The following is a 144179-nucleotide window of genomic DNA, read 5'->3' as shown; positions in this document are numbered from 1 at the left end:
AATGTACCACTACAATAAATAGACTGTCATTAACTATAGCATAAACAGAAATGTCAAGGGAGGTTTTCTAGAAGCAGTAAGTTTGGGACATGAATGTTGATGTTACATGTTCTTGTCTGTATCTTTCAGGTAATACAATGTGATGTAGCTGCATATGGTTATGGGGTCCATATATTTTCTGTCAGCAGAGCTTTTATCATTTTTTTTTCCTATATGTAGTCCTTGATGTGCACTTCTACAAACATTCTTCAGATAAACTTCATTCCATAGTATTTTGCTTAAGTCTTAACTTGTTTCTGTATTTGCTCCTCATGATGACTCCTCTCATTGCAAAGAGAATTTCAGGAGAGCATGGATATTTTGCCCTCCTTATTACTGCATTGTTTTGTGAAGACAATTGGGAAAAAAATATAACTAAAGGCCTGGCCAAATATTAAAAGATACACTAGAGAGCATTTTCCTGGTTACAGAGGTTTGCTGGTGTGGGGCTTACTTTGCCTGAAAGTAAAGACTTTGGTGAGGCAAGACCTCTCATTTTGAAAGCTGCTCCACAGTCCTTCCTGCCTGGATGTTGAGGCTGAACACTGGATCCTGGGCTGAATTTGGTGATGGCTGCCTGGGTCTCACAAGGAAGAGAGAGATCTGATGCAGGAAAGTGTGCAAAGCCAATGCAACAAAAATCTCATGTGCACAGACATGTGCTTCTGTCCAGAATAACTACCCAGCAAGCACTCATGACATAGTAAGATGAGGCTGTTGCCCCTGCTGTTTCCTGACACTTTTAACTTCTAAAGCTGCCCGATGCACCCTTCGGTGTACACAATGATCGGTGTTGTAACTCCATATTGCCAGATACATTGGTGTTCCTGACCAATTATGTTTTAAAATCTGTTTCAATCCTTAGCGAACCTTGTTTTGAGATGCCCTGCTGTGCAGTGTTTGTAAACCCTGAGTAGGTCTATAAGTATTGATGTCTGCTCAGCTGTAAGAATTACTTGGGCTATGCTCTTTCCTGAGCTCCTGATTTTGTCTTCTGATGGATGGAAAGAGGGGGAGAATTTAAAAATGAGTTCTATTTTGCCACAGAGAACAATATGCCATGAAGGGACATTATTGGTTTTGATTTGTGTGCTAGCTGCCTGGAGTGTGATTGATCACTAGAAAATCAAGGTAGCATCCCTCTACTTGCTCAGATGCAATGTTTAAGAAATACCCAGATTGAAACAACCCCCTGGCTTCTTCTTCATCTCCCACAGCCTTGTACATAAGTGTTAACAGATGCAAGTGTAAGCAGATTCAGTGACTAAACTGCAGAATAAGAAATGCAAAGATAGACCATGTCAAAAAAAAAAAAAAAAAAAAAGAACGGCAGCATTTGTAAATGTTTCCCAGATTTATTTCTGCAATGAGACTGTGTTCTGTTCCCTTCATGTTTTTTTACAAAGTCTGGCCAAAAAATTGTCTGTAGAGCACAGCTGATCATAGGGATGAAGAATAACCAGTTCGTTTTTAATCAAATAATGGAATCTGCTTGCAGCAACAGATAAACAGCCATTTTCCACAGCAGCATCTTGCAGCTGTTCCTCCAAATATGCTTATTTCTATTCCTCTGTCAAGAACGTAAGAGGAACAGGAGCTTAAATGTGTAATAGGATCTGCCCACCCTCTCACTTAAAAGTGAGCTTTGCAGGTTAAAGAAGAAAAGGAATGCAACCGCTAGATAAAAACTGACCATCTGTCTCCTTTTAAATAGACACCTCCCCAGTCCTTAATGTGCCAGAGATTCACTTAAATTTAAAATTAATTAACATTCATGTCAGCAAATACGCTGTGGAGAAGCCACATACTGCAAATGCAGGCATGTGTTGCTGAAATCTTCACAGTTTATTAACAAAAAGTTTAGATTTGTTTCCTAAAGAAATTAAGCTTATGTGATGACTCAGCATACATATTCATAAAAGAATGCCTATATACATATGCTTCTGGCTGATAATGTTTTAAATTCATTGGTCAATTCTAAATAAATTAGAAAGAAGGGCTGAGGAAGCAATATTATTAATTCCATAAAACGTATTCTGAGAATAAAGGGTTGGAATAGAGAAGGGGCTCAGTTGAAGGGGGACCATGTGAGTGAGTGGTTTCTCGCTTTTTTCTTTTTTTTTTTTTTTTTTTAATGTGCACAAAAAGGAGTGTAAAAGAAAAGAGCTTTGACTATGAATTTAGTTTTGGTATTTGCACATTATCGAATAGCAAAGTGCTGTTTTCAGAATTAAATTAGAATATAATTCTCAAGTGTATCTAAATATTTAAATAGGTTTTACAATCTAGACTCTTGCCACTGGGGAGACTTTAGTCCACTCTTGCTTTTGAATCTACACAATGGGGTACATGTATTTTATGATATGTCATTAATGTTTGTTTCGAGCTGCCCAGACCTGGCAACCAGATGGAGGACGTTATATCTTCCTCCCTCCTTGTGAACTCACTCAGGTTTCCTTTTTCAAGATGATCTGGCAGGGAGGGGATGATGGTCCTTGGCTAGGACACATACTGGTACAGGAAAGGGATTTAGCTTGTGTTCGACTCAGGGCACTGCCTCAAGCAATGTGTTTCTGTCCCTTTGTGTTGTGACCACTGAAATACAAATTGCCAAGTGCTGGAGCTGGTTTTGCAAAAATGGGGCATATTCTTCTAAAACCTTCTAACAGTTTTTTAAGCCTTATCTTAGGTCTGAGGTAAATGTGAACCAGAGCGCTCTGCCTGACTGCAGGTATTTGGCTGCTTTTTGACCCTGGCCATTATTAAAGGCGATGGATCACACATAAGCTATTAACTTTCTACTTCATGAAGCATCTTCTCCAAAGCCCTTCTGAAATATCATAGCATCACTTAACACTTCATAGACTTTGATCTTTGTGTATTTTAGGTAAAGAATCTTGTTATATATGTCCTCATTTTTTTAGCTCTGTCTTTGTACTTGGTTTCATCCTTCCCAGATTAACAAATTACTCTGCATTCTGAACATTTGTCTTTGTATAAATATAATTATTATTACTATTATTTCCATGGTTACAGTAGAACTGGTCAGATGTGTTTGTTTTTTTTTTTTTTAATGAACTAATTCATTTCATGTAAAGAATTTTTTTCCCCATTAAAGCAGTGTAATTATTTTTGATCAGCTGTGGGCAATTGAAGATATTTAATAAATTCACACTTAACAAATTCTATCTGCAACTTTTACACCAGGTTCAGGCACCAAAAATTTTCCAGACATTATGAAACCATCCAGCAGTCTCTAGGGGGACTGAAACCTGTGTCACCTTGGCTAGGAAGAACCCAGATGGAGGCATGAGAAGTCACAACTTGTTCTTTTAATGGAGGGCACTTGCTTTGCAGCAGTGTCCAGGAGGCATTCCTGGCATATGAGAGCTTGGCATGTCAGACTGTAAGGATGAAAAAACAGGCATTGCCTGCTCCACAAAGTCTGAAACTTGTGCTAAAGCCCTTCGAGGCAAGGAGCAGGATGGCAAAATGCAGAGGTGTCTGAGTGTACTTGTGGAGTTGAGTACTGAGGAAAAAAGGGGAGTCACTTCCACAGACAAAAAAGTTTCCTATTGTCACATTATGGATAAAAATACTAAGTAAGAGAGGACAAATACCTTTATATTTAGCACAAGCACAAGTGCTCTGCGAGCTTGAATCAGTCAGTGAAAGCAGAGCTGTGCATTAACACAGAAACGGTTATTTGCAAGCAAACAAGGAGGAGGAAGGCAGTGTCTCCTGCATTACATGTTTTCTTTTCCCTTTCTCCCTTGCAGCCTGCAGTAGCACAGAGAGATGAACAGGCAAAGAAATCCCCCTTTGAGCCCCAAAGATTTGCAGCTATTTCTCACTGCAAGCATGGAAGCTTCCAGGAAGGAAGTTCTCATGCTTACCTTGAAAAAAACCCAGGACTACTAACAGAAACAAAAGGAATACCTTGAACAAGCTGGAACTTAGACTCATAATAACATAAAACCAACTGAAACAGATGAAAAGCATTAAACACAGCAGTTGCAGTGAATGTGAGAGGTGGGATGAAGTGGTCTGGGTCAAGGGGAGTACTTGGTTTGGAAGACATATGTAGGAATGATGTTTAAATCCCCACATTTCCCTGCTGTGTCTCCAAATGTAGACAAGATGTAACCTGTGAATGAAACCAGTGAGAGCTTGCCAAAGGTATGACAGAGAGAAATGCCCACATAAGCAACAAGAAAGCACAAGGCATGATGCTTCGAAGCAATTTTTAAACTCTGTCCCTCGCTGTGCTATTTTCTGAATTCAAATTGTTGTTTTTGTGAAGAAATTTTACTATCACCTATATATATATATTTTTTAAAATTTTTTGTTTGTGTATGGCAAATATGAACCAAACAGGGGAATGCTAAGCACAATGAGAGATGAATAGCATTTGTCCCTGTCAGACTGCACAGTAGGACCTCTCCAGAGGACTGTGTCACTTCCAGGCAGCTCCTGCTCTCCTCCACTGTGACCTTTCTCAAGTCTAAATAACTCTGAGTTAATAAAAAAAAGGAGAAGCCGCCGGTTCCCCAGACTGCTGCAATTTTTACCAGGCTAATAGAAGAGGAAAAAAGCAGACCCTGAAAGACAGGCAGCTCAGTCTTCTTCCCCTGAAAATGAAGTGGAAAGCCCCTGACGAACACTTGCCAGTGTTCATTTCCAGCTTCCTAATTTGATGATTGTGTGTTCAAGCAGGTTCTGTTTTATTGTTGTCCCTTAGAAAATATGTCTTGCTCATGAACAGCAGGTACCTTTTGCCATTCTCCGTGTTGATGAGCTCTGAAGTGAATGGGGATTTCAAGACTGCTGCATCTTTCTGTCAAGGGCGAGTCTTTGTCAGGGTACTCCTTCATGTTCACTGGTGACTTCTTCTTAAGGCCAAATGAGTGTCTAGAATTATATTCTGCTCATAAACCCACATTTTGAGAAGGGACCAGGAGGATGGGAGGAGGAGAAAGTGCCTCTCACTGACCTGCTGGCAAGATATAAACTCCCAACAGAACGCTATTTTCCTTAGATAGACCCTTAGATAGGGTCAAGATAGATACTTGTTGGGAACTGTTCCTGTATACTCCAAAACGTTCGTCCTGCACTCAGCTGGGATTTTTCCTGGTTCCAGGTTTCCTGTGTTTCAATGGTTAGGAATTCACTTTTTTTTTTTTTGGAAAAGAAACAAACTTTTTGGAGCAAAATAGGTCATGGTTTATTTTGAAGGAGATCAATGACAGTACACATAATTGGAAAGCAGTTTTTCTTTAAGAATACTTTATTGTGTGGGTTTACCTGGAAAAAAGCAAAATGTGAGTTTGAAAGCACTGTTTCCACTCACATTTGCAGATCACTACCTTTTTTGAGAAGTATTTTACAGTTCACCAGTATTACTTAACAGCAGATTATGTTTAGTAAGGAAAGCTTATACAAGATAAATCCTTCTATAGTACCTTGTATGAACATGCACTCCTGTTTTGCTAGGTCATATGTAGTCAATAAGAGTTATTAGTTTCTCTATTCTTTAACTTTTTGTTTATTCCTATAAGGTTCTCAATGAAAAAAATGTGGATTGCTCATTATCCAGTCCCAGGTCTGCATCCTATGCTGATAAGGCAAAGATCTGGTTAAAACACTCAAATAACCCTTCCTTGATTTTGATGTTTTATAACTTTTGCCAGCTTAGGTAAAACTGAGGATATACTGTAGTTCTAGATAATCAGGCTAGTTTTATTCAGAAATTACCTTGTCTGTTGATGTTTTAAGCAATATTTTAATTCTTTAAACATAACTTTGTGCCATAATCTACAGTTCTCTGATAAGTCATGTTAATACTCTAATATATAAATACATTTACATTATTATATAACAATTTCACTTATACCAGCAGTAATTAAAGGTTTTTTTACACTTAAAAAAATTGACCTAGAAGAAACATAGAGTAATATAGAAGAATACAAAACTTGTGGAATTCTAAATCTAGACCTGCTATCATTTTTGACATATTACTAGCTTAGTTGTTAATTATGCCCAGACAGTTCTTTCTTTGGAAATATAAGTCCGTGTACTGATTTATAGCTTCTATAGGTGGTTAATCTTTGCCTCCTAATTGCATCTTGACCATATATTTCAAAAGTAACTGCTTTCTGCCCAGATTCCAAAGATGTTTCAGACATTTCACTGTAAAGTCAGCAATTGAGAGTGTGCAGAAAATGTCCCTATAAATCTTTCAGTTGTATTTTACATATTTTCTGCATCCCCAAGATGAATTATGTTATCCTTGGATCTTAAATGCAATGAATCTGACCAGGATTCTATCTAATAACTAAACTGGTACATTATCAGCCAACTAGAAACCGCTGAAAATACTCTACTGGTAACGCATCTCACTCTGTCTTTTTTTTAACCCTCACAATTCTGGATCACAATTTTTGTACCAAATATATTTAAAATATATGAATTATAAAATATAAAAAATTTCAATGCTTCACCTAATTTCTTTTGAGATGAGCTTAAAGAATTGAAAAAATAACCCAAATTTGATTTTGGTAGGCAAATGTGAAGTTTCACCTCCTTATCCTACACCAGTGGAAATATGTGTTCTTTTCTGTTTGTCTTTCAAAGCAGACTTTGCTTTCCAAAGTTGGATTAATGGCTCTGAATACATTCTAATGAATGAGCTTTCCTGCAAGCATTTATCACCATGCTATTGGTGAAGGAACCAATATTATTTATCCATTATTTACGCATTATGTTGAGACCTGTGAAGGCTGAAATCAAATGCCTAAATCTCCTCTCTCAGCTGCCTCCCATTATGACAAATCTAGCCCCACAAGGAACTGAGAGATCAGATGGTAAAGCTGTGAGGTTTTTTATTTCAGGAGAAAGCATGCCAGAGAAAAAGCTGAGGTATACTGCCCATACTCCTACGGTAAGTGATGAGAAAGGACTAGTGGGCAAAGCAGAAGAAGGCATTTGAAACTGAGCCACACATGAAATCTGGAAAAATGGATCAGCGGGATAAATACATATTCAGTGGAAAAGAAGAAAGCTTGATTTTTGTTTTTAAATTTGATAGTTTTATTCTTCAATGCTTTCTGCTGAAGGGAGTTGGTTGGGAGGGTAGAAATTCTCAGCAACAGATCTGTACATTCCCATCCCAATTAGAATTTTTTTCCAGCTTTACAGTAAAAGTATATAAAAACTTTCCCAGATTTGTTTTTGTAATTTTCCTTTCTGAATCTCTGCTATTGCTTAATTCAGGAGATGCAAAGAGTAAGAGACTAGGGTGCCCTTCTTCAGCAAAGTACATGTAGGTGCACTTCTCTTCCCTTGGATTGTGTTGATACATCTCATGCAGCAAGCAAATGGTTCACTTGCTCTCACAAATTCTATCTTTACAGACCTTTAATAAAAAAAAAATAATTTACTTGAACAATCTGCATTTTGTACCTGCATCCTCTAAGAAAGTTTTGCCAAGTATTTCCAGTACAGTTGTACTGAAGAGGAAATGAAAGTTTAAGTACATGTATATCATCCAGTCCATTACTTTGCTTTTTTTCCCAGAAGGAAGAAGGAAGCCTAAACTGAACAAGCTATGTGCACCCACTAGTTTGAATCCATTAAGCTAGGGGGTTTTTTGCATCCTAGCATGTCAAAATTTCTAGTGTACCACTTGGTCTTTCAGGAACTGAGCTCTCATTTTTGTGCTGTACCTGTAAATTCAATCATGTTTTGATCTCTGTGATAGGAACACAAATGTTCATCCTCAAACTCATATACTAACAACTACTTTTGTAACATTCTTATTCTTATTCTTTTTTTTTTTTTTTTTTTTTTTTTTTGCAATACATAACCTAAAGCTGATAGAAGATACTGGGAATTCTTCTTGACTGAGAAGAAATTCTAAAGCTGAGGTTTCAGAAATGTTTAAACAGTGCAGTTTACCGGTTTTCTTTGACACTGGAGAACACTGTTGCACTAATTATATTTTATGCAACCATAAAAATGAAATCTTCATAAATAAATATGAATTATGTCATGTTTGCTTGGCCTAGTAGTAACCAAATATATTTATCTTTAGTGAGCATAATCTCCTACTGAAAATTGTACTTTTCTTGAAGAAAACTAATAAGTGCGTAAGGAACATTACTATTGCACGGGCTTTATGCAGAAGCAAAGAATTATTTTTTTTCCCAAAAAATCTGTGCTGGTCTAACCTTTTCTAGCTCCCAGGGCCTTTTCTAAAACTTTTAGAGATTATGTATCTTCCTGCCAGGTCAACAAGTGCATGTATTAACAATTCATGGCACCTACCTTTATTTTTCTCAATAGCTCATCTATTCATACTTAACATGCAGAAGGTATTTATTATCTGAAGAGTTAAGCCAACATTAGAGGGAAATATAATGTCGTTCTATACAATTTTTCTTCTTCAAAATGGTGCTATTATGCCTGGTGATTGTCGTATTTTGTCTTTGTGCTATCTGAGATCACTTTCTTCTCATGTCAGTTGCGATGTGTTACAATGGGTATGGAAAATATTTTAATAAGAATACAATTATATAGGCAGCTTGGCGGTGGAAGAACAGTGCTGGATTTTTATTCATTGTAATGTCAATTCTCTTGAATTCCTGAGTGGGCAATTATTCCAGTTCTACTGGAAAGCAGAGCAGATGTTAGGGTGCAACTTGAAAAGCTACACCCTCATTTGTCTGAAGTCCACTATGGTGCCCTGAGGCTACACTGTTCCTTCACTTCTGCCCCTCACTTCCACAGTGGGGATCAGTAAATGAATCAGATGCAAACCATAAATAAGAACATAAGGCAGCTGAAAAATGTGCTATAGATTCATAACTGCTATAGAGTCAGGTAGCTATTTTTCCTTTGACTTTTGAAAAGCTACCTGACACTATGTGTCTCCTTTTCTTCTCAGTCTTGTCTGTTTTCTTATGGCTCTGGCAAAAAAAACCAAACAAAAAACCAAAAATCTAAGCTTTAAAATTCTAGATGTATTGATTTTAGAGAATAACTTTTTTGTGGCAAGTCTGAGAAAAGCTCAGCAAATTCTCTTTCACTTCAGTGTTTGCAGGAAAGCTATTCTTACTCTTTCTTACACTAAAAACATGAGTCAGGCTTCTCTTGCTCCTTATCTGGATGCTCTTGCAGTATCCACCAAAACTCTGTAATAAATCCTTGAAGTATATGATTTTCATCTGTTGATTTTGTACCTTTTTTGCCTTTCGAATATTAGCTGCATTAGGCCAGAAGATATAGATTGATTTTTTTCTAATTTCTGTCTTTGAGTAAGATTATGTCTTGGGATATCTACAACTGGATTATGGCTCCCCGATGCATAAAAGAAAGTAAATCTGTATGCAAACTCTTTCTTGTACCTCCTTCATGGAATTTTTCCTCCAGGGAACAAACTTCCTGTTTGTGGAACCACTCTGTGATGCTGTGATTCTGAACAGCTGGGGACAAAAAACCATGCAGGTTAGGCTGGGTTGCAAGGTTTGTGCCGTTCCTGGGTGTTGAAAGAAATCCTTGTGGAGAAACATTTGTTTTTTTGGTTTTTTTATATGAGAAGCAGATGACTGAAATTGCTTGGCTTAATGTAAAGGTCTACATAAATTAACTTGCTAAAGTTACTTTTTAATGGTTTTTTTTGTTTGTTTGGTTTTTTGTGTTTGTTTGTTTGTTTTTGTTTGTTTATTTGTTTGTTTGTTTTTTCCACTTTGAACCTAATTTCACTACAATTCTTGTTTTGGGACCGTACAGTTTTTTAGGAAGTCCTTTCAGAATTGACAGAATGCAATTCATGTTTGCAGGCAGTAGCATTCCTGAAACATGCTCCTGTCTGGACAGTGGCATGTCAAGTCTCCTTCTTGGCTGTTATATGTCATGTTGGACTTTAAAAATGTATGCAAATGAATAAAGACCTAAGATGAACTCTGCTGCAACTCATTCCTTCCCTACCAAATAATCCTATGTTGAGCATACATATATAATGGAAAAAAACCCCTAGTGCATTGTTTCCAGCTGTGTGAAACTAGTAATGATTACCATTAGCCTGGTTAGTCTGCCTGAATTCTTATTGTGTGAAATGACATGCTTGTACTTCCACCTATTGAGATAAAATATAAAAATAATTTTGTTAATTCTTGTAAAACAGACTAGGTCTGCTGTTGTTTAATACAAATTGTATTTACTGCTTCTTACGGAAGCAACTTCTAGTTATAATATCTTTTGTCCTTGTTTATTTCTGGAAACCAGGCTCAGGTTGTAGGTAACAAACATTGCTAGTGCCAGCTAGCCAGAAAGGTTTTACTGTTTTGCTGCTTTCACTGCTAAGTGAGATCTTTGTACTCCCTGTTCTTTGTCAGCAGTGCACTATCCAACTCCTCATCTGAGTTTAGCTTCCTGTGATTATTTTGGTCGAGGAACTTATTGCTCATCCAATTATGAAACAATCATGCCACACTGTTTCAAAGAGAAAACAAACTTTAAAGAATAAAAAGAAAGTCTCTTCTTCAGACCAGTAGGAAATAAAGGTAATAGAGAAAACAGGAAAGACAAGGACTGGAGAGGGATAGGCAGGAGAGGCAGAACTGAGAAAAGATTTGAATGTTTTTCTTTATGGTGCTTCCTGCAGTCCCATGACTCCTTGGTTCTATTTATGTTAGTACTGTTGTCTTGCTTATTCCCTTTAGTTTTGGAAGGGTTTATTATTGCCAATCTTTTTTCCTGTACAAACAACTTGATTGTCGGACAAACCAAGAAACAAGAAAGGAACAAGAATGTACAGGCAGCAGAGAGGAAAGGAAAGGGTATGACTGCCAGCAACAGTCTGGGTCACTATGAACTGTGGTGGCACTTCATGCAGTTTGACAAGAGCAGGAGAACATGGCCCTGCACAGGTTCTATGTTATCGAGTTTTTTGCTGAAGTCCAATTTGCCATGAACAGCTGAGCTGCACATGGTCACCAAGTAATATCAACAGTCTCTGTAGCCCTGGCAGACTATGAGTGCAGAAAATCAAGGCTGATGGTAATACTTCTTTTGCAGTCTTGCCTATATGCTCCTCTACGAAGAACACCTGGAAAAGGTCATTGCCAGGAGAAGATCATGCCTCCCTGAGGAAACATCTTGTGCCTGTACAGGCAAGGGGAAATTCTAGGAGTCACAGAATGTGGTGGACAAGCAGAAGGTTAGAGACAGACCACCATGGAGGTCTCGACAAGGAAAGGTAGGGTCTCTGTGGTCACCAGGGCAAAGTGGGCATTGTAATCCAGGTCAAACCTCCAAATAAATCTACTGAAGAATCAAGGATCTGCTCACAAGGACAATGCTGGTAGAAGAGTTGTGTGTGAACTCTTTGTATTTCTACTACCTGACTTAATTGTTCTGGCTTTCTACACAAGGTGAATTTTTGTAAGTCATATTTTATCAAAACCTGGCTTACTTTTTGTGCTTTGGGGGATTATGGCACCAGAATGTTTCCACCTGACACCTGAGACACAAGTGGGGCATGCTTCTGGATTTGTAGTCCGAGAAAAACTCCTGCCTCCCCTTATTTAGATACAACTAGTGCCATTAGAACATTTCCAGCTTGAACAAAGACACATAATAGGATGTGCACACTGTGCACTTTGCAATATGAGCACAAAGGCTCTTTGGCATGGTGAAAGAAAACACTCCTGCATTATTTGGGATTTTAGCGGGGAGGGAAGGCAACTTATTTCTGCAAAACAAAATCTGTGGGATATCTTACTTCTACAGCAAAGTTTACAAACACAGAACCCAGAATTTTGCCAGAGATTACATGGGTGAGGTAACTGCTTAGGAGAAAATAAAATGAATTTTGGTGTGTTGGCATGTATATTACATAATGCATGTTTCTAAGCTGAATGTTTTCCTCTAGCCCTAAACACAGAAGTTGCACAAAAAGGGGATCGTTTTAATTATATTGTTTTGCTCTGTCCACCTAGAGTTATCTTGAATTTAAAGAAAAACTGTGCCAGAGGATGTGGGTTCTTTTTTTTAAAAAAAAACAAACAAGCAAACATTTTTTTTCTGCTATGCATTTATCAAATATCTCTAATAGTCTTTGTAAGTGTCATTCAGGGATCATGTAGGCATAAGGCAGTTTTCAGCTGCAAAACCCAATCTGAGTAAACCAGACCATGAAATAATACAGTGTTATTTACTGATGCCTTAGGAAAATGAGCACTTTAAAATCTCATTTTTAAAATGAAGCCTGCATGGTTAAGAAAGATAAATTCAGAAGAAAAGAAAAAAACAACCATCCTAATTTTAGAGTGAAGGAAGTCTATAAATAATAACGATTCATTGGTGAGCTAATGATCGAGGACAAAATTCAGAGAGCTGGTGGAAGAGAGATGGATTTAGTAACCTCTTTTGAGGAAAAGGAGAAAAATCCTGTCACATGAACAGGGAGCAAACTGAGAAATTTCTTCAGTCTTTGAAGTTCATCTTCATAGCCTGGATAGCCCCTGATCTTTGCTTGGAGAAGAGGGCAACGAAAGTCCAAGTTAGTTGCATGGTTATGCCCATGTCAATTTCCAGTCACATTTGAACTGAATAAAAAATACTTTTTTTGTTGGTTACAGTGACAGAAATATGCTGAGAAGATTGCTGTTTCTTTTAGAGGCTGAGTGGTTATTGCTGCTACAGCTGACCAAGCCCAAACTGTTTTGTATATGTGTGTGTAACAGAGTTCCTATGGGGAATGCAGCCCCACAGCAGCCAAGGTCCTACCAAGGACCTGTGGTAGCCTACAGCAGAAGCGTGAAAACCAAATTATTCTGCTGCCCTATTATGTAAACTGCTGGTGTGTACAGTGACAACCTGTTCATGCTTAACAGGAGCCAGGCAGGGGAATCAGGATTAAAATAGTTGCTTGATAGATTAAAAAGATAAATAGAATTTGAATAAGTGTGGGATGGACAATCGTGGGGGAACTTACGGCACAAAGCCACTGATTCCAAAATAATTCTGTCAATACAGCCGATGCTGGCTTGGAAACGATACCGGAAATAACAAATTTAGGTTGTGTAGCAAAACTGGGAGACATAAGGAAAAAGCAAATAGGAATATGCTGTTGGGAAGAGCTTGAAGGAAGAATGAGGGTGCAAGTATAGCAAAAATGTGAGTCTGAACTTTGAAAGAATAGGAAATAAGTTTTAAAATTAGAAAATGAAAAAAAACCAACAAACAAATAGTGGATCCTTAACTGACAGGACTGTGGATCCCAACAAGCAGCAATGATGCTGACTTGCATGGTCCAGCTTATCAGGACCTTCAACCCTATGGGCAAACTGTCCAGACTTGCTGTAAAGGGAAATAGATTTACAACTCCATAGTTACAGAACTGTAATTCAGTAGTGCTCAGGTATGTGATTCATTAGACTTAAGAGCTGTAATTAACAGCTTTATAGTCAAGCATGATAGCCTATATCATTATATAATTGTTATGATTGCCGAGATCATTTATTCTTTTGTTGCTGTACCAGTTCCCTCATGATTTGCTCATTAATCAATAAAAGTCTTAATCAGTTGACATCAGTTACACTCCAGACTCTGATTTAGCTGAGGCAGTGTGGTGCCTTGGCTGCAAAGGGGTACTGGAAAATATGTTGTCTTTCAGTGGCCCCTGGGCATACATGTGTATCACTTGGGAGATTAGATGTGTCTCACAGAGCAATCATCTGGTGAGGTCTACCTTCACTATGGTATCTCCCACTTGGCTCCTGCAGTTAGGGACAAGTATAACCTAATGCTTGGCAAAGTAAGACCAAGCCTTCATCTCACTGTTTAAAAGACTTGTGCTGCTCTAAAAATGAAGATATCTTTTTTTGCCATGAGCGAACTTTAGTTAATGATGCATTTGGGAATGAATGTTAGCTGTCATGCAAGGCAACACACAAACAGGCAGCATTTTGCAGCATTTCGTTCAACATCAAATGCTACATTATTCGAGGGACTCTTGTATCAACTGCTGTAATGATGATTGCTCTATGGACTTTCAAAGAAATAGCTATAGAGGAAAACTCAGTGGGATGTGAAGTGGCTCTGCTGACTTCTCCCAGCTTTTGCTTGTTTGTGTTAGCCAGGAGATGACTTGCTCTGTCTTTACATGCTTTCTTACACTCCTTATAGAGTCAATTATGCTCTTTCCCAGTTAAAATTATTCCACAAATACAAAACTTGTGCCACCTGTGTTAAATGCCTCAGTATTTTATTTTCTGCTTTTCAGGACTTTTTTTGTTTGTTTGTTTTTAAGAAAGGAGAATTAGTGTTAAATATTTTTAAATACTTTGAAAGACTTACAATTTCTGATTTATAAAGAGAAAAAAAGTTGGAACAGTGACAGGCAAGACGGGTTTGTGATAATTACTTGAACAAGAAGTAAATCTGTGTTTTTGCTGTAGGTTGACTGCTCATAATTTCATTCACTACATTATTGGAATTATAATGTAAGGACCCCTAACATGCTGCATTGAGATTCTTCTTTTAATATTACTGAAATTAATATACTGAAAGATACTTAATATACTTAATATACTGAAATTAATAAGTAAGTGTATACTCAGTGCTGATTTGAATGCATGCTTTTGCCTTACTTTTGGGTACTTTCAATGTCTCACATACAGCTGGAAAAAAAGCACCTCTGATAAAAAAAAATGCACTGTTAACAGCAGCAGCAGTCTCAGATAAACACACATATACTTATGTTCTGCTTTAGCCTCTCATGCTTGTATTTTGCACATCCAAAATCCATAAAGGCCAAGAAAAGAGAGGAACTCTAAGGTGTGTGCTGTTGGCTAATAACCTGGAGCCATTTCAGATCAGATAGCAAACTGATAACCACAGCTGCCAGGGTGTTTCTGCAGTCACCACAATGAGAGGCAGAACAGGTAAATGTGGCTCTGGTCTGCACGAGGGATCTTTTGATATGGTGTGTCAACATAAGGCTTTGTCTCATATCTTTTTCATTCAAAGGCATCATCACATACACTCTAACTTTTGATTCTGACACACTGTTCAGTGTGGGTTTACATGTTGCCATCTGCCTAGTACCAGTTTGTACCTGAGCCCCCAAAATGGAGAAACAATCCTTGCTAGGCAGCTTCGTTTTAGATTTTTTTATATATGGACGCAGAGTCAGTCCAGCTCTACAGTTATGAAACTGAATGTGATCTTACAGGCCAGCTCATCACATAACAAAAGAAGAGGAGCTTTTGGACACCTTGGTTTCTCATTGCAAAGTTTTACAGCCAAACTTTGTGTGAATCCTCTGATGAAGTTCACGGCATACTGACAGAAATATCTCACTAGGAGAGGACTAAATGAAGGTTGTGATAGCAAAAGAAGAATTTCAACCTTGTGCTTACCCCATCTTTTATGGGGAGGGAGTGAAAAGAACTGAATTGAGAGTCACAACCATTAGAGAGCCAATAATAAAATAAGTAGGTGGAACAAAAAGTGAAGTGTGAATATGTGTGCATACACATATGTACAGATTCAAAGGGCTGCAGTAATTAATTAGAGACTTGGTGACTTAATTTACTAACTATAGATGAGCTAATAACCAGTGACTGGTGGAGAATGTTCACAACTAAATCATAAGCACAGTATAAAGACATGAAGAATCTCATCAGAAGTGTTATGACAAATCTCTTTTGGAAGTCTTTTCCCTATTTCTGTATCAAAAAGTACAGTTTTTATAAAACAGAAGAAAAAAAAAACTGTTCACATTTTAAAATATTTATAAGAAAAGTGCTGACTTGTCATTATCCTTCAATAATGTGTCTGTATTTCACTCAGCTGTAAAGATAATAAAAGTCTGGAATCTGTGTAATGGAACTGCTCTTAAAAAATTATGTTATTTGCATAGGCTGGTTAGGTTTCTTGTATAATTTTAAAAATTCTTAATGCATGTTTTTATAACAGAAGGAGGTAGTTGTGATATGAGACCTCACAGACTTATTTGCTTCTCCTAGAATGAGGATCACATATAAATTTTGTACAGATTTTCTTTGTATTTCTGTGTAATTACTAAATCATATATGAAACCTTTTGTTCTTCAATGCAGAAGAAGCAAAGAACATCCTTGACCTTTAATCCAAGTGGTTGTCCAGAAGGCAGTAAACTTTGCCTTCAAGAACTGAATTTGTAACTCTTGCTTCCTACTTTTTCTTAGCTAAAATACACATGCCATAAAATTCAGAGCTTGCCCTGTGTACTTACAATCAGTGAAATACTTCAACCTCTGCATGACCTAGCTCTGATCTGCTATCAGCCTTAGGCAGCTTCTCTGTTTGTAGCTCTCTTAAATATGTAAAAAAGCATAACTGGTTTCTTTCAGCAAAACTAAATACCTGAAAAAAAATCCAGTACCTTCAGTAAGCTTGCTTTATCTTTGGATGGATTAGGACAGCCTTGCTGTATAAAAGTACTGAGAGTAAAAAACTCAGACTATCTTGAATGGGAACTGAGCGGGAGATGTTGGATCGTTGATTGGGATAGCAGCAGAGCTGCCTCAATCACCAGACCAAACGTGGGGCTAATTTGTAGGCTGAACAAGCTGTCAGTGCTGACTTAGCGTAGGTAAGATTAATATACAGCTTCATATCCCCAGGACATATAGTCTTGCCTTTCCTCTCATTTTTCATCTATCTTCTTAATCCTTTAGAGATTTTTTTTTTTCCTCATAATTGGTAGACCTTTTATGACCTTCTCTTTTTCCAGCTTTAATTCAAGAGAGGCTGACTTTGTCCTCTATCTGGAGGCTTCACGGTATCTTATACAGCTCTTGAGACCTCCTGCTGAGCAAGCAATCACTATAGCACATCAGGAGGAGATTCAGCCCTCTGCTGCTCTCAAGAAAAAGAATGAAATGTACTGATCACTCCTTCTTAGCTTCTCTTATTCTATGCTCAGATTTAGGGAGTCCTTCATATTCATCTTTTGAAATCCCTGCACAGTAGCCACTCAACCAATCCTGAAATCAAGAAAGCTTTTCTACCTTGGGCTGGTTAGCATTTTGTCCATAGTTACTTGTAGGTAAAGAGGAATGTTTCAATGACTTTTTAGCTGAATAATATTAGTTAATTGGGAATACTTGTGTGATCCACACTGGATTTGGGCAGTGGCAGCTCAAGGGTCTTACATGGGCAGACAGGAAGTGCAGAAAAGCAGGGAGCAATAGGGAGCTCCCCTGGGTTATAAGGATAAGAAATATTAAGTTCCAGGTCTTCCAAGTTCAGAGGTGAGGTTTAAGCCTGAATCTTTCTTAACACAGCAGAGCACCTGGATTTCATCTCACTTTCCTCTCACTGAATAAATTTGGATTTACTGGTACAGGATGGATCAATCTTCCAATCTACTACTCTATGACTAAGGCAGTTAGGATGAGCAGAGACCTGAAATTCCCACATAAGCTGTGATGACTGTAACTACCCCATGGAGTGCTGGCTGCTGAGGCCCTTGTCCTGTTCTTTAGAGATGACAAAGCATTTTTATAAAGTTGAAATTAACAAATTCAGTTTTCCAGTAACAGTTGGTTAACAGTAGCTTTTACACTGATCAGACATTATTGCATGACTTGCACTTAGCTCCCCCCAAATGCTGCTGATTTCAATGGGAGAAAGATTGGTACAGTAGGATTTGTTTTAGAGTACTATCTAGATAGCTGAAATCTGTTGAGCAACTTGCATAGCTTTCTTTTGCCAATACCCTAAAGGGCTATTTGTCCCATCTTATAATAGTTGCTCGAATTTATTTTTCTCCGTAAAAGCCTGATTTCTCTACTGATTTAAAGGGATGCTAACTAGATTAAACAAATTTATAACTCCTGAAAATTTCCAGAATTAGGCACTTTGGTCCAGCTCCTAAAGAAAGCAGCAAAATTAAAGCATCCTTTCCAGGTTAAAGCTTAAATGGCCACCTTAACAACCCATCACACCCTAGACCAACATTAATTCAGTAAATAGAGAGGCTTGTTCTCCTCAGGGTTATAACCTGTATAGCATAGAATCATAGAATCATAGAATCGTAAAATCATAGAATCATAGAATCATTTTATTTGGAAGAGACCCTCAAGATCATTGAGTTCAACCATAACCTAATTTTGGCAATAAACCATGTCCCTAAGAACTTAATCTCTATGTCTTTTAAACACCTCCAGGGATGGCTGACTCAACTTCCTTGGGCAGCCTGGTCCAGTGCTTCACAACCTTTTTCATGAAGAAATTTTTCCTAAGATCCAATCTGAACCTTCCCTCATGCAACCCGAGACCATTTCCTCTCATCCTATCACTTGCTACTTGAGAGAAGAGACAAACACCTCCTATGCTACAAACTCCTTTCAGATAATTGTAGAGAACAACAGGGTCTCCCCTCAGCCTCCTTCTCTCTAGGCTAAAGAGCCCCAGAAGAATGTTGTAGGAAATGGTGTCAAAGCGGGGTCTACTGAGGTCTAAGTACACAGCATCCACAGCCTTCCCTTCATCCATTAAGTGCATCACCTTGTCATAGAAGGAGATCAGGTTGGTCAAGCAGCACCTGTCTTTCATAAACCCAGAATTATGTCACCAGAGAGGTGCTGGCATGAAAAGAGGACTTGTTCATGTTTTGCTTCCTCATTTTATTTTTTTTTCCTGTCTTTACTAGTTATTCCATTCTGTTTCCATTGTATAGCAGAAGAGTTGTTGAATCTCCATTGAGCATTAGTGCATTCAAAGAGAAGAGTGGGAAAATTAAGGGAAACAGACCTTTACCCTCAAAATAATCATTGAGTGTTGCTTCTGCTAATGTAGCTGACTGGCTGCTCAGGGAGAAACTGTGATGATTTGCAAGGTTTTGTAGACAGATTGGTTATGTAGGGCTTGTGAGGCATCGTTTCTTGGCCTGGCAAGCCCTTCCTCCAGCAGATGGCATTCGTATCTCATTTCTCCCCAATATGCATCAAAATCACACAGAGGATGCCTGTGACCAGTCAAAGCTCTCTTGGTTCTGATCAGTATGCACTACTGCCTGTTTCAGCTATACACTGAAAACAGTAATCCCAGCATCAGTTTCTTATAAAATAATAGGAAAAAAAAAAGCTATAAAAGGCAGGTGTTCTGAAAAAATTTAGCTTTTTGTCCTAAGAAAAGCCTTGAGCTGCTATCACTTTTATTTTATCTCTATTATGATGCCTGCCAAGTGGATTTTCAGGAAAATAAAAACAGGTCATGAAACTGATGTGTATGTGTGCATGTGTGCTACTATAAAATAAAGACACTTTGCCCTTTTTTTTTGGCCTTTTTCTGAGCTAAGCATCTCCTGCTGAATCTTACTTTATCTAACACATGAAGTCTCAAGAAAATTCAATATCTTTGAATAGATGGGATATTAATCACAATAAATAATAATAATGGTGAAAGTGAGATATTATGGGACATTTTCTCTTTTACCGTGATAAATAATGACAAAGTCCCTTCAGAGCTTCCATCAAGACCTACTGTGTTGTGGTACTTTCAACAGGCTCCACACTGACAGGATTGCATATACTAATTAAGGTCTGGCAAGAGAAAAAGTGAATAATACTACTTCTGTGGAACTTTGTTTTTCTATTCCAAGGACTCTGGAAATCAAAAACAAAGGACCAATCAATGTCTACAAGTTGTGGCATATATGGAACTGTGTATTAAATCATCATCCTAAAATATTTTGCACCATTTGTTCCTATTACCTTCTAGTAATCAGGCTGCTCAATTTTGTGAGGAAAACAAACACTTATCATAGACATAATTCATGTACACTCAGAGGCAGAAGCTCAGCACCCTGTCAGATTCAAATTAATAACACCAGAAAGGATAATTTAACCAGGATAGCTCCTGCACCAAGTGAATACATAGTGAGGGAAAAATTACTCTGAACTTTAATTCATCTACAATTTGCTGCACCTTATTTAAAGATATGAGTATGTGCAAAGTATGCTGTTAATTACAAATGTTCTTATCTATGGTGTCTGCTTTTCAATACTGGGCAAAAGAACTTCCCAGGTATGCTTGCATGCAGGACTAATGCAGCTAGGGAAAGATGTGCAGTGGTATTGCAGAATGTGGTACTTTGGTGAAAGTAATAGGCAATTAAGGAAATTACTGACATAATAGAGGGACTTGCCATTATCCAACATTGTTTCAAATCTATCCCTCTTTGGTAATGGCTGAGAAATATTGGCAGTTGCTGGCCATTTATGTGATCCCTGTAAATTGAGTTGGCCTTAATTAAGTTTTTGATGCAGATGTCAGGGTTGCAGATAACAGCAAAACAACTGGCAGTGGCCAGCAATTTCCTGGCAGAAGCCTCACAGAAAGGAGATGGTGTGGGGAGTTAGAAGCTAGGCTGCCAGTCTAATGTTTGAAGGAGCTGGATATTGTTCCTTCATGTGTCATACTTTCTTCAGCTGACTGGGGAAAAGTGATTTATATTTCTTTGCTTCAGTTCCTGACTTACAGCTTGCCCATATTAATGCTTCTTTGCTTCGAAAGGATGCACTGACTGTTTTTCTGGTCTGAGCCACTGTAATACCCATTGTGAGTATCTCATTGTGTCTATATGAGAGAGTTCTCATGTCAGAAGAAAATTGCATATGTGGTTATTATGCTTAAAAAAAGGAAGAGAAGACATTGTTTTCTAAGACCTTTCCACAATATCAGTTTGGCAAACTCACATCAGTTTGGCAAACTCAAAACAGGTGCCTATGTCCTTGAAAATATGGGATCAGGCTACTTTACATCAATTTTTATTTACCACTTTCCCCTAATAAGGCATATGATTAAAGGTTAGTGTAAAACGTTTAGAGATCAGAGTGAAATTTTCAGTGATTTAGTTCTGGTCCAGAAGTCATCAACAGATTTCAGCCAAATAATTCACTTGCCTTTCTGTATCATTCTTTGTTTTATGAAAATTTAAAAATGTACTTAGAGTTGTTGTAGCTGGATATTAGTGGAGTTACAGACACAATAGTTTTCTAGGAGACCTGTACTCATCTTGAAGGCTCACCCTAATCAAACAACTCCCTGTGGAAGTTGTCAGAGGTCAGAGTCGTTTAACTGCTGAATCTTCAGAGTTTTGCCATTAGCTTTAATTCACACAATATCCAACCTTTGGCTCATGTTTTATGTGATTTTTTTTTTTTCTCTTTCCCCTGGTGATAAATAATGTAACTACATACTGACAAAATCTCAGCTTTGCTGGCAGGCTGAGAATGACTGTCATGACAAACAGGATGTAAACTGGACTATCAAAATCAAATGACTTAGGAAATCTGGGAGCAACATCTCATTTGTACCCTTCCCATCACAGTTTCTGAGCTGCCTAAGAAAAGTTTTTGCAGCTACTTTAGCATATTCATTATCCAGGATGGAAGGAAAGATTTGATGGGTGGACTGTTTGGTGGATGAGGAACAGGCTGGAGGGTTACACCCAGACAGTAGTGGTCAATAGCACAATGTCTGGATGGAGACTGATAACAAGCGGTGTCCTGTACTGGGACCAGAACTGGAAGACACCAACTTAAGTGGTGCAGATGACATTCCTGAGGGGTGGGATGCCAGCCAGAGGGACTTGGATAAGCTTGAGCAGGGGGCCCATGCAAAGACCATGAGGTTCAACAAGGCCAAGTGCAAGATCCTGCATCTGGGGCAGGGCAACCCCCATTGTCAACACAGGCTGAGGGATTAGGGATTGAGAGTAAGCCCTGCTGAGAAGGACTTGGGGGTACTGGTGAATAAAAGACTGACATGAGCTGGCAACGTGTACTTGCAGCCCAGAAGGCCAATTGTAACTTGGGCTGCATCAAAAGGAGCATGACCAGCAGGTTGAGGGAGGTGATTCTGCTCCTCTAGTCTGCTCTTCTCTGGTGAGACCCCACTTGCAGTGCTGTGTCCAGCTCTGGAACGGGAAAGAGATGGGCCTGTTTGAGAGGGGCCAGAGGAGGCCACAAAAATGATCAGAGGTCTGCAACAGCTCTGCTGTGAGGACAGACTGAGAGAATTGTGGTTGTTCGGCCTGGAGAAGAGAAGGCTCCAGGGAGACATTATTGTCGCCTTTCAGTAATTAAAAGGAACCAATAAGAAACATGGGGACAGGCCTTTTATCAGGGCCTGTCAGGTAATGGTTTTAAAGCAAAGGAGGGGAGAATCAGGCTGGAAACAAAGAAATTTTTTACAGTGAGGGTGGTGAAACATTGGCCCAGGTTTCCCAAAGAGGTGGCAGATGCCCCATCCCTGAAGACATTCAAGGCGAGGCTGGATGGGGCTCTGAGCAACCTGATCTGGTTGAAGATATTCCTGGTCATTTTAGCGGGGTTGGACTAGATGATCTTTGAATGTCCTTTCCAACCCAAACTATTCTATGATTCTATGAAAGACATTCCAAGCGTTGTGAAAGACTTTCAGAGGGAAGTCAGAGAGACTCTTCTCCTCAAATATTATGTTCTACAAATTGCAATTTCAGATTTCCTGCACTGATTTTCTATTTGTTGTATATGTGGAATATGTTTGATACATATCATAATTGAAATGTTTACCTTCAGGAATTTTCTGTCTTTGTGATATTTGATATTAAATAAGGAGATTTGAGGAAGGTTGTTGAATGCCATTTGGAGGTCATTATTCTTGAGGATGTGGAGATACAGTCATTTTCTATCGTTCTACTCTACTCTTTGGGGTAAATGACTGGCCGACGTGTGATCTCCATATATTCTAGCCTTTTCTCCTCTTAGCTTTGCATCTACCTATTCTTCTTTTCTATACAGTTTTGCTTTACGAAAGATTTTTTGCCTACAAGACAGAGCCACTTTTGCAGTTGCTGCAGTATTTGCAAAGCCCTTGTTTAGAATATTCTGATAATGATTCAAAGCTGGTAGCAGTTGGGAGGGATTTATTTTCCCTTACTTGTCTGAACAGCTCTGACAGGGTGAGTAAAGTGGTACAGAAACTGCTTTCTGCTATGTCTGCTGTTGATATATTGCTTTCTGTTGCTTTTCTATTTTCAGCAATTCCTTTGCAGTCTGTACTTCTGATTTTTTTCCTGGATTTATGTTATCCTTAAGTTAATTAGAGTGGGTGCCCTGTATCTCCTCAGAGTCTGATGCTGAGTGACATTTGTCCAGGGCTTCTGCAAAATGCTCTGCCTTATCTTCTTTCTTGACAGAGTGATGTTTGTTTTTTTTCAGTTGTACTCATCTGTAAGCATTTTTCCTTCCCTATTTTTGACTGATCCATTTCTTCTTTTGTAATTTCCACCTAGAGTTTCATTCTTCCCCCAATAGTGTTCTTTCCTATCATAGCAGTGCTCATTTCAATTTTTATTTCCAGTGTAACTCCATTTATCTTTTCTTCCACTGATTCCTCAGATTTGCTGTTTGCTCATACTTCTGTTTTGTTTGATACCTGCCTGGTCTCAGCATGGGGAATTTGTCCTGTCACCACATTTTCTTCCCACTGAGGTCTCTTCGTTTATCTAATTCTTACTCTGTCTCCACTGCTGTCCAGACGTGACTGCAGCAGTTTGAGTCACACTGGCTCTGAACACTCCTTTCCATTTTCCTTCAGTTCCACTCTGTGCTTTACAGTTCCCTACTCTGGTGGTATCTTGAATCTGTTCTTCTATTCAAAGGAGAAATCTCTGTGCACTCTTCTGTGTACTGTGAATTTTGTGTTGCTTCTTTTTCTTTTTCTTAATTATTTAATTTTGTTTACATTCTTACTTCATTTTAGCTGCTCAGTGTTTCCTGGTATTTTGCACAGACCAGACTGGGGAAATAGTACAACTGTGGTCCATGTGACCATACAACTTAGTAGCTGTTAAATTCCGTGATATTTATTTCAGCTCTACACTTTGGCTATAAAGCACAAATCAACAGTTCTTTAATTTCTGCAATTAATGATTCCTAAGCAGTCACTTGCTATGGTTTTACTTGCCATACTGGATGTTAACACAAGCCTTAACTCAATATGTTGTATTTTGAGGGCCTGACACTCCCATGCCAGATGTGATTTAAAAACTTCTAGTTGCTCACACTTGGGACATAAACTGGCACAGTATGCGTTATGTTTAGGAGCCTCATCTGAAATCTTGTGTTTATCTTATGGATTCATAGGTTCGTGTTTGATGAGTGACTTCTTCTACACCCTGTTATAATGAGATCTTTTCTGTTTTATGCTCTTCTTCTCTGTGGGACAGGGTTAATATATTGTTTCCTCTCTTCCATCTGACCCGAGCCCACCAGCTTACACTTCAGGTCAATAGTTGTCCTTCTCCCTCAATGACTTCAGTCTGGCAGTTTGGAAACCTTGTTTTCGCAATTGGTGATTACCATGGTACACATTTCTTTCCCAGTCAGCAGAAACGTTTTCTGGGTCCTGTTTTTCAGTGCTGACCTCTGGAAGGGGTGTTGGAAGGCCACTTCTTTTTGTGAGAAAAATCAGTGACAGAGGGTGCGAGGCTAGGGGGGGACTCCTCTTGTGAGACCCCACTTGCAGTGCTCTATCCAGCTCTGGAACCCTCAGTGCAGGAAAGACATGGACCTGTTGGAGAGAGGCCAGAGGAGGCCACAGAAATGACCAGAGACCTGGAACAGCTCTGCTGTGAGGACAGGCTGAGAGAGTTGGGTTTGTTCAGCCTGGAGAAGAGAAGGCTCCAATGAGATATTATTGCAGCCTTTCAGTATTTAAAGGAGCCAATAAGAAACGTGGGGACAGACTTTTATCAGGGCCTGCTATGATAAGACAAGGGGTAATGGTTTTAAAGTAAAGGAGGGGAGAATCAGGCTGAACGTGGGGAAGAGATTTTTTACAATGAGAGTGGTGAAACACTGGCTCAGGTTTCTGAGAGGGGTGGTAAATGTCCCATCCCTTGAAACGTTCAAGACAAAACTGTTTGGGGCTCTGAGCAACCTGATCTAGTTGAAGATGTCCCTGGTTATTGCAGGAAGCTTGAACTAGGTGACCTTTGACAGTCCTTTCTAGTTCAAACTATTCTGATTCTATGATGGTGAGCCCTGTGCCCATCTGCTTGCCATTCCCAGCCATGACTTGGCAGCTGAGGGGACATGCTATGGGCAGGCTTGACTGCCTGCTTTTCTGACAGTCCTGCCCCTTCACATTGCATATAGCAGGTCAAACTGAGCACTGAATTACACATTTCACTGGCTCCTTGCTCAATTTTTTATCAAGCAGCCATATTTCTCTATCAATAAAAATAGCATGAATACATTTGCCACTAACAGCCTCACAGAACTAGAAATCTGAACTTGGACTTAGAGCACACATGTATTTTTAAGGAGTTTTTTTTTCTAGGAAAAGGCCAAGGTGGGAAAATTCTTGAAGTAAAGTCGATGTTTCATTGTGGAGCTCTGAACATGTGAAACAAAATTTGAAATGAAATAATTTTGTGATGGTAACTCAAAAAGGTTGTTGCAAACACAGTAATCTTTGAAATAGGTTGCCTAGGCATCTAGAGACATTTATGATGGCATATTAACATTTTTGTTTCTTTTTGTTTCAACCTTTTGTATCTTCTGTGGGCTGATTAATACCATCCAGAAAAATAAATGCTGAATATCCCATGTAATCTTTACCCTTTTTCTAACAAAACACTAGTCAAACCAATTGTAGTCAGTGATATACAAATAGATTTCTCTCTGTATCAATGTAATTTTGCTGTGAACTATGCTATTATGTTAATTTGAATTTTTATTCACACTCTTCTTTATTTTTTGGAAATGCTTTGAATCTGATTAAATATTAGGAATAAGAATAGTAATTATGTTTTCTAGGATAGATTAATTATCTAAGAATTGTGCATTAGCTATGGCACTTATTGTATTTGAGATTTAGAAAGGACAACAGAGACTTAAAATTATTAGTTAAATTATGTATGTGGTTATAAATAAATAAATCAATAACATATCTACTCATTGGAACAGTGCAGTATAAAAGTATTTCAGAAGCAAAATGGATCTGTCATAGCCATTTGAATGCTAATAACTAGCTTCAGCTTACACAGCTGTGTTGCATGGCTGACTGTTTTACCACATCTGAGCTTTGGGAACTCACCAAATAATTGAACAATACATCGAACTTCTGTAATTTTTAATTGCTAGCTAACTGCCATTTCAATTACTCATGTATATGGTGACAAGGAGTTGTAAGACATGTATTTAAGTCACAGCTTTCCCTGCAAATCCATCTAACTCAAATCTGTTTTGGAAAAATGTAAATGTTCTGTGGGTATTTTCATGGCAAATGTGCTATTGTGAATGACTTTATTACTTTTCTCTTTGTTTTCCCTCATTTGCAACTACATTTCTAATTCCATCCTCTTAGAAATGCACTTTCCCCAGAGCCCACTGACATCTTACTTCTTCTGTAAGAAGTACATTATTTTAAAGACAAGGAAAAAAAAAAAAAAAGAAAGAAAAATCCAAGAGTAGTAATTTTAAAAAATAATTTTTTGGAAGTTTTCTGCTGAATTCCCTCTCCACACCCAACCATTTTGAATTTCCATTTTTCTTCCTCTTCTTTTTTTTTTTTTTTTTTTTTTTTTTTTCCTTAGGCTGCTCGTACTTACCTTGCATAGATATCTGGGAATGTACAATGAAATTTATGCTGCTAAGGACAAATGCAGCTGAGCCATTCATTAAGGGGACCACAATAACAGTTACTGACAAAGGTTTCCTACCAGTCAGAATGCTCCAGATGCTCTTTTCCTTTCATGGTGTGTGCTCTGTTCACCCCTCAGTATTCGCCAGTAGTCAAACATGATACACCTGAAGAAGACTGCCTTCTGCAGAGCAAGGTGTAAATTTTGTGACTATAGACCTTAAATGTATCCTTGTTAAATAATGTCCCATAATATATGTATGAATAATAATTAGAAAACAAAACTCAGGCATGAATTATGAGATTCTACATTAAATCATAATATAGTCCTTTCCTGGACTGCTCTTGTTGCCAGCAGATTTAGCTGCAAATTTACACAGGAATACCACCACATTTTCTGCCTTGTAAATCTTGCTAATGTATAATGGGGATTGTCAACTCCTGAGAAGCCACAAGAGCTAAATTTAGGGCCCAAATTTACCTAACCAGATATACATCAGTGAAATCACTTGCTGAGTGGGTATCCTATTCTTATTGATACAAAAAAGCACCAGTTGGGCCAGAAACAAGAAAAAAAAAAAAAAGAAACTATTTTAATTACAAAACCTCTTGAAATGACAATATTGGGTCGGAGTTTGGCTGACTGATTTGGTCTGGATTAATGAAGTCTAAATATTAATAGGAGGAATTTCTCTATTTTGTGTACATTAAAAAAAAAAGAAATAAAAAAAGAAAAAAAAGAAAAAAGAGGAGATCCTAATCCTGCAACCTGGCCTCTGCATCTTCAAAGCATTAATAGCTAAACCGTTCTGAAAACACATCTCAGAGAGCACACGCAAATTAGTCAAGAGCCTCAAGGAAGATACAGCCATGTTTCCCCCTGCTACTACATTATTATTCTGTGTTAATCTCCCTGTTTCTCTTTCTCTCAGTCTAAGATGCTATAAAAACAAGTAAGTTTTAGGTACCACAGCAAATCACATCAGCTAATGGTATGCGTTGCCATTTTTTTTCAGTTTCTACAAAACCTATCTCAAAGCGTACATACAAGAAATACAGTAAGATCTTCAGAGACACAGGCAAAGATTAAGTTATTAAGTTTTCATTGCTTTCCTAAATGGTTTACAGAGAAGTTTAGAGCACTTGATTGTTGCTCAGCAACTTCGAAAATACAGCATTTAATTAGTTACTTCTGCACATATTTAGAGAACTAAATTTAGGCAGCCATTTATTAAAGACATTTGCTCATACTCTCTCTAGTTGAGCTTTCTGCTTTAATAGATGACAAACTAGTAATACGTGATGGTCTTTATTGTGGGTGTTTTTCAACCTCTTGTTCAGATAGGAAAAGCTAATTCAAAGCAATGGCTTTAGCTGCTTACTGAAGCCTGACAGAACCCCTCAAGATAAACACTAAGCTGTTTCTTTTGTGAAGGCACATTCCTTTTCCTTTTTAATTGTGATAACATTTAAATATCTCTGCTCAGAGTTTCAGCTAAACCTTGGAAATGCAATGGTAGAAGAAATGAAACAAATTGTAAGGAGTGTAAAAAAGTGGTTTCTAATGGCTTTGTGGTTCTTGTATCCTGGGATAAATCTCTACATCCTTATAACCATAGTAGAGTTGTTCCAGCTTGATAGTCTCTGCTAATGACTGAATCTAAATATTTTATAGGAAGTTTATGAAATTATAATGTGTAGGCCACTTTAAAAATCCCTTGCTAGTCTCTTAATTTAATGGTAGACCTATGTAATGATATGTATTTCTTCTGAACTTTCTTTGGAGTAATGCAAGCAAAGGTTCAGATACTTACTGAAGGTAATTCCCCATCCTGTCTTCAAAATTATTTTTTAATTTGAAGATATCTCAGTCTACATTCATAAGCACAGGTGGAGGAAGTCCATCTAGGTGAAGAAACCTAGTTTTTTTCACCTGAATGCTCAAGGTTGCCACACAAATTCATAGTGGCTGCAGGGTTAGCAGGTAAAGCTGGAACAGTGTTGTGTAAGAGGAGGAAGAGACACTTTCATGCTGTGCTTCAGAACTGTTGTGTATTAAAGTTATATAAAGCTATCACAGCAGGAAACTGAAATTTTTTACCAATCAAGACCTTAATTAAGGTACAAAGCTAAAATCCAAATAAACAGCAATACTTTTTTTTTTTTGTGATGACCCTGGATATAGCTGCTTATCCCCAATAAAATTTTCTAGAGCATTTATTGTGTGCTAAGCTTCACAGAATTTTCTTTCATCTCTATATATTTTTGCATTGACAACTGAGTTATTCACTACTGCTATTCACTACAGGTTTTCCTGCCTTTTTCCCCCTGTCTTAACAAAATGGCCCCGCTTGTGGTTTAGAGACTATACAACCCTCTCTTGGAGATATGAATTTAAAACATTTTACCAAGTACTTCTACTTGTCTGAATCAGACTATATTTAAGAACATTTTTTCTTTAAACATGACTTCTCACACATTGAAAATCTATGCTTGGTTTCAAGCTATCTGGCCTTGCTGATGGTAAATGTCACAGTGCTTTTACCTGCCCTTGCAGCACTGTCAAGTTTTGAAATTGCTTTGGATTTGTGCTTGTTACAGTTGGCCACTGGTATCTGGCAAACTTATTGTTCATTAGCCAATCACATTGACTAATAATTATGTGGATTTTGATTGGGATAATCTGGTGAGCAACTCTATCTTTGTGGAAGAGGATTGTGGCACTGCAAACTCTGGTGCCTCTGTTACCTTTTTTTTTCCCTTTATGTTTGCAACATTTACAGGGTGATGTAGGAACAAGGTGTTATGATCTTTTGTTAAGTAATTGTGTAAATCGCATTGCCAGGAGAAATTAATTTCTTGCAAAGAATTGTGAAATTATAGTTGTTTCCACTGGAAGTGGATGCAACCTTGCCACTGACCCACAGGGTTCAGAATCAGGCTGTGGGATGCAGCAAAGGTACATTTTAAACATTAAGCCATGATACAGTCAAAACTTATTCCAGAAGTACAAAGTCAGGCAGTTTTACAGATGTTCATGTTGTCATTCCCTCTGCTTTACAGTCTGCAAAGTGGCCCAGGGGGGCATTCTTTAACATCCAAAATGCATGATCCCTTTTCCACTAGGTGTTATTCATGTTCTGAAGTCAGGGGTTGAGCTTTCAGCAACTCCAGCTTCAGGATGCCAAAACCACATGAAACACACAATACAAAAGGCTGATACAGCACAAGCTGATATAGCATGAACTGGCATAGATTTATTTCCCTTCTTTCTCTTTGTTTCAACCTTCTTACCCTATTTGAAGAAAAGAACAAAGCCCCAGCACCCAAAGAAAAGCAAGAAGAGCAACCAAGATCTAGTTTGTTCTATTCCCACAGGCTTTCTACCATATCAGCTTTCATCCATCCTCCTGCATCCAGCAAAAACTCCATACTGCATCAGGTACCTAATTTTTCAGAAAAGCAGTTTTATATTTATACCTGACCTGGATTAAATGTGTATTGCTGAAAAACCAACAGTTGTGCTGATCCAATATTAATGACTGTGAAATCGCAGCCTTGAGTAGCTTCTGCCTTGTGTATTCTCTCTCTACGTTTCAGTTCCAACAGTGACATTTCCTTGCAGCTGTGGGAACCTTTCCATGGTGGGACTGCTGATAGGAAGATGATCTAAGGATGACTGCATGGTGTTACCCTCAACTCAGTGTAAATTTGGAATAATCAGGCTCATGTCAATAGAAACATGCATAGAATGAACTGGTCATACTCCATGAAACGTGAACAGCTCATAGTCCTGTACTTAGATGAAAATCCCACTAGTTGTATCTTGCTGTTGGGAGGCAGATTATTAACATTCCCTTACTTGGGCAGGACCTGTTTTATCAAGATATAATTGATCTTAAAAACAGGAAATTTTAGGATGATACTATGAATTTTGATTTTTGAAGTTGACATAAGAAAGTAAGACACTGTGTTTCAGCAAACAAGACAAAGAATTAAATATACCTGTTGAAAGCTGGGTTTCAGGTTAAGGAGTGCCTTACCTCGCTAAATGTAGTCTGGAAATCTTTCATCATCAGGGTGAAATTAAGCATTTCCTGTTTATTCTAAATTTGCAGTCACTAGTTTCATCTTGCTCCTTTCATTTTATTACCAGTAGCTTATCTGAACATATCACAACTGGGTACAAAAGACTGACAGGATGATACTGCAGTGGTGATTTGCCAAGCCAGGAAATAATAGCCAGGAGGTGAGAAATGTTTACTCAGGCTCAAAGAGCACTGCCAATCTCTGCTGCTGTCAGCCTTCCTCTCGCTTCAATCAGTTCATGTTTCCTGACAGCCGTGTTGATGTAGAACAGCAGCAATCACTAAAGACCTTGTAACAGACTCAGCAGGACAGTGAAAGCAAGTAAACCAAAATGTCTATATTAAAACAAGCGGTAAGTGCAAACAGCAAATGTGCAAGTGGTGGCAGACAGCATGAAACCACACATAATCCTGGCCAGCATTCACCTAACCTGCCTTTTTAAAGATGGACCCACTCAAGACGGCTGGAGTGAACCTGGAGAGATTACTGGAGCTTGCAGGTCCCTCTGTGAGCCTACTCACTAATGTGCATGAATGGCCAACAAAATTTCATGGATAATTGTCTTCTGCTGTGTCTGTGAAGTGTAATGTCTCAGTGAAAGGTCTGATGAACACCAAAACTGGTGGAAAGGAGCAGGCAGACTGCTCAGCTAAGAGCAGCTAGGGAGAGGAAGTGTGATCTTCCTGGTAGTAGCGAGCATTGGTAAAACTCTACCCAAAAGGACACAAAGTACAACAGCTGCATGGGTTAATAAAACCTGGAAGAAGCTTAAGACCACCTCAGGAGAATATAATTAACTCTTTTAACTTACATAATAATGACAGCAAGAGATAGTAAAAAATAGCCAAACAAATAAAATCTTTCAACCAGAAGTCACTGCTAGCACCACCAGTGAATCAGAAACACTTCATGGAAAACAATAGACAGAAATCCAGCTTCATGTTCTGTTGAAGCTTTGAGAGAGCAGGCCCTACAGAGAATAATATTTAAAAAATCCTTGTCCCCATATCCTGCCTCTCCTTCATGATCCATCTTTAAGTGCCAGGCTATAAATTTGTTGTGCTGCAACCTGTGTAATGGAATACGTGTACCAAAACCACCTCTCCTTCCAAAACTTCCTTCAGATTTAGGAGGTCAGCTAGGGAAATGTTTTAGTGCAAGAACAGGAGATCATGAATTACTAGAATGCATCTTGTTATGGGTTTTTAGGCTTTGAATAGTTCTTCAGTCTCACTGTAGGATGCCTTGAAAGCAACAGGCCATCAGCTATTCAGATATTGAATGGTGTCCTGGCATGGATCACGAAAGGGATTTAGATTCCAACTGAAATATAGTTAGCTTAATCAGGGAACATATTGAGATATGAAAAAAGGATCAGCAGTGGTGGACAGGACTTCTGGAGATTGTCTATCAGCAAGTCCAGGTATAGCAGAGTGCTTAGGGCTGTGTCCATTTGAGTTCTGAATATCTCCAAGGGTTGAGATCCCCAGCCTCTCCAGACAAGTTGCTCCAGTGTTTGACAAGCCTCATACTAAAAATATTTTTCTGTATATCTAGGGGAATTCTTTGTGTCTCAGCTTGTGACTGCTGCAATTTGTTCTGCCCTCATGTACCTCCACCTGTAAGATGCCATCAGGTAGTTGGAAACAGCAATAAGTTCTCCTCTGCACCTTCTCTTCCTCAGGCTAAACCAGTCCATCTCCCTCAGGTTCTCCTTGTATGTCCTAGGCTCCAACCTCCAGCATTCCTGGTGGCTCTATTCCCTCCACATGCCCAGAATCAAAAGCAGGAGAGGTTCCTGTGTATCACCCACCCACTTACATTCCTTTTCCTATTACTCTTTTATTAGGCAAAGAACTACCTGAAAACCTTGCATAATCCTTGATTTTGTGCATTTTTTATTTGTTTTTCTGTCATAGAGGGTGAAATACAACTGGTCACTATAGCACAAAGGAAGGCTGTGTTCCTCCCTCTTGCCATGCCATATCAAGGAAAAAGAAAGCCCTGTCCTACCAGGTTGTCTGCTTGCATTATTACAGACAGAATACAGGAATTTCTTTTTCTAGGGCTCTCAGCCTTGCACCAAGGACTGGGCCACTGGTGAAGGGACAGATATCCCTTGGGTATTGAACCTGGCCAGGCTCAACATTTTTGTTGCAATGTATCATCCAAGACTTATTTAAAAAAAAATCATTAATATACTAGGAAAAGCTTATTAACTGTTTTACACCCCCCAAGTTTTTATTAGTTCTGTTCATTCTTTATTTACAGATCTGTCTTCCTAAAGACTTATCTTTGTACTTTTGTATGAGAAAGTCTGTCACTGAGTTTTAGGATGAAGAAAGATCTGTACATTCAAACCATCTGTAAATTTACGTGCTTTAGCATGCTTAACTTTCCCAGGTTTTTGTTTAGGGCTTAAGATGATTAATTGTTTCTGATGATATACACAAGCCTAGTTATCTCCAAAGCTGTTCCTAACATTAAATATTTTTTGTTGTTGTTCCTCAGGTCTTAAAAGAAAATTTCAGACTTGAAAATCTCATTCGTAATCCTGAATGTAGATAGCGTGTAAACCATCTATTACATTTGCATTTTGAATGTTGTCCTAGTATCTATTACCTTTGCATTTTGTTGTTCCTTTGAGGATTGTGCTTAACTGAAAGAGGTTGTTGCATATACAACAATAAATGTGAATATGCTCAGTGCATGTACATTTTTGTCTTGAACAGATGGAGTAACACTCTATGCACATTATGTAATTGACATAAAAAGATTTAGCTGATGCACAAAGTCTTTTATGGGTATGGTATGTAAGGAAGTTATTATTACACAGTAACTATAATACGGTGACACAACTGGGGAGTATCGTTTCTTCATAAGGGAGCAGTAGCTGCCACATTATGTAGATTTTAAAATTAGTTTAATTAGACCTCTGTAGAGGAGTGTTTGATTTTTACCTCAATTCAATGTAATTTGCAGCAGCACAGGAAAAGTCACAAAACCACCAACAACAAAACCAACAAACCCAACCCTGAAAGCCCCCAAATTATCCAGCTTTAAAGTCGTGTGAGAATATCAGAACAAGAGATTCAGAAAACAGCCAGGAAGGATATGTCTAAAATGGAAGGCAAGGGAATAAAACTGTAAACATATTCCTGGTTTTGAAAGAACTGTGGAGTTAAAGGACAGTGATAAGTGTGCCTTAATCTTCCTGTTCTTATGATATATCCAGACAGTAGATGTGGAATGCAAGCAGTGGAAAAAATCCAGCCACCCTTCCTCAAAGTAACATTTTCTGTAAAGCCAAACTACTCAGGAAGGTAGAAGTTGTACAGAAGGGGCCCAGAGCCAGGTTAATGATTTCAGCAAGAAATTATGTGCTGCAAAGGCTGGTTTCATACTCAAGATCTGTATTTTTTTCCCACTGTAGGAAAGGATTGACACTATTTGCTCCAAGGGAAACAAAAGCTAAGCTTGGACAAAGATTCTGAAACTAGAGGTTCATAATACAGAAAGGAAGATGTTGTTTTGGTATGCTTATGTGATTTTGGACTCTCTTAAAGGAATATGTACTGTTCATAAAAAAAAACCCCACAAACCTGAGCTCACTATGTATAGAACCACAGAATCGCAGAACCATAAAATAGTTTGGAGACCTTCAAAGGCCATCTAGTCCAATCCCCCTGCAATGAGCAGGGACATCTTCAACCAGATCAGTTTCCTCAGGGCCCTGTCCAGCCTGGCCTTAAATGTCTCCAGTGATGGGGCATCTGCCACCTCTGTGGGAAACCTGGGCCAGGGTTTTACCAACCACATTGTAAAAAACTTCTTCCTTGTGTCCAGCCTGAATCTCCTCTCCTTTACTTTAAAACCATTACTCCTCATCCTATCATAACAGACCCTGCTAAGCAGACCCTGTCCCCATGTTTCTTATTGGCTCCTTTTAAGTACTGAAAGGCTATAATACGGTCGCCCTGGAGCCTTCTCTTCTCCAGGCTGAACAAGGCCAACTCTCTCAGCCTGTCCTCCCACCAGAGCTGTTCCAGCCTTCTGATCATTTTTGTGGCCTCCTCTGGACCCTCCCTCTTGGTCCATGTCTGTTCTGTACTGAGGGCTCCAGAGCTGGACACAGGACTCCAGGTGGGGTGTCACCAGAGCAGAGGGGCAGAATCACCTCCCTTGACCTGCTGGCCACTCTGCTTTTGATGCAGCCCAGGATATGACTGGCCTTCTGGGCTGCGAGTGCACATTGCTGGCTCATGTACAGTCTTTCACTCATCATATTTTCTCTCTTTGTTTTTGTCTTGCATCCTTAAATCAAAACAATAAAATAATAAATGAGTCGACTGACTCCTGTGAAGAGACTTTGTTAAACAATTGTGTCCAAATAATATAACAGACCCATTAAAATATACATGCCACCATAACTCAGAAAGTGATGTAAGTATTTGAAAACAAGAACCAGAGCAGTCTTATTCTTTGGGTTCTTATTTTGCTAGGTGTATATATATATATCCATATATATATATATATATATATATATATATATGTATGTATGTATGTATGTATAAATAATTCAGCTGAAAATAATTTAGGGGCTTATGGAATAGAACAAAATAAAAGCATTTTGTTTGTTTGTTTGTTTGTTTTTGTCATTTTTTTGGGGACTTTTCTGTTTGGTTTGTTGGTTGCTTGTGAGGTTTTTGTTTGTTTGTTTGTTTGAGATTTTTATTTTGTTTTGTTTTGTTTTGTTGGGTGTTATTTATCTGTTTGTTTCTTTTTTTTTTTTTTTTCCTGGAGATTGCACCAGGTATTTACTATCTAGTGTAGCTATTCAACTAAAGAATATCCTGCTATTTCTGAGTGTTTATGCCTTGGCAAATAACTTTGTAAAAGAAGTTAGTTTATCAGGTTATCCCAAAGCTGATTTAAAAAAAACAAAAAACAAAAACCAAACAAATAAAATAAACCTCTATTACTTTAAATGACAGTGACCTTATTTATTTTTCTATTACAGCATAAAGTTTTATGTGTGTTCTTGTTCCAACTGCACGAAAAAAATGGAGAAATCAGATCTCAGTATGTCATATCTCCGGTGTATCTTTCCATCTAATCTGGTGATACGTGTGCAGAATGGGAGCGTAGCTGTTTCCTGTGTTAGGTGAGCACTGTCCAACAGCACTAGTGTGATTGCTGGTGCTTTTCTAACAGCAGAGTCATATCAGAAATACAGAAGCAATTTGGCTGAAGGTTAATTTGTATGGGAACAGACTGCATGCAGGTATGGGCAGCTGCATATCTGGAGGGAGGCAATACAAAAACTGCATTTGGTCTTCTGAAACCAATGTAATGTTTTCCTACCTATCTCCTTTGATTCTAGCTGTTAAAAGGATGAGATACCTGTAAAATGGGTTCAGTGTGGGGGGAACCTTTGAGCTGTCTTTTACACACAGTATAAATGTTCTAGAAAATTCTTGCTCCAGGCATTTCTATGTGAGGGGCCCCCAGTATGTCCCTTGTTTATCTATATTTACAAAAGACAGAGAGGAAAACCATAGGCAGGGGTGCTTGGAAAGGCAGCTGTAACTGTGAGCACACACTTCTGGCAGGAAGAGATGTGACAAAATTCCTCATGAAATACAGCTCCACTGATGGCAGCACTAAAGCTCCCTTTCTGTTCAATTTTATATCTCTTTCAGTGAAACCAAGACTTCTGATCTGACCTGCTGTGGCAGCTAAAGCCAGATTCCTGCTCAGAAATAAACCTGTGATGTGCCTTTCCCCATGCCTTGCTCTCAAAGCGCGTGAAAATACGTACACCCACTCCTGGTGGGCTCCCTGGGACCATGCCTCTGCCCACAGACCCTCCTGGGTCGGCACTTAGTGCTGAACCAAAACTGAGGACCAGCCACTTCTGACCAGGCAGTGACACCTCTCTTCTACAAAGCTGTGGTTTTCTTCCCTGTATGACATACAGAATAACCAGGATAATATTAGACACTGTCTTCAGATGTCTCCCAGGTTTAGAGACAAGGTGTTGGTTACTTGTCTGATCTTTGCCTGCTAATGGAAATTGTATCAGCGTACTGAAGTCATGGGGCTCTGCAGATGTGTGCCAGCTGATAAACTGTGACACATTACTATTGCTAGACTGTGATTTGGTCACACAGACTTTATTACTCAGAGTACAGGATGAAAAATACTGTTGTGCGAACTACATAAACTGTTAATATGGTCATATGTTACCTTTGGATGTTCCTTAAAGAGTGGCTTTGTCCAGGCGATGTTTGTAATGAATCAAGTGTTGCCTGTGTTTCAGCAGCTGGCACAAAGAGCATGAAACCTAAATGATGTGTAGGTCAATAGAAATGTGATTATGCACTCAGCAAACTTCTTCATTTTTTAAAAGCCTGGCATTTGGCTAGAGCTTAGAACAGTAATAATGACAGGCTGTAATGAAGGAGAACTCAAAACTTTACAGCGTTGACTTTCTTAGGCTGTCTAGGCCTGACATGGGATAACTTTTTTAGAAAAAGTTTAGTATTCTTAGGATGCAGAAATGGTTCTTTTTTTAAAATCTTCCTTTGTCCAGAGGCAAGCTTATTCTGAAAATAGAACTTGCTATTCTTTCTCTGGCATTGCTAGTTGTCAATTGGGTAGATATTTTTAACCTTTCTTCCTGGGTTGCGAACATAATGTTTAAAATCTTTTTTCACTGATGCCCAGCATTGTCTATCCTGAATTTTCACCACCTAATTTGGGAGAGCAGTCCCACAATGCTTCCCTAGTCAAGCTCTGCTAGATAGATATTGAAATGTGGTCTGAAGGTGACTGTCTTTCTGCTGGCCTTACAGGGAGTCTAAGGCCATTTCTCTCCTAATTTAGGGATTTTTTTTTTCAGGAAATGGAAGTTAATTGCACTATTGTAGTACTCATCCTATTCATTTGCTGTCTGCAAAGAAAACACTTGCAGCTATAAAGAAAATTTCATATTTCAAGCTGTATGAGGATTTCAAAGTTAATACATCTCCAATTGAACAAGCATTTCAAATATGTCCCTTCTGAAAGCAATGCAGAAATCACAGTGTGTTGCTGCTCTGCTTGGAAACCCAAGCATATGTGCATGTTTCCATAGTGCAGGCAAGGAGTGCTGGGGCTTGGGGGCAGGACTGCACCTCCTGAACATCTCCTTTGTTGGACTGAAAACCAGAAGCAAGAGAGAGTAGAAAATACACCAAAGAATTAGGTAGAAAACACATTGTAAAACACTCCATCATCATCTGTTAGTATGTAAGTGTAGTGTGGGGACTGAACTACAGCTGAGCTGTCTTTACAGAAGAGTAAATGGCATTCTGGATGCTGATTGCAATGACTGATTAAAATAATTAAACAAAGACAACCCTTGAAAAACATGTTTTAGGCTGATCAAAGCACAAAATAACAAAGTGGAATAAAAATAAAGATTTGTGGCCAAAGACTGCAGAAAATTATAGGTGTTTATTTACAAAAAGAGGGTAAATAATTATTAATGAGAAAATATATCAGAGGAAATATTATTTCTGCTTTGCAATGACATATTCACTGCCAGGTTTATCAGTCTCATGCCTTCTGAGAAATTGCTCACACAACATCTTCAAGAAACATTCTTTCAGCAATAGCTGTGCTCACAGGCCTTTTTTCTGCCAAAAACACTTAAATTTGTGGACTGAAACTGTGACTGCATTGATCTTTGTGATCAAATTTACCCTGGTTTCAATTGGACTGACTACTGGCACCCGCGCAGTTCCCCAGGGCTATCCTGCAGGAGATGACCGACCAGTATTTCGGAGCATCCCCCTGGCCCTGCTCAGCAGAGGGCACACCGAGGTGCTGCTGGCTGAGCCAGCCTTTGGGCTTCATGAGCGGAGGCTCAGGCAGTCACCACTGTGGGTGTCCGCTGTGTGCAAGTGGAAACAGCCCCCTTCAGACAACAATCAGTTGCAGCCCTGTTGTTATAGCCCTGTTGTGTGTCTCCTCTGTGTGTGTGTGTGCAAGAGAAATCAGGATAAAAACATTCACAGTAGATTATTCAAAATGGCCAGCAGGCTGAAAAATAACGTGTAAAACTGCTGGCAAAGTGTAGCCTACAGCTAACTTGTCTTAAGTTGCATTCTTTCAGCATCCATCACCAAGTGCATTTAAACATTTCTATACCTTTAATATTCATCCTAGAAACAGAAAGAGGTGAGAATTCTTATTCAGAAACATTCAGCTTACACCTCAGTGATTCAATAACATCAGAAGAGGAAGAAATTCACAGTCAATCATTACTGAGGCTTGAGTCAGATTTGTCATTGAGTTGTACATTGTCATCTTTAATCTTTTCCTCAAGATGAGTTGTGGATTTTGGAAAAGGCTGATTTTGCCTTGGCATTTCACTGTAAATTTATCAGGAAATAAAAAAAAGCAATTCCAACTGCTTTGTCAGAAAGAGGAAAAAAAAAAGAAAGTCTTCTTTATCAAAAAAGTTTTCCTGAGTTGAGATTGGGAAAGATAGAAAGCACTTTACCTTCATATTTCTGAATTTCATTTTTATTCAGAGTTGAAGGATTTTCTCTGTATCTCTCATCAGATAAGGAGATTACCAGAATCTCACATAGGGAGTCTGATTCGTCTGCACCACCTTCAGAGGTTGTCACATCTCTCTATATGCAGGTGATCACCTTTACACTAGGTAACGTGACAAATACTTGTTAATCATAATACCAGATGGATTTTGGAGCCCTTCTTTACTGCTATCTTATTCCCAGTGTGCTGAGATTAGAGTATTTGACTAAGGATTTTTACTTCAATTTAAATTTCCCTGTCCTTAACTGTGCACAGATCACTTCTTGTTGCTGCTCTAGGGTGTCTATTTTGTGTGTGTGTGCAATCGTAACTTCTTCACTGAAGCACACACACAGCCAATTGCGGCTTAGCAACCTTTTATCTGGTTGTCCCTCCTCCTTTCTGACTTCAGGTAGACCTTGGAGGAATCCTCCACTCAGTCACTACGAGTGTTGTATGCAGAGACTGATGTCTCCAGAGTCAAATACTGATTCCACTGAAGTCAATGTACAGTACTTAAAGCTCTTAAAAATCTAAGGATTTTCAGATACCAAAACCACAAGCACAGTCACTTTCTACAGAGTTTCTAAAATGCAAGAGTTTTATTCTGACACTTCATATCTGCTCTCTTGCAGTGCAATCTAACTCTTCTGACTTTAAGCGGAAAAATTCCAGTGGTGTTCAATTTCCACTCTTGGAGGCAAGTTTACTAACACTACTTATTTTGGAAATCACTTGGGCATGGGCTTAAGACATGAAAATGGATCTGTGAGCTCCAGACCCTAAAGCTGACCATGCTCTTTCCAGAAACAAAGCTTTATCTTTGCTTTTACACAATTATCAGTAACAGAAATCTCTGAAGTTTTCCTGTTATGTCACTGGCTGAATGAGAAGTCATTCGTGGCAGTCCAGAGCTATCCTGATATGTCTAGATATGATATAAAAGTGTGTCCTTTGGTATTGGGAAGTGAATGAAGGAAAGAAAAAAGACTTCTACCCTTAAACTTCTTAAATAAATCTGGAAGGCTGTAAAAAACATCCAGGAAAGGTTTTCCAGTATTTTTCTGTGAATCTATAGAACAGAATGAGTGTTTTTGGAAGTTTGGTGTGAAGCAATGGTTTCCTTGGTGTTCAACCACAGCAGCTTATATTGGTCATTCTCAGCTTTGCCACCCAGTCACTTTGTTCACAGTAAACTACAGTATAATGCCTGTCTTGTCCATGGATTGTTCCTAAGTTTATCTGTTAATATTGTATTCAGGGTAAAAAAATAAGCGCTTCTAGTCTCTAAAGCAAATGCCATCAAAAGACTACAGAGTTAATAAAAACAGTTCAGTGAAATACTGAAGACAAAGGATGAAAAATCTGGCACATTGCCGTGAAAGATGAGTTTAGGATTTCCACCATACAATTTATTTAATTATCAGCGCCAGCTTCACAAAATGCTGCCATCAGAAAGTGAATAAATTGTGGGCGTGTTGAACTGGAGTAGGTTTAAAATGTTGTGACTGCCGTAATGGCTACATATACTGTAAAATGCATTAGTTTTCAAGAGAGTGATTATGGTTTGCTTTTTATGTGCCATTATGTCTAATTTGTTTTATGCTCCAACAGAGAAAATTATTTTCCTCCTTCCAATTTATATGACAAACACAGAAGAATAATCAAGTGAAAAATATATTGATTTAATATGATCATACTCGGCTACCCTGTATAAGTACATACCACTCCTGAACTACATTAGTGACAATAATAACTATAGACTTGAAACACATACAATTCCCCATTATCTAAGGAGTAGATTTTTAAAATAAGTTGATCTTGTAATTAAAGAAGAGAAAATGGAAGTTTTTAAGAAACAAAACCTAAGGTCATACTGACTGTGGGTAGCTCTAGGGAATGGATCTGTTTTGGTGGTTAGAGTTAGGACTTCTGCTAAAAACACACAAAAAAGTCATCTGAACATTTATGTAATAACTGTCAGCATAATAACATTTCTTTTAATTCCAGAGGAGAATTTTCAAATGGCTTGATACAACTCTCATATACTTTCCAGACTTACCAACAAAAACATTTTAAAAAATAAATACTTCTCATAGTCATAAAGTAATGAGATAAAATACTGAAAAAGTTTTATATTGCTTTCTAGTTTATAACTTGGTAACTTGGGCACAATTTTAAGATAGTGTCAATGAATTGTGTATATACTCTTAGTGAACATGTTTTGGAACCCATACATTTCTCTTTGTCTCTTTTGGAGCTGCTGAATATGATCAATGATCACCTTTTTTTTTTTTTTTTTTTTTTTTTTTTAGATTGTTACAGAAAACCATAGCAGGAGTATGGTGACGAGTTTGAGGTAATGTCAGCAGAATTAGAGATGACCTCTCTGAATGTAATTTTTTTGAGAAGCTGCTTTCTTCTCCCTTTACTAACCTCCAGAATCAATTATTTATTATTTGAGATTGCTACAGCCTAAGCTCACCCAATGCAGAAAAACCTCTCAGCTTTAATAAAAAAATGTTTTCACAGTTCACCATTTCATTTCAGATATTTGCTCCTGGTCAGTGAAAAGAAGAAATTAGCATTCAGGGAAAGAAACAAAGAAATATCCACAATAATTTTTGTGCTTCTAGTGCAATGGAAAAAGTAGAGACAAAAAAAAAAAAAGAAATAAGAGAAGAATTATGCTGTGAAATTAGAAGGGATTCTACATTTCTGCTCACAGCAACACATGATCATGTACGAAGATGACATTTGGCTGATGTGCAGGGAAGGTACTGGTGCTTTGATAAAACTAAGCAAGTAGGCTTGCTGTTCAGTTCAGACTTTGCCAACAGCACCTGGAACTGACATAAAGGAAAAGAAAATTGGAAGAAACTGTCGGAAGAGGCAAGCAGGAGAAACAGCATTTGCATAAGCAGGCAAACAATACAGAGAAACAAAATGGCTTTCCAGTCCAGTAAATGGAAAATGTCCTCAGGTTATTCCTCACTTAATTTATCCAGGACCAGTGTGCCATGGGGTGGGATGCCAATGACCTATTCCTTGAAGATGGGGGCATGAAATTAACTCAGATGGACATGCATTTTTTTTTTCTCAATGTGAGCTATGATGTTAGTTTCAGAGTCTTAATCCCAATGTCTTCCACACACCATGAACCTGCTACAGGATACAAGTCTTAGATATCTTTAAAATTTGTATTATCCTCTATGTTTCGGATCATAAGCAAAGTACACAAGTTTCTGTTCTAAAATAATGTCATCATTCAACTTAGCCTACTGAAATCCGTGGCATTGCATTTCTTTGCAGTGAGGTGAATTAATCTTCCTAGGTCTTTAATTTCTTCTTATTTCATGCAATTTTTACTTCTTTCATTATCAAAAGTCAGTCAACCCTTGGTTCTGCCAGTCCTTTAGACAGTAGAGGAGTGACACATATGCTGGATACACATGCTTACCATGTTTTTGTGCAGATGGCCTGCCCCAAACCCACTCAAGCTGACAGCATAAGCAGGAATAGTATATGACATTCAGTATAACCAGCTGGCATCTTTATTTCCTCCATTCTTTTCTAGAAAGTACGTTTAACGGATTCATAGAAACTAGCCTGAGAAGCAAGCCAGAAGTCGTCTTGGTGACTGTCTGACCACCACTGCCAAATAGTTCCAGAGTGGCTACAAGAATTTCTCTAATGTGTGGAGGTTCTACTGTATAAGAAAAAGAAAAGCAGTTGTCTTTCTTAAGCTTTTCCTAATTTTGGGGACACTGGTCCATGTTTATAAATTTTCACAGTACTTCTCAGGACCTTATTAATTTTGAAAGAGCTTTTTTGATTACTTGGTACTTGTGTCAGCATGCCATATTCTGCTATCTGTCTCACTATTTCAGTATCCAGAAATAAAGTTGACACCTTACTGTTTTCATTTTTTTCTTCTAACTTCTCAACTAAGATTCACAACGACCCTTGTCAGGGAAGTGAGCATGAAGGGGTCTTAAGCCATCTGGCAAAATATGTAGAACAAACCAGGTCAAGTGTGCAAAGAAACATTTCACTCTCACCTAGAAAAATCTTCTGCTTCTGTTTCTGGTGGCTAATTGTTCTGCTTGACTCTGACAACACGTAAAGGCTCCAGTCTTTCACCAGTGCAGTAGGCAAAGACCCAAGGACTATAGGAAACCTGACTGTTCCACATGGGAGAATGTGAAGACAGAAAAGCAAGATGAGAAAATAACAAAGGAGATGGATGATCAGGATCACTTCTGCCACTAGAAATGCCTGTTTGATATGTCTGTTTCTCTGTAGAAGTAATGATAGCTTTCATTAATTTAAAGTATTTTGACATCCTTGCAGACACATACCATGTATGCATTTCTAGTGACTCATTTTCTCTTCAAAGGTTGCAGTAAGCTAAAATTAGACACAGATTAGTCTAATTAGTCCCAGTGATGGTAGTCAGGACAGAAAGTACCAGATAGGACATACAGTGTGTTGCAGTTCAGTACTCTCCAGCTTCTTCTAGATATTCCAAACATAAAGGGTTTAATACATCATACAGATCTTACTTGTTAGAATTTATTTGATACTACATGGGATATTGATTTACCAGGGTGATAGAGTAATGCACTTAAATCACAGTACAAATTCAAATTACACTTAGAAATATGCAGCAATTGTGACATAGAGTTTACTTTCATGAAACATGAACTTTATTACCGACCTGTGTAATATGCTTGCGAGAGGACATTTACACTCTTTTGGCTAACTCGGGGACAAATAACTGTGCATTGGCTTGATACTCACCTGACAATAACCAGCTGATTCATTCAACTGATCTGCTCAGCTAATACAGATGCTTAGCCAGAACAAAGGCCATACTCCGGACCCTTTTAATTCTTTGTAACAGTCATGGTCAGTCACTCCCTGTAGTCTTCCTCAGGTTTTACAGGAACCTCACTCTTGCCCATCTCCTCTGGTGCCTTCTTCTACAGGGTTCATTGGTGGGTGAGAGAGCACACTGAGGACTTGTCTGAAGATACAAGTTTACTCAGACACTCTGGTTTTCCCATTTATTTATTTAGTGCTTCACACTAATGTGGCATGAGTGCTGATGCAATGCCACAAGGTTCTGGGGGAAATCTGACATTTTACCCTTCAATTTGCAACTATAAGGTTGATCAGGAAAAATAACTATGGTGCTCTAGATGGAAGAGCTAGCTCCTGCTAGTGAAGCTGCCTCCCACCTTGTTAGTGTTATCACCAGCACCAAGGAATCTTTACCTTTTAGCCTTATGTTTACAGCTTTTGATAGCCAGCAGCTCTTCATAAAAACAGAGGAGGCCCAATGTAGTGTTATTCTACTAAGAAAGGAAGAAAAAGACCAGCAGTCTAATACCACTATCTCATATTGACTTTATTCCTTCCTATTTCCTCAGCTTCTGTCACTGACAACTTGGTCTGATTTTTGGAAAACCTCTCTCACCACCGTACTCACTAACTTCACATTCCAATCCTTTCTTTCATTCTTTCTCTAGATCTCCTTGGAGACCAGCTTGCTTGTATTTTCCTACCTCAGTCTACCTCCCTACAACCTTACACTTTTCACTTATTTCATAAATTCAAGGGAAAATCTGTATGTTCATTGCTTCTTTAACTAGTTAAATACATTCCATGATACATGTTGTAGTTCTAGATTTGATTCTAGTTTCTTTGACAAACCAGATACAGAAACAGATCTCCTTAAAACATCAAAAGGTCATGTTCAACTTCTTACTTTCAGATTTTTAAGCAACAGTTCCTCGTGTTGGCAACTTTAGAAAAGTACATTTTCCTGTTTATCTAAATTAACTTGAGAAATCAAATTCATACAGTTGTATCCCTGTCACTCAACTGCGAAGTGATAGTATATTTTGTTGTGATTCACCTTCTATAGAAGATGTAACTGCAACTTTGCTTATCAGCAAAACATATGACTGCACTCTGGAATGATGGAAATAGTAACTAACTGTTCATTTTTGTGATGGGGGGCTTCAATAGCAAGAACACTTACACTGCACATCACAGCTACATCACTGAAGGCTACTCAGGGGAGTGAGTGAATCATTGTAACTGCCGGTTGTCCGAACATTGTCAAGCATCACTTGCCATAGACCCCCGCTGTGATTACACTTATATCATGAGCTCCAGGCAGGGTAGAACTCTTGAAGCGTATTGCTTTGCTACAGACTTTATTTCTTCCTGCACTGGGTGATACCCTACAACAACTGGATATGCCCTGTATCAATGTTTTTAAAGCTTAACACCCAAAACAGAGTTTAGGGAGCTGACTCTCTGCTAGTTTAAAGATCAATACTTTTTTGACTGATGGTAGATTTACACACCAGCAGAGATCTTAGCCTTAGCCTAGTGTTCATGAACCATTCAGGAGGAAACTAATTAAATATTAGTTTGTAAGCTGTTTTTCTGTGAGCATCTGTAGTGTCTGTTTCACTTGATACACAGCTACAAGAGCTAAGTATGACTTTATTCAGATATAAGAAAGAATCTGACAACTTAAATCAGTAACCCACTTAGATAACTGATTCAGGTCCTTAAACATAGATTAACTGAAGGCATGAAAGCTATTTAATTAATGAAATTAGTATATATAGCAGATGCTAATAATTCAAATGTTTCTGAAGACACTATGTTGTTCACAAACAAATATGCATCTTGTTGACCATAGTAGGTTGAAAATCTGGGCAATTATGATTCATCTTGAATATTGGAACCATGCATTTCAAGTTGCAAAATAAAAACAACAAAAACAAAATGGGAAAGAAAAGTGAGAATTTTCTCTAAACCTCCTAAAATATTAGTTAGACAGGAATGGTTCTCATGTGTCTCATTCACAATGATAGCTTAACATTCTCTTAGCATGTTGAAAATTTCCATACTGTTCCTCTGAATCTTGAAAGACAGGATACCATCTAGGCAAAGGTGCCAATTTAGCACGATTTCTGGCTATCTCTGAATAAAACACGCATTGCATGTTAAGCCAATAGCTAGGCTACCACTGCTTTCTACACCACCAGGATGTCAACCCCCCTTCTTAGTTTTCTGTTCCTGAAATGGATAATGACGCCACTATTATCACACCTCTAGAAGGATCTGATCTAGACAAGAAATCCTTAGGGCCACTCTTGCAAAAGTATCTGAAGCCTGTATCTTAAGACTCACAATACCCTTGAAAGGGTTGTGTGTCTTTCCCAACCACTTCTTATGTGGTTTGTGAAACTCCGAGAATAGTTAAATCACATTGAGGTTATGTAGGCACTATTTTCTTTACACCTAAATTCACAGTGTTCCTGTAATGAATGCGTACCTTAAATGAGGGAGTGCAGTGTTTGTATAGCAGGATAAGCCTGAATAAAACAAGATGACTAACCATTAAATCACAATGAATCACACTGTAATTGAAGCAGACTGAGTGCTTAAACAACGTAGCTGCATATACAGTATGTACTCAGTAATTTTCCCAAGAAAAAAAAAAAAAAGGAAATATACTTTTTCAAGATCCTTTAAAATTAAACTAATGAGCAGAGTGGAATAGAGTGTATAGGTAGAAATAATATATGCATGGTTGTCTGGTTTTATTTGTTCAGATTAAAAAAAAGTGTATGGAGTTTTTGGTGGTTTTTTTTTTTTTCAAGTAGTATTATGTGAGCACTTTAAATGATATTTCACATTTCTGTTGTAGCTGGAAGGAGAGAAGTTTGTATATTCATGGAAATAGAGAAAGAAGAAAAAAAACACACCATCAGCAAGAATAAGAAATGGGGCCTTCAGAAATGGTTGTAAAATAATACAAGTTTTTACTAAAAATATTCACATGAAATGAATACCACCACATCCATAAAACATTTGAAAGGACTAGTAGATATTTCACTGTTTGACTAGAATCCTAAATTACTTTCTGATCGCTATTAGTTCTGGTTTAAAGTAAGCAGTCATCAGTGAAGCTAAACTTTATTTTGATGATCTACAGCAGTATGGTTTCCTTTTACTTTCTATACTAATTTTTAGGCATATTTTTCCATCAGAAAATATTTTTCCATCCTACTTCTTTCAGCCAGGAGGAAATAAGGAATCATTATCAACAAAGCATATGTGCAATTAAAGGCAGACTATGAAAATTCAGCAGTTTGTTGCTTCTTAGATATCTTGTGACTAACTTTCTGTTTCTAATAGAAAAAGAGAGTCCAGTGCAGGGCAACAAAGATGATTAAGGGAGCGGAGCATCTTCCATATGAGGAAAGGCTGAGGATGCTGTGGTTCTTTAGTTTGGAGGAGACTGAGGAGTGACCTCATTAATGTTTATAAATATATAAAGGGTGAGTGTCACGAGGATGGAGCCAGGCTCTTCTTGCTGACAACCAGTGATAGGACAAGGGGTAATGGGTTCAAACTGGAACACAAGAGGTTGCACTTAAATTTGAGAAGAAACTTCTTTTCAGTGAGGGTAACAGAACACTGGAACAGGCTGCCCAGGGGCGTTGTGGAGTCTCCTACTCTGGAGACATTAAAAATCTGCCTAGACACACTGCTGTGTAACCTCATCTAGGTGTTCCTGTTCTGGCAGGAGGATTGGACTAGATGATCTTTTGAGTTCCCTTCCAATCCCTAACACTCTGTGATTCTCCAGTTCTGTGATTCTATGATTCTGTGCTGCAAACACATCCTGTATAAATACATAAACAAGAGAATTCAATATAAGGGCTTCACAATTGTAAGTGGAACTGAACAGCTATTGGGAAATATTCCTATGGCATTTTCAGTCTGGGAAAAAAAAAAATAACAGAAAGTGATAAATAAAAGAGAGAATGTTTAGGTTATTCTGTAGTTGAAGTAAAAGAGGAAGAGGATATTAGCTTTGCAGTTCCTATTTTTTTTCTCGGATGAGATTTACACATAATCTAGTGGTGCAGGTTTAACGATATTTAGCTTAAATTTCTCATTTAAGCATTTAACATACTTGTCTTTGGTGATCTCAGAATAACTAGGCTGCTACAACTTTGAAAAGCCTGGAAGAATCAAACATATCTCTTCTATTAAGCAGGCTCACAAATTATCTTATACCTGTTGGTCTGGCTCACATAGCATTCAGCTAGAGCAATAATGTTTTCTGGTTTTTGTTTGTATGTTTTTGTTTGTTTGTTGTCATTTTCATTTGTTTGTTTGTTTTCTTTCTCATCAAATTGGATAAAGAATGTTTAAAGTTAAATTTTTGTACAGGATTCTCTGCTGTAAAATGTGAATAAGTCCAGTGAATGATGCCACTTGCAAATGATGCTCTTGCAAAACTTTATCCTCACTTTTCAAATTATTTTGGCTAATATCAGCACTCTAGTCTTAAAAAGGTGCATGAAAAATCTTGCAAAAGTCTAAGTCACATTGATTAAGAGTTCTCAGATTTTCTGTATCTGAATCCAGTGCTCTGGTACATATCACACACAGAGCTACATCTTACTGAAGAATTAGCCTCAATGTCTCTCTGCTTTTATAAAGGTGTTGCACACAGCAAGCCCAGAAGATGTGTATTTCACTCCAAAGTACCACTGAGGAACAAGCCTGAACAAAAATGTGAATCAGGATAACAGATTAAGGAAAGAAGCACAGTTAGGATGTTCTTAAAAAGCTAAATCTTTAGTGGAAAAGGTATGTTTATGATCCACAGTACCTTACTCCTTCTTTCTCTCCAGACTTTTTTGTGTCTGAAACTCCTTCTGGACTTGCTCTCCTGAACAGTGAGGCTGTGCACCAGATGCTGTCCTTGGGAAACTTCTGCAGGTGATATGAAGCTCAGGAAAGTATGAAGCTGCTAGTTGCACACTCGGTGCACACTGAAGAAGATTGCTGAGAAGATGTCATTGGTGACATGCACCAGGTCATCTTTAACAGCTACCAGTAGGGAGGGTCAAAGAAAACTGAAATGTTAGCATTCTGCTTCAGTTTGCAGAACTCATGGGACAGTGTCCTTAAGAGGCCAGGAAATGAGGACAGACAGAAAGATCCATGGGCTATGTAAGGCACTAGATCTTAGGGATTGTAGATGTCTTGACTCATGTCTACATGAGGTGTTCCCTAACTGTGGCACAGGCTGCACTGGGCATCTTGTTAAATGGGACCAAGCAGTGAAGTGTTTCCAGGTCAGTAGGAGAAGGACTTAGCAAGGAGAAAGGGACCATGACTGGGACAGCTGTTTGCTGATGCCTGGCTTCACTGTGACATACAGAACAAACAGAGAGGAGTGTAAAGAAGATCAGCCCTGGATGCACTGCTGAAAAGCAGAAATGCAGTGAATCTGGCAGTCAGTCTAGCAAATGGTTAAATTGATAGCAAGAAGATGTGTCATGAACTAAAATGTTTGCAATAGTTAAGTTTTGCTCTTCTTAACCTACAGTAGGTTTTTTCTCCATTCACTTGCCTTTTTCATCAAATTGATTTGTGGTGCAGCCAAGACAGATGTTCTTCCCATTCCAGTTCAAGGCAGTAACAAATAGGTGTTATCTCACTTTCCAGCCTGGGCCTCAGTCCCAAACAGAAGAGATGAGGCAATAAAAGAGGGAAATAATTTGATGCTGGTCAATGTAGCATAATTTTCTCCTCTGCTCCTATGCAATGAAGTATGCTGCCCTTTCCTCAGGTTTAAATTACATATAGGTCTTGGGTGTATCAAATTCTTGATGTAAATAGGTGATGTGTGCTGCTCCCACTTCTTGGAACTGACCTGCTTCACTCTAGGAGACTGCGTATTGTGGCTGAGCATATTCACACATATGTGTACAATCATATTATTAATGTGCATACAACTGTTCTATTTCTGAGTGGCAGAATTTAGTGTAGATTATGCTTAATATAAGTTTCCCACTGTGTAATAGTAAATGAAGAAAAGTAATGAAGGTCATAATTCCACAAAAATATAGGTATTCTTGGACGCAAACGGCTGTTCAGTTAATGAGAAAAGGAAGATACTAAGTTCAACAGTGTGACTTAAATACCAGCAGTGTATCTGATGAATTGTTCTGTCATTTCCTTATTGCCAGGGCTGGAACCATAGTCGTAGTTGTATGGCCAAGTCCAATTAAATCCTCATGATTAATTTACTGCTCATAGAAGGTGAGAAACTGCCAGCCTAAAAAATGGGTATGTTCTACCTCACCACATGGTGCACAGCCCATAAGCACAGACCTGGCAGGATTACCTCTCGAACAGAGGGGAAAGGAGCTCTCACTGAAACTCCTCATAGGAACTGGGAAACAAGGTTAACATCCCCCATCCTGCAACTCTGCATGTGCAGGCGTGCTCTCCAAACAGCAACAGCTTATTACATGGTTCCTTAAAGTCTTCATTTACAGTTGTACCCATTCACTGCATCTCTTTCAAGCTATGTTAGTTTTGGCTGGCTTATTCTCACTTCAGACTAGTCCATAATCTGGAACACTTTTAAATTTATTTGTTGATTTCTTTGCAGTAGCAACATAGCTTCTGTTCTAGTAACAAGATGGATTTTAGTAAACTAGACAAATAGAAGAGAGTAAGAGTACAATAAATCAGTAGATCCATGAGTTAACGGAGCTGGGCTAGGATGAGAGACAAAATCACTTCCTAGAGAGATCCTAAAGTGGTGTTGTTGGTGGTGGTGGTTTTTATTTTTACTTTTTGAAGGATATCTTGAAGGATCTTCCACATTATGTTATTTCTTTCTTGATGTTATTCTATTTCTCTCACATGGAAAAGCAGGTAGCACCTTTTCTGATGCACTGATTGTCTTTAGGGGTACACAAATTATGTTAATGTACTTAAGAATAAAACTCCGGTGTAGTTAAGATAGTCCTCCAACTCATTGATGTCAGATATCTCAACACCTCATATGATCTTTCTGCAATGGCTCATAATCTGTGGAGATAACTACATTTTACTTTATTCTGCAGCCTTTGCAGGTCTACATGCTGAAACCATGACAAGGCAAAGACTTGCCAACTTTAACACTTACAGGATCAAAAACTCCCAACAATTAAACTCCTTATATTCACTGAAAAGAAGTTTTGAGTTGAGCCCAAGCCTTATCATAGTATTTACTCCTGTCTTTCTGTCTCAAAACAGATGTTAAACATCTTTCTCAATCACTTCCTTAATGAAAGTCAGATAACTTTCTCCACTGAGCCATGCTGTTTGGGAGTACTGAAGATGACAGAAAACAGCCTTCCCTGATCAGGGCTGAAGGCTTGATCCTTAGGTGTTGGTGGCATTATGTTCCTTCATATCAGCTGAGCAACTGACACGGGATACGTTTAAGCTTCTTACATTCCTCCTCCTCATTGCTGTATATAGAGCACATAAAATAACCTACTGTTAGGGAACTGGCAGGATGCCTAGCAGCAGCAATTATAACCAGCAAGTCTCAGCTTTCCTGCTGACTTTTTCGACTCTTGCCTGCATAAGAAGTGATCTTCAACTTCCAAACCATCTTGAATGCCTGTGGTGGTGATCTTAAGTTGTTCTTTAGGGCTATTAGCAATGAATTTGGACAAGATGAAGGATTAAGGTGTAAAATGAAAGTGTCTTGGGGTATGAAATAATTCGAAGTGATATAAATGTCAGAGAGAATATTTTTTATCTACCTTGTGCTAGAGCTTTGAGCCACCTAATGCTGCCTGGAAGCAGACACCAGGAAGTCTTTTCTAGGCCCTTTGCAAGTTACAGCCCCATCCATGGACCTGTATATTAATTCAGTACAGAACTTCTATAAAGTAGAAGCTCCTGATCCCTGCACTGTAACCTCGGAGGTGATTCATATAACCCTTCTCTGACACAAGCGGCTGGAAGTGTCTCTACCTCTTTAGGAAAAACACATCTGTGGAAGTATAAATGCTCTGTAAAATCTTGAGAAGGCTTTCCAAGTCTGCATTTTGTTGAACAATACAAGACTTAACTTTGGTACTGATTAGATTCACCTATGTCTTCTCTCTTCTCCCTGTGCCAGTTTACAATGCTATCAGATGAAGAGATGATCATACTTCAGGTTTCGGGGGTAGACTAATATTTTGAGCATCTCTTCAATGGTGTGGTGATGGGATTTGTATATGTACTGGTAGGCATTGATAGGTATTTATCAATGGGCTATGGGTATCTGTCATAGGGCTATGTATGCTGTTAATCTGCAAGAAAAAAATAGGTGCTGGCCTGAGGTCTACATAACCGAACAGAGCATGAGAAGCTATTGGACATGATATGAGAAATTATTGCCTGTGATGGTAACAGAAAGAAGTGCAAAACTAATTGTGTTTTTTACAATACTGGAATTTTCTATTTGATATTTAAGCTTTTTTTTTTTTTTTTTTTTTTTTAACTACTGCCTTATTACTTTTACTTGCTGTTTGTTTTGTATTTCTTTTAGACTATGGAAAAGATGTTAGACAAAAATCAAATCTGAGTGATTTTCTTATTCGAGTTCAAAATGGGTTATAAAGCAGCAGAGACAACTTGCAACATGAACAACGCATTTGTCTCAGGAACTGATAGTAAAGGTGATAGTTCAAAAAGTTTGCAAAGGAGACAAGACCCTTGAAGATGAGGGGCATACTGTCCGGCCATTTGAAGTTGACAACAACCAATTGAAAGCAATTATTGAAGGTGATACTCTTACAACAATACATGAAGTTGCTGAAGAACTGAACTTTGACCATTTTATGGTCATTCAGCATTTGAAGCAAATTGGAAAGGTGAAAAAGCTCAGTAAGTGGGTGCCTCGTGAACTGACAGAAAATTTTAAAAAACTCACAATTTTCAAGTGTCATCTTCTTTTATTCTACGCAACAACATGAACCATTTCTCCATTGAATTGTGACATGAGATGAAAAGTGGATTTTATATGACAACCAGAGATGACCAGCTCAGGAGTTACATAAATAAGAACCTCCAAAGCACTTACTAAAGCCAAAATTGCACCAAAAATATAATGAAGACTGTTTAGTGGTCTGCTGCTAGTCTGATCCACCACAGCTTTCTGAATCCCGATGTAACTGTTACACTTGAGAAGTGTGCTCAGCAAATCCATGAGAAGCACCAAAAACTGCAATGCCTGTGGCTGGAATTGGTCAGCAGAAAGAGCCCAATTCTTCTCCATGACAAAGCCCAACCACATGTAGCACAACCAACACTTCAAAAGTTGAATGAATTCCGCTACAAAGTTTTGCCTCATCCATCATATTAATCTGACCTCTTATCAACTGACTGCCACTTCTTCAAGCATCTTGACAACTTTTTGCAGGGAAAATGCTTTCACAACCAGCAGGATACAGAAAATGCTTCGCAAGAGTTCCTTGAATCCTTGAAGCACATTTTTATGGTACAGGAATAAACTTGCTTATTTCTTGTTGAAAAAAATGTGTTGATTGTAATGGTTCCTATTTTTATTAATAAAGATCTGTTTGAGTCTATGTAGAATGATTTGAAATTCAAAATCCAAAACCACGATTACTTTTGCACCAAACAAATAACAAAAATTACAAAGAGCACTACAAGGTGGATAGATTTTGCAGGTGGTTAAAGAAAAGTGATTGATTGCCAAACTTCAGAGAGGTAAGTGAGGGGACCTTCTGGGGAGTGGAGGCTCATGAGGCAGCAGTAATCATGTCAATAACACTATGTAAGTATCCTAGAATCCTAGGACTTGGAAAAGACCTTTAAGACCATTGAGTCTAACCATAAACCTAACACTACTAGGGCCACCAACAATCCATATCCGTAAGCACCACAGTTACATGTCTTTTAAACACCTTCAGGGATGGTGGTGTTCCCTGGGCAGCCTGATCCAATGCCTGACAACCCTTTCCAGGAAGAAATTTTTCCTAATATCCAATCTGAAACTTCCCTCACACAACTTGAGGCCATTTCCTCTCATCCTATTGCTTGCTACTTGGGAGAAGAGACCAACGCCTTCCATGCTACAAGCTCCTTGCAGGTAGCTGTAGAGAGTGATAAGGTCTCCTCTCAGCTTCCTTTTCTCCAGGCTAAACAGCCTCAGTTCCTGCAGCTGCTTCTCATCAGACTTGTGCTCCAGACCATTCACCAGCTTCATTGCCCTTCTCCAAACTCACTGCAGGACCTCAATGTCTTTCTTGTAGGGAAGGGCCCAAAATTGAACACAGGATTCAAGGTAGGGCCTCACCAGCACTGAGTACAGTGCCACAGTTACTTCCATAGTCCTGCTGGCCACACTGTTCGTGATACAAGCCAGGATACTGTTGATCTTTTTGGCCACCTGAACACACTGCTGGATCATATTCATCTGGCTGTCAATCAATACCCCCAGATCCTTCTCTGGAAGGCAGCTTTCCAGCCACTCTTCCCTGAGCCTATAGTGCTGCCTGATGTTATTGTGACTCAAATGCAGGACCCAGCACTTGGCCTTGTTAAACCTCATACAACTGGTCTCAGCCTATCGATCCAGCTGATTCAGAACCCTCTGTATGGCCTTCCTGCCCTCCAGCAGATCAACACTGACCCAACTTGGTGTCATCTGCAAACTTACTGACATTGGATTTCATCCCCTCACCTAGATCATTGATAAAGAGATTAAACAGAACTGGCCCCAATACTGAGCCCTGGGGAACACCACTTGTGAGCAGCCACCAAACGGATTTAACTCCATTCACAGGAAGGCCAAGGTGAACTAATTAATCGTATCAGAAATACCAAATTTGATTATAGAGATAGCAGAACTGTGACCAAAAGGGAAAAGTAATTAAGGACAGGCTCTTTATTTGGAAAGGAACTGGGAGGTGAAAGACAGGTACAAGAAGGCAAAGGAAAGATCAACAAACAAAGGAAGGAATAACAGTGTATGAAAATGCTACACTTGGTGCTATCTTGAATCTTTTCCAGATAGTTCTGTGCTTCATCACTGCAAACTAAATGAGAAAAGCAAACCAAAGCCATTGTGACACACAGATCTCTCCTCACTGACTTCCAGAGCTGTGAGGACAGGTGTGGTTTCTTCTCTAGAGAACCACTGGAGGGAGCAAACAAGCATCCGGTCTGCCTGTGCAGGGCCCGCCTCCAGCGCTGACTGCGGTGGCAACTATCCATCACTTCCGAATACGTGCAACATCCCTTGTAAGTGAAGGAGTAATGAAGTGACACAACCAACAAAGAGAGTTTGTGGGGAGGAGCAGGGAAGGGAAGATAATGATTACAACAAAAGAGGTGAGGATACTGAAGGGGCTAAAGAATTAAACACTTAAAAAGATTACAGTGACCTTACAAATACATCTATACATGCAGTTTAAATATCGGTTTGCTGTTGATCAAATCCCAGAGAATGGAATATGGTTTATCTTGCCTTCTGAAAGCTGCACTTCTTGAAGTGTCTTCATTTCAGTGGCTGCAGGATTTGTTTCCCTTGGTGTCATTGTCTCCTAGCAGCATGTGCTTATGAGTGATTGCTACAGAGGATTCATAGTTCTTAGTAACTGTTTAAGGTATAAATAAAGCAAGATGGATGAACTAGCTGAAATGCAGTGAACAGTAAGGCCTGGCACTATGAAGCAAGGGCTTCAACTTTTAAAAAATTCTGCAGGACATTTTAAATGTTGGCTGACCTTTGGTTCAATTAAACATATTTGATGCAAATTTTTCTTTTTTTTTTTTTTGAGTGAAAATATAGAAATTTTTACCTTCTTTTTTTTTTTTTTTAAAGAAAATACTATAATAATAATTATTTTTTAAATGAAGTAAGGGCTGGCACTTTATGTAAGAAGAAACCTTACCTTTCTTTTTTATTTCCTTTCAATAAAATAATTGACCATGTTTTCTGTTGTTTCTTCTTACTTTCCAGTTACATATATTTAACCATTGTTTAAACTTGCTACTCTATACCTTTTACTTACTATCCTTTAGACATCTATAATTGGAATAGTCATATACAGCCTATTTATTTTACTTCCCTGTTTCTAAGATTTCAAGAACCTGACCACCTCTACTTGTGTGGCTTTACAACATCGGAAGACAACAGATGGTTTTCAGACTGGTCTAACTGATAAGACAAAGGCCCTTTTGACTGGAAATGGCAGACTATACTCTGAATACAGCCAAATGGATGAAGTAAGTGAATTCCCAGGCACTTTCTAGAAGCCCTTCCTTCCATTAATTGGAGCATTGTGTTTACATTTCCATCTGTCCTCACATGAAAGCCTAATTCATTGTTAATTGCGTACAGAGAGAGGCCCAAGAGAAGAATAACCGAGTATAATAACAGCTTTCAGCTTTTGAAGGGGTAAGAGTGAGTTTGGGAGACAATCTTTAGCAAGTGGCAGCAACAATCAATGTTAGTAATTATCATGATCTGGTTCATGAAGTCCAGGAAAACAAAGCCATTAAAAAATTATTCTGTCAGTTTTGCCAATAAGATACGTCTTAACTTGGGAAGAAACCCATTTTACAGTAAGTAGGGATTCTGCAAGCCTTATTTCCTCTGACACCATCTCTTATGGGTTCTAGATAGGCAATGTAGCTGAACACATGACACAGACATCAATCTTCTGTTGAAGATAATCACTTGAATATTTTCCTTCATTTGTCAGAAAGTTGTAGCACCTCCCCCACTCTGTCAAATGTGACTGAAATTCACCAGTGAGTTTCAAAATTTTGGAGGAGGGTGGGAGAAGGGGTGGAAATAGGAACCAACTACTCAAGCAAAGTAGTCTCATTTACTTTGGAAAGTAGGTTTTACGATGTTTTTCCTAGTTTCTGTGATAGTTGGTAGTAAGATGCTTGCATATGGCTATACATTTACTACTATACAGGGTTTCAGGGCACTGCTGTAAAATATTCTAGTACAGCCTATAATGCCAGTTAACTTGACTTTGGTGCCCCAGTTCATCTATCTAAATGACAGGGATCAACTGCTCTGCTTTCATTTCTATGACTCTTAGGCATTACAGGAAAAGTCAGTGAAGCAGGAGCTTTGTCACTTCTTGTCTCTGAAACTAGCTTAACTGTGAAGAAGAGAAATTGTTTGACCATATCTTCATCTCATTTTGTCATGGCATGAGCAACCTTGTCTGTTTCACAGCCTACTTCTCGGAATGTGCATACTATGAATTACATGATTCTGAGAATTGGTGTGGATAAAATAACTCTCTACATGCTCATACTTGGTGTTTGAGGTTATAGCATAAAGAAAAAGAGGATAAAATTGCAAAGGATTTCTGGTCTTGAAAATCTTGTTCAGGTCTCAAAAACCGAAGTTGTTTGAGCATCTCTTCTTAAGCAGCCATTTATTTCAGTGTAAAACTATATTCCATCAAGAAAAGGTTTTATTTTAGGAACAGCCTGTCCTTTACATAACATTAAGCAGTAAGCAGTTGCATGAAGTGACTTTTTCTTTTAGACGAAAGTGTTAGCAAAAAGTCATGCAAGATCCTGCTTCAGAATGTCAGTGTATATTCATTACATGCGCTCCCTTCCTCCTCGGAGCTGGTGAGCTCCTGGCAGTGTGAGCTCTGAGGCTGCATGATAAAGATTCCTCCCCTCTTCATCTGTGAGCCTGTTGTTCAGCAGAACTCTCAGAGGACATTCAGTGAAATCAATCTTTTATTTTATGCCTACAGTTCCCATCAGAAACATTTCAGATTTTTTCAGTAGGAATACAGAGGTGGAAGTAAAAGCTCCACTTCATAATTTTGCTGGCTTCATCCACTCTTCCAAAAGTCTTCCTTTTTCCTCTGAGTATATTGCTGAGCTCTCAAACAGGGGCATAAGTGGGGTCAGTTTTCCCCACAGGTGCACAAGGTGCCTCACTATCCATCACCATTTAACCCCTGTAGTCAGAAGAGCTTAGCAAAATGACTGGCAGGCACTAATACTAGCTGTGAACATATACAGATGGAGGCAGAAAGCAGAGAAAGATATTCCTAAACAAACTGTGTTTTACATGATAATGTTTAGAGGGATTCAGCAAACAGTATTTAACTCTGGGCTGTTTCTCTTGTTCTGTCAGAGAGTGGGATAATATTTGCAAATCACTCCTGGGAACAGGGCATGGAAGCTTTGAGGTTCATAAGTGTATCCCCTCATGGGACAGGTCAAGCAGCCCATCTTATCTAGAGTGGCTTTATTTTACTGATTCAAACATTTTTTACATCAAAGCAGACCATTGCATGCAAGACTGAAATCAGCAGACGTCTCCTTTACAGTTTCTTTACATAAACAGTTTTATTTGAAGAAAACTACTGCTAACCTGACAGCTCTATCTGCATTAGTGCTAATACTGTGCTGGTCAGACCTAAATCAGCAATGATGCTGAGGAAAAATCTTTAGGCAATTGCAGCACCGCTCTCCCTGCCCCCCTTTTTTGCTTTTTCTGTTCAAAAAGCAAGCTATAGGTGAATATCTATGCCAGTAAGACACTATTTTTTTTTTTTTTAACAAAACAAAACCAAATAAATTAATATAATGAGCCATTATAGGCGAAAACAAAGAACATGGGATATTCCTGGCTGTAGTGAACATGTAGTCTGAGAACCTGACTCAAAGCTTATTAAAACAAAAAGCAAAACCCCTATCACTTCTCCAAGGGAGCAGGACTGTCTCACAAACAAAGGATTAAACAGTTTTCTTTGAAAAATCTATTTAATAAAAAAAATGTAGTTTGAGGACAACCAAATCTGTACAAATTTAATTGAGTCCTTTTTAGCAGGGTGAGAAAAGGGAAATAATATTTCAGAAAAACAAAAAAATGAGCAAACTCCCCTTGCCTTCCCTGTCTTCCACACACCTCCAGAAGTAGCCCTACTTATTTTAAGAGCAAGGTAGCTATTTTCATGTTTTAAATATCTGGATTTATGATCTTATTTTGATTTCAGCTATATCTGAACAGTTATGTTTATATGAAGGATTTCATTTCATCAAGGTAGGTGAGCTTTCCACTTTAGCTTGATACAAAGTCAATTTTAACTTTTTTTCTCCCTTCAGATTAAAATAAAACCAATTATTTTCTTGGGTCTATGGAAAAAAACCACAAGAAAAAACACCAAAAGGCTTAGAGCAGGTAAACATTGTGATTTTAAATGAAAATGTCTGGACTTACTTTCAGGTCACGGACAAGTAATTTCTAGGCTACAAACAAGCAAGCATACAAACAGAAAATAACTGAACAAGAGTTAAAAAAAAAAGAAGTGAATCAACTAAACAAAAAAACCTACAAGAAGAAAGACATCCCACTCACAGAAAAACAGTTACATCTGAAAGGAACAAATCCCAAAGTATGGATGCATATGACATATTTTAGGAAGTCCTGCAATTTGGATCTGACTGGCTGCTACTGCTGTAGCATAGTAAGACAACTGTGAATGCTTCACAAAAATTGAAAGAATTAATGACATTTTTAAGATTTGTTGAAACAAGAAGAGATGTCAAAAAGTCTCCAGTTTTTGTGTTTGGTCAGATATGGAAAATAAGGGGGGAGATTAATGAACAGTAAAGATTGTTAAAGATATTGAGCACGGAATGTCTGTTTTTCCATGTCTAAGATTTTACGATTCCTTTTACTCACTGGACACGTGTACACAATAAAAATCAGTCTCACTGTGAGACTTATTTTAAAGAACACTATGTGAAATTGAACTTGAACAGAAAAATAATGTAGTTCATTAAAGAACTCATTTATGTACCAGAGTTGTTATTAAGCAAACCATTCAGTTTAATTTTTTTAACTTACAATGCCATTTTGGGATAATCAGAAAACCAAGTATTGCATACCACACTGTCATGTGTATGCTTTAAGATAATTAGATGTTCAATATCTGAGACTCCCACAAAGAAGAGTAGTTGTGAGCCTTAGGCTGTTATGAAACTTGAAAAAGACATGATTGCATTTTCACTGCTTTCTCTAACCACTTGACTTTTTTCTCCTCTCCTCCTCTCCTCTCCTCTCCTCTCCTCTCCTCTCCTCTCCTCTCCTCTCCTCTCCTCTCCTCTCCTCTCCTCTCCTCTCCTCTCCTCTCCTCTCCTCTCCTCTCCTCTCCTCTCCTCTCCTCTCCTCTCCTCTCCTCTCCTCTCCTCTCCTCTCCTCTCCTCTCCTCTCCTCTCCTCTCCTCTCCTCTCCTCTCCTCTCCTCTCCTCTCCTCTCCTCTCCTCTCCTCTCCTCTCCTCTCCTCTCCTCTCCTCTCCTCTCCTCTCCCCTCCCCTCCCCTCCCCTCCCCTCCCCTCCCCTCCCCTCCCCTCCCCTCCCCTCCCCTCCCCTCCCCTCCCCTCCCCTCCCCTCCCCTCCCCTCCCCTCTCCCTTTCTCCACCCCAGTTCAGTTTTGGAGGTGTGTTCCAATTTATGGTTGCTGTTGTTTGAATGTAGGATTTCTGAAAAAGGTGTGAGGGCACTTGGAATATTTGCCAGACCTCTTTGTGCTGTTTCAAAGAGCAGGGTACTGAGCAGTGACAACTCTTTGTATTGTGGTTGATCATGTCATCCTGGTATAAATGTTTGTCTAAAGATTTCAAATGTACAGAAAGGTTGTTTAAATCAAAACACTTTCTTTACAGCAAGAAAATAACAGGCATGACAAAGAAATAAAATAAAAAAAAATGAAACAAGTTTCATGTACTACAAACATCTGATTTAGGAGGTTGTAATTCACAGTAAACTATACTTAGAAAATTCTGCAATTCTACTGAAGTCAGTGTAGTCACTGGTCAACATCAGATAGAGATCTGAACTGTCTGTTTAACAGTTCATTGTCTAATACTATAAGAAACAGTTCTGGTTTTTAGATTTCATCCTTTTCTCCAAGCTGTCCTGGCACATGGATTCAGCAAGTGATGTTTTGATTCCCTTAGATCCACCACCCCTCTACTGATTTTAAAATTACTACTCAGACCTGCATGGGAGAGTAACTGAAGAAAACGGTGGGCTTTTTTTGCATGCACACAACTTCCCCCTGCTTGTTTCCCTTTCCACAGCCACCTCTGCAGGTCTCTGCCATGGTGGGACTACTGTGTGAGTTTCTATTTCTTCAGATAGAACTTTTTTGCCTGAGGCAGGCAAACCTAGTCATGACAAAAGGAGATGCAGAGTGTAAAATAGGTTGAACTAAAAATACAAAAAGAAAATCTTGCTCTGCCAGTTTCTTTACATGGGAAACATCCTCCAGCAGACAAAATCTATCTCTTTGGTGTTGGTACCAGCAAGGGTGCCTCAGTCAAACTGGGAAGCAGATTTTGCCTGGGTTGAACAAGTTTGTCAGTGTTTAGTATCCAAATGAAGACAGCTCACGTCTACCAGTGCCTCCCTCTTTCCCCATTTCAGAGAGTGTGCAGGAGATTGCTGGAGGGTTCGAAGTGCTGGTTAGTAGTTTTCATGACACTCCCTTCTATAATAACTGAATTGCCAGGAGGTGTGAGCTGTGAGGGCACTGCAGTAGAATTTGTGAACTTAGTGCGATTCCGACTTACAAGTAAGGAATCTGGAGTGCCATGTTTATCAAAGGCCATAACTCCTCCATCATCACAAACATGGTGTTTTGGTTTACGTTGCTTCTTTTTCTCTCCTGGTTTTTAATTTCTTTACATAGTAACTGAATTTCCTATTATGCTATCTAGAAAGTTTTATTTTATCAGGAAGATAATAGTTCTACAACAGGAAAACCTTAAGGAACCATTTAACAGCTTAATTATGAGTTGCCTGAAAATTATTGTGAACCCTACTTACTCAAAACATTCTACTCTGGATCAGCTCAGCACTAAGCTGTGTTTTCCTGTCATACTGCTCTGTCTTCATGAAAAGCTGTTGTCAGGTGGTCTGATGTGTTGCTGTTTTGCAGCTCCCAAATCTTCTGTCTAAACTCTGTGTCCTCCTAGAGCTGAAAACTTCCCCCTGGCCAAGCCCCATGATGCAAGATCAGAAGCAGGAGAATTTGACTTATTGTGAATAACATACTCAAACAAAAATACAGGTCTCATCAGATACTGTGACACAATAGCCATAGGGATCTTAGTATAGAGCTTACCTGACACAAAAGATTTAATATCAGTTTAAAAATCAAAATATTCTGCCATTTTGGAGTCTATTTTTGCTCACTTGTTTCTTAAAAGTGTTTGAAATGAACATTCATTTTTTTCTTCACATTTCAGGGTCATAACAAATGATGAATTATTGGTAAAAATATGAGAGCTGAAAAATCTTAATATTCTCTTTTCAATAACCTCTGATTTTTTTCAGCTCTTTATAAAAAGCTATATGCAATCTGAGAGCACCTGGTTCATCAAATTGTCTGGGTAAGAATGAAAATACAGTTACAGGTATTGTTACCTTTTAGCCCTGGGTGGTGGCCAAAACAGCAATCAGTTGCTCTCTCTTGCCTTTCCTTTCCCAGGGGGGAAGAAAGGGAAAAGTAGGAAAGACTCATGGTCTGAAATGGAAACAGATTTGATACAACAGTACTAAAAGAAAAATTACACAAAGCAACACTTAGCCGCTGGAAAGCACACTCCCAGCAATGACTGCCAGAGGGTAGACGCTGCAAGCATGAGTCCCGCAAAATGCAGAGAACAACAGCAGGGTGAGGGAAGGCCACAGGAATGGGGCCCCTCACAGATGAGGCCATTGAAGAATGGCTGTCTCCAGCAGCTCCCTACTTACATATGGATCATAACATTAATGGCATGGAATATTTAATTGACCAACCTGGCTATCAGTCTAAGGTTCTGTCTTGCTATGTCCCATCCCCAGTGCTGTCTTGCACCTGCAACTGGACCGTTGAAAAGTCCTTCATCACCTTGGCAACAGCCAAGATATCAGTGAATTCTTACATTCCTTTTGTAACAAATTCCAAGCATTGGAAAGCTACTGGAAGAAAATATTAACTTTATCCCAGGGTGCTACCTTACTATTCTCAAACTAATTCCAAAACAAAAGACCGTGCTAGCTACTAAGAAGAAAATTGACTAACTGCATGGAAAATTACTTTGACCTAACTAACCCAGCACAAGCGCAAAACAAATAACAAATTACATGCAAAGTGACACACAGACGCACAAGTATTAGCATCCTCTGCCTGTGGGAGGGGGTGTGTGTTTGTGTGTGTGTGTATGTGTGTGTGTGTGTTTGTGTGTGTGTGTGTGTGTGTGTGTGTGTGTGTGTGTGTGTGTGTGTTCCTCCCTGGGAGACAACAGGAAAACCTCAGCCTTGCTGCTAGCCAGACCTGTGAGCGGGAGCAGCCACAGCCACAACCCTCAGGCTGGAATGGAGGCACCCTCAGCTCACAGGACACCTGGGAGAAGGAGGGCAAAGGTCCTGGAGGTCACGGGGTCTATAAGTTCCTGCAGCATCTGCAGCAGTTTAGATTTAAACTCCTGTAGAAATTTCTCTGGAGAGATTCTTTCTGGTTCTGTAATACAGGCAGTATTAATAACAGCCAAAAGTGAAACACTCCTTACGATCTTAGGATTAAAAGAGTAAAGGATGGCTATTAGAGCAAAAGAATGTCACCTTGATGACAAATACAAAATAACATTTAGAGCCTGGAAGGAAAACAAAAAATTACATTTATGATTTTGTTTTGGTCCCCACAAGAATTCCACTGCTATTTTAACTAGACAATGTAGACTTTCAGTAAAATCCTTTGAGTCATAAAATGCCTCATTTAAAAAGAAAAAAGTCAATAACTCCAACTTTCTATGTGCTCTTACTTTACCGAGTGTCTCTATTTAAATGTATATTTTGACTACAGTACTGTCAAAGAGTACTAATATAACATTCCCTATAGAGAGAATTGCAGAAGAAAATTGTAACCTTTTGAGTGTGTAGGAGGTGGGGGGAGAGGGGAGGCAACTCTTCTACCATTTTTAAAGGAAATGACATTCTCTAGCTGCCTAAATAAATGAACATTACAGAAATAAAAATGGTCTCTGGATCAGATTCTGACTTTGAAAGAAGGCATGAAATATGATTGAAATCTAAGACATACTGAAAAATTAGGCTTTTGTATTAAGTAGTAAAGGTGCCAGCATTCTCGGTTGGTTTCACCTTTTATGTAAAGACAAATAAAAGGCAAATGGGAAAAGACATCCGAAAGAAGACCTGTAAAAAAATGGCAATAATTACAAAAGTACAGCTTATTTCTTCAGTTTAGAAAGCTAATTAAGAGAGGACATGTCATTACCGTACACACCTGCTCAATAAGATTTGTTCTTTGTAATTATTAGGGACATGAGGAGTCCAGAAGATGCAATAGCATTAATAGCCCCTGAGAAATCAAACTTTAAAAGCCTAGGTGTAAAGCAACAGAAGAGAGTTTGCAAAAAAAAAACCAAAAAGGAATACAAAAATAAATGGTGCAGCAACTTATGATGAAATGACAAACAGTTCTTTCTGTTTATAAACAAGTTCACTATTATCAAGGTTCTGGTAAATAAATTGACGGTGTCTTCAGGAAAGCAACAAGGTGGTTTTGCATATGATTGTGGGAAATTCTATCTTGGTACACAAGCACTGTCCTTGCAGAAGGACTTTAGAATTTATGTGTGATGAAATGATGTACAAAAGTGCTGTCTGGGATCAAACACCCTTCCTTATGTATTGCTTTTCTACCAAAGGTCCTACTGTCCTATAGGGATTATTTATACCCTTATTTCTTCATCACTGTTCCCTATCCGGCTGTTTGCTAGAAGCCGTGTAGAGCATTTTGCCTACCAGATATATAAGGAAATTAGCAGAAGACAACTAATGTTTGTTTGCTGACTGCAAAAAATGACCTCTGTGACTAAAACTTCAGACAAACAAGTACTGATGGGAAGGCAATTATTTACAGTTGAAGTGTGACCAAGGTACTCAGAAGACTTCAAAGTTGGTGCTTCCCTGGGATCTGTGCTACAAAAGCCCTCGGCACTCAGAAGGAGATTCAGAAACATTCAAGGACACATCCCAGGCAGAATTGCCCAGAGAATTTTATCAGTTTGCACAAAAAGTGTGCTGTCATATGCTAATGTGATTAAGTGTGCCAATGGTGAAACTCTTCAGATCTTGAGAGGATGTAACCATGCTGAAACAGCAAAGATGAAATCCAACACTATGGCTCAGAAAGTGAGACTAAATCAGTTTACAGAGGATGTTGATCTGAAATGCAAATGTCTGAAATTACTTCTCACATCATGAGTTGGTTCCAAGTGAGCTATGCACTGTGAGGAGAGAGACAAGACGCTGGGTATGCTTGGCCTTTCAGCAGAATCTTTGCAATATGTAGTCCTGGTTTTATCACCTTCCTCTTCACTGTGGCATGCTGTTATTTACCATAGTTGTTACATTGTATTGGTCCCATCCACAGAGACTTTTCAAGCACCTTGACTTAGGGCCTCACCCGTGTATTTGTAAAGCAGGCTGCCAAGCCACAGCGGGGGCTTCAGTACCCCTGGCAGGTGACTCCTCCTTTGGTCATGCCTCCCAAGTGATACCTTTTGACATTACAGTCGTGCACCAGACAGTTTCTGCAAAACCCTCCCTAGTCTTTCCTTACCCCTGTATGCTGCTGTGTCCCTGAAGGACATGGAGGTACCAGGCATTGTGTGAATGAGATGCAGTCTAGCACAGGCTGTGGACTTTTTCGAGGGTGCTCTTTTAACAGCTGAACTCAAAGGTGCATATATGGCTGCTGATAATCCTCAGCCATTTCACCATTTCAGGAGGCTGTCTAATGGTTGGGGTTTATATATACATATATATTTGTTTATCTGCTACCTTTTTTTCCCTTTTTTTCTAGATGAGGATTAGTCATGAAAGCTTTTTCTCTACTTCTGTGTTTTCATCCTGTCTCCCTTTCATTTATCAGGCCCTTACCTGCTTTCCTGTCACATATTTCATTTCATTTTCTAAAAACCAGCATCCTAAAGTATTCATCCAGGCTGCAAGTGCCAGTTTTTCAGTTCACCAGTAGCTTAGATGCCTCAGCCAGCTTCATGGACTGTGAATGAAAAGGACTAAAGTGTCTCAGCACAGTTCACGTGATTCAGTTTCACCTGAATAAAAGCAGCTTCTGTCCAGCTGAGATGCAGGAGATGTCCACTTCAAATATTTATTTTTTGACACACCAAAAGATTCTGTCTTGAAGGAAAGATAAAGAAATAAGGATAATTGAGAGAGAGCAGAGAGAATAAAATAAATGCTTCTGCTTTATTCTCAGCCCGCTAGTGTGATTCAGCAGTTTTTCTCTGCACAAGGTCTGTGCATGAGGAAGAAAATGCTATGACTGACAGAGACAAGGTGACTCCTTATTGGCAGGTTTTGCTTGGTCTCTGTGTGTGTCATGCATATACCTGTGGCACAAACCCAGCCGTGGCAGAGAAGTTCTGTTACCCTTCCAGACAAAGCTCTTACAACTATGACTTTTAGTTAACCCTATAATTAGGTACACTCATTAAGACTGACCTAGAAACAGCTGAACTGAATTTCAAAGCTAAAATTAAGCAAATATTCCTTAGCTACCTCCCAAGATGAGAAACAGAAGGCCAACCACCTCAAGGGTACATACGGCTTCAGTGGATCCCTCTGTACCCTTCATGAGAAACTCACATGCTTGAGTACTTCCCTGAAGTGTCTATACACCAACACGTGTAGCATGGGTAATAAACAGGAAGAATTAGAGATCTCTGTGCAGTCACAGAGCCATAATCTCTTGTTATTACAGAGATGTGGTGGGGTAGCTCACATGACTGGAATGTTGTCATGGAAGGCTGTGTACTTTTTAGGAAAGAAAGGCCAGCAAGGTGAGATGGAGGAGTTGTACATTATGTGGCAGAGCAACTTGAATGGATCAAACTCTGCCTAGGGGCAAATGAAGAGCGGTTTGAGTCCTTATGGGCAAAAATTAAGGGACAAGTTAACAAGGCACTGTTGTGGGTATTTACTGCAGGCCACCTGATAAGGAAGTTGATGAGAATTTCTAAAAAGAACTGGAAGCAGCCTCATGATCACATGCCCTGGTTCTCATGGGAGACTTCAGTCACCCTGACATCTGCTGGTTGGGCAACACAGCTGAGAATGTCCAGTCCAGGATGTTCCTACAGATCATTGATGACGGCTTTTTGACACATGTGGTGGAGGAGCCAATGAGAAGAGGTCTGCTGCTGAACCTTGTCCTAACAAATCAAGACTGGTTAGAGATGTCATGGTTGGGGGCAGCCTCCGCTGCAGTGATCATGCAAAGGTAGAGTTCAGGATCCTGCACGGAGGAAGCAGGCCAAGAACTAGGACTAAAACCATGGACTTCAGCAGGGCCAGCTTTGACCTCTTTAAGGTTCTGCTTGGATGAATCCCATGGGTTAGGACTCTTGAAGGTAGTGGGGTTCAAGAGATCTGGTTAATATTCAAACAACACTTTTTCCTAGCTCAAGACTGATGCATCCCTATGAGCAATCAATCAAGTAAAGGGAGTAGGAGGCCAGCGCAGATCAGTAAGGAGCTTCAGTCAAAATTCAGGTGGAAGAAGGATGTTTATGTAATGTGGAAAAAGTTACAGGCCACCTGGGAGGAATACAATGTGGCTGTTAGAGTATGCAGAGATGCAGTAAGGAAGGCCACTTGGAATTAAATCTGGCCAGGGATGTCAAAGGCAACATGGAGGGCTTCTTCAAGTATATCAGCAGCAAAAGGAAGGTTAGAGAAAATGTAGGTCCACTGCTGAATGAAGAGGGTGCCCTGGTGACAGATGATACAGAGAAAGCAGAGGTACTGAATGCCTTCTTTGCTTCAGCCTTTACCTCTAAGCCCAGGCCGCAGCAATCCTAGACCCTAGAGACAGAAGAGAAAGTTTGACAAAAGGAAGACTTCCCTTTGGTTGAGGAGGATCAGGTTAGAGATTGTTTAGGCAAACTGGACATCCAGAAGTCCTTGGGCCCTGATGAGAGAGTTGGCAGATCTTATTGCTAAGCCACTCTCCATCATCTTTGAAAGGTCTTGGAGAAGGGGAGAGGTGCCTGAGGACTGGAAGAAATCCAGTCTTCAAAAAGGGCAATAGGGGTGACCCAGGAAACTACAGTCCTGTCAGACTCACCTTCATCTCTGGAAAGCTGATGGAACAGCTCATTGTGGACATCATTCCCAAGCATGTGGAGGAAAAGAAGGTTATCAGGAGTAGTCAGCATGGAAATCATGTTCGACCAAAGTGACAGCCTTCTATGATGGTATGACTGGTTGGGTAGACAAAGGAAGAGCAGCAGATGTTGCCTTCCTTGACTTAAGCAAAGCTTTTGACAACATCTCTCAGAACATCCTTATAGGCAAGCCCAGGAAATATGGGCTGGATGAGTGCACTGTGAGATAGATCAAGCATTGATGGAATGGCAGTGCTCAGAGGGTGGTGATAGTAATGGTGGGGAGTCTGGTTGGAGGCCTGTAGTTAGTGGGGCTCCCCAGGGGTCAGTATTATGTCCAGTCCCATTCAACCTGTTCATCAACGACCTGGATGAAGAGACTGAGTGCACCCTCAGCAAGTTTGATGATGATACCGAACTGGGAGGAAGGGCTGACACACCAGAAGGCCATGCTGCCACTCAGCAAGATCTGGACAGGCTGAAGGATTGGGCAGAGTAGAACCTGATGAAGTTCAACAAGGGCAAGTGTGGGGTCCTGCACCTGGCAAGGAATAACCCCAAGCACCACTAGAGGTTAGGGGTAGACCTGCTGGAAAGCAGCATTGTGAAGAAAGACCTGGCAGTTCTGGTCAACAACAGGTTGACCATGAGTCAACAATGTGCCCTTGCGGCCAAGAAAGCCGACAGTGTAGACTGAGAGGGCTGTGTCTGTTCAGTCCGGAGAAGAGAAGGCTGAGACCCCATCAATCTTATCAATGTGTATAAATACCTCAAGGGTGGGTGTCAAGAGGATGGGACCAGACTCTTTTCAGTGGCGCCCAACACTAAGATGAGGGGCAATGTGCACAGACTAAAGCACTGGAGGTTCCATCTGATTATAAGAAGAAACTTCTTTATTTTTAGGCTGACAGAGCTCTGGAACAGGCTGCCCAGGGGAGTTGTGGAGTTCTTTGGAGACATTCAAGACCCGCCTGGACACATTCCTGTGCAATCTTCTCCGGATGAACTTGAGGTAGCAGGTGGGTTGTACTAGATGACCTCCAGAGGTCCCTTCCAATCCCTAACATTCTGTGATTCTCTGATTCTGTGAAATGACAGAGATCTAACCAAACAAAAGAGAATAAACAATGGTGAGAAGAAAACAAGGTTTTTCTAATGCTAACATTTATAATAATTTTTCATGCAGCTTTTTTTTTTTTTTTTTTTTTTTTACTGTTGGTGAATATTGACATTATGTCTGGATTATTTGGTTTTTAAGCCAGAGTGGACTATTGGATCATCTAGCACAGGCTCTTATATAACCAAACACTAGTTGTCATTTACTTATTCTTTCCTTCAACTTTCAACTTGATTAATCTTCTCAACTAAATGTAAGACTAAAAGTATAGTAAAGACAAATACTTGCCTAGTTCACATGGTTGCAATGATACAACTTTTTGATTTTTTTTTAAATTAAAATTATTGATCTTTAGTACTCACCAAATAATTGGTATTGTGGATTTTTCAAAGGGTTGCGGACCTTTCCATAGCAGTTGGCATTTTGCACCCTTGAAAATAATTACAACTACTGTAATCATATTACAATTTTCTATTCTGAGTAGTTAAAATTATTTAGTTCCTTTGTCAGGATATTTTTTTCTTTCAGTCTACAGCCTAAGATCAGGGTTTTAAGTGGTCTTCTTTTTAAAAAAATCCCTTAAGACTGCAGGTGATATTCTGGAATAGATCTCACAAATGCTGTAAAGACATGTAATATCACCTTCTTAATTTGATAATCTCTGCTTGGGTGGAGGGAGTAAGCAGTCAGAAAAACATTAGGAAGGAATTTGTTTGTAAAAGGTGAAGGTATGTTATCTTCACAGAAAGCTGAGCACTAACTTAGCCATCCCATGTACTGTGCAAGAAGGATTTCTCTAAGGCTAAAATCCTCTCCAGTTTTACTTTGGAGAATGAATAGTTTCTCATGGTTTTCTGGAAGGGTTATTCTAACCCATTAAAAAATAAAAGTTAATTGAATCTGAAGTGGGCTAGGTTTCCTAGTGACCTATCCCAAATGAGAAATAATGAGATTTTCTGAAATTAACAGATGAAGCTGAGTTTCTTCCTTGGAACTGCAAACTGAATAAGTACATTCACCTCATCTACAAAGCACTGCATTGTCAGGACTACTTACTGTATTTTTCCTAAGCAGGAATTAAGGGTAGAAGTGAAAAGAAAAGAAAGGCAATATGCTTTTATGCTTTGTAAAGTATCCCTCTAATGTATTGTGAGGGTCTTTTTTTCCTCTAATGATTCAGTACATACAACAGAAAATTCACCAGAGAAAAAGAAGATTTCTGAAGAGCCAGCAGACAAGGCATAATTTCTGCAATATCAGTGATACTTTTGCCATTGATTTCAATGGCACTAGAATATCATCTTCAAGAGAGACCTTGTACTTTCTTTTCTCACTCTTAAAAACATTATTTGATGAAAGACAATTTAGAAATCATTTGAGCAATGGAGCTTCTATTGCTTTAGAACATTATCATTAACAGCAAAGAAAGTTCCACTGTCAGAAACATTTCTCTTAGATTTCTTTTTTTAGTTTCATCTTACTGTTCTCAATAAGTGCCACATTACCATATCAAATCAACGAGAAGATGTTACATAGAATTTCCTTAAAGAAATAAGTCAATACCTTTCACCCTTAGGAATATTGTTGCTTTTAGGGAGACTCTAAACTACATGTACCTAAATAACGTGGCTTTCATTAATATGTCACCAGATACCATTAATTTTACAAAGCACTGTCTTAGTTCAGCTTTACTGAATTCATTTTCAGTATTGGATTTTCTTTAGGACACAACTAAATGAATTATCCAAATGATTTTTATGTAATATAAAATTATTCCCAATCCTATCGTAAAAATTCTTCATTATCAGGAGCATGATAAATAACTTCTAAAATTCTCATATAAGCTTCAATCACTTCACTTTAAAATGTACAAATATCTATTAAAATCTTATTTGTCCGAAAGAGATGATCAGTCCAGACACTGATGTTTAGATGCCTTTCAAAAATAGAGGTGAATATGATTTGACTCTGGTGGAGAGCTTGATCTCTTGTCTCCAAATCTGCAATGAAAAGCCTTTGTAAGACACTAAAATAGTAAAGTTATAAACTGCAAATGCTGAGTTTCAATTTCACAGATAATCCCTTTAACATACAGTTCTGCCTTCAAGACCATGTGTCCCAGCACATGTGTGTACATGTGCACTGGTGATGAACCTACTAGTATTTCAAGGATGATTTCCAAAGTGGGCTGGCAGCATAACTTTAAGTATCCAGAGTCTGCTGGGGCACAGGCTTTCATGTAAGGTGCAACCCCACAAATTAGATAGTCAGATCTGAACTAGCAAATTTGGGACACAGAAGCATAAAATTCCACTGTTCAAGCAAAGGAGATGGATTTTTATATTGGACATAGTCTGAAACCAGAGAATCTGGTGTCACTAGGCAGAGATAAGACTTTACCTGAATCCCAGGTGGAAGTACTTGCAGAATCTTGTGCAAACTGAGAAATTTGTACTTTAGGCAAAAAAAGTGCTTGGAGAATGCCATTTGTGCCCTTTAATTCCCTAAGGAGTGGTAGACCAGGAGAAGTCAGGGTTTTGGTGAAGCTAGAGCTAAATGCTTGATATTCTCATAATGATATGGATTTTCTAGTGTTATGCTTTCCTTTCCATATTAAGCTATTTTATATCTCTTCAGCTGAAAGGCTGAAAGTTATTCTGCAAGTTACTCAGGATTATTGTTCTCCATCTGTCTCTCTCACTAATTTAGGTTAAGTTTTCTGAGTAAGAGATAATGCTTCAGGCTTTCTCCTGAGATGGAATGGATAAGATATTTAAAGTTTATCTTGACCCTACAGGTATTACAGTAATCCACTCTAATGCATCCTTAAGGGCTGTGATTCCTTCATTCCTTTGGTAACTTCAAAGAAGTGATATGATATCACCTAATGAAAGTATTTTTATCTAACACTCTCTCTTTTACCAAAAGCCAGAGGACTCAGGGATGGTAAGAAAAAGACAGAAATACTAGATATTTTCCATGGCACAAGTTTACATTCTTTTTAGAGAAAAATTAAGCTTCCTTTTCTACTGCTGTACAACCTTATAATAGTTGACTAATGTATCCAAATAGTCTTCAGAATGTGGCAGTTGAACAACAGAGAAAAACCAAAAGGAGAACAGCAAAACAAATGTGTAGCATGGGTAAAGAACTGACCCAGTTCTTTTAATTCCCTGTGGAAATACTTGCATTTGGAAAGAAATACACTAGAGCAGGCATGTGAGAGCTATTAAAAAAAAAAAAAATCTCAGCAGCATTCAAACTATGAAGAAATTGAGGGTGGCAGGATCAGGAATCAAGAGATAATCAGGACAGGATCATTGCCTCTTCATCCTTGAGCCCCTGATTGTATCATGCAGGCTGAAGAAATAATTGCCTTTAAAGAAGGTATTTGAAACAAAACCTGGGAAAAGCTTCAATACTGATAGGAAAATTAATAAGTGTCTGCAAAAAACAGTATTTAAGGCGAACAGTTTGCTAATGTCAAGCACTGGGATATTGACAGAGATAAAGAATGGCATCAGATGGGACGTAGAGGGAAGAAGCATATAGGAGCACTGGTGACTGAGAGAAGTCACATTTCACACCTACAGGAAGAAGAAAGAGTCCCTTTTTTTTTGTCTTTATCGTGAATCAAAGAGAAGATGCAATAGCACTGTGAAAAATGTGAATGGAAGAAAATTGTTCAGTTAAGGCTGAGGAGTGTTAAGGCTGACTTAGCAATGAAATTAACATATGAGACTCTAGGATGAATTATGGTGATGAGGGTGGATATCAGTTCTGACAGAAGTACTCAGATTCAGGATGGAGTTGCCTTTCAAATGGACAGTGTCACCAATGATTAAGTTTGATGCACTGGAAATGTTAGGGGACATCAAGGCTTTCACATCAACTAGCATTTCTAAAATAAATAAAAACTCCAGAGTCTCCCAAATCAAAAATGAAGGATTATTAGAGGCCTTATCTCCAGAAACAATTGGGATTCAGATGCAAGTCACTGCAAGCAGCTTTATAGAAAATCATCCTTCACTCATGTGATGTGAAGGATGGGAAGATGGTGTATATCACTGACCACAGAAAAGTTGTTTCACTTATCTGCTCCGATATATTTTCCTCCTTTTCTCTCACTCGCGAATTTAGACTAAACTGTTCATAGTATGAAATGTCAGATGTTTTTGTGCATGTATGCACACTCTCATGTCAAATAAGACCTAGATTTCATTTAATTTTTGATATGTGAACCGGGCATGTAATAACATTTGCATGCATTTCTCTCTCTGATAGGGTGTGCTAGGAGCAGATTTGCTGACACTGATATTTCAGTGACACATAGGAGACTTTTCACAACAGTGTGACCGTAAAGAACTCTCAGGGGCTATCACATATGTTCAATGAAATTGCGAACTCAAGGAAGGCTTTATAGCCACCATTGACTTAGTGTAAACTAGAGTCTGTCGTATCTGGGGTTGTAAGTTAGTGCTGGAGTAATGGTAATAAATTAAGTTTTTGATGTCATCATATACTTTTCACACAAAAAGAAAACACAAGGCATAGTACTTCCCAGAGGAAGGACAACAATGCTACAGAGATCTGAAGCCATGAATACCCGAATGCAGCAAAATGCATGGTGCCTAGCTAGTTGTTTTTTTCCATATAAATGCCAACACATATGGAAATGCAGCACACAAGCTGGTATCTTTCTGGCAGCCTCTCTATTGAATGAAAGTGCTTCAGGAAAGCACTGTGTTTTCATGACAACTAAATTACAGCCTGTGGTTCATGGTGTTGTCAGTAACAGGAAAAAAAACATGCACACTGTTTCAGTAAAGCACTGAAATGGTCCCACAAGTAAGGTTAGCAGAAACATTTAAAAAGCAATTCTAGTAATCCCCTCCCTTTGCACTTGGTTAGGGTTCAACAGGTACTTTCCTTGAAGGATGGGATGAGCTTAAATATCCATAATTTTGGAGCCTCATGGAACTGCCAATCTACTCAGAAGACCGTTACTTGAAATCAGTAGGTTTTGAAGAAAAGCGAATCTGGGGTTCCCCATATGCCAATTCATGCATGAATGCAACTTATTGCAGAGTGTGAGAGATTCAGTTTAGCAGTGAGAAATGTACTTGTTTATTGTGACAAGCTGCTGTCTCATTATCATACTTCTGTTAGCATTCCTAAAGGAAGGGTATCTCAAGATGAAGATTAGAAAATTGCCTTGGTGAAGTAAAGGTTTTAGCAACTGAAACAGCATAGGCAAATATGCACAGATGGGCGGGAAGGAAACAGCCTTCTTGTAATGAATTATGTCTGTTTTACTAATGTGCAGTAGCCAATTGATAGTTCCTCAGCATGGCAGATATGAATTATCCAAATGGAGAAGAGTTTATGACCTTTGTCATGGAGTGAAGACTACCCAAAAGGAAAACTTAGATAAGTGAGACTTCAGCTATATCTGCAGAAACATGAGTCCACAGAGAAATCACCCCATGCTGCCCCAAAATGTTGGGTGGTCAGACCAAATACTGAGACCAGGGCACCAGTGGCAGCTGGAGGGGAAGGTGAAGCACCAGGTGGGACTTGTGTGAGCATGAAGTCAGTGAATGTCACAGAATAGAGGTGAAAAGCTCTAGAGTCAATCTACCCCTTCTACTTACTAAATAAATTTTAAATTTTAAGTCAGTGGGTGATGTAAGTCTGTTCTTTCAATGATCTCACCTCTGTTTTCCCCTGTGACATCCCAGCTCAAAAATTATGCTGTGACCTTAGTGCTGAAAAGCTGTGTTTTTCTCCTGGAGGCTGCAAAATACTACTGGAAGCTTACAGAGCAGCTGGGAACTGAACTTGTTTGAAAAGAGGCAACCACAACACATGGTTGCATATAAGATCACACAAAAATTACCTTGATCTTCTCTAAGCAAATAAATTACTAATCATTAAAGTGAACTCTTTTCTATTTACATTTAGTTGCAGAACCTTTAATCTTCCTGAATATTTCACATTGCCTCTTTAAAGTACTTATAGTTGTAACAAAAGCTTGAAAATTGTCTTTAAAACACATAATTTGTCAGAGCAATTAAAGCAGATATTTTTCTAAGAGGAATGAAGTGGGATTAAATTCATAGTTAGGCGGAGATAATCTCTAAGAGGAAAAGAGACGACTACATATTGCTGAAATGAGATTTACCCATTATTTTAGAAATATTGAGATGAAGACAAAATCAAATGATGAGATCTTATTTGTTAGAATGTGAGTTACATTGGAGTTTTGCAAAATCCTCAGTGAAATTTAGCTGAAAATACATAAGAAATTAATGCTCAGCTACTAAAACATTTTATGAAGGTTTAATGTGCAGATACAAAATGGCTGACACCTGTTTTCCTATTGTTTAAAACTGCAGAGTCTATCTCAGGTCTATTTCTAAATATTGGAAAAGAACGATGATAAATCTAGTGAAAATTAATGCAACAACTTGATTTTTATTGAAAGGTCAAGAAATTTGAAGTTAAAATTTCCATCTTTAGTTTATGAGGAAAGTAGCCTATACAGAAGTAAATTTCACTCTCAAAACATTTCTATGTGGAAACTGCACACCCTTAGAGCTTCAAAAAATGCAGAAAAAACCACAATTTGACCTTTATAATCACATATCAAAGCTTGCTTTACAAATCCCTAATTCAGTAGCATGGATAAAACAGTCATGCCTCAGTCCTCTCTAAACACTGGTCCTTCAAGACATTGAGGGACTCCTGTTTACTCAGAGTTGAAAGAGGGATTCAATACCATAAAACCTTAGCTTCTTGATGGACAGTGTGTTAATTTCCTTTGCATACTGACCTTGGCTCAGATAATGGCAAAAGAGACTGATACTGTGGCCCCAAACTGTTCTAACTACTTTCAAAAGCCATGCTGAAATACTTTGGGCAAACTAGTTTCTCAGGTACTTAAGTCCTCAGAAAAATTAATGTCTTTTGCTTTCACTTCATTCCACAGCAGCTTTACCAATAAATTTAGAGTATGTCATGTTGCATGGTTTTATGCTTTCTATTCAACAGCTGCTGCCCTTAGTTAACAAATCAAGGGAACTAATGGGATCCAGATATTTCTCACCGATTAGGATGCTGTTGACTGCCATGAAGAAGAAAGAGAATAGATGTCCTGGTAACAAGACAATACAGAAAAGCTGATTATAAAAAAATGCATTATCAATGGGAAAGAATCTGGGAAGTTAATTGAAAACCATCTATTTCCTCCATGTTTGTTTAGCGTCTAGCACTGTAAGTGTCTTAAGTGTCTTTCAGACTATAAGCTAGTCTTAAACGACAAAAATTGTGTTTCACCATTATGACTTTTTCTAATTTCAAATTTTACATATCAGAAACCTACAGCTAAATATGAAACATCAATAGAAATGTACCAGGGAAAACACTGGGTACACTACATTTCATGACAATGTGATTTTTTCCTGGTGGAGTGCTAAACACTACAAAACAGGAGCTTTATATCGAACATATCGACATATCCTTCACTGCAGTGTCATGAGCTGTTGTTAGTATAACTAAACTCCATAGCAAACGATGTGTAGTGCTCTGAATTAACTAAATATGCATTTATTTATTTATTTGAAACAAAGCCAAATATTGTGACATTTACAACAAATCTCATATTCACACCATAAAATTCCAACCCCTCAATAAATAAACATTTTAAAATACAACAGTCCTCCAACTTCCCTTCTCCCCACCCTCCCGATTTTGATGAGATTTTGTTGCTACATATAACATAATGCATGTTTAATCTTAAATAAGTAGAACAAATTGTGGCAAAAGAATGGAAGACGTTCAATTGCTAAAAATATGTTGTTCTGGCAGGGGGCAGGAATTACTATGTTGTCTTTAAAATTCTGGGGTTTTTTGTTTGTTTTTTTTTTTTTGTTGTTTGGTTGGTTTGTTTAGTTTTTGTGTTGTGTTGTTGTTGCTTGTTGTTGTTTGTTTTTCTGATAGCATATTGCCCCATAGTAATGCTGGTGTGTGTAGTGTGTGTGCTCTGCTATGTGCTAGGTTGCTCGCAGGTGAGTTCCTATGAAGGACAAGTTCCAGGGTATGGTTAAGACCTCCTATTAGGAGAAGCATCTCTGCATCATGCCCTGTGTAGGCAAGCAATTTTGAATAAAAACGTAACAATGTCAAAAAAATCTAACCTAGACACTCAATTCCCTATATTTGACGAAAGTTCCTACTTTCTTGGCCATAATTTTCATTTTGTTATATTTGTCTTGCAATGTGGAGGTGTCTTCCACACATGTTAAGTGTTTTGCTGTCAGGGCAATGGAACATGAAAGCAAATATCTGAGCTGATAGCATTGCAGAGGCGAGCTGCAGGCAAGCTGCATTATTGCATGCCACTAGTCCTGTAAGAGAGCCCTGTTAATGACAGTCATTTTTCAATCACTTTTGCAGTCAGACTCTTGTGAAACTTTTATTTTTAATAGCGTATTGTAACTAGGTCTCTTAGAATAGCTCATTATGTTTTAAACGTGTTAATCTATACTGTGAGGCCTTGTGCAAAATTCTCTCTCATCATTAGCACCATCCTCATATCTCCAGTGTCAAAATAACAGTAGGTGCTATGGAAATGTTTGGCAAGTTCTGCAGGAAGCCTGGCTGAAATTGGTACAGAGCTATAATTCTGCTGTTTAGCTGCCATTTATTTAATTATGTGCTTAGTCAGACTTCTTGGAACAAGAAGGGTGTTCCTTCAGGAACAATTTCCAGGAGCACAATATGGCAAATATATCTGGGGACCTGTCACTTATTTGTTTACTAGACATGTTCATAATGTGCCTTCAGAACTCCTTAAGTGCACTGAAATGTAGCAATGACATCTTTAGAAAACCCCGCGATGAAAGTGAGAGTGGTGGCAAACAGTGAATCCTGCTTACATGTGCGCTGCTGAGGATACAACGTAAGGAACTTCTGATTACAACGGGAGAACCTTCTATTTCCTAGTAAAAAACCACGCTATTTCCAGCAGCAGATGGCCATGACAGTAAGTCAAAATCCACTCTTGGCGTTCTTCCCTAGCATGTTGTAAACAGAAAATAATTGTAGGGAATGTTTCCTATCCTTAACTAACACCGGAATGGTAGAACATGAATGGAGCATCACACCTCCTACAGATAAAATGATATCTGTGATTTCAGACTGAGTTATCATCCAGAAACAAAGTAAGCCACAAATGAAATAATTGATTTTTGTTCAGAGAATAACAGTTTCCCAAGGAAGTTTATAGGGAAATCCATTTGACACGCCTATGGGCTTTACAAATTTCAGTGATTAAAATAAAATAATTGAAATGAAAAACAGATTTGTAAGTCTGATTATATATTCAGGATATATAAAAAGACTTTGTTGATAGTTTTGTAGGGCCATATTTCTTGAACTTTTGGGTTCTTTTTCTTTTTACTGCTATAACCATTACATGGTAGACTTGAAGAGGGATGTCTTGTAGTTCAATCACAGGACTTGATCCATAAGGCCTCTTCTTCTGGTTTTGGTGTTGGTGTGCTCAGAGCAAGCTTAATCTCTCTGTTCAGTTTCTCATCTGTGAAACAGAGATGAAGTATTTCCTTCTTGTATTCTTTATCCACTTGCTTTTGTGAGCTCTGAAGAATAGCGAAGGTCTTTTACTTTGTGGATAAGAAACATGCTGTACAACACAGCCTTGAATTTAAATGAGTTTCTTGCAGCTCAGAAAGTTCTTGTGAAGTGAGGAAATTCATTGGCAACTGCAATTCACTCTCTTCAAAATTGAAATAAAAAGTATAACTATAATATAAAGTATAATATGGTTTTACTGACTTATACAGCAATGCAGTTCAACACACCACAGGAATTTTATTGCTGCAGTTCAACTTGATTTCCATAGGCAGATGATTCTGTCCACATGCAGTTTAATCAGAGTAAAACAACTTATTTACAGCTTTGTTTCTTGAGTAAATTATTTTCTTCATATCGTGAATCCCACTGTCAGGTCAGGTCAGGTGCAGCACACATGGAGACAAATATTCGAAAAATAAATAAATCTGTTACTTACTACAAATTCATGGATCATAAGAGAAATGTAAACTAAACTTTATTTATTCCTTTATTTATTATTTTGTTCTTGGATTATTTTTTTTTTTAATTTATTTTTATTTTTTATTTCAAAGAGAAGGGAAAATTATTTTCTTTTTAACTTAGGCTCCCTGGTAAAACTAAGTACTTTCAGACATTGTTGTGTGACTTGCAAGGCTAATATTTGCCAATGGCTAACTGGCATATAAGCCTCAGGAAATGGAATATACATTCTTAATTTTTTCTTCATTCTCTTTGTCAGAGTTCAAGATTTCTCAAAACGATTCTGTCCAATTCAAATGACAGATTGGATTGTTTGAACAATAAGACATTAGAAGGTATGAAATGGAAGTGATTCAAGAAACAGGATACACTTTAGAAGAATACATGTTATTTCGTGAAAACACATCACAGTATGAATCTTTAATGCAACCAACCTTAAGTCTAGTGTATTGACAGAGAATCAACCTGCAGTTCAAGTTGAATGCATAGCAGAAGAATGGGCCTAATTCAGAAGTCAGACATTTAAGTTTCCTACAGTCTAAAAGGAGAGTAATGAACAGATCATTATGAAATTTGATTGCATATTGCCTTAGTATTTTGGGAAAATACATATTTATGAAAGAATTGGTCTTATTAATAATGAACCTATAATTGGTCATACAGATTTCTGAATACAAAATCAGTGATAACAGATTATTACGTCCCTACAAATGAGACACTGGGAGCAATCACTAAGCAACAAAATCTAATAACATTGGGATTTTTTAGATTTTTGTATCTGGCATGCTTACTCTATAATAGGAATATTATCCCATAATATGTCCATTCTCTGTGTTAAAAAGAAAACTATGGTCTGTCATTTTTAAGTATACAGCAACACCATTTGTCAAAATGAATCAACATACAGAACCACTATGTTGTGAATTTTTTTAAAAGAGCAGACCTGTGTAGTGGAGTCTTTTAATATTTAAGGCGTAATCAATCTCATCAAAAAGGAGAAGTTATCTTTATGAACACTGCGTCAGTGCAGGACTCATCCACTAATGCAGCTAGTATCTAGGGATGAATTTGCTCACTCACAGCGCTGTTCTCTTGGAAGTATTAAAATTAATGCGGAATTTTCACTCAATGAAGCTTCCCAACCAGGAGACTAGTTGCTGTCAGCCTTGTGTTTATTGTTTCTTCATATAAACACTCAAATTGGATAATCTGGGGACTTATTTTTTTTCAACATCCCAAATAAGCATATTGTGTATAGCAATTTTTCATATGTTCTTGAATCAGCAGACTGCCTGTTAATTGCCTGAAGTATTCCCAAACTGGCCATTAGGAGAAAGAACTTCTGCAATATTTTCATTTCTCCCCTTACCTGTGTTCCATGTCACCAGCCCTTAGCTGAGAGAAAAAATGACAGAATTTTCTCATTTTGTGGCACCTTTTGGTTCTCCAACTGGCAGGCCAGACACCAACACATTAGGTGCCTTTAAAAGACTCTCTAAGATATTTTTCCCCAATGAGTCTGTAAAAAAATGTAGTGCCTTGTTAGACACTAATGGTATCTGCCATGTAACTACACTGTTGAAATTTGCCAAAAAACATTACCCATATGTCAAGGTATTCCCTTAGCTCCCTGATTAATAATAAAATCTCTTATTACATCCTTGCTAATTGAAGATATTGTGCATCAATACAAATGTGGTACTGACTGGAGGCAGATTTCAGAGGCAAGATCCTAATAACCCACTTACTGTCTTGCAAGAATTTCATTGCTTCTTCTTTGATTAGCATTATATGGGTCATGGAGACTGTATCCTAGCTATAGCTTTTAAGTCACTTTGGGGACAGTAACTGTTTGTGGCCCTTCTTAGCTGTACAGGAATTGTTTCAGAAGAATGCATTTTGTCTGAGGTAGCCTGATTTGAGTACATGCCTCCAATACATGCAGGATTACTATGGTTAGGTCCTGTTAAAAAAAAACAAACAACCAAACAAACAAACAAAAAAAACCCACAAAAAAAAGCAAAAAAACCCCCAAACAACAACAACAACAAAAACACAAAAAAACCCCAAACCAAACCACAACCAAACCAAACAAAAAAAAACCCAAAACAAATACAAAAAACCACATCCATTTTGCTACAGGCAATACTGTGTAGCTTCAGCATGGAATGAGTGTGAGCATCAAGAGAGAATGGCAATATTGAGAATACTAATTGCAGCCACCTGGTGGCGTTTTATGGTCCACTTCCTCTCATCCTGCAAACAAAATACATAAAATCAGACAAAGTTTTGCAGCTGCCCCGGTCTCTCCCAGTACACCTACATTACTGCCATTGCTGACACTGCCACAGCTAAAATAAGAGGGGTGAATCTATAAAAAGGCCTGCTTTGTTGTTGTTGTTGTTCTAAAAATTGTTCAGTTTAACCCCTTTTTCTGTCAGGTTGAAGGATGCCCTTATAATTTTAGCTGAAGAAAAAATACATTTGATGCATTCATGCAATTGTGTGCTCAGCAGCCTGATGTTTCAAACTGAGAGTGGGGACTCTGAACCTCTGAATCTTGAGCTATATTGAGCCTGTTTGTATAACATGCCTAACTGATAGTCACACAAGTCACACAGTTTGGCCTTAATGTACACACTGTCTAGCTCTAGGGGACTTGTGTGAGGCAGAGACATTAATGTTCTCTAGTAACAAAGTGCTATTCTATTCTAGTTACATCAGGAGAGACATCGTTAAAGTGCAAATATCTGTATAATAAATTCCCCAGGATCTACCTTTAAACCGTAGTAGACAAAAATTTACTGGAGTTGAGCATTCAGAGAAACACACTTGCATCTTCCGGAGGGAGTGATGTTTTACCGTCGCAAATTTCCTTGGTAACAATATATATCCTCATGACTGAAAAAGAGGCAAATATAGGTATTTGCTCCCCAGTTGTTGCAAATTTGACTGACAGTAGTTGAGACTCAAGGTCTTAAATGTATTCAAAGTAACATCCAAATTAAATAACTGTACCTGAATTTTGCAAGGAATTTGGGACCACTGGTTGTGCCCAATTGTCACTCAGATGCATATTACAGTCTTTGTTAGTTTACAGGTGAATGCAGCTGGACTGCCCCTCTGTATTAGTACGAGTACACCATCCTAGTAAGCATTGCTTGTGGAATAGATTGAACTTTCAGCTAAAGACTACTTAATATTAAATTTAAATGATCCAGTTGTCCGTGGGTGTTTTGTTCAGAACATTCCCATATTGGATCACTGATGTAGCCTTATCTTTCTTTTAGAGACTGAACTTCTAACAGCTCAGTTAATTCTGTGTGTAAGATTAGGGTAAATTAGTTTGGTTTGTTCATGTAAAAAGAAATGTTAAACCTATTTAAGTATTTTTTTAAAACATGTTTCCTTACTTTCAAATAAGACTTTAAAGTCCATCTAAAGTTTGAATATCAGCATAGCTGAAGAGTCCATAAACTCTCTAGGGAACCTGTTCCAGTATTTTATCACTTTCACAGTAAAAATCCTGTTTTTCTCATGTTCAGATGGGATTTTCCGTGTTTCGGTTTGTACCCATTGCCTCCTGTTCTGTGACTGGGAACCACAAAGAAGAGTCTGGTACCGTCAGCTTTACTCTGTCCACCAGACTTTTATAAATGCATGTATCATGAGGGTGCATTGGTGGCTCATGGTCAGCTTGCTGTCCCAACAGAACCCCACCTCACATTCTGCAGACCTGCTTTCCAGTTGTCCAACATCCAGAGCACAGTTGTGCCTGGAGTTATTCCTTCCCAGGCACAGGGCTTTGTATTTTCCTTTGTGGAATTTCATGAGACTGTTGCCAGGTCACTGTCCAGTGTGCCCAGGTCCTTCTGAACACCTAGTACACCTGGTGTATCAGTCTCTCCTTCCTCTGCAAACCTGTTCAGGGTACATTCTGTCCCAGCTTCTAGGTCATTAATGAAGAAGTTAAAGAGTATATGAAGCCAGCATTAATCCATGGGATATACCAATAGCATCTAGCCTCTGATTAGGATTTGTGACACTGATTGTAAGTTCAGCTAGTATTCAGTCCATCTCCATGTCCTCTTATTTAGTCTGTCTGACATGAAGATGTTATAAAAGACAATGTCATAGCCTTACTAAAGTCCAGACAGACAACATCAACTGCTCTCCCCTCATCCAGCAAGCCTGCTTGATTGTGAAAATCTATCAGGTTGGTTAAGAGCAATAGTCCCTTCCTAAATCCATGTTGACTACACTTGATCACCTTTTTATCCTTAATGTGTTTGGAAATGTCTTTCAGGATTAGATCTTCCATCACCTTCCCTGTGATTGAAGTCAGGCTGTCAAGCCTGTAGTATCTGAGATCCTACTTTGCCCTCTTGAAGATAGGAGTGACATTTGCTCTTTCCCAGTACTCAAGAACGTCTCTTAGTCACCAGCTTCGTTTCAAAGTAATTGAGAGTGGCCATGCAATCACATTGGTCATCTCCCTCAGCACTCATGTGTGCTGTTCACCAAGCCCCACTGACTTGTGGATATTTGCTTTGTTGAAGCACTACATAACCTGATCCTCCTTCACTGAGAGTAAGGTTTTCTTGTTCCAGACTTTCCTTCTGGTACCAGAGGTCTGGAGTTATTGGAGACTGGTCTCAGCAGTAAAGACTAAAGAAAAGAAGGTACTGAGTTTCTCACTTTATTCTGTGTTGTTTGTCACTAGGTTTTCTGCCCCATTCAGCAGCTGGTCCACATTTTCCCAAGCTTTCTTTTTGCTGCTGATGGCCCTGTACAAGCTTTTTGTGTCGTCCTTCACGTTTCTTGCAAGATTCAATTCCATGTGGGCTTTGACTTTCCTAACATAATTCCTGTGATCTCAGACATTATATTCCTTCTAGGTTACATACCTTTGCTTCCACGCATCCGTCTCCAGCTGGTCCTTCCTTGCTATTCGTAGGAGGTCCGGTAGGGTTCTTCTCCACATTAGCTCCTCAGGAAGTTGTCAACAATGCAGCCCAGAAACCTCCTCGACTGTTTGTATTCTCCTCTGCTGTCCCTTCTGCAGATATCAGGGTGGTTATAGTTCCATGTGAGGACTAGGGCTTGTGACCGTGAGGCTTTCACCAGTTGTCTGAAGAAGACCTTTTCTACCTCATCTTTCTGATCAGGAGGTCTATAGCAGACAGCCACAACAATGCCACTCATGCTGGTCTGCTCCCTAATAGTGACCCTTGATTGCATAAATGGTTGAGTTATACATATCTGAAAACTGTTTCTGTTTTCTTAGTAGGTAAATGTTAAAAGCTGCACTAAAATTGTATTCACAAATATTTTTCTGTTACTTTGGATTAACTTCCTGGTTTTGCAATTTTTGAGTATGATTATTGGGCTTAAGAGGAGAGAGGGTCTGACAGATCTGTCTTTTATGCCAAATCAGAGAAGCAACCTGAGCAAAGAGATACTTATGAATCCAGACATCTGTTCAAATAGAAATACAGTGATTTCTCTTTCACAAAAATTTTCATAAATATTTAATTCTATGACAATTTTTTTGTTGTTGTTTTTTTCTCTAAGTTGTTTCAGTAAGTACAGAGTCAAAGAGCATTGATTGGTAGTTCAAATCAGTGCTCATAAAAGGTGTGACCTTCCATTTATTACTGAAATCTGTTCTGCTGCCCTGGGACAGCTTCTGCAAAGTCTTCTCAAATATTGACTAACTGGTTTAATGTTGCTATTTCTGGCATCTCAATCTTACTCTTGATTTTAGGGTTTAATTTTTATTTGTATAACTATCCTGTACAAAAACAATCATAGCAGAGATGCATGGGTTACTGCATTCTGATATTTTTGCCAAGTTGGAAGAGGACCGTTTATTCCCATGGGGGTTTTCTGACTAAACACATAACCTCACTGAATTCAAAGACAGAACTCTCACTTCAGTAGCATTCAAATTTCAACACCTGTTTCTCATTCATGGCAAAGAATTTAATCTTACTGTTTCTGAGCTGATTCAAAAAGAAAAAAATGCCAATGTTGAAATGTGGGTTCTGTGCCCTTTCAGAAGGATGCCTATCCCCAAGTTCCCTGGAGTTTGCTTGTGTCATTCTGTTTCTCCCATGTCTCCATTTGTCTCATATCTTCCCCTCATACAAAACATGTTTTGAGGCATACAGAACAGATGTTGCTTTCAAGCTGGCTCATGGCTGCCTTTCAAGAGGGTTGTAAGGGAACCTATTCCCCTGCAAACTTTCTGATAGCATCTCTGCTGCACAAATTACAGACTTCAGCCAGACACCCATTTCTTTGTGCATGGGAAGCACCATTTATGTTGTATGAGAATGGCTTCTTCATTAGAGACAATACATGTGCGTGGGCCTTCTTCAGCTTCCACTGTGCTGGGTGGTGACTACACAGCCAACAGCCTGAGAGACCTGTAAAACAAAAATTTGGGAGTAAGAAAAGGTAAGAGAAGAAATAGAAGTGAAATGAGATCACCTAACCTTAATAGCAGCTCAGTGGCAGACTGGGACCCTAGAATCTCCTTTCAACACCTCCTCTTACATCCTATGCTCTTTGCTATGTTGTGTCTCTCTTATTCTGGTCAGCTCCATTGGAATCTGGAGTTACAGATACCCAAATTTATTTGGACCTTTCGTCTACGAACCAGACTGTTGCAGTGTACAGATACGCTGTCGGAGAGTGTTTTTCTTGTCTAAAACCCTCATGAAAGTTTTTATCTACCATTTCTCACTTTGTCTTTTTCAAGTTTCTCTCTGCTCTTCACTTGATGCTGACTGTATTTTGGTATTTTACCGATAGGTGTTTCAATTATGTGGGAATGAGATATATTGGCCCTTCATTTACCAGTTCAGCTTTGTATAAGAAAAAAGCTTTCTACTGTATACTCACTCCTAATGGGACTTCACCAGCTCTGTTTTTATTTCTGAGTTGTGTCACCTTGAATTTATCAATCATTTATAGTGAAGTTTTATATGTCTGTAATATAGCTTGGTTATATTTGTTGTTTATAGCTTGTTTTAGCATGCCTGAGTAAAAGCATTATTAGGACACTTTTTGCCATTACATAGAAATACTATAAAGTCTTCACACTGACCTCAATGTGCTCTTAAGGGCTCTTCTACTTGTGTATGCCAAAGAACTGTACATGTTTTCAACAACAGCTACTGAATTCTTTGTCAGAAATTTTTGCTATGGAAGAAGCTCTCTTTTTTTAAGTGAAGAATCTCCATTCTTAAGAAATATCCCTCTTTCAAGTATCCACTTGCCAGTCCAAACCAAAATGCCTAACACGTTAGAAATGTAGCCTATCATGCTCTGAAATGCATAGGCCAAACTGTAGAACTCAATCTTGTTGCATAGACCCTCACAGACTGTGTAATTTTTATATTTAAAGCTTATTTCATTGGAATTTTGGCATAGTGTAACACAGGAGAAATGAAATCTCCTGAAGATGGTCAGTCACTGTATGCATAGCAACAGCGTTCTCTGCTGTAAGGCCTCCTGCAGACTTGTCTTCAGCTGGATCAGGAGGTACTTTGCACCCCTGCTTGGCTCAGTTCTCATACTCCAGCTGATTGTAGTTCTGTGTGTGAGTGCCAGAACAAGTATGTTCCTTCATTTTTGATATCTCTTGTTACAGTTAATCTGAACCACACGCAAAATGCCTCTTATATAAAAGATTATCCTATGCGATCGTTTCTGTTTTATTGGAAACATTTTCAAATGACTGTTGATGAATATTTTACCTCTGTACAAACTCCTAGTTTTGCATCAGGGACTACTGAGTGTAGCTTATGGAAGTGATCCTCCAGTCTGGGTGTTAAACAGGCTGGAGGAGTCTCCAGAATCATCTAAACCACCAAGAGGGCTCCTGCATCAACAAGTCGGGTGGCTAATGGTGAAGGTGACCAGGAGTCCAGTCAGCCATGGAGTTCCAGGTGGGTCCCTTGTCTCCAGCCAGACCATTGTCTTACCTCTGCCAATGACTTTCTGGGGAGCTTCTGGGGCACCCCTGAATTAATGGCTCAGGTATACTTGGTGTACCTGTGGGAACAGTCGTGATAGCCGTCTGCATCACAGTTATCGCTAAATGGCAATCTTGATCTTCATACTTCTATCTCATTTACAATTTAAATTCCACAGGTATTGCCACAGTATTTTTGTCAGCATTGTAATGTTTTCTCTTTCTGTGGCTGTGCCACACCATGGCTTCATATGGGGATTCTTTTAGAAGTCGTGTTCAGTTGCTATTTTGAAATAGCTTGCTGAGCATTTACACTTTCCTCATTCCATGTAAACAAGCTAGTTCTCCAGAATTTCTAGGGATAACATGTTATTCCATCTTTGTCTGGCTCTGATTTAATCTTAGCTCATTTTCTCGTTTCACTTGCAGTTTCTCATTTGGCATATGTGATCCCTCATCCATTTTAGTCAGTATCCAGGTCTTTTCCATCAATATCCATTGAAAGTTGTACCTCTTCCAAATAGTGTTGTCTCATAGTTTATTACTGTGGGTGTTTTGGATTTGAATGCAGACAGAAATGTCATACACATTTCATTGCAGACTGCATTCCTGTAACATACAGGAAATCATTCGTGTCCCCTGTCAGTTAATTTTGTTGCGGTACTACCAGGGTTTCAAGGAATTCTGCATTCGAAACCTTTTCTAGCAATAATTTTTTGCTTGGGAACCCATAGTCTGCAGCGGGCTTTCTTTTCAGTCTTTCATATCTAGCTGAGGAGGTAAACTAACCAGGCTGGATTATTTTTTTTCATAAAAATGAAGATGTTAGCCAATATTACTGGAATTAAGTAGAAAATCAGCCAATCTGTTAAGCATCATTTCTCCTTATAAATCTGTAAGACAATGGAGCCCAATCTCACTGTGCTTTGTGAAGGAGATTTTAGCACCATGCTATGTATGGTCTACCTCTCTATTTAATCTTTATTTTGTCTCCCCATATAATTATTTTATTTATATACACCTTACTCTTCCTTTTTTTTTTTTTTTTTTTTTCCCTATACTACAAACACCTTTACAAATAGAGCAAAAAAGACTTTACTGGGAAAAATGTTTTTGAGTTTAAAGTCTTTGCAACGCTGTGAAACTGCAGAGCAGGTGCAGTCAGCTGGATCTGCCTGCTGCTCTGCCCTTACACAGAAAGAAGCTGTTTTATGCTATTAAAGAGGCCTTTCTCCCTAAATAGCAGGACATACCCTTGCACAAACTCCAATCCACATGACCACTGTACCTCCTTTGTGCCATTGCTTCTGGACAAATAATTTGTTCCTGTTGATAGGAATTTATACTTACTACAAACAAAATACTAGATTAAATCATGCACATATCAGCAAAAAGCTGTGCTTTCGAGTTCTTGACTGCAAAACTGAAAAAAAAAAAAAAAAGAAAAAAACCCAATCAAACACAGCATAAGAGGAAAGTAACAAAATGAGGTATATTCTTGAAGGATAGCTAACATTTAAGTCTTTTTTTATTTATTACTGTGGGTCTCTCAGGCCCAGCTTAGGGTCTGACAACTAAACTGACGCTGTTTGCCTGGGTGTTTGTGATAGGAATCTTTGCCTTACTGTTTTCAGGGCACCTCACTGCATTAAAGTGTTTCAAGGAAAGTGAAACTTCTAATTGATGTGACAAGAATATATGCACTCAATTAATATCTAATTTACAGACCTTATTGTACTTTTATCTTTTTGGACTCAGAAGATTCAAATGAGGTATCTGAGAATAGTTCTCCTTTGATATACATGAAGACTGTTTGTTCATGTTTATCTTTTTGCTCAGGGAGTCAATTAGATTTTAGCTGTAGACTTACATCAGAAACTTTTCTAAATTTATACCAGATTACACAGTAAGTTACCCCTGTACAGAAAAATGTTTAGATGCCAGACATGCACTATAATAAAGCAAACATTGGAGGTATGGACACAGTATTTAAATGAAGAAAATTTTGTTCCCTCCATTCTTGTCCATAACAGGGACTGCAAAACTTCATGGCAAATTAAATAATAATTGTAGTAGGGGCAAGAACAATAGTCTGAGACACTTAAATAGAATACGGTCTTCTCTGTTTCTGCTAGATACTGCGAGCAATACTGAGGGCATATCTTAAACATATCTTTTTATAGTCTCGCATAGGTCAAAAGAGATGTAGGCACTGCATTATTTTCTCTTTTTACATGCTGAATGGGTTAGAGCATTCTTATACTTTTTCTTTTAAAAATTTCTCATGCACAATATGGCCTAATCAGAGCGTATATTTCCCTCATCTCACATATTCCTGTAGCTGCTATACCTTTGCTTACCTTATAGTAAGTGCCCTCTTACGGCTGATATATTAGATTTCTGATCCACAGCTTTCCACACAAAGGGTAAAATTCACTCTTGCTCACATCACTGACCCAAACCTTAAATGTCTGCAAGTGATATGCTGAACACTGAAGTGAAGAACAGGTTCTGTGTTGGTCTTCTCAGAGGAGTGAATTTCACCCTTCAATGCTTCACAGATCCCAGAAAAATCACTTGTGTTGGCTAGTAACGGCAAAGTTTACTAGACTATCCCAGCAACCATAATAAATACAGCTTGAGCTAATTTTCCTGCATGTTGAACTGCTACGCTGCACAACAAAAACGATTCCTAGCATATTAATAAAGCAAAATGAGAGTAATGCAGAGTGATCTTATTATAACCTTAATGACTATAACATCTGAGAGGTGTCAAATGCCATTCTCTGCATGCTTAAAGATCCTTTTATGCTGCCATAACTCCCCAAAGAAAATGAGTTAAATTTCCATAAATAAATAAAAAAAAGTACGCAAATGCAAATCTTTTCAATATTGTTACTGTGTTGGACTACAAGTGAATAAGATAAAGTGCACAACTTTATGTTACTCCTTTAACCACAGTAGTTAAGATAACAAAATATTTTAAGTAGAAGAAACATTGTAAAAAAAATTCTTGTATGCAGAAAAATGATTTTTCTTATGACATTTTCTTAACAACACAGTGACTGTCAAATGACTGTTTGGGGAAAAGTATTTTATAGAAGCTGAAAGCTCTGCAGACTCATAAAAATTAGTAATATTATAAATAAGATCTACACGGTGAGAAGGGTAAAATAGCTAAAAATAAATCACACTAATCCTAAATTAGTCTCTTTTTCCAGGATATGAAATCTCTTCCACAGAGAAAGCCTGATTCAGTAGAAGGCAAATGACTGGTTTATAATAGCCTTCCTGGAGGTCTAAGGGACATTTTCATTTTTTTTTTTTTTTCTCTCTCTCTATGGCAGGCCTGTGATGATTTAAATCCCTCATTTGCATGACTGAATTGCTCTGTAGCTTTACTGCTAATAGTCCAGGCAAATGGTAACTCCCCCCCAGCCTGTGGCTTTCACTTGGAGCACAACAGTATGTGAGGATACTCAGACAGAAATTTTCATGTTTCTATCTTAAAATTACAAATGCGTAGCGTGTTATTATGTATACTTGTTCTTTATGAATACTGTTTAGATTTCATAGACCTAAATGTATGCTTTTGTAGGAAGAGTCTCATCTGAAGTAGTGCTGAGCACCCACAGATCCACCCACAAACTACTTCTGAGGAGCAGTTACGGCAAAGCTTTGAATTCTTTCTACAAACCCTTTCTACTGATACAGCTGGCAACAATTTTCTTCCTGAAACAGAAGTCCTCATGTTGAAGTCTGTCTTCATTCCCTGCCCTGTACAGAATGAAGTTCAGGACTTTAACCATATAGCTTTTAAGGTTTCACAAATGTGCTACCCTATCTTCTCTGCTCTTTTTGGAGCTACCACATAACAGTAATAACAAAAATGGCTTCTGGCATTCCCTTGAAATTCCTTGTCATTCAGTGTCAAAACCCAAATTCCCACTCTCCCTCTCATTTAGATTCATAAACTTAAATCTGCAAATCCTTCCTTCCCTCTCCAGGTAGATGAAATCTAAATGAGTTCATTAAAAAAAAAAAAAAAAAAGAAATTTAGCTGAAAGATATGCTAAGCTATATGCCAACAGCTATGCTGGGACAGTTGGAATTTTAATATTTTAGCTTTATTTTCATTAAAACCTTTCATACTTTCTCCTCTTTTTCCACAGTTTCTGTATGCACTTTCTGTTCCTGTGCTCATTTGCCTTCAAAGAAACTTGTTCCTTTCTTCCATTTTGCTCTGTAGAAAAGTCCATGAAATTCAAAACATTATCCTTCTTCAATGATTTATTAGAATTAAAAGGACATACGTAACTGCATAATTACAGAGGAAGAATCTGGAATGCCTTTTAAAAAAATAAGTCAATTTTCTGTTCATGTATATTGTGTGTATTTTATTTTATTTTAAATATATAATTTTATTTAACCTCTGTTGAACTTAGTGGAAACTTTCTAGTTTATATGGTCCATTATCCACACTTGCACATAAATTAAAAGTTCTTCATATTAATAGTAGCATTTACATGTCAGTCATATTTTAAAATACAGATTGGATTTTGTTATGACAGCTTTTCCCTTTGTCACTAAATTATGGCCTATAAGATCTGATTCACGCCTGTCCTTTCTGTCCATCTAAGCCAAGAGTCTCTTTTTTTTCTCTCTTTGATAACTTAGATCTATTGACTACATGGTGCATTTTCCTTACAACTGATCAGGGAGCAAGACTGACCTCTGAAAACCAGGCTGGTTTCTCCTCAATTTTTTACATATTTAGCAGACACCATGGTTATTTTTTCAGTAGCGTCTTCTTTCCTGCCCTCCTGCCTACACTGGCCATAAAAATTTTTACAGCCTTTCTGGCACCCATGTTCCTGTTTTTCCCATTTTATATCAGTGCCTGCCTGTGAGAAGGGTCTGTGTGAACGTGGGGAACGACTATGTTGGATCAGGAAGCAGCATCAGAGCAGACTTGTGATGAAATCTGACTCTGAAGCATCTTAAACTAATGTTGGAGAAAAAAAAGGCATGTAAGGTAGAATGAGTCATATCTCACTAAAAAATTGTCCTTCAAGCCTCTCTTCTTCTTAAGCTTATGTATATATATATAAAAAAAAAATATTATTGATCATATAGTTTTAATGTCTATAGCTGTATTTTATTTCTGTTGTCTAATCAGAGTATTGACATGGTTTTGATGGCTGCTCTGAGCACTGTTTGAATGAAGAAAAATAGTTTTTATTAAATCCATGATGGAAGTTAAATTCTATATTTTGCATTTCCTTCTCTTGGAAATCACTTATCAGACAACAGTCCAGAAATACTGATTTTTAAGGTATGTATTTTGGAAGTGAATGAAGGTATGTAGTAAGAAATCCAAAAAGTATTGATGAGCAAATGCAGGAACAGACTCTTGAAATTGCTGGGACATAAACACTTCCCAAAGGGTTTGCCTGATTATTTTATTAAGAACTCTTGAAAAGTTTCTCACTTCTACTTCCCACCTTTCCATATCTCGATTTTTGCTCTACCTGTATCTTTTACAGATAGGTATGTTGAAGGCTGCATGAAATTTAAAAATGCTGTCCAGATTCATCATTAAATATAATTTACTACTACCTTCATGCTTAAGTAAAAAACCACATACTCATTAGAAGGACTCAGCAATTCCAGCTAAAATAAGAAATGTTTTGTAGAGCCGTGTTAAGCCATTTATAACATATCTAGTTATCTGTCATACTTCCAGAAACAGATTGACTGCTACAGACAACAAAACCATTGAACTTGAAATAATTATCTCACTCTTTGCATGAAGGTTTCCTTGAGCAGACTTGTTATATTTACGTGGCCTCATTCTTCAGCCAGAGGCTGACTGTGCCTAACTGTGCTTTGGGAAGGTTTAAGGCATATTCTGTCTCCAGACTGTGCACCCTTTGATCCACTAGGTTCTCAGTATTCCTTTCATCTAGCAACAGGAATATGAAGGTTCTATACATAATAAAATACAAAATATTAAACTAAGGTATTCTATACTTTTCTGCTTTGCTAGCCTTTAATTTTTGTAGCCATCTTTTTCAAGTTGCTACAGTGGATTACATGTTTCCTTGGGCAGAAGGCAAGGCTTAAAGGCTGCTTTAGTTATTAAAGTTAGGCTAAATACAAGCAAATAAACAGACAAGCAAACATGGAAGGTTAGACTGTGGAGCACATTTCTAGTGAAGAAAGCTTTATTTATTTGCTTGCTTCTCTACTTGTTCATTTGTTTAATTATTTTGCACATACAGACTTGGGCCACTGGTAAATTACAAAATAGGTAGGAAACAAAGGTGGGCAAAACCATGCTATCGCAGAACAGTTATCTAAGTCTGGCTTGTGTTACCTAGCAGGTTCTGTAGGGTTGTACACAGCTGGAACTTCCGTGGATTTGTCACGTGGGCTGAAGCTTGTTCCCAGACCTCAAGTGCAGGCTCTTCTCCTGTCTTCCAAGTACCTTTCTCATAGGGAGAACACAGTCTGAATGAATTGTTGGCTGACCTTAGGCATTCCCTAAGTGTAGCTTCATAAGTCTTGAGGAAAGTAAAAAAGCTCAGGATAGAATTTTAATTTTATTTTTTTCTGTATTTCTTCTATTTTTTTTCTTACTTGTTAAGTGTACTAGGAACAGAGCAACATGCAAGTATTAATGCAATTGTTTCCTACTACAAAGGGGAGATAAAAGCTGTTAATTTGTTCAGTCCTTTATTGTTGCACAAAATCCACTTCAAATACAAAATTTAAGAAGGAAAGTAACCAAGATTCTTGAAACCAGCAAAATATTCATGTTTTCTAAGAGCAAAGTGGTGAGATTTCTTGTTGTTTTTTTTTTTGTTTGTTTTGTCTTGTTTTGTTTTGTTTTGTTTGCCTGCAGCATTTACTTTTGCTCTTGAGAGTATGTGTGAATTTAAGTTTGCACTACTGTTCTGACTATACAATTTCTGGCAGAGTAAAATGTGAAAATAAGGTATGCATTTGTAGGAGGCTAAAATGAAATCTGTTAATAATTGCTTTGGGTTGAATTGTAAAGGAAGGCATTATGCTGCCAACAGTAAGTGAACAATTTGTGCAGATGGTAGTTCAGGGATGACACAATCCCAATGCGCAAAAGGTTCGTAGCAGCAGATGTCGGAGACTGAGATACCTCATCAGGCACTACTTACTTCTTTTCCCTGTTCATTACTTTGGAAATTCAGGATCTCCTTTGTGCTGGTCTGGGTTTGATGGTTTTCAACAACTCCATTACTCAGCCATTAGTGACAGTGCACTTTATTCTGCCAATGTATGTCTTTTAGAGGGAAATGTGTTTTGTGTAAATACACAGATGAAGCTTTCACATCATCTGTATTTAGTTGGAAAAAAGGCCTAGTGATGAAATGTGAGAGGCAGCAAGCTTCCTCATGTCATGGCAGAGTAGGTAATGTCATTCAAATTACAGCAAAGACTATTTATACAAAGTCTACCATGGTTCTGGAAGGACACCAAAGTACAAATACTCACATGAAAATGCTATTCAGAGTATGTTGTCTTAACAAACAAGGATATTTTTACAAGGTCATTTTACTGGTAATAATCAGTGCTTATTTGTTTTTCAGTTGGATAGGTAAGCATAATGTCATTCTTACATTTTTAATTCTTTTGGCTTTATCAACTCATTGACTAACCCCCTTCTCCCTTCCTAAAAAAATGAAAGAAAAAAAAAAAACACAAGAAAAAACAAAGCCAAACCCCAAAATTATGTTAACCCAAATAATTCCCTGGGGGAGAGGACAGCAGAGATGGGCACATCAGACCACCACTATTTCTCTGTTGTTAAATCTTCCAGGGAATATTTTGCTTCAGTTAGGTGGGTTTAGTTTCCAGATGCCTGAATTTTCTTCATTGTCCAGCAAGCTTGTTCCAGTCGAGCTTGTCTGGGATGTTAAGGTAAGCACCTAAGCATAAAAAACACTTTTTGGTTTCTGAACTTGTGAGCACAGTGCAATGGCCTTTCTTTCTTAAGGAATCAAACCTATTTTTATGATGATCATGCCCATGTAATAATTCATTCTCTAAAAGTTACTGCAAATTCTCCATCAGCAGAGAGAAACTGTCAGTGCTTTCCTTACAGAGAACTGCATTTAAAAGTTTTGGTTTTCATTTTTCATTAAACTGAAATGATGATTTAATGAAGTTTTTTAACAATAGGAATAAACACAATTTAGGAATGGACAATGTAGGCTCCCGAAGTGAATGTATAAATATATGTATGTTTGTATGTGTTAAAGCACGTATGTGCATATATACATTCATATGCATGTATATACACAGATATATGCATAAACATAAGTAGAGAGGAGATATGTAATTCGAAGAAGGAAGTTAGTACACAAACATGTCCATGGGATTTCAAAGTTTACAAAGGTGCTACTGGTCAACCAACATGCTGTTATTTTTCACAGAACCACAGAATCACAGAATGTTAGGGATTGGAAGGGACCTCACAAGATAATCTAGTCCAATCCCCCTGTTATTTTTCCATGTGTTATTTAGTGAGGATTAGAAAATTAATCCTGTAATAGGAATTAGATGCTAAATCACTGAAATGAAAAGAGAGGAGGAAATAATACTGACTGGCCATTTTCAGGTAGATGAGATGACAAGACGCCTCCCCAGCCTTCTGTCTGACCTTCTGCTGGTCCTTGGACAAGCTGCATCTCATTGCCAGTTTGCCGTTTTGCATGATGATTTATGAAGTGGCTGGAGATTTCTTAGATGGAAATCCTGTGTGTTATGAAGTTTCCTGATCCAGTTTAGATTGCTATCTCCTTTGCACTACAATAATCATTGCAATACAGTATGTCTGCAGCAGACTGGGGGTATATCTTAGAACAGGGAAAATGAATAATGAAACTTTGTGCCCTCCTCACCCTTGATCCCAGTGGACTCAAGATTTCAACTTCTATTTCCTACAGGAACCATCTCCTGTATTTCATACAGTTTATATGGGCTTGTAATGTGCATTCTTCGTCATCCCCCCTTTCACTCAGAGAAATTAAACTTCTTCATGTACTTTCTTTTCTAGCAGATTCTTTAATTTGGTCTGCTTGCTGAGTAGATTTTTTTACCTGAAGACACATCTTTGCAAAGAATCACATTTGAGGACATCTGGAAATCTCCGTCATCATGTCCACTACTTCATTTCTGTCAGAATTCTTCTAAAGAATAAGAAATGTACTGAAAACATTACCAGCATCCTTGTGATTAGTAGCTTGAAAGGCTATTCTAGTCACATATTACTGGAGGTCTATGCTCAGATGAGGCTTGTACTTTTACTGAGAGAAGACCAAGGGCATGCCAAAGAGCTTTTGCTCCCTCATGGACTGGGCAAATGAGACAACAGAATATTGCTGTTTAGCAATATTTGTTTAAAAGTCTGTCTTCCGCAGGCTGCTGAGGAACACCACCATTGCAAGGAGATATGTAAGCATGGTGAAATCATATATCTGCTAGTTCTGGAAATCAGTGCACCTCTAAGTACATCAGGTAATAAAATAAGATTAGAGAGACAATTTGCACTCACTCCTTCCATGTCTTATAACATATATGTTCTGTATTTTATAAAGACAATAGAGTCTTTCATATGTTTGTTGCAGGAGCTCACTGTTGTATTCAAGCAGAGGATAGGCATTGCTTTCCAGGAGAAATATGATTGTTCAGATCTCTAACAGAACTGCATGTTCTTGAATGAGACTCGAATTGATGAAAGAAAAAGCTCTAACACTGACACGTTTAATGAAAAAGAAGACATTTTGGTAGTGCAATTGAATACCTTGCTAAAATTTCAACAGTGCAGTATGCTGCTGGTTAGGTTTTTCCACATGGCAACCTTATCCCACAGGTTCTGACTGGACTTTTCTCTGTTTTGACTACTCTTTGTGTACTTGGACTTCATACAGAATTACTGGCAGTGGCTACTCTTTATGCCTGTGTCTTACCAGAATTTAGGCAAAAGGCAATTGTAACCTTAGTGCTAGGAACTTTGAACTGCTAGTTGCACAGCTAAAGGGGACAGGACATCAATGGATGACTTGAATGACACCAGTTCCACTGAGAATGCTCATATCAGTGATGAATATGCTCCTTGACAAAAAATTGATACATGTGTGGTATTTGTAAGCTCAACTTGGAAAGCCAGTGGGCTGAATTCCATTCACCTGAAGACTCTGTCACCCTTTCTGTGATGCTTTTCCTGCCCTCTGCACCAGAAAAAAATCTGCTTTGTTAGCACCAGAGTAACTTGTCACAGCATTTAGTGAGCATTCGAAATGCAGTCTTATTAAGGAGAAGATGCCACACTGTTTTTGCAGCTTCACCTGTGTTTTTATGGTTTTCTTTTAACCCTAGGCATTTTGAAGGCATGTCAGAGGTATTGGCAGTGTCACTTGGAACAGGGCTACACTCAGTTCTGAGATGAAAGGCAGTAGTGGACCAGTGTGTAGATTTAAAACACAAAGACTGTCACAGACTTTATTAAAGCAATGGATTGTGCAAAGCCCAGATCCTGAGGTTTAAAAGAAAATGTGATCAAACCTCTCTCAGCATAAACAAGTTATTGAAAATAATAGTTGGAGTTGCCTGGAGCCTGGTAGGTCAGAGCTAACACAGTCCATTAAGCAAGGATTTTCCCCAATACAGGACAGAGAAGTCATCAGCTGGAATTCATGTTTGTTGGACAGAAAAAAGTCAGAATTGAGAACTGCAAGTAAGAGCTTGAATGGATTTTTTTTTTTTTTAAAATAATTCCACCAGAGAAACCACTTTATGGAGATATTCTGAAATGGGTAGAGGCCTGAAATGTTCCTGCATTCACTCTGTACATTTCAACCCCATGGATATCTAATAGGTGAGTATGGCACAGGTCTGGGATGATTTTCAATTTTTTTTTCCCCATCTTGTTCTTCAAGAACTGGGCAGGAGTTTTGGTATGTAGCTGGACTGGGTTTAAGTGTGGATAAAGAATTAGCTTTATTTTTTGTGGCTTACTTTGATATTTTGAGGGCATTTTTCCACCTCTCAGGAGGGCAGGCATCTCTGAGTAATTTGCTTATCATATAGGTACCACTGAAATTTAAGCATACTACCTAGGTGTGCATGCACATGTTTCATTTGAAGAACCTAGTACTGACAATAGTGATATGGCAGTGATATCACTAGTAGTAACTGAGAGAGCTGCTCTTATAGCCGTGATGAAAATATATCTTCATAACAGATAGATGAAACAAATTTTTAAACAGAGATTCCATAAAATATGGTAAGCCATAGGACTCTGTTCATCTTTTTGCTATTGATTTCTCAGAGGAGAAGCTCAGACACTCTGCTAATGGCTTCAGCTTAAAACATTAGAAATATGCAAATTTGGAGAGCTACTCTGAAGGTATTGACATTAGTATCTAAGCCTGTCATTTAGGCCTTTAATGAAGTACAGGTATTGAAAACAGACTAGGCAGGGGTCAGTTAAAAGCCTGGTTTTAATTAGTTCATGGGCTTTTTTAAAAATTTAAATCCATTTCCATCCACTGTAGATGCAGATGGGCTGACTGTCAAAATTCCTTCACAGATGTAAAAAAAATACTGTGTACCAGGAGTGTTTTGTAGAGGATATTTACAATCATAATCTTTCTGATAATTTAACAGAAAATTAGTTGTGCAAGAAGACAAAAACTGTTGGAATCAGTCCTCTGTCAGTCCTCTGAGTGAGGACCACTTTCCATCTCTGGACAGTGCTGCAGTGTCTCCTGCACTGCGCAGTGACAAGTGTGTGTCACTGTCACCAGACTCATGATGCAGCTCTCCTCTAACACATTCTGACTTACTGTGGAGTGAAAAGGATGTCTTATTAGAAAATATATTGATTTCATGAGTTTCAATCCCATCTGAGAAACAGTAGGAATCAGTGCGCAGTTTGGAGATAGAATTATTATTATTATTTTTTTTTCTTCTTCTTTTGGTAAGGGTTGTGACTGTGTTTTCTCTTATCAATGGAAGCAGCAGGAGAAAGAGCCTTTATTTACTCTGATTTTTTGTGTGTACAGCTGCAAATACAGGTCTGCTTTCTTCTTATAACTGCTTTTTTCAGGGCCAGTCTCAGTGATCAGAATCATACCTCCGCTAAATTTTCCCAGTTTGAAGAGAGAAACTGCTGTGAAAAACCCTAGAGAAATGCTGGTACTTATCACAGATACATTTAAAATAAATTTTTACTTGTATTAATTTACTTTTAGATCCATTTTGATCTGGAAATTAACAATCACAAAAGATTTGGTTTTAGGTATCCAATAAATCATCTCTAAAAGATCTTCCATAACCTGTCAGATGTGTCTGTCTTGGACAGATCTTACAGACGAGCCACTTGAAAAAAATTCTATCTATTCATTATATGAATTGTTTAAAGATAGCGACAACTTTTTCCTTTCCATGCTACAGGGATTATGGGCTGCTAAAACCACCAGAATTGAATCAAAATCCTTAGGTTGTCCAGCCTGCTTGTAAAAATCCAGATAATGCATATTTGCTTTGTTGGAAGTCTCTAAGGAGCCATGTTTGTGGTATTAGGCACTGAACACATGCCTACACAGATACAGGCTGAGCCTGAGGAGTTTATTGACTTCAGCTTTAGAACAGAAAGACAAAAGGAAGGAGAAGATAAACACTGTCATTTATACTTTATACAGTAGGGGACTGGCATCTTCCTGGCATGTAGACTCAGTTAACCCCCTTGTCCAGGGGTCACATCTCCTGCCTGGCTTCTTTGAAATGGCAAGTGTCAGGTGGAACAGAAACTGTGGGATCCTTCCAGGCAATTACTAACCAGAGCTGGAGGGAGATTAGCAGCTCTCTGGCTCCAGTGAGATTCACTGAATATATTCACCGGTTACGTCTTCTCAGCCTTAAACCTGGACATGTTTGTCAAAGTGCTTTTAGAAGATGAACCTCAGTGAATAAGCCAGGAAAAAAGATCTGGTTGTCCTTTCATTATTTTCAAAGATGAGTCTGAAAAACTAGAGACTTTGAGGCAAACTTTATTTTTTTGTAGAGCCCCCAGTGTCCCAAATATTTGGCTTCTCCTCTGGGAAACACTTCCATTACAAAGAGAGGTGCTGAGAAAGTAAATATGTTAGCAATGCTGATACATAGCTCTGATTAGTACCATAAGAATATCTATAGAAATTACTCTGGTTAATAAACCTTCCATGCTGAAGCTTATACATCCTGCTGTTTGCGCTTTATGCTCACTTTTCTTTTTTCTAAAGTTGCTGTGTAAAACATAATACCACCACATATTTCTGTTATTGTTAACTTTCCATTGCTGCAAGGCTATTTTTGTTTGTTGCTGTGGCATTACTACCCACGCCTGAGCTTTCCCACACAACTGCATCATTTCTCTACAGCACAATAATGTAGAATGTGGAGCAGGAAAAGACACTTTTGAAACAGAAGCAGAGATGATGATGTAGAACAAGCTTGCTGCTACCCTGCAGACTTTTTTATTAAGAGAATCGATCACTTCTTGGAAAGGATAGAGGGATTTGATAGAATTTAGGGAGAAAATACCTCCTTTTGAGGGAAGGGATAGCTCCTTTCTGACACTCCCACTGCTTTTTTAAATTATTCTCTGCTGATCCCCACAGAGGAGAGAAAAAATTATTTTTATTTTTTCTTTTTTTTTTCTTTTCTTTTTTTTTTTTTTCTATATATATATTTAGAACCTCAGAGTCTCCAGAATATTAAGTGACTTTATGACAGATTCCTCTCGGGGGATGAGGTCTTCTTTGTCAAACTGCTACTTAATGCTAAAATGAATTAATTAGTTAAATATCATAAATAATACATGCTGTTTCAAAATACATTTTAAATGTAAAGTGACCACTATACATATAGAGATACATGCAGACATTATAAATATTCTCTAAACAGATCTTCCATGTTAGAAATATGGTATTGATTTTTACATGTAACCCACCTCGCTTGTGACTCAGGAGAGTTTTGAATTAAGAAAAAATGTAGTTAATACCAAAACCATACGTATTCTTGTTCTTATAACAGAGATGGTAGCCACTTCTTCAAAAGTCCTTAACACCTGCTGAAATAAGTGAACTCTGGACCTTAAAGACAACTGCAAACCTACTGCTCTTCATGGATTACTCTAACAGCAGGATAGTGAAATTCATGTAGGTCCATTAGATTCATATAAGTGCATAGGTATTGGTCCAGCCACTACAGGAGTCAAATTGTTTATGTGGAACACGTTATCCTTTGCAAACCAGACAGGTAAGCGAAAAAATGCACTGAAACTCATTTAAATGAAGCCTCTGCAAACCTGGATTTGTTGTATCCATTTCATCCTTAAGTAAGCTCGTTATACTACTCATGACTGCACAAGTTGAGGATTAAAAATCAAGTTTTATGTCTTCTGTCATCCTCACAAATGTGGAACTGGAATGTCAAGAACACCTGATATTTATATATTTACCTGAAATGGAGTTTGTCTTGTTGTTTCCAGTTTCAAAAATAAGATAGCAAAATTGTATATAGAGTATTACAGATAATTTTCTAGAAGCTTCAGTGGTTCCAGAGAACTAAAAATGAGGAACAGTTGCAGCACTTTAGTTCAGATCCTTTGCATAAATTATGTATTTCTTAACACCTATATGTTTTCAGGAAGCAATATTAACCTCATTGTAGGGGTCTATACATGTATTCTTGTATTTCTTTTTCCTCCAGAATGGATGGGTATCTTTGTCAGTGCTGATGTGACATACAGATCTACCAGCCACTTCAGCACTGAGCTGAATAAACTCAGCCTCATTTTTTTTTGTTGTCTGATACATGCAGTACTAGAGTAGTTGCTTTTATTCATAAACCAAAGTATTCTCAGTGACAAGCCTACACAATTTTGAGGTTCGCCAGAAGGCAGAAAATAAAAATGTTCTTTATGTTTAACAATTTTACTTGTAGAAGAATCAGACCTCCCAATTCAGAAATAGAAAAATTAAATAGACACAGTCTTTTCCAAGCAAACTCAGGTTAAAACTATGTTTCATAAGAGATGCTTGAGTTTTTTAAGGTTTCTCCCCTGAATATACAGCCAGCTCAATAATGCTGGTGTCAGGAACAAAAGCATACTGCTTGGCTCCAGCCAGGTGCGGTCACATGTAATTAGTATGGCTGGGTAGAGTCATGAGCAAGCTCATCTCTACTACACCCAGCTGGGTGTTGCCAGCCTTTGTGCCTTCACCCACCTCCCTTTGGCTAGACTTAGAAGAGTGACAGCCCAGTCCTCAGGTCTTAAAGGCTCCCATTAAGCATACTTCTGAAGGTTGCTTGGGATGATTTTGCTCCAAACATCATTCATGTTTCCTGATGTCTCTCAGTGCCTGCTGACCTGAGCAGGCCGCTGTTTCAGTCTAGGGTGATATTTCTGTGTCTGGTGGGGCAAACTAGAGATATGATGATTTGCCATTGTACTACATGAGCAACAGAGAAAAGGGCATGTAGCAACGCCTTCTGCTAGATTTCATTTTTAGTTTCTTGGTCCAGTCTGGGGAGGTTTAGGCTTCCAAAGGGATGACCCAGACCACTTCCATCCAAGCCATGACCTTATATTGCACAGTTCACAGGACAGTTTCAGAGAGCAGCTATCTGCAGGCAGTGATCAGTGAGCAGCCTGTCATGTTGGCTACAGGAAGCCCCTGACGTAAAGTAATGCAGCTTAAAAGCAGTCATAGATCTACAGCATTAACCTCGCTATACTGTCTTATGTATAGGGAAAAGAAAACAAAATGTTAAGACTTTCAAAGCTAATTAGATAGTAAAGGACAAATTTGACTGGTCCCTCACAACAACATGGCATATTAGGGCACAAATAACCCTTACACATGATGTTGGCTTAAATTGGACTTTGACTTTGCAGGAGTTTATAATCATCTAATAAACCTGTTCCCCAGACCTTAGATTTTTAGCTTCCAAAAATAAACACTTCAAAAAAATTCTGTCAAAGCTTTCCTGCAGCACTCCTTTTACTGGCCCGTGCCTGAAGTTTCTTTCATTGAATTTCTAATAAATAATGTATTTTTAATTGTTTACCTCTCAGAACTGCAGGCTGGTTTTATCCTATGGCAAGAAAGTAAAGCTGAGATTCATCAAACGGCAGAATTAATGGTGTGCTAATGCACTACATTTTTCACTCTAAGAAATCCAGTTCTTGCTCTGTATTCTTGTATGACCACTTATTCCATGAAGAGGAATGAGAAAAATAAGAAAATCTGGGTAGAATTGTGTGTTTGATGGTGCCGGTTTCCAGTGCTGTGTCTTACACAGTCCCTTCCCAAGGAGTACAATGACACACTCGATGCTGCCTGGAGGCTTTCATGTGTTTCCTTCATTCTTCTACTTTACCCTAATGCTTTATGCAAAAGAGGTGGCAGAAGTGTAAATAGCTTCATGGGGTATATGACAATGACTAATGGAGCTCTAGTTTACTAGGCTGCAGGAGGTGTCCAGCTGATTAAATTTCTTCCATTAATTCCTTGCTATTTTGTTCCCAAATTTGCAAACTGTGTGATATAGTTTGCACTCCAAATGTTTTACAAGACAGCCACTAACTACAATGACTGACTTATGAAAAACTGATATGTTCCTTATCCAGCATGACTAGCGGCCTTTGCACTTTTGGTTTCCAATTTTGGTCTCTGCTTATAGGAGAGAAAAGCTGCCATGTTTAGCTGGAAAACAAATTCCTCAGTGTCTGCTGTTAAACCCAGTTCAAGGCATTGTGGATCTGAGAGGATGTTCATATTTTTTGATAGCTATTTAAAGAAAGCTTAGAGGGGAACACGTTCTACTGCACACTAAACATAGTCCAAAATTGGGTCAGTTTACCTGGAAGATTGATACAGAAGAAAACCAAATAAAAAATTAGAACAATGAGATTTATTTGTTCATTTTTCAGTTGGCTTATTTTTAAATTTCTTTTTTTTTTTCAAAGTTACCTTTAATTTTATCTCATTAAAATACATTAATAAAATAAGATGATACCTGACTTTGCCACACGAAATCTTCTAAGTAGCAACCATTGATTAGAAAAGAATAGTTTGGTAAGTTTGAAAATTCATCTTTTTGTCTGCGTTTGTAAGAACTCTTCATGAAAATGACACTTGCCTTCCCTTTTGCTGAGTAGTAGTATTTTTTTTCATTTTTTGCTAGTAGTTTTTTTATAGGAAGAGTGCAATGCTATAGCATCAGTATGAATGAAGACTGAAATCTAAAAGGGCTTCTATTCACAGATTCTATTTGATCTTCAGATAGTGAGCTGCAAAGATAAAGAAGAGAATTTGAGTAGGCATACTGAACTGGCCTGCTTAAAACAAGTGATTAAAAAAACAAAGAGAGAGAGAAAAATACACTCAGCAAAAGAGAATACACCTACCCATTTGTTTTCTGTACAGAAGGAAATACATTCCTCTCACAGGAGCAATCCAGAATACAAAAAGAGACTCAGCAGTGAATGCTTTTAACTGCAGTATGATAGCAGAAAGATGCTTATAAAGGCAGCCCAGCAACTGAACTTTCAGAATGGACTGTTGAGGTCAGCTCTATGAAAACATGGGCAGAAGATGCAGGCAAAGAGTTTGCCAAAGTGTGTATCCGTCAAAAGATTTATAATTGAGCTAACACAAATCCGTCATCTGTAGCAAATCAACCTGAAAACATCTTGAAAGTCTGACCTTTAGAAAAATGGTATTAAGGGAATTTGAAGATGAAGTCCCATTGAGCTCTTATCTAATTCGGTTAAAACTGACGTTTTACCTTTAGTGTTTGACTAAATAAAATCCTGTTAACTCTGTTATTTGGATGGGCACAGAATGCCCTGTCTTTGTAGTAAATCTCCAAGGCTTGCCTTTTGCCTGCTGTTAGGACTACGTACCATTTGCTGAAGCTGCAGATGGACTTGCGTATGTGCTAAAATGAAAATGAAAAGGGAGTGGGGAGAGAGTTATGCACCAAACAGCTTAAATCTTGTATTGGTTTATCAGTTTCCCAGGCTAAAAACATTTTTCATGTAGAAAAATTGTATGAGTCCTTCATTTTTAAGAGCAAAAAGAGAGCTGATTTACATTTAACTCAAGTGTGAATTTCCTTTACTTTCCAAGGGAGCATTTTAAATTAGTCAGTTGACTACACAGTAAAAAAATATTAGAAGAAAACTAGAAATCTTTTAAAATCTTTTTAATAAAAAAGAAGCAGTATTAAGTAAAAGACCAGATTATTTAAGTCAAGACAATTTACATCTAGACAGCAGGACAGATAAAACAAATCCTATCTACTATAAAAGATATGTTTCCAGAAACTGTTCAGTGAGAATACTGAATGCATTGAAACTTGTTAGTGTAAGAAGAGACTATACAATATGCCCTTCTTCACTTTATACACAATAAAAGAGTGAAACTTCAGCCCTGAAAAAGTCTAATGAAGTAGGAAACATCACGAGATTTTTTCAGGTGAAATATGTCTCAATATGCCCTGTGATTATTCAGACTGTTGGTCCATCATGAAATATCTTTTGAAGGTGTTTGGTTTAAAATCAAAAGAACACCATTTTTAATCAGATATTTTGTCTCAAGAGCAGAGGTTTTCTGAAAGTATTGGAGTATGACATTTGAATTTTACTTCAGTATTTCAATGTTTCTTGCTGGAATTGATTGTTAAGGAACTCACATTTTTCCACGTAAATAGAAGTACTCATCTGAATTAGGTTCAATCTATATGTAATAAAATGCACCACAATGAAAATTTACTACATAGCCATAAACAGAAAATGGCCATAATGTATTAAGATGTAAATGTTATACGACTTAGCTTAATCTAGTGTGACACATAAGCAGGCACGCTGGAAAGCATAACTGATCCAGTTGTTTCCCACTGAAGTTCATGGCAAGAGCAACATTTCCAAAGTCTTCTATATCGTGCTTTCTAAAATAGACAAAGCTTTTAGAAGACCAAGTTTTACTCTGGGTTGCAAAACTTAGACTCAAATGTGAAGCTACTCTGCAGTGGGCAGAAGGCTGAATATTTTGAAGGGTAAAGTGGCTTCCTGTGGTTGACAGAGAAGAACCCACTGAAAGCCAGAATACTGGACCTTAACTAGAACCTTGACATCTTGTGTCATGCATTTCTACTAAGTACCACTAATTTAAAATAGTCACATGTTGCACTTTGCATTTCACAACTATGTAGATGACTTGGCAAGGCACAAGAAAATATAAAAATCAACTCCAGCTTTCCTACTTCTGTCAACCTTTAAATAATACTTACAACAGATCCAGTAATCACATCTCACCTACTACTGTGGGGTGCTACCCATTCTCTTTCTATCCTACACGTCTTTTGCTTGAAGCCTCTAGCTTTTGCTGAGTACATTTATTTTCTCACCTTTGTCAAGAATTGGTAACCTGTGGATTACCATCCAAACAGGACTATTCCAGAATGTAATGAGCAATCCCTTTCCTCCAGTTTCTTATGAGATTCTAGACTCAATTTTCTTTTCTGCTTAAAAACACCCAGACCACCACACACTAAAATGTCTAAATACCTTAACCTGCAACAATACCAAGGACTTCACAGCTGTCAGTGGAGTGGTAGAAAAGTGCAAGAAATATTTTGCTGTCCTAGCAGACTTTTAGGAGCGTGGAATCCTATTAGGCAAAATCTGCTTATTCTTTACTGGTTTCAGAATTTTTTTTTTCATTACTGTTGTGACATAAAGACAGAATCCAAAATACATCTTCTTATCTGTATCTAAACTCTTAGTTATTATAGACCTTTCATTTGTACAGGCAAAGAAAGGTAGTGCCCTCCAACCTGAAGATAAATGCATTTTATAGATATAATATAAGAAATCGGTAGGTTTCTCCTCAGATGATTTTTCATTAATACTTCCTCTAATATAAAACAAAATTAAGAAAGAAGTCCCTACATTTTCTCCACAAATTAATATGAGCTTCTGTGGTTTGTGATATACAAGATTTCAGTGTAGATGTTAATTTCTTATCTAAAAATATTTGAGCTTATCCTCTGATTTTGTGAGACTCACCAGAGACCTGTTCTTGACACGTACTTCCTTTCTATAAAATAAAGTTCTGCAAGTGAACCGGGCTTCTGTGTTTGCTGTCTCATAAATTTTACCTACCTTCAAGAAAACTACAGGGCTTAAGAAAAGGCCAGTTAACAAGAAAGAGAGTATGGATTTGCAAATGCTTCCCTTCAGAGAGGATTTATCTGTGATAAAATAAAAAATAGTTCTCATTACAATATTTCTCTAACATGATATAGCCTCCCAGGAAAGACAAGCCATTAGTAATGAGGAAAGATATGAAAATCTAGGTATATTTTTCTTCCAAGACAAGCTATTTTTTCATTACTAAAACTGGTGCCTTTCTGGCCTAGAATTACTGCAAAGCAGAATATTTCTAAACAAAAATCTGGCCTCACTTTCAGAAGAAAAAACAAGAATAATTCATGTTTTATATATATATATATATATATATGTACATATATATACATATATCTATTTATGTATTCTTCCCCCCACTCCCTTCCCAGGAAAGGTGAAAAAATCAAAGAAACCAAATGTTTGTTGGTTTATGATTTTTTTTTTTTCTACAAAAATACAAAACCATGATTTTCTGTTCATTTTTTCACCGAAAAGAAAATTGCACATTCAAATGTTGCTTCAAGAACAATGATGGATTTTTGCCTAGTTGAGTGGTCTTGGTTTACAGGTTAATCCTTTACTTACTTCACCAGCAGAAAATAACTTAAGACTGGAAAACGATATTAATAAATCTGTAACATATTTTTGGACTTTTATTTTCATTTAAAGAATATTTAATTTTAGGTCATGTTAAGAATCTAAAGGAATTTAGTTGTGTGAATACGTTCTTTGATACACTATGGTCAAGTGTGTCTGAAATACAGCTTACAAAATGGTTTGAGGAACTGTTTGTGTACATCTTCTCCAGGGTATCCATGCTTGCAAAAGACAGCCAAACCTGGATTCACAGAGTTTTCAGCTTCTGGTCACAGGGAGAATATCTTTACTAGTTGGCAGTTAAATTTCCCTATTGGATGATAACTGTGTCCCTTTTTAAATATGTTTAATACGTATTTATTTTGGGGAAGGTTGATTGAGAAAGTCATACTGTTTATATTTATTTATGCAAACTTGATAAGAGAACCATAATTTAGTCCCCCATTCACTGTTTCGGATTGAAAGACCCTCTTATTTCTAAGTGTGTGATATTCAGAGTTATCTTATCTTTCCAGACACCATCAACCAGCAAGTTCTTCACAAAATTCTTTCAGTGACTCACATTACCTGGAGGGGGCGTGAGTCTCCATCCTTTGAAAAATTCCAAAGCCAACGGAATACGGACCTAGGCAATAATCTGTATGTAGCCCTGTTTGAACATGGGGGTTAGGCAAAATGACCTCCAAAGGTTACTTCCAACCTCAACAATTCTATGATCTTCTAAGTTTACTTCTACAAATTCTTGGAGTTTGACAAGTTAGAAGCAACTAGACTGGAAATTTTCAAAGGAGTTTAAGTAAGTTAAGCACCACATGCTCCTGATAACTCCAGTCTGAGTTGAGCAACTTCAGAGAATCACATGAAAAGTCCATGTCGAAGCTAGAGTTACCAGTGGAAGGCACAATACCTCCTGTCTTCACAGATCAGTTTTTCTTCGCACATGTGCAATTCTATTTCCCCTCCAAGTGAAAGAAAAAAAAAAAAAAAGAAAAGAAAAACAAACATACAAATAAACAAAAAACTTTGCCCCAGATTCTCCTTCCTTCTTGGGTTTTTAAAGTGAGGTTGTTAAATACTTATGCAGGGCATAAGAAACAAAATCTTGTTTTCAAATGTGTTCGCCATGCAGAAAAGAGCAGGAGCTGCTGGTTGATTGACACTTCTGGAAGTCTAGACTTTTATGGCAAGTGTTCAAATATGGATTAGGAGCTGACTTTTAACAGCTGGGTTACAAAATCTTCATCTTTAGTTTGTAGGAGTAAATGTCCCTTTATACTCTATGAAAAATTGGCACTGATATTCAAATTTTCACCTGCGGACTATGAGCTACAACTATATCAATTTCTAAATCTATAGGTGAAAATTTCCATTAGCTATGCTTTGCTTTAGCTTCCTTTAAGGAAAAAGCAGAACAAATCCAAACCAGAAAAAATATCCTCAAAAGCCAACAACAACAAAACCCCCTTGTCTATATCACAGGCCTTTAAGGCATGTAGCAAATTACATCTCCTTTTAGTGGAGGGATAGTGAAACAAATGATGTTATTGCCACTCTAATGAGGATTGATTTTTTTTTTTTTTTTTGGAAGCTAATAATAAATAATTCATAAAAAGAATTTTTTTTAACACAATGAAATTTTCTCCAAATTTTCTGTTTTTATTACTGAGTGACACAAATGTCTTCTGTATGTATTTCACATCAAGGGAGTTTACATATTTTCTGTCACTATGTGTTAGTCTAAAGCAATCTAGCAGAGAAAACATCTTCCTACTGCACTTACAAAGAATAAACTCTATTTTTTTCAGGAAAAGAAGAGTAAATATTGGATGTAGAAAAGTGTGCATCTCTTTTATACGTGAAATAATGCTTAGAGGTTTGTTTTTATACCTTAGCACCATATGGTTCAGTTGTGCTATATAGATGCTGCAGAGATCATGTAGGAAAAATATACCAAACAAAGTTTCTTGGGGTGCAAATTCAGACTAGTATGAAGGATAGTATGTGCCCTCTGAATTCTGGAGCTTGACTGCTGCCAGAATGGGGGAAACTCAGAAGTTATATGGCTCTGACATCCAGAGGCCTTTGAGACACAAAGAATGGAGTGGAAAAAAACACTCACTGTCGTTGTATATGTTACAAAGTATATTGTCTCTGTAGAAAAATTGTGTATTGTTTTTGCATTGCTCTTGTGCTTTTTTTTTTTTTTCCCCTCTAGGTGTTTGCATTTTTTTTTTCCTTCAGGATTTTGCATTTTTTGACAGGATAGGGTTCTCAGCCACCACCTGGGTTCTGAGGCTGACCAGTGCATGTCAGATGAGTCTGAAACTTGAAATCTCTCTAGGTAAAACTACATGTTTTTCACAAAGCTTATCACCTACAGCAGTTGCACAGGACAGTGTCCACTCAGGTTTTGAAAACTGTAGACTCACCAGCATCTTGGGGCTCTCTGCTCCAGAGTTTGATCTCAAAGTAAAAAAAAAAAAAAAAAAGTGTTTTTCCTCACAGGATTTCCCATATTTCCACAAAGGATTTCCCATATTTCAATTTGTGCCTATTGCCTTCTGTCCTGTGACTGGGCACCACTGAGAAGAAAGCCTCGTTCCATCTTCTTCACGTTTTTCCCATCAGGTATTTACGGAAATGAAAAGGGTGTCCTGGAGCCTTCTGTTCTCCAGGTTGAAAAGTCCAATCTCTCTCAGCCTCACCTCATGTGACAGATGCTCCAGTCCCTTCATCATTTTTGTGGTGCTTCATTGTACCATGTCTCTCTTGTAATGAGCTAGCTCAGGGCTGGATCCAGCTCTACAGGTATGGGTGGCCTCACCAGGGCTGAGCAGAGGTGAAAGGACAACTGTCTCCACCTGCAGACAACACTTCTCTTGTTACAGCCCAGGATACCATCAGCCATCTTTGCAGCAAGTACAAGTTGCTGGCTCATATTCAATTTGGTGTCCACCAGGACCTCCAGGTCCTTTTCTACAAAGCTATTTTCCAGCTGGACAGCCCCCAGCACATACTGATGCCTGAGGTTGTTCTTCCCCAAGTGCAGGATCTGGAATTTGTTTGTCTTGCTGATGATGTAGCAAGGGAACACAGACCTGTTATTGTAACCACATCTTGTGAATTACAGCTAAAATGAAAAGAAAATAGAAATGTTTGTTTCTTGCTTTAAGTGAGACACACAGTAGTTATTAGTACTTGATAGAGATGGTAGCTGCAGACTTCCATATGTCTTGATACATTAACCTTTTTTTATAGTAGAAGCTTGTCTGAACAGCCTATACTGCTGAGAACTGATAACCCCTTCAGGCATGATAATAAAACCTGATTTTATCTTTAATTGTCAATAAATCAGCTATCATTTTGGATTCATCATAACCCCACCTCTAGAAATGGCTGTAACATTTCCAAGACCTTCTGCATAATCAAATTATGTAATGAAACTTATTTCCCCTGAAGCCATAAGCCAGAAAAGAGACAGAGGTGATATAAGTCTTACCTGCCTCTTCACTATTGTTTTGTCTAGCTCACAGTCTTTTTCTAACATATTATGTAAAATCCACCTACACAGATAGAATTATTGAGGTTCAGTGTGCTTCTTTGAGAAATTATGAAATTGGATTTGCTTATCTCTCCTTGCAGTATGGAGAACCATGACATGGTATTATCTAGCTAAGACAATTTAGCATAAAATGATAAATTTATCTTAGAAACCTAAAGAAACCCATATAATTCAATGGAATGGCTGTGTTGCAGAAGACAATAGATCATTGATGGCATTCAATTAAGTATCTTATACATTTCTGATGTCACCATTGTCTGTACTTCAACATCACATTCCTTTGTAGGTTCAGGTATCTGACAAAGAAGGACTTGCCCTGGTGAATCCGTGTAAGACCAAAGTAGCGTTGGAAACTGTGAAATTAAACTCAGAAGATATCTCTCCCTCTCTCATTATTGACCTGATGCACAGGGACAGAAGGGTCCATGAAGCTTTCTAGGCTCTTTTCTGGTGATTTCACATAGACTTTTCCATTTTCATAGAGATTTATATGATTTTGGTCACAATGTTCTAATGAATTTTAACAGGAGAGAAACAAACATGAGAATAATGGGAGTAACAGTGATTAGGTTGACAAATCTCTATGTTTTTGTTTTGTCATGCGAACTTCATCCTTTAGAACTAGATTATGAACATTAATTACTCTAGGACTCTGAAAAAACTCAAGTGTAACCAGTGAAACCAGTACTTGGAGTGACTGAAATTCTCATGCATAAAGAAAACATCTGATGTTATTCAGACTGAACATCAGTTTAACTTATATTCTGTAAGCTGGGCAAATAGAATAGAGTCCCATAAGTCAACAAAATCTGTATATATGGAATGGTATCCTGTATGCAGGTTGGAAAAAAAGTAGACCCAGAGAAAATAAAACATTGTGTGAAGATAGCTGTCCTGGTTTTGTTAAAAACAAGTTTCTCTTTTAGTGAATTTTTCTTTCAGCTAAAGTCTTCTTACTAACTGCACTTTTCTGAAAGATAGATACATATTTTGGTAGACATAGCAACGGAATGCAAGGTTTCTGATAAGGATGCACATCCCGTGAGAGGGGCAAGGAGTAGTGAACTGAACAGGTGTCTGAAACTGACCAACTAAGTAACCAATCCCATTCACGTGATACCTCATATAGAAATGGGAGATCATGAGGATCTCATCCCTTTTATCTACGGCCAACATTAGGAGAGGACATTGCGAGTCATCCCTGCGAACTGAGGCCTCGTGACAGACTAAATACAGTTCCGGTTGACTGCAGAGTTCAGTCCAGGACTTCTGGGTGCCGGCCCTACATCTGCTGGAGCAGTTGCCAGGATTTTCAAGACTGGTTTTGTATATTTTGTATTATTTTTCTCTATTTTATTAGTAGCATTAGTAAAACATTTTTAATTTTTTCCAACTCTCTCTCTGTCCTTCTTTGCCTTCCAATTGCCTGTACTTAGTGGGGAGGGGGAGCTAAAGGCGGGGGTTAAGAGTGGCTGGGGGGGAGAAGGGGTTAACAAAGCATCTGCCACAGCTTATTATCACCCTGCAGCCAAACCTTGACAATAGCACAGAAAGAAACTTGACACCTCAAAACAAATATTTTTCTTTCAAATAAAAATAATATCACAATAGGACAATCACAGAAAATTGTTTCTTCTATTCATGAACAGCTGACACAATTGTTACCTGTAATAATTCTTTTCCATGCTGAAATCACGCAATACAATGGTGATAGGTCTGGAATCAATTTATATCAGAAAGAAAACATATTTCTGTCTTTAAAAAGGGTTCATTTTAAAAGGGATTGCAATATAACTAGTACAGACGTCAGAATTATGCTTTAAGCTAAACAACAATATACTATTCATCGCTGTTAAACTACTGCAAAATATTCTCTTTCCCTAATTCCTAGACATACACATACACACACTAGTGTACATCTGTTTCAAGTCTGTTCAAAAGATCAAGAGAAAAATACAACATAACTGTGAAAAAATATTCTTCTCAGCAACACAAAACTTAGAAAATAAATTATACGGACCCTAGAATGGGAATGCGAAAAAGATAAATTAGGCATGTACATGACATAATAAAATCTGTGCAGTGCATTCTCCTTGTGAAACTAAATTGCCTTATTGTAGAACTGAGTGGAAGTGAGCTCTCAAAATGGATTTTGAAAACTAGTAATTTGTTTTGAGTACACTGGGCTATGGGTGTCAAAGCTGAGGTCATTTACAGAAACTGTTACCCTGGGACATGCTGTGTGATGTACACACTCTCTTCTGAATTGACTTAAAGTAGGAAACCACATATGAAGGTAAGTTGGAAAAAACTCTCTTCTCCAGATGGGAATATCAAAACCCTGTGAAACATTTGTACTGTCCAAATGTGGACGCTTGTATACAATGTGGCACGTATAGCATCCTTTGCACTTGCAAACTACTCCTGCAGCTTCAAATACCATTGCAAATACAACTGAGGCTACATTATTATATGTGAATTGTAAACTGAATGGTGGTGGATTGGACTTTAAGATCTGTTGTCAATACTACGTCTTTGCAATATTGTATTTATTATCATGACTTGAGCTTTCCATTTGAACCAATATTGATAATGATGTTTTTTTGGGAACAAAGCGTGGCTTCCACTTTTCCATCTCAGGAAAAAAAAAAAAAAAAAAAAAATTAAATTTATTTTTTTTTATTTTTTTTAAGTTAAAAATAAAAAAGGAGGGAAAAGGAAAGGGAAAGGGAAAGGGAAAGGAGAAAGGAAAAAATGCAAAGGGAAAGGGAAAGAGAAAAGGAAAGGAAAAAGGAAAGGGGAAGGGAAGGGAAGGGAAGGGAAGGGAAGGGAAGGGAAGGGAAGGGAAGGGAAGGGACATGAACTCACATTCTGAAATGACCTTTATTAAAAGAAAATACATATTTATAACGATAACAAATAGATATGAAGGTGATGTACCTGTAGTTGGTTTTTATCACAGCAAAGCAACTTCTTGCACTGGAATAGAAAGCAGTTTACATTTAATATCCAGGTAGCTCATAATATTTATTCATATCCATTTTGAATTGTCATTGTCTACAGCTGTTAGAGAGATTTTAGGGGAGAACTCCTATGCCCATTTTGTTGACAGCTAGGCCGGCTTTTTAAAGGTCATATAATTATTTACTACTACTTTCGCTCATCAGCATGCAATGGTCTGTCCTGTCAGTGTTCTCTTCTGCTTAGATTTAGTGTCACACAGAAGACTTGAAAATCTGACATTTTACTAATATATAGCAATTACAAGCAGAAAGATCACAAATAATATAAGATACCATGCAGGCAAATACCACTATGTATGACAAAACATTATTGAAGCAATAAATGAAGATGCCATTTTCTCTAGAAGCCCACGGATTTGTTAATTTGACCTTAACTGTGAGAATGTAAGTCATATTAAACTTAATTTGTTTAATTATTCTTGGATAATCTGTTTTTATTAGTTAAAAAACATTTGTGATTGACATTTAATCCTGACTTTATTGTGCTAATGAACAAAACTTGTGCACTTTGCATCTGCTTAACTATATATTTATCTAGTTTTTTTTCCCCTTGTTTTGTAAAATTAGCTGCCAAAACAGCTTACTGAAAAAGTAACTGTTACAGTGTTTAAATTAATTAGGCAATATCGATGTAAACTATGGTAAAAAAATTACTGTGCTGAGAGCTGCTGATAATTCATGACATTTTAAAGTTTTTGGTAAAGAAAAAAAAAAAAAGTCAATCAAGGGAATAAGGTGGCCAGTTACTGGTGATTCATCATTTGGCTGCCTAACTCTAAGAGCTTTTTGATAGAAGGAACTCATTACAGAGGAATTGCTTCAGATTAACTATTTCTTTTGAACTTCAGTGCCACTTTCAGATACATTTACAGCATCAGATGGAATACAGGCTCGGCAGTAGGCTAACTGCTGTCCTGAATTTTTTGATTTGTGTTGTACTTAACCACTTACTAGCTAGATAATTGGCTGGTATTAAAGACAGCAAGGAACTTTTGCTGATGAGGGAGCAGTTAGCAATCTTATGTCACCTTTGGAGGAAACATCTCCTGTATACTGAAGATCCCTTCGGGATACTAGCTGTAATGGTTTCCTTCCTGCTAGACCAGATGCATGCAAATCGCTATCAACAATATTTCTATAGTTTGGGTTTACTGCATCCAGATTGCTCTAAAAGCAATTTGACCTGAGGCACTGAGCCTCTGACTTTCCTGTCTTTCTCATTTGACTCTAGTAAGAAGATTTCTTTTTGACCAATGTTGGTCATGGACTGATGGAATATACAGGGGTTATCTTGAGCCTCTTTGCTATGAGCCAACTCGAGTATGAGCAAAAGTTGTAACTGACATTAGCTTATTTTACCTTATTTCAGCTTACCTATCTACTCACATGAGTGCTTGTCTCCCCTAAAAAAGCCTGTATATATATATATGCCTCATGTAAATACAGAGTCTCTCTATTTTCAGGATCCCATAGAAGACTGACTCTGCATCATGACAACCTATTACTGTAGCTTCTGGATATGGCAGGAAGTAAATATGTAAACTCACACGAAACCATTATCTGAAGAGAAAAAGAACACTTTCTAACCTAAAGGTTTCATGGATTTATTGCAGAATGGAATGTTAATACTGCTTTCATTTAGCAACAATTTTTGATGTATTAAGGTAGATCACAAGTTTAATATATGATTTCTAATTGCACTTAATCGACAGCTGATTAACAAAATAAATTAAAATTATTCAATGAGATTTGTTATAATTAAAACAGTGACTTGATTACAGATTCAATGATGTCAAGGGTCACACTGTATACACAAAACAGAAAGTTAAATCACATATAGACACAAAAACACAGAGGTGCATAATTGAAAACTTCCATGCAAATGTATAAATACACACATACTCATGCGCATTGATCTATTGATATTGGACTGCATTCACATGCACTAACCTCTAGCTTTGTGTGTATGTATGTGGAATATATGTGGTGAAATACCTATAAAATGTCCCTTGAGCTAAGTGAAGTACTCACTTTAATGCATTGACATTCCTCAATGAGTGTTTTGTTGAAACTTGAGATATCTGTCCTTGCCCATGGCTTCAGGGCATTGGTTCATTGTGAGGTGCCTCTGAGGGGCATCCCAGCTCGGAGGGAGATTCTGAGTGAAAGCCTGATGTGATCCAGGAGAGATCAAAGGGCCTTGTTTTAGGGTTGCTATTTATAAAGTCACAAGATTCTCAACCTTAATAAGTATTTTTCCGCTGTAGCCACTCTTAGGATGAGGTAGTACTCTGGCAGCATCCAGAATTCTCTGGAACTTATAGTTCTGGTACTGCTTCTCTCAGGCCAAGTCCCAGATATCAGATTTATCAGACTGTCAAAAGTGATGGATGGTCACTACTTTTCCACGCAGAATGTAGTCTATTCCCACATGGCGGAAGATTCAAGAGTATGAAGGTTGTGCCTTCATGTCATGACTCACTACAACTGCACTTCAGTTTTCGCAATTTCACTGCACTTATATAATGGGGAATTGTTCTTGGCAGGGCTATAGAACACAGAGGAGAGCCTCAGCATTCTGTCTCACTGTGCTTGCACAATGGGAATTGTTTTCCCCAAACCACATCTGACTGCCTTGGTAGCCAGGTAGTCCAGTGGCCCAGGATGGGGTGGGCAGGTTGCAGCTACCACAGTATTCAAGTTTAGATGTAATTGTTACTTGAATTTTTCTGTTACTTTTAATCCAGATCTGACTGACCTACTATAGTTTTAAATATTGTTATGCACTTATGAGACATGAAAAGCCATCCAAGAAGGGTGGGACTTTCCATGTTCTAGGATGAACCTCTCAGCTCTATTCTTGCCTGCCAATCACAGTATCCCTTCCACCAGAGAGTAACATGCAGGGAGAGAAGACTGATGTTCACTTGAGTCTCACCTCAGCATGAACCCAAGACCCAAAACACTTTGAATTGTGGCACAAGAGTCACTTGACATAAGTGAATCTTGTAAAAAGCTGAAGCAAATTACTTGGTTCACTATCGCACATCAAACTGGACATCATATACTTTCCACTCCTCTTGAAGGCTTTTTTCACAGTCTCTTTTAAAAACACCTTCTCTTTGTTAAATTCCTAACAAGTCTTCTCTGTTCTGCTGTTACTTTCTGGAGAGGCATCACAGATGAGGGGTGGAATACATAATTTAGGGGATGAGAGAACAAGTGAATCTAAGTCCCAGATAGTGCTCCAGGCAGTTGTACTGCTGTTTATGTTTGGTGATTATCATTACCAATGAACTTGAGAAAATATTGACTCTTAGACTCACAATGATAATTAAGAGAATAATACTAGGAGTTTTCTCTCAGTATTTCAAACTACTAAAAAAGTTGTTAATAAATCAGTGCCACCAAATTACTGTAACTTCGTGGAAGATCAAATTACAATCCTGTTTTGCAACATGAAGTTTTCAGCACCTTAAAAGAGGAAGAAAAAAAGCTATGATAAAAGCTACTAAAGGGACTTCACATAAAAGATGCTATTTTAATTTTGGTCTCTGTTTCCAAAATTACATAGTGGTATGTCCTAAGATTCTGGTTCAGAAAATTTGTTTGGTGGTAGTAAAACTTAAATAATACAAATTCTGTTTTCAGGTTACTACTTATGGATGCATAAAGTTTAAAATAAAGGTTTAGATATTGGAGCTAATTCTCTATTTCTTTCTCTTATTTTTTAATTACATATTTTACTATAACAATAAGCTTTTGTCTCATCTTCAGTGATGGGTTTTGGAGGATGCAAAAAATAACAATATATGGTCAACTTGGACTTTAAGCAAATGAGGATCTGTTCTTCCCAAACCTCTACTCAGCTGGGTTTGATGTCCTTTTTTTTTTTTAAATAAAAAACAACTTATGCTTGTTTGATGATTCTCTTATGTAGAAAGGATTTTCATTTATGTCCAGCCACATTATTCCATTGCTTTCAATTTCATTTGAAATCAAGATCTAAAGGGGTGATGCAGCTGTGCCTATAGAAAGTCAAGAAGTCTCAAGAATCTCAAATTCTAAACTAATGTAGTAAACTGAAAAGGTAGTGAACATACAAATTAAAGAACGGTTTGATATATTGTAAGAGAGCAATATAAAAAGAACAAACTTGCACATGCAGTCTTCATTTCTACATCATCTAAATCTTTGTCCTATGTCTATTATGGAGGCTTACCATTTCCTTTAACATTAGTTATACTTGGTGAAGAGACTTTTTAGTTTATTTTGTTTGCTTGGTTGGTTTGTGCTTTTTTTTTTTTTTGGTTGTTTGCTTATTTGTTTTGTTTCTTTATGTACTCTGCTGTTGCAGGGTCATTTTAAATCATGATGCAGTGAAGTTGGAATATAATTGATCGGAACATCAAAACCTGTAAAATATTTTGAGGCTCCTCATTATTATGTCCTCATAGCAAAAGCCATTTCTCTACCAGATACACATTTTCCTCCAGAAATTACTGTGTATCTAGCAGGAAAGTGACTTCATCATAGTCTTTGGCTTCAAGCCAGTTACAGATCTAGTCCTAATGTACTTGTGTGTGCTTGTGGATAGGGTTTTCTTTAATCTAGTTTCTCACATTACATTCCTTAGTTAAAGCAGTAGGACAATTTAACTTGAGCAATACTTCTGGGTCAGAATGGTATAACTTGATCTTCAAAATTTCAAACTGGCTTCTGGAAAACTAGATTTTTACAATAAAGTAAAAATTGTTCATTCTGCTCAACTTAGAGGCTTTTCTTTCTGTCTTGATGTCTAAAATCTTTGTGCATGAATAACACTTCTTGCAATGTCCCTCTATCATGACTGGGCTATTTGAAGACAACATCCTATTACTATCGAAAACTGCAGAACCACAGTTTCTAGTTCCAAAGTTGGAAGACCACATTATAATAACACATTTCCAACATCAGCATTTGCTGGTGGTTGGTCTGCAAGTAGCTAGCTTTAATAACACGCTTCTTGCCTGAAATTCCCTCCTTCATAGTTGCCTGAAACTTAGGAGGAGCCATTGATGATTTTGGTCAGATGGCTTTCCCTTAAATGCAAAGCACCAATAAAGCCATAGTAATTTAAACACATTTTTCACTGCTCAACACACTTTTCAACAGTAATCTTTATTTTAAATCTCTCTCTACTGAAATTTTCTCTTCCTCTTTCTGTATCTGTGTCTCCTGCTTTCTCCATCTCATTGCAATCTCCTTACACTCACATCTGCATCTGCAGATCCTGTAGCAGCTGTGTAACTTTAAGAGGTAATTTCTCACTGTCTTACCATATGATGGAGATGGTTTGACAGCATGATTGCTACTGTGAGCAAAAAATTAATTGGTGGCAGTTTTACTGCAAAATTTCTGTTTCACTTTGTTTCATTCTGTCTTTTATATCCAAAAGCACTGTGTCACAGGTGATGGCCCAAATATTGTACGATATGAAGTGTGCAATCCTACAAGCAACATGTTGAAAAAAACTAGTAGGCAAATTAATTCCGTGCACTACTCCAAGGTCTGGGAATAAAAACTGCTGAGTTATTTGGCAACTGCATTACTTAAAAGCTCCATAACTAACAGAATCGTTTTAACACACTGACAGAAAATAAAACACGTGTGTTTTTTCTAGGTGATCAGTAACTATCTGAGCATATTCCCATGCTGCAATTTGCAATGACACAGCTGCAATGGACAAGCCTCTATAAAGCTTTTTGGTCAGGATATTGACAAAGAACTAGTGCTGAAGTTTCATTAGAGCTTTGCACATCTCCTACCCAAGCATTACCAGTATACTTTATTGACAGTGGCAATCCTGGTCCTGTAACTTCTCAAGTCAGAAAATGTTTTCTCAACTTACTTCAGTAACTGAGGTTTAGTTTTGCTTCTTTTGTTCTGCTGTTTCAGTTATGAAGCTTTCCTTTGGTCACTTAGGTAACTTGCAGAATACTTCTGTGGACATTTGACTTCATCACACAACAACAACTGGTGTGAATTAAGCCTGAATTCAGACCTCTAGCTGTTTCAGCTTCATGACGTTGCTAACAGAGATAATGAACAACCACAACTCTGTCTAAAATGAAAGGCAGTTTAGTGTTCCTGAAAAGTAACTTTTAACTGTATATATTGTTTGAATTGTAATTTCTCACCACTCTTCTCTTTAAACTGTTATTGTCATTGTGTCACAAAATGTTAGATCTAGATATAGAAATGCTTATTGTCTGTAACAATGTCCAGGCTGCAAGCTAAACTCCCTGACAGAAACAGTGTATACAGTCTAGCTGGGAAATTTAGCCGACATTTTCGGGTAAACTACTCTAGATAGAGCTAATGTGGATGGGTTTGTATCTCAAAAAGATACATTCCTACTTATAAAACAAGTGCTTTCATTTCTGTTTCCCCACTCCAAGCTGATGTAAACTTCCATTAGGATTATGTGCAAAATGGAAGCAGTTGGTTGGTCAGAAGAGATGAAAGTTCTTTCAGAACTGTCTTTTCAGCTGTCCCTTTGCCACACCGACCATGTTGCACTGTGAAATTTTATTATAAGCATACTTATCCTATGTCCATTATTGAAATCCCTTAGGAAAATAATTTTCTTCTCTTTTCCTGAAATCTGGTAGATCACTTCTAACTTAAATTCAGCTGCGAAAAAGTCACTTGCTTTTGAACAGTACAGACTTATTAATGTCCATCGTCCATGGCTGTACCACCACTTTTTGGTGTTTTATTGTACCATAGACTACTGGAAAATGGCTTTGCTGACTTGTTCTGTGTTGTTTGGTCATAGGTAAACATAAAATATTTCACATTTCAGTCAATATTAGTAAATCTTTACAGAAAAAATACTCATAAAAACTACTATTTCTGCAAATGTATCACATCTGTAACATGAACTATTTCACCTTTGAAAAAAGGTAGTTAATACATATGTACCTTTGTTTCATTTCTCCCTACTTTAGTTACATGATCAGAAACAATGGGACTCTGATGTGTTAATTTCAAAGTATAAAATAAACTTCAGTGTTTTAAAAATATGATTATTAGTAAAAGATTCTATTGGAACAATTTATTTTTAATACGACCTATATCTAAAGGTAAGTCTCAGGTGATGAAAACAAGCGTCTATAGTAGTGTTGTTCTTCCACAGTCTCTGATTCCTCAGCAGCCTGATAAGCCCTTCTACTACATTTGTCTAAACTAAAGTATTTGCTGTTCCTTACTTTTTTTTTTTTTTTGTGTAGGCCAGAGTAGTGTAATACTTCATCTTATGTATATACATAAATATGCAACTCTGCTTCACTAAGGAATCACATAGAGGTAAAAAAACCCCCAACCAATCAAACAAGACTTCATTCTTACCTATGCAGTTCTTCGGGCATAAACAACACGCGAGTAATCAAAATGCTTTTCTCTTTTTTTGTTTGTTCTCTGGTGTATTCTGTTACTTATGGCAAATGAATTTGAAGACTTTCCTATAGAGAAAGGCCCACAGTCTCTGTACACCTCTACAATTCCTACACAGACAGCAGGGGATTCTTGATCACTTGTACTCGTCCCTAGATCCATTCTTTGGACAAGGAGCTAATGTGGTTAAGCACAGATGATGGAGTAAAGATCTGTATCTGAAGTAACAACTTTCAGCCTCTGGTTAGGACACAGGAGTTACTGTTTAAAATAAATAAATAAAACCCCAACACCTTCACTTACCAAAATCTCAAATCCTTCTTCCTATTGTTGCTAAGGACTGTCAGTGCATAAGTCTGTTTTTGTCATCAGGTGATGACTCTTTTCTCTTTGGTTGCATCTTGCTGCAGCCTGGTGTACTCAGGCAAGGCCCCAAAATACTGAGGGGGAGCACAAGGGAAGAGAGCAGCCCCATCTGGGAAGTGAAGGATGAAACTATTCCTGCTTTTCTCAGCCCCTCTCATTCTCACACCTTGGCCCCAAACCAGCCATTGACTGCTGACAGTGATCTGCCAAAAGTTTGTGCTGGGAATGGCAAAAGTTGGCCTTGCCTTTCTTTCTTGACTAGCAAAACCAATTTGTTAAACATAATAATAGTTTATCTGACAAAAGCAATAGACCAACAAAAACTGATCTCTACCCAGGGTCCTCCTCTGAGCACTTCTGGCCTTGCCTTACCAGCACTGTTCCTCTGCAGTTTCTCTCTTTGCTCCTTATTTCCCCTCCTGAAAACAATGACCCTTCAATGGTCTTCCTGGTACTCATGCCCTCGACATGCCATGTGTTTCTCCAGTGTCATACCATAACTTCCTTTTATTTTAATTTTTCCACTATGATTATAGGTTCTTCCTTCAAAATCTTTTTGCCTTTTCACCCAGTTTCTTACTTTTTGGGATAAAGCTTTGCACTTGGAATTATTCACCTCATGGGAGGCAGCGATTTTTAAACACAGATGAAGTGCAGTTTCATTTTCTTTTTTCAATTTTTTTGACAGAGGGTCTGTCTACCTTGTCTTTTGCAGGCAGGTACACACTCACAGTTCTCATACACTGGCTTATTTGAAAAAACATTGTGCTAAGTCTCAGTTAAAGTAAACCACAGACCTACCTTGCATTTATTGTCAAGGTAACAGTAGTTATATGGACTTGGGTTGACTCTGATTGTGGACAAAATGAGGCAGGATGTTTGCCTGCAAGACTTTGTGAACATACTCAAAGGAAGCAAGACTTGCCTCTTCCTTTTCTGACTCATACTTCAGCTATCAGGTATAAATATAAGTTTGGTTTGCTTTGAAAAATTCTGTCTTTCTTTTAAGGTTGAGAAGATTTTATAGAAGCAAATCCTGAATGAATACAAAAAATATTGAAGATATGAGTCCAAGAGGATGCTTGTGAGTCTGCATGGCTCTTTCAGGGCTTGAAAATTGTGTAGCAAGCAAGACTGAAAATCAAATTGGCTTAAGTTCAATGCTAATGTACAATTTGTTCATGTTCTTAGAACCTGCCATCTGGAGTTGCTGGTATGAAGCAGGACAACGTGTAAGACAATCTGATTTCCTGAACTTTTAATTTTTTCCCTGTCATGTAGGACTTGACGAGACACCAATAAGAATGTCTTGAATGAAATAAACTCCATGTGTGTGATACTTCGTTCAAAAAAGGAGGCTGTACCCTTGGACTTGCAGAAATAGGAAATACAGTCTGGCAGAGAGAGACTGTTATTTGCACATATGTTAAGATGAGAGCTAAAGCTTAGCCTACCTTATGCGTAAGTAAATGGATCATCCTATTGTAGCCAAAAGTAAATTAGATCATAGAAAAGCTGTCAGGGGATGGGCTGAATAGAATGCATCTAATCCTGGTTTGTATGGGCTCAGTAGGAATGGCTGAGCAGTGTGCATAGCATTTGCTTTCCATTTTCCTTTTCCCTTCATCTCTAGACCTCTTCCTCTGCCTCCAGTGTCTGTTGTTTTTCTGGCTACCAAGAGAACTATGGTGAAATGTCCTTCCTGTTCATTGTTCCTTGAGGCAGGAAATAACATTCAGGTTTTCTGGTGCTAAGATCTTTCACTCTCCGTCACTAACCCCCACAGGATCAACTAGCTCCAGAAACAGCAATCTGGAAAGGACTCATCATTCATTGTTTTCCTTTCTGCAGGACATGCTGACCATGTGTCTTTCTATTCACTTGGCTCCTTATACTTAACAAAGATAAAACTAGTCTCAGAGTGACTCTTCCAAAACCGTTTGGCACTCGATGCATTAATTTATCTTGTAACTCATTGTGTATTCCATAATTGGTCTTTAAATAGAAGAAAACTTCTAGAAATGTCTGTGACAAATGATTGCCCTCTGATTCAGGTTAAATCCTAGAATTCTGCAATCTTTTTTCTTCTGTATGTAAAATATCTACCAGAACTCTTCATTATGGATTTTTTTTTTTTTTTTTTTTTTTTTCTGGATTAGATCTTATTGACTTACAGGAGAAAATAAATCAAACAAATATTGCAGAATCAGATTATGTGCTTCACAAGGTACGATTCTGAGAGCATTTTTGACAGCCCTTATGGTAGCCACTGAAACAGAAAATATGCTGGCTCCACTTATTACCTGTTAGTCAACCTAAGTAGGTTTAAGACCTATAATTTTGGGTTATTATTTTTCAACTTTATGTGAAAGCTAGTTTCTGCTTTACTGTTGCTTAGTTTTTCACTGTGATTAATTGATGAGGCAAACAGGTTTTATGTCATGAATAAAAAGATTACTAAATCTTCCAAGCTATGAAATCTAAGACTGTTCATATGCCAGCTCTTTAAATAATTGTCTAATATTCATGATCTAGAGACAATTATACTGGTCTTAATAAATACTAAGACTATAAATGTTACCAGAACTTTCTCTTAGCTCATTTTGATCTTTGATAACGTTTTAATTGAAAATAACATCTAGATAGAAAATATTTTAAGAGCCAGATATTGCTTTCAATCCAGATTCAGCTATGCATTTATTTCATGCATAAAATAATCTTCATTTTGAGACTTACATTTCTACTTTCCTGTACATTAAAAGGTTCATATTCTTAAAACTAGTGATCCCTTTAAGATTATTTAGTGATGCATGCAGTTTAGAATAACATTTGATTGACCATTCGATTGAACTGTCTGCTAGTACAGATTCACTGAAACATATCACAATTGTATCCATTTAACCCAAATGTGGACTTTTTGCAGAAAATACTAATTTACTGTAATTCTGATGAGACAGAATATGAGCATTTTATGGGGACTGACAGCTGGATTTGAAGGATTATTATCAGGGCATAATTGTTGGGATTCTGTGGACTGGATACTACAGTAAATTGTTCACTTCTAGTTTCAATTAATGATTTTTCTAGGGACGGTCAGATAGAGCCTCCACCAGTGTGGATCAGCATAGCTGCACTGAAGTGAGGAGAGAAATAACATTCATTTACACAAACATATTTTCTTACCTAGGGCAAACACCATGATAATGAAATCCACAGGATATAATAAATTGGTAAAACTTATGAATCAATAAGGATAAAGAAATAATAAAAAGTCAATCTAATGAAATAAAATATCTGAAAGGAAGTTTAAATGGGATTCTAGTCTGGAAAATACAAGCAAATATATCTTGGGAAAAAGTATTGCTGATGCTGAACTCCGGCAATAGAAAAACCGAGAAAGTGATAATTGTGTGCAATTTGGAGGAAATACTCAGACCGGAATTTGGCCCTCAGTGCTCATTAACTTTCAATAGGATTGGGATGATATCGCCACTCTGTGCATTCAAAAATCAATACATCAGCTGGCGGTGATATATGGTGGTGCTTTCAGGTATATTTTATTTGTTTGCTTTAAAAGATCTGGTGGAATATTGAGCTGCAAAATATAAGGTTTTCTTTTAGGAGCAGGAGAAAAATGAGTCCAGGTCTCTCTAGAGAGACCCTGTGTGACTCTGGAATTCTGCTTCTTCTTCTGGAGAAATTCCCTTATTTCAAACCAGTGAACTAACTTAAAAAGGAACTAAGGATGCCTATATTAAGAGTCAGTGTCAGTTTTTAAAGCAAGCACCTCGATGGATAGCCTCAGTCCTTTAACTTGCAAAAGGCTTTTACAAAGCAGAGAAACTTTTTTGGTTGCTAAGATTCCTATTTTTTGGAAAGGGACTCCAAATGGATGCAAAACTGAATTAATAGAAAATCTATTTAACACTACATGCCCCAAGAAATGATAAATTTGAAAAAATCTATTTCTGACAGATTTCTGATTCAGCCTCACCATGTGCCTTCAAAAATTTAACAGGTAAAGTTTTTTCTAGGTAATTCCATGAACTTAATGTAGAATTGCAGACACTCATTTGTAGCTTTCTGTGACTGTGTGTTGCCAGATCATATTATGTACCAAATAATTAATTTCTTCTTCTTCTCCATTAAAAAAAAAAAAAAAAAAAAAAAAAAAATTCTTTCACCTTCAAACATTTCCATTAGCTATTTCAAACGAAACACACACTTACACACACAAGTGCAAACCCCACCATTTTATTACAGAAACACGTCACCTATGAAGAGTATAGAGGATGAAAAGAAGACAATAGATTAGGATAAAACAGTAGTACTCTGTAGATTGCTGGGAATATTAATGCTTGTCTTTTTCAGTATAATGTGGACAGTCTTGTTGTAATTCCAGGAGAAGACTTACTATTCTGTAACATTTTTGCCTTTCTGACTCTTTCAGTACACATATATTTCTAGTTTTACTGTCTGCATGCTGCCTATCAGAGTTTTCCCTACATGGTTTATAATTTCTACCATGAATCTCTTACACATTTTTAAGCTATTGTTTCAGTGGCTTTCCAATTCCTACATCTAAACTATGTTTACCTCCCCTTCAAGCTACCCCCACTGCCGTCTGTCTCCATGCATACTGCTGGCTTTTGATCATTATAACTGTTCAGATGTTTTGCAAAATAGCTTGCAAATGTTTGCCCTCAGTAATCTGCTCCATTGTCCAGCTGGGTGGCAATAACTTTTTTTGTTGTTTGCTCAGGGAGACTGGTCTGCATATCTTGTGCACAGAGAACCTTCAACACTGGATCAGTTTGATGACAGCCAGAAGGGGAACATAGCGTCCTTCCCAGGTTTCATGAGCTGCAGCTGGTCATTGATAAAAATCCATCATTGAGTGGCTCTCAGTGATAATAATAAACCTACAGACTGAGGCAAAAGGAAGTTTTTTTGCTTGCAAAAACTTACATTCTCACAGTGAATCAATACAATAACCTGACTGGAGCTGCAGGTCTTATCTGCCTTCATCAAGTCAGACAGAAAAGCAACATCTTTGCAGGGACCTTTTTATCTCTTTTTCTGTGCTACCTAACTACCTCCAGGCTCTCTGTCAGAAACTCTGCATCCTTCCCTTTGCTTTACTCTGGAGGAACTGTCAGGAATCTGATCATCACAGATAGGAGAGGGTTGATTTTAGAGAAAGTGGAACTAAATGATCAGATTTTCTGAATTCATGTGCACTGAGGTCAGCCCGGAAGTGATTTGGGAAGGCAGATGCTGGCTTGTTCCTTATTCAGGTGTTAGCTTTTGAAGTTCTTCTAGCTAGCTGCAAAGTAGGACAAAATATCCCCACAGAAAAGAGCTTACCTTAAAGACAAGTCAGGTCCAGAGGCAAGACAAAATGTTCTTACAAGATATTGGGACATGAGCTCTAAGACTGATGAACCCCATGGGCAGTCCCAGGCACTCAGATATTAATGGAAGGAGTAGAAGGATGATTTCAGTGTGGGATGGCATGGATTGTCAGGGAGCCATGAATGTTCTGCTATGCAACTAACAACAAAAATACCTTAAAAAGAAACAGAAAAACAACCGTCCATAAAGCAGCTGTAGGGCTTATTTTGTTTAGTTTTTGTTTTTTTGTGGTTTTTTTGGTTTGTATTTTATTTTATTTTATTTTATTTTATTTTATATTTTATTTTATTTTATTTCTATTTTGTTTTATTTAACTTTTTTATTTTCCTCTATAGAAAATATGTTCTTCTTGTAGAAAATTGCATTTTTTCACCTATCAAACATTCAAAGCCTCATCTGAATATCAACACCTTTTGATTCAGATATTCATCAAAATGTCTCATGAGAGATGGCATTCAGTTTCTTCATTTCTCAGCTCTCACCTGGAATTTTCTTGAATTTGGGCTAGATTCACCAGCCAAATCAGAGCTAGTGTTGTTACAAAGCCCCAAGCCTTGGTGTCATTCAGGAGAGGGCTGAGCTAAGTATTTGAAAATTAAAAGGAAAAATCAGTGGATTGAAGCCAATAATGTCTTAGCTATTATAATTGTTCATTGTCCAAGAACTGCGAGATGTGCAGCCCGAGAGGCTATGAGGAGTATGAACTTGCACTGATTTTGCTCCAGAGATTTAGTATTTTACAGAGTATGACCTGAATTCATTGACTCTACAGAGAAATCTGCCCTGGTCCAAGTTATTTCCTCCTTCACAGACATTGCCTTGAAAGTTTTCTTTTGTCTTCAGTTCATGACAGACTCTCTTGGTACAAAGCCTTTTGTGTTACTATGTCTGAAGGATGCTGTTTAAGAACAAAACTTTTTGTAATGTATTCTTTATTTCTTTTCTCACATACTATTCTGCACTTTAAGCAGTGTTTTAAAAAACAGGGTTCGAATCTTTTGAAAAATATGACAGAATATTTGCAGTGTCATGCTGGGTTGTGCATTGGGGTATATTTGCAGGAGTATGGATATATTTTTTCCTTTGCCTGAAAGACCGGTCTGTATGAACAGTCAAACCAAAAACCACCAACAAAGTCTTCTTCAAGCTACCTAACAATATTATTGCCAATATTTTGCCTCTGTGTGTTTTTTATTTTTTTCTTAGTCTGTCTTGATTGTAAATGATATCTAAAAAAATAATGCAACTACTGTACACTCAGCACTACTGTTGTTCTTCCTTAATATTTCTGGACAGTGGTTGGATCTGTACAAGTACAGATAATGACTACAGTGAAATCTAGGCACCTATTTTTCTTCAATAGTTTGGAGTATGTCCTTTGCTTTTTATTTGAATAAAGCAATTGCCTTTTGTTAGAAATGGAAAAATATCAGAGATCATGAACTCCCGGCATTTGAGTGCTATTCCAGTTTAAAGTTAAGAAAACTGGTACTGACTGAGAGTAAAGAGAGTAACTACTCAAGAGAGTATACAGGAATGCATCAGTCTTTGTGTCTGAGACTCAGTCGCAGAGCCAGACTTCAACTGTCTCACACATATTTTGCCAGTTAGGCTCCTGTTTTAAATCTGCTTATTTGCATAGTGTTTTAAGAAGAAACAAGAAACTGGCATCTAGAAAGGTACCAGTGTAAGCACACATAGTAATTGCCGATGGCTGATTGTATCCAGCAATCCCATACAGTTTTGCCACACTGTGGTTTGGGTGTAGATAATACCAAATTAAAATGGTAACATCTGCATCACTTCTCTGCAGCTATGTTACCAATTCTGTGAAACCAGTTCATATACTACAGTTGTGTACATCCAGAAAAGTAGATTACTATGGCTGCTACCTCAATATCCCTATCCGTAATCAGTCAGTAGATGTGTGATGTAGTCACCTATGTATCTGGTACAAGTTACTTTACCATGTACTTTACCATGAAACCATTTTTGGGTTACTTTCTTTCCTGTCCTTCCACACTGATCCTACAGATAGTTGGGCATCTTTCCCTTCGAACTACTCTGTACTGTACCACCTTCTTCTAGTGGTACAGAAAGCAAATGGATATTGTTAAGAAACCATCTATGGAAACATTGTGCATGCGATATAGTTCTAGATGCCTTTTAGGCTGAATTAATAAATATCTGCTGGAGCTAGAGGAAGTTAGGCATTGAGAATAGATTCAAAATTATATATTCATAAGGCAAATAGGCTAATTAGGTGCCTGCGTGGACCCAGCTTTTAAGGGAAAAAGTTGCAAGTCACCCAAAGGGTTCTTAATTCATCTCCTTTCCCCAAGTACCACCTACTAAGAGCACAGGACCAGACCATTCCAAAATGCTGAAAATCTAGCAGGCAACGCAAAAAGCCAGTTTGTTTGAGCAGGGATCGTCCTCTTGAAATACAGTGAAAAAAGAAATTACATGGTCAGTGGAAGAAAGTTCAGGCAACATGGGAGGACTACAGAGATGCTGCTTGCCACTGCAGGGAGGAAACTCGTGCTGCCAAAGCTCAATTAGAATTGAAGCTAGCCAATACTGTGAAGGATAATATAAAAGGCTTTTTAAAATACGGTGATGACAAAAGGCAATAACATTGGCCCATTAATTGATGGACATGGTCACCTTATTAATAGGGACATAGACAAAGCTGAGACTTTTAATGCTTTCTTCACCTCGGTCTTCAACACTTATGATGGACTTGAAGGCCCCCATAGCCCTGGGCTAGAAAATCATGGCTGTGAGAATGATAAACTCTCGATCAATCCAGAACTTGTATGGGATCTGTTAGTCCAGCTAGATTCCTACAAGTCGATAGGGCCTGATGGGATTAATCCAAGGGTTCTTAAAGAGCTGACTGATCTTATAGTGAGATCTCTGACTATGATTTTTCAAAACTCTTGGGAATCTGGAGAGGTCCCAGGTGACTGGAAGTTGGCAAATATTGTCTCAGTCAATAAGCAGGGCAACAGGGATGACCATGATAAATACAGGTCTGTCAGCCTCACTTCTGTTCCTGGAAAAATAATGGAGAAGATTGTTCTGGGAGTTATTGAAAAGCATCTGAAGGGCAACACAGTCATTGGTCCCAGCCAGCATGGGTTCACGAGGGGAAGGTTTTGCCTGACCAACTTAATTTCATTCTATGACAAGGTTACCCACCTAGTCAACCAAGGGAAGCCTGTCAACGTGATCTTTTTAGATTTCAGTAAAGCCTTTAGTTCTGTCTCTCACAGTATCCTCCTGGACAAGATGTCCAGCACACAGCTGGGTAAACACACAGTGCAGTGAGTGAGCAATTGGCTGACAGGCCAAGGGTTCTAGTAAGGGTTCGAAGGGTTCTAGTAAATGGGGTTATGTCGGGCTGTCAACTGGTCACTAACGGGATTCCACAGGGATCTATCTTAGGGCCAGCACTCTTCAATGTCCTAGACACAGGACTTGAAGGAATGCTTAGTAAGTTTGCTGATGACACAAAATTGGGAGGATCTGCCGACATTTTCAAGGGCAGAGAGACCTTGCAGAGGAATCTGGACAAACTGGAGATCTGAGCAATCACCAACTGCATGAAGTTCAACAAGAGCAAGTACCAGATTTTGCAGGTGAGACACGGCAACCCTGGCTATACATACAGGCTGGGCGACGAGATGCTGGAAAGCTGCTCCATGGAGAAGGATCTGGGGATTCTGTTTGATGGCAAGCTGAGCATGAACCGACAGTTTGTCCTGGCAGCAAAGACAGCAACCGTGTCCTGGGGTGCCTCAAGCACAGCATTGCCAATTACTCAAAGGAGATGATTGTCCCATTCTATTCTGCGCTAGTGCAGCCTCACCTGGAGCACTGTGTGCAGTTCGGGGTGCCACAGTATAAAAAAGCTACTAGAGAGTGTCCAGAAGAGGGCTAGGTAGTTGATGAAGGGTTTGGAGAGAAGACATATGAGGAGCAGTTAAAGTCACTTGGTTTGTTCAGCCTGGAAGAGACTAAGAGGAGACCTCATTGTGATCTACAGCTCCCTCACAAGGGGAGGAGGGAGGGCAGGTTTCAAACTCTTCTCTTTAGTGACCAGTGACAGAACCTGAGGCAATAGGCAAGAAGACGTGCCAGGGGAGATTTAGGTTGGACATTAGGAAAACGTCATTCACCCAGATGGTGGTGGAACACTGGAACAGGCTCCCCGGGAAGTAGTCATGGCTCCTAGCCTGACAGTATTCAAGAAGAGAGATGGACAACGCCCTCAGACACATGGTGTGAATATTGGGGTTGTCATATGCAGGGACAGGAGTTGGACTCGATGATCCTTGTGTGTGCCTTCCAACTGAGGACATTCTATGAGTCTATGATTAAATTCAAAACTTCAAATCTAAGCACCTCAATGACTGAAAATTTCTGCACACAAAGGTGTCCCTGGCATAAGCAGGAACATTTGGGAGGAAAAACCTGTAAGATGAGGAGCTTTACAAGGTTAAGAAATGAACTGAATTTTCCTTACTTCTTTCTTTCATCAGACTTTTTGGAAGGCATTCCAGATTTCTCACTGCAAAATAATATTTTATCTGGAAATTTCTGAGTTTATTTCCCTATGTATTCACTCTGTGTTCAACTCTTCTACATCATATAATTTTGTTGATATAAACAGAATCATTCACACTACTCATGTTAAATATTTTTAGGCAGCAGCTAAGGAACAATACACAAAAATCTGTCTTATCTATTTCTTCCTGTTCTTATGAAATGATTTTTTATTTATCAAAGGACTCAACAGTTCTTGAACATTTGATGTCCAAATATTTTTGGCTAGAAAAAGAAAAATGACTAACCATCTTGGAACTCATAAAACTATATTCTTATTTTAAAATTATTATTTTAAAAATTAGGAAAATGGAGTATGATATTTGACAGAATAAATTGTAGTCATAGAAGGAGTTTCCTTATTGATCCAAGAGCCTGGTGGTTAACACATTCCTCAAGGATAAGGAAGAAACAGGTTCATTTCCTCAGTCCAAGATCCCTGGAGCCCAGAGCCTTCTCCCCATGCCCAGGTTTCACTTCACCTTCACACCTCTTATCTCTCATTTTGGTGCTCTGTTGCTTTGTGCCCCATAACCAGAGATCCTTCTTGGAGATGTAATACCTACCTCCGTCCAGGCTTAAACAAATATGTTTTCCAAAACCAGGTGCAGCTTCTCTGAGGGAAGTGAATAAAATTCTCCTTCTCTTTCTCCTTCGATTTTACTGAAAATTCATAAACATAAACACATTTTAAAGTTTTTTTAACCAGTTGAGCTAAATGTAGATCAGGATGTGTTTTCATATTTCAAGTTCTGTCAAGTAACAATGAATCTTTAAGTGAAGTTCATCTGTTTTAAATTTCTTTTCCATTTCACAGGTGCAAAATCAATTATTTTAAGAGATCTAGAGTGGCTACACCATGACAGACCTGAAATAAAACAATAATTAATAATAATGCAATTTTTGTGAAAAACTTGAATTTATAAATTGTTAAGTATTAGCATTTCTTTTACTTTAAAGCTTTGGTGTTAGATTTTTTTTGGTGTTCAGAGTTTTGCTTCCTTCCTTCCTTCCTTCCTTCCTTCCTTCCTTCCTTCCTTCCTTCCTTCTTTCTCATGGTGATAGAAATGACACATATTTTCCAGAACTTCCGAACAATCATCCAAACATTGTTCGCATTTATAAACAACAGCAGGTTTGTTGGGATCTTCTTAACAAATATGATAGTTGGTGTGAAAGAATCACTGAGTTTTTTTCAGATATCCCACACTACTAAACAAATTCAAGTGTTTTCATTTAGGCAAAACCAAACAAATCAGTCTTTATTTTTGGAGCAAACTCTTAACAATCACTCTCAAAACACAGAAGGCATGGTTGATGTAAAGCAGACCCCTTAGGGAGTGTTTTCTTCTGATTGTGACAGAAGACTGGTTGAGCAGTCTTCCTCATGTTCTCACATGTGAGCCTCTCTACTTCTGTATTCTTAGCATGGAACTCTTATTGTTTATTACAGACTGACTTCAACTTGCCTTATCGGTGCTATAGGTTAGTGTTAGTGACTGGAACAGCAAGTGTGTGGATGCTTTTGAGGGGCTCTTTTACTTAACTTAGCCAGACCTACTGATGTCAGGCTGTGATTCATTGTTAAAACACAAAGCCCCTTCTTAATTATTTTGATGATTGCCATGGTGTTCTGGGTCTCAGGCAGTTATTTATCTTGCTTTTAAGTGAAATTAGTATAGAGTAATTTAGCTACACATGAACAGGCAGATAACATGCGACCTTAAGTCTGAATTCTGCTGCACTAGTGCCGGTTCACTGTTTTGTTAATTTCAGTAGGGACCTGTGAGTGATTATAGATTTATTAAAGAATCATTTAATTTATTTACTATATTTATTACATAGGGAATTCACATAAAGGAATAGTTCTTTAAGTATTAAAATAAAAATCAAGGTCTCAAGAAGCTGAAGACATCAAAGCAGTTGCAGTTCTTAAAACAGGATGTTAAGATCGATGATCACTGTAAGTCAGTGAAAGAGTCATTTTAACTGATGATAAATGTGTCTCACAACACACTCTTTGCATAGATTAAGCACATTTATGTTCAACAACTTTTGATTTTGGTCAGAAAGACAGAAGACTACCTCAATACTCCAGGAGCAGCCACCCAGAAATGCGCTGTAAAACACTCGTGGACAAAGAATGTAATATAACATTTTGTTTTATGTCAGCACTGTGAAGATAAACAAATAAACAATCAAACAAACATCCTTAATTTTTTAAATTTTCTAATTGAAATCAATCAGTAACTTGAGACTTTCACCTGATATAATAGTACTTGCATACACAGTTACACAAGCTCCTTTTGGTTCTATTTTTCTATTCTGTCCTGCAATTCAGAGAAACTATGTTTCGTGATTCACAGATGATTGAAATAAATGTGAAGATCTGCATGGACTCATCTAACTTTGGGCCAAGTCCTTGGTTTTATAGGTAAGTGTTCATATTCAAGGATCCTTGGTGGCTGTTTGACCTGACATCAGCAGCCTAAGAAACATACAAAGCTTTGATGTATTTTGCCATCAGGAGAAGGGCCAATCAGGAGTAAAAGACTGAATGTGAGTTAGTATCAGTAGCAGCTGGAATAACTTGTGTTCTTCAGCATCTGCAGTTCTGTATTGGTTGAGGATTTCCTGGGCTAAATGCCAATGTGCTTTTCTCACCTCTCAGCTCAATCAGAAGTCCAAACGAAAAAGCAACACTATGTGAATTTGTAATGCTCTGTAGAATACTTTATGTCTACCACACCAGCATGAATTAGCATTTTCATAATTTGTTTCACCCTTTGGCAAATGTGACAGCTACTCTGTGGGTCCAGATGGTAGGACTCCACTGCTTGTGTGATCTAAACGTGCTTGTAGTTACAGACTCTGGGCCTGTTGGTTTTCTGTTCCTTGTTTGCATCAGCTTTGCATTTTCAGAAATCCAAGAACACAGACTCAAATAACACATTATCTTTTGAGATAGATGAGTTTTGCAGTTCATGTGTGAAGTGTCAATTAATGACAGTTTTCATATCTGTCAACTTGTCACATGGAAATAGTCTGGCTTGTCCACCCAACATATTGCAAATGCACGATAGACTTGTTATGTTTCTGACTCATAACAGGTACAGATAAGTCCTAACACCACACATGCAAGGTGATCTGTGTTGCTATACACACCCATGCTGTAAACAAAATCCAGATTCAAGGCAGTTTGCTCCGAGGTGAGACCTTGTGGACAATGATTATAAACAGGTTGATTGCTCATGAAAGAGAGAGACATGGGAAAAACGGGTTTTCTTTTGTGTAATTTCTTACTTTCTGAAATGCATTTCTTCCAGCAAATGTGTTGAAACAAATTTAGCACTGTGAAGACAGAGGCAAAAGGAGAGAGAATATTAACTACTCTATAAACCCCTGCTACTAGCTTGAGTGTGACTGAGGAAAGAACATCTTTTAGAGAGTATGGGTTTGGATCTTGCTTATGAACATGAGAGCCGAGAACAGGATGCTACAGTGGATCCAACAAGTTTTAGCAGGTAGGAATCTGGGCTGGAAAACAGACATCAATGCTTTTGGAACTGCTGCATTGGATATATCTTGTGATCAGTCATTTGAAGTCTGTAGGAAGGAGTTGCAGATAGAGAAAATTATTACATTTTTGTGAATTGTTTGGCCTCAGTAGCCTACTGTAGCAAAAAAATTTATGTTCTAAAGATTTGTTTTTAAGAATTTGTTATTGGTCTAAATGTGCTGCATTTCAACTGAAATAAAAACCTGTAATTTCTTGTCCTGACACTGAAAAGCACTGAAACACTTTCTTGACATTATCTGGAACTTGTCTGTGTGTATACATATTTATATGCTTTATTTTGGTACAAAGGAAAAACCCACATTTATTCTTAAAATAGGAACATTAGCTTTAATTTTTGCTAAGTCACATTTTGATAGAGATTTGTGCTAATCATCCAAGCCCCACAAAACAGGTTTAAATCATACAACAATAAAAGTAGTTCCAGCTTCAGGAGTCTTTGTCTTGTTTCAAAGAAAACTTCAGCTCTGCTGGGGTGTTTCAAATTTAATTCTCTTTGATGGACCATGCTTTGTTGTTTATATGTAAAAACACCTAGCTGCTTGCCAGTAGTAATATAACACTTGCATTTTTTGTGTGGCAGTATAGAAAGGCAGCATATGAATGGTATTGGCTGTTTCAGTCTAGTGTGTTTTTAATAGTGGCGTGTAAACTGAGAAATATATGTTGGATTTTAAAATATATTTCAATTGTCGGAAATTTTCTTAGTTCTGAGATCTGTATCATACCAAATCTAATTCAGAGAAGACTACAATTGGACAATTGATTATTCAGTAGAAGTTAGTAACCTGTAATTAATTGATATGCAACTAAGAAGAAATTGAGGAAAACTAGCAGAAATTATTTTTCTACACTACATCTCTTTGCCACTGGCATTTGTAAACTCCCTATATGTTGTCTGGTGGCAGAACAATGGCCTTTCACGACTGGCTTGTAAAATCCGTATCGCTCATGTAACTAGGCATTACTTTATAAACCCTTCATGTATCCTTAAGAGGGGAAAATTGCCTGAGTAATATATATTAAGATTTTCAAAACCTTTCCTTGTTGCCATAGCTCTTTCACTACAACTATTATCTCAAACTTTGTGACTTTTGGAGAAAAGTATGCTCTGTACACAGAGCTCTAGAAATTCACAGCATTGGAGTTTTAGAGCTCACCAGTTTCTCAACAATAGCAGTAGTCAGGCATATGTCACACTGGGGTCTGAACCTACGTTATCTCACCCATAAAAAATTATGACACTGTCTAGCGACATCTATGATTTGCAATGATTACTTTTTCAGAACTATAAGCACTGTGTTGTGCTTTTCTACATAGCTATTTGATAGCTAATCCTCATGAATAATAAACAGTAGATGAAAATTACAGTTCTGTTAATCACTACCAAGTAAACAATTTTCAAACCCCAACATTTTGTGAAACATAAAATGAGATTTTTGAAAAGAAGTAATTACAGTTCCTAAGTTGTATTTCTGAAATAACTGAAGCTCCTATTTAAAATTGTACTACAAATTTGGCCCTTATTTCTGATTCATTAAAAGGTTTACAACCCTTAATCTATTTAAATGGTTAATGGCCTTTGTACTGCAGCCAAATGTCTGGTAGTCACAGGCTTTGGGTCACAGAAAGATTTTTGTACAGATCAGGTGAAACATCATATCTTCAACTGAGATCTGTGTTGTCTGGAATAATTAAATTAAATCATAGCTCAGGTTGTGGCCATGTCTGTGTGTGGCTGGGAAACAGAGTAGGAAAGAGAGTGGTGGCTCATCTTCCCATGGGGAGACTGAGATCATTGTTCTGAAGGTAATAGGCTAAGCCCACCCTGGGGTTACATGAGGGAAGGAACTCCATAAGACCCCTTCTTGGAAAAGTACTTAAAGTACCTTGAATAAATGTAGATAAGCGCAAAATATTTAAGCATAAGACACTTCTTGGAGATTTCAGAAGATAAATAATGATGGGCCAGATTTTACTTTTAGATAAGACTGCTCAGTTTGCACTAATTTGCAGTGTAAAATTAAGATGAAAAGCAAAACTGAATACAAATTAGTTGACTGGTCAAGACCTACTGAAAAGAAAAACTACCCCAAAGAAGATAAATAAACAAGAAGTGTTTTTCTTATGTATTAATAGAAACAAAGCCAGCTTTATATGGGTAAATGCTCCTCGAATTAAATATTTACTGACAGTTTGAAATCGGGATTGGGAGGAAAACCAAAATGTGGATATATCCTGCATATTTCTTCAGAGCAGTGAATCCAGACACAGTTGGGCTTAATCCCCTACAAACAAAGGAAGCATTTTTCACAGTATAATTAGCTGATTAATCAATAATTGTGTAATTACTTTGTTACATAAGGCAATACATAGTTTGGATTTGCTTCTTATGGAACACTATAAATGGTGTATTTGCAATAGATGTGAAAGCATTATAAGGAATTCACAAAAGGAGGTAGGCTTGGAGTTTTGTAAGACAATAAAGTTTAATTGGCTGCATTCCATTAAGATTAACAAATACCCATGGAAAAGCACAAAACAGTAAGCTTTGCAGATCCTCTTAGCTATAATTCTACTTACATTGTGAAGTCTACCTCTGTAAGCGTGCCCTAGACTGGCTATCAGATGGATACAAACTTGCAAAATCTCAACTGTTTCTCTTCTCAGAAGAGTGCTGTCAGCTTTTTGTACCTCAGTTCTCTCTTTCTTTTAGATCACTATTCTGTTATTATCCCACACTTTTACTGTCTTCTGCTACAGTTTTCACTCTAATTCAGATGCCTAATACGTTCTTATTCCGGTATTCTGTTGAATGTATAAAATGTCTTGATGTGATTTGGCTTCCAACCATTTTGGTGGGGTTACAGCTTGTAAAGTCAGCTTAGCTTTGCAACATTTGTACTTCAGATTTATTTAAACCTTAAATTAGAGTGAATAAATTAATATTTATTCAGTCTGAAAACAGTAAAATGATTGCCATTATTTTTAAAGGCACTCGATTTTACTAATAAAGATAAGATACTGTTTTAACAACATGGAAATAGAAGGCACAATTTGAACAAACTGATTAATGTCACATTGCAGTGGCTGAGGTTGTTTCATCAAATTAATGCTTTGCTGAACCTTCACGGAAATATTTCCTGAAAGATACATGAACAGTGGAGTTCAATATTTTCTAAGAGACGCACTTGACATCTAAAGATAGCACCTTACTGTGCTGTTGTCCTGCAGAGCAGCTACTGTGATTAGTAGAAAAGAATAGGCATGGAGAGAACACCATCAGTTACAGGAAGTTATTCTGTATGTTCGTTCCGAACATGCATGTGCAGCAGATATTTCACTCTTGCAGGCCACAGTGAACAAAGATACGCTTGGAAATGAAATTTTTCCTTTGAATTTTGTCTGAGACACTGCACAGACTTATTTGTTTGTTTGTTTATTTATTTATTTAATTGATTAATTAATTATTTTAAATGGAGAATCTGAAACTAATATTGAGGAAAAGTTCACAACAATTCTGTAGTGACAGTCCTCTACAATAATGCCAGGGACCATTTATTTGTTTGCTTAGGCAAATGAATTGAGCATTGCGTGCATGAACTTAAACCTAAGTAAATCAAAAGGATCCTTCAGTTTCTACTTGGATGGCTAAGTACTTCATCCATCAGCTAGTGTGTTATTTCTGTCTTTTCCTCTCTTCCTTGCAAGCAGACCAGGCAATAAAGTGAATTAAATTAGCATACACAATGTTTCACATTCAGAAAGCATAAAGTTATCCTCATTTTGGTGCCCTGTCATGTGCAGCTAACAACGGCAAAAGCTACTTAGTCTTAAAACACAATACTGACATCTTGGACTGGTAAGTGCTTATAACAGTATGTGGAACTAAATCATTCCATGTCCTACCAAAGCATGCAAGAACATTTTCTCACACATTTTGGGCTGGTTTTAATGGCTAAATATAAATAAACATCTGACTTATACATATATGATATACTTGTTAGTAGCAGATGGTGTGTTTCTGTGAGAAAATGTATATCACCTTGATAGCCATTTTCCCATCAGCACATGCAAAAATGCTTTCTGCTGCACAGTGCAGACAGCAGATGATGATCACTTCTTCACTGCTGCAGAAAGGGTCTCATTTCTCCCCCTAAATCTTCCAAAGCCCACTGCAGAAGCACTAACATAATGACAGCAGACACTACGTGTACCATGTGCAAATATTAGGTAGTTTTAACTGCTACAGTGATGAACAGAAGGATTAGAGACAAATTTGAGGCTGACCTTCTTTGCACAGTGACAAAACAGAATTCTACTGTTCAGTTATCCTTAGTTGCTCTCCATTACACAGAAGGCATCTCCCACAGGTTTCTCTATGTGGACATGACCTGTTACTAGAGACTCAACTCAAAAATCCCTACATGATGAATTTTATTGTATTTTTACTGAAACATGAGTTTATGTGTGTATTTGCATTCAGTCAAGTGAAAAATAATTCAGCAATGTTAGTTTGTAGTCAAAGTGCTTAAACAAGTGTCTGAAATGTTGTTAAATTTCATATCATTTGCTCTGTATGCAAAAAGAGCAGAGAATAAATACACAAAGAGAAATCCCTGAAGCATGACCTTAAGCATGACTTAGTCTTCATGGACTAAGAAATAACACAGAACAAGTAGAGAAGCTAGCTTCTCTAAGGGATCATCTTCTAATTTACCCCCAATTCACATTTGAGTAAAAGAAAAAGAAGCAGCTGAACATGATCTTTAATCCTAACTCCAAGTATCTACCAGACCTATTACTCCTGCATGAACCTCACGACACCGAAACAACTGAAATGAATGGCTACTTTCATTTCCTTTAGCAGTTGCTCTTTATTTCTATCAGTATGTCTGCAAGTTTTTCACCTCACATACATAGATTATGTAGATTCTGAGTAGGAATTGTAATTATATCTTGTTTGTATTGATTTGTTATAGCATACTCTAATTTTACATAAAACAGTTAACGACCAAAGTAAAATATCATGAATACCCATTCCACAGACAAGTGATTTTAAAAATAATTTATTGTAATCTATTTTTAGGTGTCCAAGTAACTTGTGACTAACCTTGGCACAGTCCAAATTATGATATATATTTTAGAGTTATCACTTTTGCTGCATCCAAAAGTAATCACAGAAATTATATTAATATTAGCTGGTGCTTGATATTGACCAGTAGACAAGTGGAAACATTTATCTCTTTCACTGCAACTGTTACTTAAATTTGGAAATTTGAATCCTCTAAATATTTCCCCTCCCTCCACACCAACCATTGTTATTCTAAATAAAGTTGTAGGTGAAAAAATATAGGGCATTGAAATAATATGAAATTTTCTCTCAATTTCCATGAAACTAGTGTGTAGTATAGTTGTGTAACATCATTCTTATGAATCAAACCTCTTACTTTCATTTGCAATGATTTTTCTTGTCTGCAATCTGCCATTAAGTCATTCCTTTTCTAAAGTCTTCATTTCTTAGTGTCTATATATTTCCCTTTTCCAGTAGACAAGATTTCTCTTAAAATGAATGAATGTTTAGGTGTATGTTAAAACTTTGTCCTAATAATGTTTACCTTGCCTTAAAAAATAACCATTTAATTCAGCTTGTTACGGTCATGAGGAAATCCTCACTTCTTAAAGGAAAAATCAAATGATGCTCATTATCAGATTCTCATCCCTCCGTCATTATCCCTAGCAAATCACAGTCGTGCTGGACTCTTACTAGTAACCTGATATCCGTATTCCTATATAAAGGAACATGGCATGGAAGAGGCTCATCTTTCACACAGAAAGCTGGAATATACCATTGTGGTACACCTAAGAAGCAGCAGCGGAATTAATAAACTGCCATATGATTAAAAACACCCATTTTAGGTATTGCTCTCCAAGAAAGTGATACATCAAATTAAAGAATCCGGTGACGAGAAAAAAAAATGACCTATAACGGAAAACTGAACAATTTGCTTTGCGGACAAAGAATAGAAACATAGATCCTTGTGCGTCCCTTTCAACTCAGGACATTCTATGATTCTGTGATTCACTGACTAACAGAATTGCCTCAAGCAGAAAAGAAACAGTCTGTAATCCATGTATGTGAAAGATAGGGTAAGAATTATCAGCTACAGAAAAAAAGACAATTTCAAATTGTGCGTTAGGATAGCTTTCCTAATGGATGATAATAAAGCACTCACATAAATGGTCTGAGGATTATTTGGAGTTTCTCTACCTGTAACTCAGACAAACATCAGTCATGAATCAGATCAGTTTTGCTGAGTTTGCCTTATGCAGAGAGGTAGGCTAGATGATCTTTAAATTTCCATTTCAACCTGGCAGTAAATGGCATATGAGGGGATCACATTCTTAATAAGGAAAAGTGTACACCCTGTGGAGTGTCAGTTTATATGACTACAGTGAAAAACGTTATTTCTGTGTTTTCACTAATACAATTAATTACAGTTTTTAGAAAGAGTGGCCTATGGTAGACAGGTGTAGTTTAAAAAGACGCAGACTTTTGGTTTGGGATTAAAGTTTATGGCAGGCTTTTTGCATCTATCTGGTACTGGTTTGTAATCATAAAATAGAAAATGAAAAAAAAATCTGGAATGTGTTAATATACCACATTATATTAACACTCAGTATGTTGCCAGTGTAGCTTACCTGCTATCCACACTAGAAAGATATGAAGTACTGATGATATGATGTTCTGCAATTCCTTCTACTGGGACTCTTCTTCTGACTTCCATGACCAGCCATTTTGAAGAAGATAATCCATATGGAGCTATCCAAACAACAGTCACCAGTTTGCATTTCAGAAGTACAGCACTGAAGAGCACGCTGCTTATAATCAGTCTAATTTGTAGTCTTCTTTTTAATTGCCTAAACAACCTCAAAAAATGAGTTAACTGAAACAGTTCCACACCACTTGGAATATGATTACTTTATAATTTACCCTAGGTTAGACTAGAATAGGCCAGATTAGATTAGATTAGATTAGATTACATTACATTACGTTACATTAGTTTGCACTGATGTTGAGATTGAGAAGAATAGCTGGTCGCACTTTCTTTTGTTCAATGAAACCTTAATTTTATATTTAGATATAGCACTTAACAAGAATGCTGCCATAGGACGCTGACAACAAATACTGCTTCATTAGTACAAAGTTGTGAGTGTATTGTGCTGTCAGGTTGTGCTGTCAGGTTGTGCTGTCAAGAAACAGAGTGGTCATTAGCATTCTACTATAAATCAAATTTATTTTTATATAATTGAATCTCTTTTCCTGCACTTCAGTTTCACAGTGGATAATTAGATACTGAGACTCAAGATTTAAATATCTTTTTAAATTTATGTGCTGTGGTTGCTTTTTATTTGTCAGGTGACATTTCTATTTGAGCCCTAGCTTTCTCTAGTAGTTAGACCTTCTAGACTTCAGTAGTTAGATTCGTACAATTAATGTCCAATTATATACAAAGCAAAGCTGTCAAACAGCATGGAATCGAAACATGAGTCACATTACACAA

The sequence above is a fragment of the Nesoenas mayeri genome, assembly GCF_963082525.1.
Source record: "Nesoenas mayeri genome assembly, chromosome: Z".
NCBI lineage: Eukaryota > Metazoa > Chordata > Aves > Columbiformes > Columbidae > Nesoenas > Nesoenas mayeri.
This window is presented reverse-complemented; position numbering follows the sequence as displayed.